The following is a 144,179-nucleotide window of genomic DNA, read 5'->3' as shown; positions in this document are numbered from 1 at the left end:
CTCAAAATCAATTGCTTCTCCCATGGCTGAATTTAAGATATCTGAAGTTTATGACCTTTTAATTCCATTTAGTTATGTAGAGAGGCTTATTTGGACATGAACATTACATTATAGAGTGTTTTGACTATTCAGCTAAATATCAGGTAATGATTTCTAACAGTGATAATAAGAAGTAAAGAGAACGAGAGGAAATTTTGGAGGAGATGGACATGTTATGGCGTAGATCATGGTGATGGTCATGGGTGTGTACCTAGAGCCAAACTCATCAAGTCATATGCATTATATATGTACAATTTTTTAAAATGCTGATCATTTGTTAAAGAAGTTTAACAAAAATAATTGTTTAAAAAGGAGCAAGCTGCTTAAAGGGTAATGAAGCTTCTGTCAGTGGAAGTGACAAACGGTCTTCCTAGAGGGTTGAGGCTCTCCAACCTTACAACCTTTCCAATGTTTCATATCCCATTCAGTTTTAAGATTCAGAAAATGCTAGCCCAAGAGTGCCATAGGCACCAACAAAGCCAGGAATCTTACTGTTTCTTTACATATCTTCTATAATTGGGTACCACTGAAACTGTATTTAGGGAAAATTATAATCGCATATCTCTTAGCCTTAATTCATGGAAATGTGCAGGGGGCAAACCATAATGTTGATTAAGTCACTGACCTGAGGCTTTGATTCTTTGCCTCTCCTCTCAACTCAGGCCTTACTCCTTTCCGTACCCACACTCTGCTTCTGAATTCCCATGTGGGTACAGGCATAAAACTAAAGAACCTATTCGTGAAATAGGAAACATCCTCCACTCAACAACCACAAGGCTTCCTTCTGAACATCAACTTTCTGCTTCCAGAAGAGACTGCCTGAAGCCCAATCTCCTCTCCTCTTTAGTCTGAAGAAGCAAAGAGTAGCAGGAAGGTGAGAGACCCACACTCTGGTGGCAGGGGGAAAAAGGTTTTGTTTTTGTTCCTTTCTGAGTGGTCCACAGCTGGAGAGACGGTTGGTCAAACAGGTGCTGGACAGGTAGCTCAGAGCTTCCTTATTGACAATTAAAGAGCAGTGGAGAAAAAGGTATTTCCAGGAACTGCATGCTAAGTAAGCTGCTTCATGTACCCTCTGCTGCTTTCCACCCCCTCGCACCCCCAAGGTGGTTCTCCAGAGGCAGCAGCTGCTCAAGTTGAGCAAGGTGAATTGGGGAGAGTACCATCTTAGGGAAAGTACCTTCAAATCACCCACATGGCTTCTGCTACCTTCTCATGAACACAAGCTTCTTCTAGTATCTTTTCTAAGGCTGGTCTTCCTGGAGTGACCCTAGCTACATTTAAATCATGCTATTATCATCCCTATTTGCAGATGAGAAATATTTCCATGCTCACATCATGACCAAGCTAGGAATTTAGAATATGGTGTGCACCCTTTGAGAAATATACCTCTCAAGAATTTTGTGCCAGATTTCTTCCCTTTGCCCCTCCAGGACTACTCTCCATCTTTCCTGGTGCCATGGGTAACTGACCAGAATGACCACACAATTGCCCCTGCCTTCTAGCTTCTAGTTGGTGTTGGCCAGTGGAGATCCTGGAGGATATGAGATCCAGGAGGAGAGCAGCTTTCCTTCATACCCAACTGTATTGGCATTAGCTGAGTCCATCATTATTCCTCTTTAGATGGCCCTTTCTACTCAACTCTCCTTCTGGGTTCTGGGCTTTCAGTACACTTAGGAGTGGTAAGAGCTTCCTTGTTACAAGGGCAGGAATAAGCTTCACTTTCCTTTGTGGTTTCTTGTCCACTTTTATAAGCAGGCCCTTTGTTAAACCCTGCTCAAATATCCTAATTTCAAAATACTCTAATCACGTTTTCTGTTGGAACTTTGAAACAAATATCACTCTTACATTAAAAAAGAACCACAACTATTGAAAAGATTTTATTAATGCATTGGTAAGAACTAGATATTTCAAAGATGCAGAAATTGATGAAGAATCTAATTGCAAGGTCTCAACCAACCTCAAGGGCCACCATGGCATGGAAATATTATTTGCAGTACAGGGGGCAGCTCTTATGTCCCTAAAGTATCCTAACTAGGACTCTAAGCACAATATTAAAGAGCCTTTTCCAGAGTTAGGAGTGGGCCTCCAGATACAAGAAATAGTTAAAAACAAAAACAAACAAAAATCAGAGCTGTAAGGTACTGGTTGTAGAAAATCCTGGTAAAATTCTAAGATGGGTTCCTAAGTCTGGGAAACGAACTAGGGGTGGTAGAAGGGGAGGAGGGTGGGGGATGGGGATGACTGGGTGACAGGCACTGTGGTGGGCACTTGATGGGATGAGCACCGGGTGTTATTCTATATGTTGGCAAATTGAACACCAATAAAAAATAAATTAAAAAAAAATAAAATAAAGAGCCTTTTCTTTGGTTTTGTTATTGTTTGACCTTGACATTTTCTTTTGGAATGAAAGATGTAGGATAGCATTCAAAGTTACTGCTGCAGTGGGATGCAGTTAACCAGGTATTTTCTTCTCTGAGCAGAAAGTATCTGAAACCTCTAGGAGTTCTTCTCTACTTGGGATGAATATCCCAAACATGGTGGCAGCATGGGGGCACAGGAAGGCCAAGTACACCCCTGAGAAGCAAACACGGCGTATGGAATCTTCTCCTCCCACTCCCACTTGTTCTCTTTACTGTGTTTAGGGCTTGCTCTAAAAAACAAGCTAAAAAAACCCTGAAAGTCTAATCATTATGGTCCAGCAACACAGTGAAGCATGCAGGTGTACTCACTGAAGTATAATTGTGAGCGCTGTGTTGAGTTCATGTTTGTGACGCAAAGTTAAATGAATAAAGCAGAACGTTAGGTAGTGTATGAAGCATGGTTGTAACTCTAATACACACACGTATATAGTAAACACGTGTTTATATAAACACACATGTACATAGGAAAATTCTTGGGGGGATGCAAGAAAACAATGTGATAAGTAACAGTGTAAGTAATAGGGTTATGGGTATTATTATTATTATTTTTGTCTACCAGATGTTTGTTAGAAGAAATGACTCTCTTGGGCCTTTTGATCTGTTACACGTCTTGTTGGGAATGCCGAGCTGCAAGGCCATTTAGGTGGGCCACTCCTCAGGGTTGTGTGGGTAGTTAGTGACCTTGAGAGATAAGGTAACATTTCTCTCCAAAGAGTAGACTTGTTTGCTGCCTGCTGTAGAAGCAGGAGATTGTCTAAGCTCTGGGTTCCTTAGTCGCGGCACAAAGGCTCTGTGTGCAGAGCATTCATCTGAGCCCATGACATCGCCTGGGTGACACTTGGGAGCAGAGGGAACCGACACAAGCAGGCTGATGAGTGAGCTTCTTGCTGCGCTGCAAGTGATCAAGTTCTTGGTCTCTGACCCAGAAGCTAGTATCGTCTGTCCGCATCCGTGGAACAGTAACAGGCAGATTTACTAGCTCATACGGAGGGTAAGAGCAAATCCTACACCAATAGTCTTTAACATTATTGCAAAACCAATTTGTAATGCTTTGTTTACTATTTCTTTTTCCCACAGGACTGCAAATTTTAAAGGATAATAAATAAGTCTCTCTTTCTCATCCCTGTTTAACCAAAGCTGACGGGAGACCCTGGCACAGGGTAAGTTTCAACAAACAATTGTTGATTGATGGATATGGAGCAAGTGCACGTAAAAAAGCAAGTTATGAGAATGATTCCAAACCCAAACATGAAAGTTTGAAGGCAAGACCTGATAGTTTGCAATCATATCTCCCTATTGTTCAATAACCATTAAAAATACACTGTTTATCAAGTACCTACAAGCCAAGCCCACTTGCAGCTTACTTTTCAAAATTATCACATTCACAATCTCTTTTCTCAGGTTGAAGGCACTTTCACACACACTAGATCCTAGGCACAAGTCTGTGTGTTGGCAACCCCAAAGTGAAGCCAGCAATAATAAGCCCCAAAGTGAAGCCAGCAATAATAGGAGACATTTCACTGAGGAGTTACTATGTTCCACACGCAGTCCTACACTCTTTGTGTGCATTAGTTTGCTTAACCATCACACCGACCCCGTGAGCACATGACTTTATTTTCCTTATTTTACATCTGAGAAAATTGAAGAACAAGGAGGTAACTGACTTTTCCAGTCAATCTGCTTCTGAGCAGCAGCAGCAGCAGAACAAGTAGTCACGCTGATACCAGACCAAGTCACTGAAGCTGTAAAGTGAAGAGAATACGAGTAAGTCCCTTGTTGAGGTCAGCTAGCTGCTAAGGCCCAGAGCTGAGACACATACTCTGCTCACTTATGAGTAATGCTTGCACCCAAATCCCAGATCTAATAGTCATAACCAATCCAAAAATAGCTTTCCTGCCCTGCTTCTGTGGTTTGAGGCACCTCACAGGGCAGCCACCCTGGGTTTCTGACAACTCTTGCCCATTCTGCTTGCCTGGTGCCCGCTCGTCCAGCTGCCTCCCTCTGGCCCGAGGCCTCGAGCATACTTTATTTATTTATTTTTATATAAATTTATTTTTTATTGGTGTTCAATTTGCCAACATACAGAATAACACCCAGTGCTCATCCCATCAAGTGCCCCCCTCAGTGCCCGTCACCCCCACCCCCCGCCCACCTCCCCTTCCACCCCCCCCAGTTCCTTTCCCAGAGTTAGGAGTCTTCATGTTCCATCTCTCTTTCTGATATTTCCCACTCATTTTCTCTCCTTTCCCCTTTATTCCCTTTCACTATTTTTTATATTCTCCAAATGAATGAGACCATATAATGTTTGTCCTTCTCCGACTGACTTACTTCACTCAGCATAATCCCCTCCAGGTCCATCCACGTCAAAGCACATGGTGGGTATTTGTCGTTTCTAAGGCTGAGGAATATTCCATTGTGTACATAGACCACAGCTTCACACTTTAAAGAAGGGTTGGTCAGGGCAGCAGGAAAGAGGTCAGAGTTCTCATTTTCATGCTCCTGAATCTGAAGGAGTAATTCTGACCCGAGGGCTCTGAGTCCTGTAGCTGTGGGGTTCTGAATCATCAGTGACAGGACTGGGCCAGATCGTCTCTAAAATCCCTCATTCTCTGTATGTCATGTACAACGTGTCGCGCCATTTGTGACTCCTTTGGAGGACCTGAGGACTTCCACTTCCGATCAGAACCACTAAATGAGCGCTACCCTGCCCCAAATTCTTCCCATTGCCATTGGCAGCCTAGGGCTCTCCTGGGCTTTATCAATAAATCACACTTTACATCAAAACTTTACTACCCTATGTTTTCTTCCCACTGGGTCCTGTGCTTATCTGTGACAAAAGATGCTGAATTTTTACCATATAAGTTAGGATTTTAGATTTCCTGTTAATACTTTATTTCTTCCAAAAAAAAAACCCCATAATACGTTAACTCTTTTAAATTATCTCTATTGCAAAAGATTAATATCCTCCAATATTTTGATTCTTACACATCAGAAACAAGTCCACTGACCTACAGCATATTAATCCTGAAGGTGCCAAAATTTTATTTGTCTGTGATAGGAAGGAGACTGAATGAATTAGCTAGCATGTCATTGATTTATTAAGTCAACAGATATGTATTTACTGAACACTTACTACATGCTAGGCACTGTGGCTAGGTGCAAGATAGAAATGAGTAAGAAAATAAATATATACTCAAGGGTTCATGGTTTAAGGGAAAGACAGACACGCATAAATTATATCTTGTTCCATAATGTATCAACACACATGAGCGAGTGACAAACCACTTGGGGAGATCCAGAAAGGCTTTACAAAGGAAGGGGCATTTTAACTGGAAGCTTCATCTGAATTTCACCCCACAAACCATATTCAGTGACTCTTTGCCCCACCGTTATGGGCAGCAGTTGACAGGAAGATAGATTAATGTGGGCGAAACCGTAAAATTTCCCCCTCACTTTTGAGTGGCAAAGGGATCCTCTAGAGGGAGCCATATGATTGTGGGAGAGGAGCAAGGCACCCTTTGTGGTGTGTTTGGTTAACTCCTCATTCATGAAACATTTTTGTTTTAATGACAGTTGTTTACAAACCCCAAATCATTATAAATATATAGTCAGTGATTCTATAAACCCGACTCTTATTTCCAAGTAACTTATTCATTTCCTTACTTGGTGGAAATGAAACCTGAGTTGGCTAATAGTATCTAATGTAGGTAACAAATCCAGATCTTTCCATGAAATTTAACAGAAGGGCCCTTGTGGGCAGGGTTCCTTCCTCTTTGAATGTGGACTCTCATACAGGCTTGGCCATGTCTCTGCAGGAGTTTTCTGAAAGATAGAACAAGCCTCTGGTGCCGTCTATGAATTAGTGTTATTTCAGAACACAGTTCTTTCTTTTCTGTTTTGAAAAGCAATAGCAAAAATTATTGTTTCGCAGCTTCAGAGACCAGCAATCTGACATAAAGGTGGTGGCAGGAGGTTCCATCTGAGGGTCCCTTGTAGTTTGCTGTCAACATTTGATGTATCCGACCCTTGCCTTCGTCTTCACATGACCTCCCTGTGTGCATGTCTGTCTTTAAATCTCCCTTTTGTAGGAGGACAGCAGCCACATTGGTTTAGAGCCCACCCTAATAACCGTATTTTAACCCGATAACTTCTGTAAAGACCCTGTCTCCAAATAAGGTCAAATCCTGAGATATTGGACACTGAGGCATATAAATTTGAGAGGAATAAAGTTCAACCTGTAACAATGCCCCAGCTAGAAACTTCACTCTTCGCTGTAAGTGTTCCCTCTCCCTCCCCAGTCATTAGCTGTGCTTCATTGCTTCTCTCCATGTCCACCCCCTTAGTCTGCCCTTTCCTCTCCAGGTGACTTCCGCCTCCTGACTCACTTCCTCCAGCCAGTCCTCCCTACAAACAGCTGTCGTCCTAAAACCATACAGGACCAGATTTGTTACATCGTCACGGTTGCTCAAGGACACAGAGGGACTCTCTGATACTTCCAAAACCAACCTAGAAAGTCTCGGCCTGTTCCAAAGCTCTCCATTTCTCCTCGGTAGGTTAGCCCACTCTGGGGAGGCGAGCCAGCTCCCCGCGGACCACACACATCAGGTGTATTCCTGCCAAACCATCTTGCTGTTTCGCTGCCTAGAATGCCCTCTTCTATCTACTCCAAACCTGAACGTACCGTCAGAGCCAGTCTAAATCGCACTTCTTCAGTGACACCTTCCCTGATGGTTCCCATCTTAGAATTTTTTTTCCAAAGAAACAAGAGCTTTATTTTTTTTATAAATTTATTTTTTATCAGTGTTTAATTTGCCAACATATAACATAACACCCAGTGCTCATCCTGTCAAGTGCCCCCCTCAGTGCCCATCACCCAGTCACCCCCCCCCACTTCCCCTTCCACCACCCCTAGTTCGTTTCCCAGAGTTAGGAGCCCATCTTAGAATTTTACCAGGATTTTCTACAACCAGTACCTTACAGCTCTGATTTTTGTTTTTAACTATTTCTTGTATGTGGAGGCCCTCCAAGCAAGCTGGGAGCTGCCTGAGGGCAGGACCATGACTGTAATTTCTCTTATGTCCTTCTCTCTGCCCAACACAGCGTCTGAGACATATAAGATATCAGTAAATATTGGTTGAATGAAGCAATACATGAGCCAATGATCTAGTGAATGAAAGAGACTGATTTAATGATTTCATGAATGAATGATGATGCTAAGAGTAGGGTTCTGAAACATTTGTAGTGATGATGGCTGCCTCAGTGTGATGGAGGCTTCCTTCCTAAGAGGCATGCTGCACCTGACTTTGCCCTTACTTGGAGGGCTGAAGTGACCACAGAAATGTGCTCTAGCTCATCAAGAAATGAAGAGACACCTGGAGCACCCCTCTCCGTCACTTACTTTACAGCCTGTAGCTCAAGGTTCTTTTCAAAGAAGTATTGTATTTTAGACCTTCACAGACACAGGAGGAGTGACTTAGGTCTTCAGGAGGAGATCTGTGTACAGTCTTTAGAAGATCAGGGTAGGTTTGTCCACTTGTGCCCCTGACAACCATGACCCATAATGAGGCATCCTGATGCTTCTCAATGTGTTGACCAAAGGGCAAGGATGTAGCCCTAGCTAGTATTCAGTACTGTAAAAACATGGCTCAAGAACACCTTAACCAATGGACGACTTCTTCTTCTTCTTCTTCTTCTTCTTCTTCTTCTTCTTCTTCTTCTTTTCTTTTTAACCAATGGACTTCTTGACTACCTTTAGCGATAGAGAAGTAATAAAGATCATCGACCAAAGGGTAACCCCCAAGGTGAGAGCTCATTGTTTATTCATATACTCTCTATAGCAGCCATCACCAGGCTAGAAACAGATGCTACCTCACAATGAAAATGCAAGTAACATACACAAACATTTAAAAGTCCCCAGATCAGGGGTGCCTGGGTGGCTTACTTGGTTAAGTGTCTGACTTAGTTTCGGCTCAGGTCATGGTCTCAGGATCATGAGGTTGAGCCCTGCATCAGGCTCTGGGGTCAGTGCAGAGTCTGCTTGGGATTCTCTGCCTCTCCCTCTGCCCCTCCTCCCACTCATGCTCACTCTCTCTCTTTCTCTATTTTAGATTTTATTTTATTATTAAATAAATATTAAATAAAATAAAATCTTTTAAATAAATAAATAGTCCCCAGAAGAAAGAAGGGCCACTCTCAGCTCATGATGGGAGCCCTGGGTTCTGTGATAAGTGGAGAAGCCCTTGGGAGCCAACTGCTATCAGGGTCTGGGCAGAAGACAGAGGGAAAAAAAAAAAACTATCTCTGATGGTCCTACTTTGGTTTGTGTAAGGACTGGAGTTGGAGATGGCTGTGGCATTTAACCATCAGAATAGGCCAGTGAAGAGCCAGCATGGAAGGAGAATTAGCCATTTCTACTCTAAATACAGGCCCAACCAGGGCGAGTTACATAATTTGTAGGTACAAATTATTGTAGTGCAAAATGAAAATGAGGAATTCCTTGTACAAAAAATGTCAAAGAATATTTTAAAAAAATCTCAAGATGGTGACAGCAAAGGACCAAGTACGGGGTTCTTTTGAGCACAAGATCTTGTGTGATTGCCCAGGATGTATGCTTGGGAAGCCAACCCTAGATCCAGTCCCTGGAGAAGAACAGTGTTCAGTCTGAACCACTCACGAGAGCCCACTTACACTCAAGCTCTCCTGTGTCAGAGCCGTTGTACCTGCAGTTGTTTCCACCTGGAACACCTTGAACATCTTTCATCCCTGCAGTGTACAGTTTTCTTCTTGGGTGGTGGCTAGGATGTTTGCTAATAATAATTTATTCAGGGCACATTTTATGTGTTTCTATATATGTGTTACATCTAAACAAAAAATATTCTTTAAGAAAAACAACTTTAATTTGCCATCTTGACTCTTGTTTGACAAAGTAAATTTCAGAGAAGCTCAGTAAGAAATGAGCACTCCTAGTACCAGGATAGGGAGTGAGAAGTTGGTGTCATCTGGGTATCCACCTGGGTGTGTGGCAGGGCCGGGAGGAAAGCAGAACTTAGAGAAGATGGGGAAAGACTTCTGGGAAGAGGGAAAGAGGGACCCTGAGAACTCAAGATGAAAATGAATCCGTTTGTGTTAGGGCTGGCATAACATGGTGGTGGCTACCTAGAATGGGAAGTGACTGAGGAACCAGCGGAGACAGTGCTGATTGGTCAAATTAATGTCAATTTTACTTGTATAACCCAAAGTTGCTGTCATGTGTGATGTATGTGTTTGTATAGAATCCAATCATTTTATAAGGATAATGCCTGGAAACTAGTGAGACAGTGGTGATATTAGATTACAGTTGTGTACTCTGATTTTAGAGACTTAATTTCAAATTTTAACACTGTCAATTTCTAACTGGGTGACCCTGGCAAGATTCTGGGCCTCAGTTTCTTCATCTATAAAGTAAGAATAATAATAGTATCCACATTTTAGGGTGGTTTGTACGAGGATTAAATGAATCAATACATGTACTGTGTTTAGGTTACCAGGACATGGTAAATACTCCACAAATGTCACCATTTATTTTTGGGGTTAAATCATAATCATAGCAGGACATGATTCCTAAGTCAAATTATTGTCTGAGATGGCTCTAGGGGTGTGAGAACTACAAATTTTGTCTGTACTTTTTACCTTATGAATTTTTAACAAGTGGAGCACCTTGGGGCATTCCCACTGACGAATGACTCCTACACACAGGCAGAGCGCAATTTCCCTAGAACGTTGTGACTAGTCTTCCACGTCGGGTGCCACTCAGAGGAACACCTTGCACGTTTCAAAAAAGTAACTTCCTTAATGCACATCTGCTTGGTTTTCCTTCCTCTCTCTCCTCTTTGTTTCCTTTTTCTAATCTTACTTTAAATCTCTTGAGCATACTAACAAGATTGAGAAAATTCCCCCAGTCGAATTTTTAACTGCATCATGATTCAGCATACTTCTGATCATTCTTTTATTCTGGATACATAGATTTTTTTCTTCACCTTTTTAGGGACCTAATTCTATGTACTTTTCCTACGTGACTTACTGTGACACCAGAAATAGACTATGATGCTTAAATTGTTGCCTTTTTTCTCCCAAAGCCACACACCAAGGGCATTTGTCATACACTTCGTATCTTCAGGATAACTTTTTGTGGTTTACTAATCTCAAGCTAGGACTCAGAGGAAGCCCAATTCTCATAAGAAGATTAGTTAGATGCTGTGAGAATTGTTCAAAACCACAAAGCAATTGAGAGATAAAATTAGGATTTGTTTTCTAAAATTTCGATCCATTGAATTTCACACAAGAACAAAATATCAGCAAACAGAAGATAGCCCAGTTGTTTTGTTATGGTGCAATTAAAATCCATATATTATCAGAAATTTCATTCTCCTTCTGCACTCTCTGGGGTAGATGCTTAGCTGAGGTTTTCTGTAATGAAGTACTATGAGGTAAGAAGTAATAAGAGATGTGATGGGTAAAGGCAGGTGACTTTGTTTTGTTGTATTTTCTTCTAGAAAGATGGTGGTGATCTTAATGGGAGAGAGAAATAAGTAATTTATTTTAATTTTTTATTTGGGTATAGTTGACACGTTACATTAGTTTCGGGTGTAGGACATAATGATTCAACTCTATATGTTGTGTTATGTTCACCACAAGTGTAACTATCACCTGTCACCATACAATGCTATAAAACATCATCGACTATATACCATATGCTGTGTCTTTTATTCCCGTGACTTATTCATTCCATAACCAGAAGGCTGTATCTCCCACACCCCCTCACCCATTTTGCTCTTCACTCTTCCCTCCTCCCCTCTGGTAACCATCAGGTTATTCTCAGTATTTATAGGTCTGATTCTGCTTTTTGTTTGTTTAATCATTGTTTTGTTTTTTAGATTTCACATATGAGTGAAATCATGTGATATTTGTCTTTCTCAGTTTGACTTATTTCACTTAGCATGATGTCCTCTAGGTCCATTCAAATTGTCACAAATGGCAAAAATCGCATCCTTTTTTATAGTTGTGTAATATTCTGTGTGTGTCTGTGTACATCACATCTTCCTTGTCCATTTGTTTATCAATGGAAACTTATGTTGGTTCCATATTTTTGCTATTATAAATAATGCTTCAATAAACAAAGAGGTTCATATATCTTTTTTGAATTGGCATTTACTTTGGGTAAATATCTAGTAGTGGAATTATTGGATCATATGGCATTTATTTCTTTTTTAAGATTTTATTTATTTATTTGAGAAACAGTGAGAGAGAACAGTGAGAAAAGGAAGAGGAAGAAGCAGACTTGCCACTGAGCAGGGAGCCCAACACAGGGCCCAATCCTAGGACCCTGGGATCATGACCTAAGCTAAAGGCAGATGCTCAACTGAGATGCCCAGGCACCTGTCATATGGTATTTCTATTTTTAATTTTCTGAGGAACCTACAATGCATCTATATCAAAATACTAACAATATTTTTATTTAAATTCAATTTAAATTTAAATTTAATAGCACATCATAGTTTCAGATGTGGAGTTCAATAATTCCTCAGTTGCTTATAACACCTGATCCTCTTCATCAACAGCATTTTTTAACAGAACTAGAACATATAATACTAAAATTTGTATGGAACCACAAAAGATGCCAAGTAGCCAAAGCAATCTTGAGAAAGAAGAACAAAGCTGGAAGTATCAGAACTCCAGATTTCAAGGTATGTAACAGAGCTGTAGTAATCAAAACAATGTGGTACTGGCACAAAAATAAACACACGAATCAATGGAACAGAAGATGAAAGCTCAGAAATAAAGTCCATGTACATAAGGTCAAGCTATGACAAAAAGGGGCAAGAATATGCATTTTTAAAAGATTTTATTTATTCATGACAGACACAGATTGAGAGAGAGACAGAGACACAGGCAGAGAGAGAAGCAGGCTCCCTGCCTGCTGGAAAACAGTTTGAACATTCCTCAAAAAATTAAAAATAGGAATGATGTGTTAAAAAATAATTGTTTCTAGAAATATAAAAAGGTACCAAGAATTAGAGGACAATATAGAATTAATATTAATGTTAGGATTATGGTGGCTTGTCATTGTCATTCTGTAATGAAATACAAAGGAAGAAATGTCACAATGCCTTAAATACCAAATGTCTGAAATCTTTTAGCAAAACTAAAATAAAGAGATGAGAAGAATAAGGATGGAGGGCTCATACTACTTGACTTCAAGAATTTCTATATGGCTACACTAATTAAAACAGTGTGATATTGACCTGAAGATAGACAAAAAGATCGATGAATTAGTAGACAGTCACAATTATGGTCAATTAACTATTGACAAAAGTCCATAAACAGTGTGAGAAAGGAGAGTCTTTTCAACAAACAGAAGAGTGTTGGGCTAACAGTATATCCATATGTCAGAAGATTAGGGGGTGGAGGAAGGGGAGGAGGGCGGAGGGATGGGGCGACTGGGTGACGGGCACTGAGGGGGGCACTTGACAGGATGAGCACTGGGTGTTATGCTATATGTTGGCAAATTGAACACCAATAAAAAACTTAAAGAAGAAAATATAATAACTGTTAAGATTTTGGTAGATGTTTTTGTAGTAGCCCATTTATATACAATTGTATCAGTATATCCTGTGTTTGTAGCCAGCTACACTAAATCACTAAACATTGAATAATTAATATTTTTCCATTTCACTAAAAGTCTCCTCTTGCCTCTTCACTGAAGGTCATCATCTGAGTCTAGGAGCAGAAAGAGATATAAGGGGATTCATCACAAACTTGGGCACCTGGAATGGGAATCTGGAAACATATTTGGTGCCCAGGCTATCTGCTCTATAGTGGTGGCCTTGGAATGAGAAACGCTGATCTTTCCGCGGGGACAAACCTCAGAACTGTTCTGGAAAGTCATGCACCTCAAAAATATCCTGAAATGAAAATACCCGAAAAGAGAGCTGCACTTCATGACTCACCTGCTACAGCTGTGGAGGCTGGAATCTAACTTTGAGAGCATTTGGCTTTTTACCTTTAGCCTCATTGCTTGTGTTTTCCAAAACCATATTATACTCTCCAATGTCTCCGTGTCTATCAATATCTTATTGAAGAAAACCCAAGCCATATAAATCATAATAAAGATATTTCGAATTCCATCCTTTAGGTTTATTACCATATATAAGACTCATGTGCTGGGTATAGTTTTGTTGACACTGGTGAATTCATTATAGGCAATGGTCATATGACTTCCTTCTGAAGGAGTCCTGTGGGGAAGGGTGTGCTTTGATCCAGGTACAGGGGACTCTGAGAAATATTCAGCATCTCATAACCATGAGCTGTTGGCTTTGGGTCATACCGATTCTACTCCTCTGTGAGGTCCTCAGGCATCACTTGATATATTGAGTAGATTTTATTATCTGTCCCAGTTTTTCCACCTGAATGTGAGATAGACTCCATGAAAACAGTGAGTGGATCACATTTATTTTCCTTTGTATTCCAAGAATCTAACAGAGTTCCTGGCATCTGATAGGTATGAAAAAAAAAAAAGCTGTGTCAGTTGGATGGATGGATGGATGATGGATGATGAATAGGATGAGGTGAGATGAGATAGCACTGATTTGTTGGTCTTGTAGTTCAGTATGGTTGCTTTATTAAAGTGCTGAACCCAGATTTCACTCATACACTCCAAATCAAGCTTCTGTTTAGACAGGGTTAGAAAATTGCTTAAAGAGAATTTACAATTTTTTTTGAAGAGAAAATATGCTGTGATCAGAGAAGAACACAAGACAAATATACTTAGAAGCTGACCTCCAAGCGCTCATAGTTTAAGGGAGAAGGGGGGTCTTTCTGCCTTCACGTAGAGAGTTATCCAGCAGCTCCTAAAGTCGATCTCTGTGTAAGAGGGAAAGTCTTGAAAAAATGTAAAATGTAATAATGTCACACAGAAAATCATGGCAAGAATGTGTTGAAGATTGTTAATAAAATGAATTGAAACCACTTACCAAAAAAAAAAAAAACAAAAAAAAAACACAAAAACAAGCCCAAAACAAAAAAATCTTCAGTGATTTAGGTTCTAGTTTCAACTATCTGAAACCCAGTAGCAAATTTAGGAGTAAAGAACAAAAGATATAGATGCAACCAAGTTTGTGTATCATACATAAGTGAACTTCACCTTTATTCAAATCTATTTACTCTTTATGGCCAAGTCTAACAAATGTGACAGTCCCGCTTGCTAGCTAAACCCAGTTAACAAAAGGTATTTAAAACAGAGAGAGACACTTGACGGGATGAGCACTGGGTGTTATTCTATATGTTGGCAAATTGAACACCAATAAAAAACAAATTTATAAAAAAAAATGGAAAAAACAAAAACAAAACAAAAAATAAAACAGAGAGAATGCTGCCAGAGATGGAAACTCTGAATTTAGGGCAGGGGGAGGAGACTGCAAAACTATACAAGATTGTCTTAAAATATTAGGCTCAGGACCTCAGAAGGCAGAGTATGTCCTAGACAATTTTCTATTCAAGCAACCCACCTCACATGTTCATGGCTCCTCAAAGTGCAGGACACTTCAAACACCACTCGGTTTTCTAATATGTTATGATGTATGTAGCAATAAGCTAGTTGTTTGGAATCCTGAATAGCTTCTCGCAGATACAGTGGTATAGTTAATGGCTCTCTTTCCGGGTCAGCCTCTAAGAGGCAGTGGCCTCGTAATACAACTGCAAAATTTATAAATCGCAGTAAATATAACAGAAAATCCTGCAGCCACATTTTCTTTCAACATATGGAGGCCATATGGCAATTACTAATAAAATTGATCCATAGCTTGCGACACTCCCCAAACTGCGCATCTGGTCCAGCCCCCGCCTATGGGGTGGGGAGTAAATCTCCCTCAGCGCCAGTGTCTTTGCCTGATTTTCCACACAGACCACTGGATTCCAAAATAGAGAGAAGCGCAAAATGGAAATATTTTGTGTAAAAGGGTGGTGGGAGAGCTAACACTAGCCTCAGCGAGGCCGGAAAAGATCTGATTTGCCACCAGGACAGGGTTAAAGGTCTTCTCATTAATTTGCTACTTCCAGTTATAGGGCATGTACTCCTTTTAAAAAAATACTTTATTTATCTAGAAAGAGGGAGCTCAAGAGTGAGCAGAGGGAGCGACGGCCTCAAGCAGACTCCCCACTGAGCACGGAGCCCAGTGTGGGGCTTGATCCCAGGACCTGAGCCAAAATCAGGAGTCTGACCCTTAGGTGAATGAGCCACCCAGGAGCCCCTAGGGCATCTGCTCTTCACCTACTGACTAGGCATGGCAGGCAATAGATGTATTTTGAGCCAACAAAATAATGAATGGAGAATGATTTCCTTTCCTAAAGAAGGGCAGCCACTGATCGGGATGACACCCTAACTTGTAGGTGGGGACCTAGTTCCTTACCACATACTCCGGGCATGTCCTAGTTGTGGGGCTGGAGGCCAGAGCATCAGGCACAAAGGAGCAGTTGTGAGCCCCTGGGAAGCTCATCACTCACGGGGCAACAATGTCTGGGGAAGCAACGACTGATAAGGACTGGAGACAAGGAGAGAGAGAAAAGGAAACTCATTTCCACGATGAGAAGTGTCCGGGATGCTCGGTGTCAACAAGCGGTGGCAGGGGAGAGAGACTAACTGGCAACTAGAGGTGAATCATTTAGATAAAGGATCTGTTAAAATCAATATTCCTACTAGGAAATCTCTCAAGCCATAGAAAAATGATTAAACGATGTTTAGTTTCCTCTGAGAGACAAAAATGTATTCAATGCACTTCAGAAAACACCAAAATGAATTAAAATGCTATTTATATAATTTTTTTCGTATTCTTTAGTTAATATTTTAAAAGAATACATAACGATATTATACATGTTAGGTATATGGGATATTATTCTTTCTTCCAGGTTAAGGATTATTTTAACGGCTGATTGGAGTGAAAAAAAAAAAAAAGACACTCAGCAATAGGCTAAGTCTTCCAGCCTAGACTCTGAAACTAGACTATGTATGTGTAGGGTTTTTTTTTTAATTTTCAGGTTTATTAACAATGAAAACTGTCTCCAGCTATGCCCGCCACAGGAAAATTAGCTGCAATAACCAGACGCAAAGGACCCTTTAATGCATAGAATCCAAACTTGGGGCGTCTGGGTGGTTCAGGCGGTTAAGTGTCCTGTCCGCCTTCGGCTCAGGTCATGATCCGGGGGTCCTGGGATGGAGCCCACATCACGCTCCCTGCTCAACGTGGAGTCGGCTTCCCCCTCTCCCTCTGGCCTGCCACTCCCCCTCCTTGAATTCTCTCTGTCAAATAAACACATAGAATATTTAAGAAAATATAGAACCAAAACTAATCAGCTGAGAGTAGGTTGTGCTTTTTAAATTTATTTCATTGCTAAATAGCTCATTAGAGACGGAGGAGAAAGTAGATTAATCATTAGCAAGGGAGGATGAAGTGGTACGTTTTAAAATAGTCCATATAAGTTATCTAGATAGACCATTCTATTGCCAGTGTTTTTTGGACTACCCTCTGAGGGTCTAGTTTTGGTCGGTGTGAGCCACCCTGATTATTCCTCAACAGACCAAGACGTAACAGTAAAGCAGCAGGCTGCAATATATACATACATATGCACATAAAATACAACCGGGGTTAACATTCTTTTTTTAAATTTATTTTTATTTATTTAAATTTATTTTATTTTATTTTTATTTTTTTAAATAAATTTATTTTTTATTGGTGTTCAATTTGCCAACATATAGAATAACAGCCAGTGCTCATCCCGTCAACATAAAAGGCTCCTACAAGTCAATATGAAAAGCAGAAACAACTCAGTTTCAAAAAGTGACAAAAGATATAAGTAGACAATTCACAGAATTACACATGGAGAATATGGATTTTAAAAGATTCTCAAGCCCCTGAGGGTATGATAATAAGACAGTTTATGCACTTACCAGGTGAGCCAAAGTTTAAGACGGTAATATCCACTTTTGGGGAAGTGTCAGGGTTGGTTTTCCAAGCACGATCTGAGGAACTTTTGCATCAGAATCATCTGGTGGGCTTACTTAAGAGGCGACTCCCAGAACCTGGAAGCAGCCCAGGTGTCCTGTAGAGGTTGGACTGGCAAACTGCGGCCAACTGGGCCGGGGAAGACTACTTGGCCGTCAAGAGGCAAGGACTTGAGTGGACCCCAAAGGCGTTACTCAAAGTGAAAGAAGCCAATCCCGGAAGGTCACACGCAAAATGATTCCAGACTTGAAGAAAAATCAATAGTGATAGAGAAGATACAGGTGCTCACCAGGGGTTTAAGGTGGGGGTGGAATGCGACTGCGACTTGAGAGCATGAGCAGCTTGCTAGGGTCACGGAATTTTCTGCACTCTGGTTGCCACACCATCAGCTGCTTCTGCAAACCTACTGCCTGTGCCAAGATTCACAGAACTCTGTAGTCCCTCTCCTCCATAGTCAAACTTCAGGTGTGAAAATGTTAAAAAACAAAGAAACGAGACACATATATGGAGCCCACCTCAGACTTCGCAGTCAGAATCTCCGGGCAGGTGTTCAGCCAGTGACCTCTCTTAAAAAGCTCCCACTGATTCTTGTGGACACTAGGATTTAAGAAACACTAGTTTGCCATAATTTTTCAAGCCGGTGTTAATTTGCACCACATTCAGGAGGATCATTAGGAATATGTAACAAAACGTAGAATGTGCATGAGCCTTGACTCAGCAGTCCACTCTTAGAAATGTATCGTGGGTACACAGGGCAGTCTGCAGAGACGTACAGACACGGGCACGGGGCGTGCTACAGCAGTGAAAACGAGGAACAATTTAGATTTCCATCAACAGCAAACAGTTACACAAATTACCCTACAGAGATATTGTGCATTTGTGAGCACACAGCGGAGAAGGGGATGCACTTCTAAATTCATGTATTTATTTACAATCAAGTGTATCTGGAACGAACCCTGCAGGCTGTTAGGGAATATTATGAGTCATGTGGCTTTACCCATGCCCATCCTGCCCTCTAAAAAAGGAGAATTGGATGGCCTCCATTGAAGCAAGCGGGGAGATCTCACATCTAAATCTAGGTGTGGCATTGGTGCTTCAGTGGTGGAGTCATCACCTCCCAAATCCAGACACGCGGTTCCTCTGAGGAATGGCTCTGTTGTCCACGGCCTGGACCCACAGCCTGTGTAGGCTCACAGCCTCCAGGCCCCCTCTCCACCCCACTGGAGACCTTAGAGTTTGACTCATCTAATAAGCTGTGGGAACAGGTAGGAAGTCCTTTAAACTCTGCTCCTTTTCATGTGTGTGCACCTGAGTGAATTGAGATTGATATGAAAGGTCTAACAGAGGGATACGAATTAAACCGAATTTAATGTTCTCATATTTATTGTTATTGTTCTTCTTGGGCATCTTTTCTGTGCCAGGGGCTTTACACATGTGGTGTCTAATTCTCACAATAGCCCTTATGTAGATTTTATTAGCCCTCTACTCAGATGAGATAACTACAGCATTGACAGGTTATTTGCCCAAGTCTTCTTGTTCCCTCTTTACCCAAGCAAAGGCAACGACCCATCTCTTTTGTCCCCTAATCTCCGCTTGCCTTTCCCAGTAACACTGCTCTGAATCGACAAACCAAAAGTTCATCCAATATGTAAGTATATGTCCATCGTTCTTCATTATTTAAATAAAATTTTTTTTAAAGATTCTGTTTATTCTTGAGAGACACAGAGAAAGGCAGAGACACAGGCAGAGGGAGAAGCAGGCTCCATGCAGGGAGCCCGACGTGAGACTCGATCCCGGGACGCCAGGATCAGGCCCTGGGCTGAAGGTGACGCTAAACCGCTGAGCCCCCCGGGCTGCCCGAATAAATTTTTATTGAATGTATTCATACTTTATTTACATACTTGAACAGCATCCATTCTGTTTTCTAGGCCTCCTTGGTGAAGTCCCCCGGCTGGCTGTAGCTTTCTGCTCTACAGACCTCATGCTCCTGGTTGGGTGGCCATCACTCTGATGGGTCGGTTCCCTTGCTTATCAGTTGTTGACTATTTTGAACATTGCTCCTGGTTACGTGATTGTTTCCTAATAACCATCCCTTGTATATATTACATCTCCCCTCTCCCTTCATCATTATTGTTAGGCTGTTTTGCCTTCAAAGTGTGACTCTGGCTGTTCCTTCTGTCTGAATTGGCCTTATTTTCTATTCCCTTGACCTGTCCAAGCCCATCCAAACTTCTGAGCTCTGAGCTCAATTCAAGTCCGGTCTTCTGACAGCCTCCCTGCCCCGCCCTCTCTGCTCCCTGGTGGTCGTGTGTTCACCTCTCTCATGGACTATCTTACTGCTGCTGTGAGCCTCTTGGTGGGGACTGGGTGCTTATACTATCATATCTTCCACATGTAGCAAAACATCTGTCACCTATGATGTACCTGCTGCGTGCTTTTTGGCCTGGCTGGAGATAGGCCACATGAATGTCACTTGTAACCAACTGCGCAGGTGGGAGCAGTCCAAAACTGAGAGTCAGTAGACCTCAGTGCCTAGACTCCAAGATGCCTTCTCTCACCAGGTGGTTGGAGGAGTGGCCTCACCGAAGCCGGATGGGAATGACGAATGGTCCTGGAAAGTCTGTCATAGCCTTACTACCTTCTGTGCCTTGCGGGTCCCTTATTGTGACATAATTTAAATCTTGCTTATGAATTTGTTTCAGACAAACCTGTAGGGAGGCCGGCACCAGAGCTCATCTCTGTAGATCGAATTTCTTTCTCCCTGTAACTCATGTGGTTTCCTTTCCTCAAAATGTTGTTCTCAGCCAAGGCCAATCATGTCCCCAGGGACTTGTAGTAATGTCTGAAGACATTATTGTTTGTCACAACTGGGGTGTGGGTGCTACTGGCATCTGAGGGTAGAGGCCAGAAATACAGCTTCACATCCTACAATGCACAGGGCAGCCCCCACAGCAAAACATTTTCTAGCCCCTAGTCTCGTTGGGTCTATGGCTGGGAGGTTCTCATCTGCAGATTTCCACATCAGGAGTCCGTCCTTAAATTCTTCTCCAAGTCTCACTCTCTCACCAAAAATTTTTCCAGGCTGCCCTCTGGTCTGCCAGTATCTTCCCTTTCTTTAAATCTTGTCCTGCTTTCTCCCTGCCACCAACATACAAATTAGCACTTGGCAAACAGATGTCATCAGATCTGCAGTTGTTTGATTCCATAGTTTCAGTTCAGTTATAAGGTTATTAAGGACAATGACATTAATTTTTCCATAAGTCAGAGTCCCAGGCAAGTGTGTAAAAATACTTGTTGACTCAGGTAGGTCCTTTATACACAGAATGAAATATAAATATGCTTAAATATAGCAGCTCCTCTTAAGGATTTCCGGATATTGGAGGCAGAGGAATCTTGTTTAAATGTAAAAGGGAAGTTCTAGAATTTCTACAGAACTTAAGCTCTTCTTATTCTGAGGAATATACCTAGAAGTGGAACTCAAGTATTAGCTACAGTCACGCTGTTCTCTGAAGTCTTCAGAGAGGGTTGGAAATACAGACCCAAAAATAAAATAGTAGACAGCCCTATTATTTTTTGGAAGCCCTATTTTAAAAAATCTTTCATCAACCTCAGTCCAGGAATTTCTCATAGACCTACCTACCTTTAGCTCCAGACTTCAGTCTGCTTTGTAGCTCTGCACTTTCCCTGTCTTCTTTTCCCTCAACTCCTTCCTAGCCCCGACTCTCAAATTCCTCTAAAATACTTTTGCAGAGCCGCCAACAGTTCTTGAAGCTTCACCTTCCCCACCCCAAGCAGTCTAGGATGGTGCTACCCTAACAAAGGCTGTAATCTCCCTAAAACAAAAAACAGAACAAAACAAAAATCCCTCTGTGTCTTGCATTCACTCTACTCCACAAAGAGCTCTGCGCTCTGGTGAAGAAAAATGTCACCCACGAATGGAAATGTCACCTTTCAGCAGGGACAAGGAACAGAAGTCCACAAAAGAAGAAAGTGTGGCGTGGGTGTGGGCTAGGTGGCCTGAAGAGTGAGGGTTCTGTGAAGGCTGTCACGGTTTGGTTATGTGTCAGCCAACTGGTTTTCTTTCTAACCAAATCTTGGAGGACTGGGGACACTGTTAAACCACTCAGCTGGCAGGGCCAGCCGTGAAACTGGTGTGAGCCACTTTCCCCTCTGAGAATAGAAATAAGGCCAGCACCCCACACAGCAGTGTGCCAGCATACATGTTCCCCGGGGGTCCCAATAAATGCCTTCTTTGGGCACTAAAGTAAAGAAAGCACAAACACATCGTTTGTGTAGCACTCACTTCTGCTGATACTTCTGTAAGTGATATGAGCTCATCATAAAAAATTGTAGACGGTGAAACTCACTCCTAATCTCACTGTAAGAAATAATCTCTGAACACTTTAGCGTATTTTCTGTCCTCATAAGGGTCATAAGGGCTTTTTGTCTTTAAGGAAATGTTTGGGTCAATTTCATCACAGAAAAAGACATATTTTATTTATTTATTTATTTATTTATTTATTTATTTATTTATTTATTTATTTTTATGTTTTAATAAATTTATTTTTTATTGGTGTTCAATTTACCAACATACAGAATAACACCCAGCGCTCATCCCGTCAAGTGCCCACCTCGGTGCCCGTCACCCAGTCACCCCCACCCCCCGCCCTCCTCCCCTTCCACCATCCCCAGTTCGTTTCCCAGAGTTAGGAGTCTCTCATGTTCTGTCCCCCTTTCTGATATATCAGAAAAGACTTATTTTATAGGCTCAGAACTGGATATAAGAAATCTTGTCTTCATCTGCTCCTGGAAATGTCATGACCCATTCTTTAAGTTAATGTGGATATCCCCTAGGAAACCCAGAGGCTTTCTTGGTCTTCTTCCCCCTTAAAATTAATCCAGTTGTTCAATAAATACTTACTGAGTGATAGCTATCCTGACCAAACGCCATTCTAGGAAGTGGGGATGCATCACCGAACAACACAGAAATCTCTGCTCGGGGAGCTCTTCCTTGTGGGAGGAGATAGCAAGGAGAGGAGCAAGTCTCTTCATTTCTCTAGGTACCAATTTTCTCTCTGATCAAATAAACTGAGGAAGTTGGACCAGAAATTAAACATCTTCAGAGCTCGGGAAAATCACTGGAAATGCCTGTCTTGAATGGGAGCATTTCTTTAAGGTTCTTTTTTTTTTTTTTTAAATCTTTTAAAAATCTAATGAGCTCTTCATTTTACTTTCTGATATGTCCAAGTGTTTAAAATATAAGAACAGTGTTTGAAGGATTTATCACGGAATAAAAATGATACTCAGGGAAAACGTACCTTGATTATGCAGGACTGACACCCGCCCAGAAAGATGCTCCACCTTGAGGAGCAAGAATCTTCCTACTTTGAAGGAACATGGTAACAGTTTCTGCTGATATTTTTCTTGACAGCCGTAGTCAAGATATCCAGAGAGCTGGTATCTGAATTGCACAGAAGAAACCACTGAGTGGGAGCAAATTTTCAGAAAAAGGAAGCTGAAGACGAGCCTCCCAGTCATACTTCAGATAGGCCCTGAGGTGTGGGCACTGTTGCTTCAATCCTTGACACATTAAATTATTTAACACAGGTTTTGCTGCTCCCAGACTCTTCACGACCTAGGGTAATCCTCACAGGTAATCTGAGATAGACAGTTCCTGTTTCGTAGATCTAAAAATACAAAGACACGGAGTGATTTGCTCAAGGTCACACAAATAGAGCATCCAAACAGTATCTCCTAATGCTAGACTGGATGCTTCTCCCCTGGGCTACATTTATTTCCTCTCTGGAACCTAAAATCCCTCTGATTACTTAAAAGCGTAGGCATGCTAGAAGAGTACAAGGTGGCTCTGGGTTTTGTTTGTTATCACGTGGCAGTGAAATTAGGCAAGGCTGCTCATGAAGACCAGCCGGGGACCACCACTCCCCGACCACTTCTTCCTTTGCTCCAGGTGGACAGCAGCAGTCCACTGACAGTTTGATTGCTCTCTTCTGTGCAGTAGGCCTTGGTGCTCCCGTGTCTCCTAGTCTCCCATACGCACCTGCAGCCCCAGTTGGCCACCTGGCTGGTTTCAGTCGACCCGGCCCATACCCCGAGCATTTTCCAACGTAGCCAGGACATGTGGCCTCTGCTGGGAGTCCCCTATGGAGAAGAGCATGTCTCCTTAGAACTTCTTTAGAAGCTGAGCTCTAAGGAAATCAAAGTGTTCTCCAGAAGGCGAGGACTTTTCTCTGCTTAACAGATCGCCCAAGTGGTTGCTAAGGCAGAGCAGGGGCCACGCCACAGGCAGGACACTTGTGGCACTCTGCTCCTCCCGCTGTTCCCCTCTTAGGCAGAGGTAGCATCAGTTTCCTAATTTGCAAAGTGGGAATAATAACAACCTGCCTCTATTCGCTCAAGCTGTGTACCTTTTAGTTTGCATATATTTGATTGTTTTAATTTAATGTATTGAGTCTAACAGACTGTTTCACAATAATTAGAACAAAAGATTTATTTCTTCTAATCAAAGATGTGTAACAGCTATTATCTAGGGGACCATCAAATGTGATTTCAAGATTTTGTTAACTATTTCAAATATAATCCTTATATAGAAATTTTAATTTTGTAAAGTAGTGTATAATATTGTAACATTAAATTCTTGTTCTCAAATTCAAATATGTATTGATCTTCAATGTGCTGTGTTAAATCTTGCTTCTCTTAACTATTAGAGACAAGATTTGTCTTCCTTTTTACAGTTTGTAATTTTCACTGTTTTATTCCTGTAAAAAGAAACGGTCATTTGTAACCCATGCAAATAATCGTTTGAACTGTGCTAACTTATCAATTTGGCTATTCCATAAAGTTATTGAAAGAGCAAAAAAAAAAAACTTCATTTGAGTTTAGAGAGTTCAGCCTTCACTATTTTTAGCTCTACTCTTTTCTACTTGTGTGTCTTCGTTTGAAATCTGAACCAGCAGTTCTCAGAATAATTCAAGTCTGAGTGTGTGTGGTAGGGAAGGGGCTTGGGGGAGCTGGTCAATGGTTTAGAACTTTGCGGAAAGGTTGGAGCCGTCACACCGACCGTCAGCAGAGGTGTGTGAGAAGCTCAACCACAGAGCTGTCCTGGGAGGGCAGGGTTGAGCGAGGGTGAGGTTATGCCCATGACTCTGCTTAGACAGTGAGGACAAGAAGATGGGGGCTACTAGGGAGAGACTCCAGGAACACAGGAAAAGAAGAAAGGGAGGGAATTTTTCTTTGGTTCACCATGGAGCCTGTCTCAGTGGAAGGGGAAATTACAAAACTGACCACTGTGTAAATAACTACATCGCATACCAATTTTCAAATACTGTTGAGATCAGTAAAAAGAGAAAGGGAAGAGGACCATATATATCACGAAACCAAGCCATAAATAATGAAAGTACCAGTTACTCCCTAGGAGTATCTGTTTCTAACTGACTTTTTGTCAGAGATAGCAGGTACAGGCAAAAACAGCAAAACCAAAACAGCAGTTACTTCGTGTGAATAATAATCTAACAATATAGGATGTTTCTACAGCGATATCTACGGAGGGCTAAAGGCCAAGGATGAATCTCAACTGTCCTTGAGATTTGTTTTCTAGCTTCGTCCCCTCGCTCTACATCCCGTGGGAAGTCCAGCAGCCCCTCAGATGCCTTTATCTCTTGGGACACAGGGACTCTCCTGGCCACCGCTGGCTCCCACGCAGTACTCCCTGAGCTCACAATCCCCCTTGGGTCTCAGTTCCCACATTGTCCACTGAGTGGGGAACTCATCCTTTTTTTTTTTAATTTTTATTTATTTATGATAGAGAGAGACAGAGAGAGGCAGAGACATAGGCAGAGGGAGAAGCAGGCTCCATGCACCAGGAGCCTGATGTGGGATTCGATCCCGGGTCTCCAGGATCGCGCCCTGGGCCAAAGGCAAGCGCTAAACCGCTGCGCCACCCAGGGATCCCCGGAACTCATCCTTTTTGTGTGAATCTCACACCCCAAAACCATTGCCCAAGATATTAGGTGCGTTGCAAAACAGAGTAGGCTCAGTGTGAGAGGGACCGGCAGTAGACATCTCAGACACCAGTCTGCACGCTCCCTCTGTCTCTTCCCACTAGCCTAGTTTGCCACCAGGCTATCCTCCTTTGCAGAATGGAAAGGCCTCTCTAGCCTCGCCCTGTCTTACTGACTTGCCCCTTCCTCGGCTTCCCACTCCCTACTCAACTCAGACTTTCCCATAGCTCATCAAAAACTCAAAAATGTTCCTGCTAAAATGAGCGGCTTTGTCATTTAGCAACATAGAAATATTTAAGATCCTTTGAAAACTTTTTTTCTTTTCCTCTTCTCTCTCCTCCATTAATCTAAGTGCAAGGGAAATATATAGACGTTTTCTCATTGATAGAAATTGTGCACCCTCTCCCTAGAATGCAGAACATAACAAACAAGCATTAGTCTTGATTTGCTAATTTATTTTTGCTTCTTCAGTAACTAGCGATGAATATAATCTGATAATACAGTGACATATCATTTGTTCTTGAAGCAAGCCTTGCTATGCCATATTCGCCTTCGTACAACGTGGAGGCCTTTGCTCACCCTATCTTCTCAACCCCTGCCCTTTCTTCCTATGCCTGTCCCGTCCCCCTCATCCCACCTCAGGCATCATCCTCTTCTTCCCTCTTCTTCATCCATTGGAATCCCATTCTCTCAACTCCCGGCTTACATCTCTCCTCCCTGAGGGTCATCTGGCTTCTCGTGATGGTCTTGCTATTTATGTTCTTTGTACTCTGTTTAACTATTTCACACTTCTTTGTCTTATATTTTCAATTTTGAGTGAATGGATGGCTTAAGCTTCAGGAATTTTAAGCCTCGAGGTCACCAACAAATATATATACACTAGCAGTGATATGCTCTTGAGTCAGTGACCCCACTGACTCCAGTGTCAGTTTCTTCTCCTGCACAATGGAAAATAGTAGCTTCCTCATACGTGATGCTGTGGGGATTGGGTGAGATTACATTTCAAAGAGCTAAGCACAGTGTTGATACATGGAAAGGTCTCACTAAATGTCAGCTCTTATAACGCTGTGATGATGAATAAGATGGAAGGTATGGGCTGGGCCAAGAAGATAAAAAAAAATTTGGCCAAATCAGTAAAATAATTGATTGGTCAATCAAGGAGACACACACATCAGCCCAGGAAGTTACCTGAATTGTAGATCATAAAAAAGCCTGGTTGTTAGCTTGCCCAGTAAGCTTTTCAGCCTCTGATAGCATGTTTCACAGAGCATATGGTTTCTTGGGAGGTTTCTAGCCTCCAGAAAGAGCACAGTGTATCCCCTCTACAAGGTTCAGTGTTGGCCAACAGTGAGAATAATAAGTGATGACGATGCTCAGTTCTCTGGCCAACTGGAATGGAAGGGGAATTCTCTCACAGATTATTGTAATTTCCCAAATCAGAAACTTGACCAAGTAGCCAGAAGTTTTGAAAGGGGCCTCTGCTTGTCAACCCATGGCAACCTGGTTGGGTTTCAGACAGAGTATCACTATGAGCTTCTGCTGTATCACAGGCTGGCATGTTGCTCCTGTCCTGACTCAAGGAACCACTTATGACCTTCTGACTCACCAGAACCTCTTCCTGCAGCTTCTTTGTATGAGTTCCCCTCTCCCAAGGGCTAACCAATGGTAAAACTTATAACTATCAGTTATTAAAATGTATTTGTATATGTAGGTGACCATTGCTTTGTTATTATAACATCACACCAGCTCTATAAGATATATACATCTGTTATCCCGCTTTTAGAGGCAGGAGACCAGGCCGCAATATTTGAGTAAATTACCCAAGAGCATATATTGCAGGTAGCAAAGAGCAAACCCAAGATCCCAGCTCCAATGTCCACATTCTTATCTCTTGGGCAATGGAAGCTGTGTAGACCTTAGCCCACATAGCTTAGGGTTAGAATCTATATTATAGTAAACACGTTACATAAAGGCCTATCTGGTATGATTTGAAAGGTAGTAAGTGGCTGTGTATTTAAAATAATTGAGCAACTGCAACTAAGATATCACCCATATTTCCTGAAATTACTATACTGGTCATTTCTTTATATCAACACCTTAAGACTCTATACAAACATTATCTCCTAGAGAAGGAAATCTATTAAATATGTACCATGTGTCAGGTAGCTGTACCAAGGCTCTCAGGCTATTCTTGAGCACATTAAAGTTTGAGAACCTCTGCCCTAGAAGACCCTGCTTCAAGCATTGCTACTTGTAGATGAGCCAGAACTCTCTCTGTTCTCGTTCTTGAACTCAACATTCACCCTTCCTGTCATTTGACAATATTATCACCCAGATTCCTTTCTGGCCTCAAGGCACTCAAGAGACTCAGTTAAGTCCTATAGATTCTTAGAACACTTCTTGAAATAGCCTTTTTGTGCTTTCCAATACTGTGGTCTTATTATTTGTTCTCCACCGCATCCACCACCAGGGCCCAGCTAATGGCCTGAGCTGATGGGCTTTTCTGGTCCCCAGTCTTTTCCCACTCCCACCCCTCTCCACACCACTGCGGCCCTCGTCACATCATTGCTATGAATGTGCAAAGGCTTTCCACCCCCTCTATTACAAATGCCCTATTGCTGAAAGCCACTCAGTTTGGCTCTAACCTACCCCCTACCCTGTCTTCTCTCTACCTCCAGAGAAGCCCTGAATCGTCCTGACCTGACCACAGCTCATGCAGTTCTTCCCTTTGGAATATTCCTTTTCTTTTCTCCACGTAAATATCCTTTGCTTTTATTAAGATCCTCACAAAGGCACCCTTTCATCAAGGCCTTTGCAAGTCTCGAGCAGCTCTGCTCCAGGAAAGAAGAGCGGGCTCAGGGATAGGACATCTAAGCCTGAATCCAAACCTTCCACTTAGCAGCTGAGTGGTCACCAAGAAGCCAACTCCACAAAATGGGATTAAAATGGAGTGGTAGATAATGGCACAAAATCATGGGAGTCTGGCTGAGTTGGGGTCCAGAAAGGCATGTATTTGAGTTTCAGCTGCGCCCATTTTTAGCTGCATGGCCATCATCTGGACTATAATTTGATTTTCTCATCTGACAAAATGGGAACAAGAGTATCCGTCCTTGGAGGACTTTTGTGAGGATTAGAATCAACAGATGTAAAGTGCTCCGTACATCTCAATGATGGTATTTATTACTGTGAACCTAAGAGTGCTTCTCATCCTAAAAAGGATCATACACATTTACTATGATTATCTCCCTCAGGCATTTGCATCTTCCTCAAAGGTTTTATTATTCTTTTCTATGTTTTCTACTTATTTTAAAGTTGTCTTATCTCTTGACTAAACTTTGAGTTTCCTGGTCCAGGGGTTGTTTCTTTCTTATCTTTACACAGAACCAAATCAGGAAATAAGGATTTAATTAATCCTAAAGAAGAAAAATGAGCCCCAGGCCAGTGTGGAGAATGGGAGGATGGGTTTTTTAAGGGACTGCAGTAGGAACCCCAGGGGCCACTAGGAGACAGCCTGAGAACTGCCTGCACTTGAGGGTCACAGAAATCCTGAAGATCAAGGGTTTTCAGGACTTGTCACCTTCACAACTTGTCTAGCTGGAGATGGTTAGGGGCCGTGAACTGCAGGGTAGCGCAGTGTGCATTATGGAACAAACCTTGCAGTTACCCAGGTTTGGTTCAAGCCTGTAATGCTGCCTTTAACTTCCTTTAGCTTCCCGAGCTTCAGTTCACCCATCCGTAAGTCCAAATGAGAATAATATTACTAACTCTGGAGGGATTTAGAGAAGATAAATCTTACATGAAGTGCCTGGCGTAAATATTTTTTATCTTTGAGTGTGCTAGCTGAGAAGTTTGGAGGAACACGGTCAAACGGCAGGATTAGCCTAATTTCTAATCCCAAAGAAACCCCAACACACTATGGCATCTCTTTGGTTATAGGAAATCCCCCTCAGGGTCCCTGCCCTCCCATGGGCTGTAGATGCCAACTGCTAGAAGTGCTGCTCTGAACCATGTGTCATAACCACCTGCATTCAGGTCCCCTCAGCATGGAGGGGGATTCGTGGGGAGGGAAGGGATCAGAGGACAGGGCTGTTGTCCATGCTTGTTCGGGGCCAGAGTGAGTTGAGAAGCCCAACACCAATGAGGTTATTACTGCTGAGTTAGTGCTGAAGGAAGCTTCAAATTCACGCTTGTCTGACTCTAAAACCCAGGCTCTCTCTCCTTGAGGTCACATTTCCTCAGCGATGAAGAAAACATGGTACCCGTACTTGGGAAGCTTGCCGTCTCTCCCAGCTTTCAGAGAGGAAATGAACTAATAATTGATCAATATGATCGGAAGGAAGAAACACCACATGCCCTTAGTGACCAAAAGTTAAAACCAAAGAAGTTCCTAAATTCTTGCTGACCCATCACCTCCTACCAACTCATATTACCTGCAGAAAACTCCTGCCCTTTTATTCTCCCTTCAAAGCAGAGGAATAGAACACAGATTTCACAAAAGTCAGATCACATTCAGGAAATTTAACATGTAAGTCGTTAAATGTGATTTTTAAAATATTTTATTTATTTATTCATGAGAGACACAGAGAGAGGCAGAGACCCAGGCAGAGGGAGAAGCAGGCTCCATGCAGGGAGCCCGATGTGGGACTCGATCACGGGACCCCAGGGTCACACCCTGGCCTAAGGCAGATGCTCAACCACTGAGCCACCCGGGCATCACCATTAAATGTAATTTAATTCAGAACAGACACATTGAAGGAAAACTGAATGTTCACAGCTTATTTCCAGTTACTGGAGAAATTGAACCTCCTGCTTCTTCAGCGTGGGTGGCTTGAATCAGCAAAGCCTTGATTTTGCATTAATGCAACTCTGGAGTTCTGTCTTGGTCTCCATGACACCTCACCACCCTACAGATGTTGAATTTTTCACACTGTGAGCACAGGGTCTCTAAAGAAACAGACTCGGGTAAGCCCCATCTTTTCTCATTTAGAAGCTAGTCTCCAGGTTCCTCAGATGAAGTCATGAAATGTTAATATTAGACTAGTTTTGGAGAGGTCTGGGAACTGGAGGGAAGCAAGACCATTGTTGATTTAAAAATATATGTAGTATACTTTAGTTCCATTTCAAGGATGCTTCTTGTTTTAAACTCAGAAGCAGAGCAGAGCATCATACAGACATATTTTCCATATTTATGTCGTGTGCTCTGCTCTGCTCTCTGAGGTGGCACTTCTAATCAGGGGTGCTAGTAATGCTCCCAGTTTCCTGTAAATGCCACCAGTGCCTCCACTTAGCTGATTGTGTGAAACTATAACTGAGTGGTAAGGAGAGGCACAGTGATATCAGAAAGAGAGAGAGAGAGAACAAGTCGATGAAAAAGCACACCCAAATAGCTAAATTTGTGAAGGACCACAAGATAAAACAGGAGTTGGTCATTCATTAAGAGAGACTAGCAACTTCAAAAAAATTAACAAAGCTGCCCAAAACATAAGGAAATAATTCACAATCTCTAGCGAGTGTCCTTAGAACACTCCTACTTTCAAGCCTCCTTCCTAAAAAATAGAGTGAATTTAGAATAATGTCTTGCCTTCAAGGAGCGAGGTCCTGCGAGGACTGAGGACCGTTTGAGAGTGGACCGTGGTCGGCGGACAGCTTTGCCACTTACTTGCATTAAAGTCCCCAATTTCAGTTATTTAAATGCATCTGGGGGGAAAATACATTTTCTGATAAGGAAGGAAACTTAGTTTTTAAAAAGACGCTTATAAAAATTGTCAAGAATTTGTAATTGCCAGAGCCGAAAGAGCTATATTACCAAAGGAAGTGAAGACTGTGGTTCCATATTTGTAAGATGACTAACAATAACAATAGAAAAATGAATGAACTTCATATGCGCATTGACAAATATGAAACTTCGACTTTGTCTCCTTTCCAATATTAATTCAGATTGTTTTTTATTTATCCTATATTTTCCCCAAAAGAAAAGAAATGCAAGTGGGTTGTAAAAACAGAAAACTGGCTCTGTTGAAGTGGAAATTATTGTAAAGAGTATTTTGTAATGGCCAGAATGAGAACATGCAAGCTAAAAACTGTGCATCGGTACCCACACTGCAGGTTCACTTTTTAAGTAGATAAGCAAAATTTTAAGAACTTTTATTTTTTCTATTTTTTATTTTTATTTATTTTTTGACTTAATGGATCTGTAGAGGTGGAAATCTAGATAGTTCTATCTGTTTCATTTAATAAATACATTAACTGCAGGAAGTGAGTATGAATTCCTGAGATTTTCTTTGGGCATCTGAAAGGTCAGTGTTCTTTTTTTCTTTCATCTGAGAGTGGAAAAGGACATGATGATACCTCCAATTATATAATCTGCTGCCTCTTTTTATTTCTTGTATTTGTTTGAGATCAGACATTTGACTTTCCATGTCCCCACGTGGTCCAGGTAGTGGAAATTCTGAGAGGTCTTACAGGGGGAGTCCCCTTCCCTCCGCCCCCTCACAGCTAGAGGCAAAGCAATCAGATGCCTGCAGCTTGACAAATAAACTTGACTCTAAAAAAGAAACATTTTTTTATCCTGTGCATTTTCTTATAAACGTGGGGGTATCATTTCTTTTTCGGTGAAAGACTGTACAAAAGTGGTTTAGTAGAAAGCACATCAGAATCACACTTTATGTTGTTCATGCTTACAGCTTAATTCCTAATTCATAGTTGTCAGAACTGAGGCAATTCTGACAGTGACGGTAACAACAGCCTTCCTTGCCTTCAGTCAATTGTTCAGTGAATTCTGGGAAGAGGGATTCGATTTTGACCAGCCCTTCATTCAGTCATCTGCTTTTTGTGGCCAGGACACAACATTGTTATCAGAACAGACTTATATTCCCACTTCAAACATAGACTTTTCATTTATTTTATTTTTTAAAAAGATTTTATTTATTTATTCATGATAGACAGAGAGAGAGAGAGAGAGAGAGAGAGAGAGAGAGGCAGAGACACAGGCAGAGGGAGAAGCAGGCTCCACGCAGGGAGCCTGACGCAGGACTCAGTCCCGGGTCTCCAGGATCATGCCCTGGGCTGAAGGCAGGCGCCAAACCGCTGAGCCACCCAGGGATCCCAACATAGACTTTTTATTATGTTCATTTTGGCAAGTGATGATTCTCCTGGAAGTAAAATTTTGAAGAAAAATTTCCAACCCATGTGGCCCTTATTAGGCTTACTTGGTACTTAAGTCGCGTAATTTTACATTGTTTTGTTGATGTGTCCTGTCTCTACAGCTACTGTTTATGTTCCCCAGAGGGGGGACCAAAGTTTCATCAGCACCCAGCCATATGCAGTGGGCATGTATTCCACGTACTTCCCATTTTAAGGATAATCATGGCCACTCTCCACTACCTGTACCCAATATATTACTTGGAATATTTAGGCATGCAAAATAGGAAATCACCCTTTAGGTAAAAAACAAAACAAAACAAAACAAAACAAAACAAACAAACAACAAATAAACAAAAAAAAAAACCCAAAAAACCCCAAAGAAAAACAAAAAAACAAAACAAAAAAAAAAACAAAAAAAAAAAACAAAAAAATCCCAAAAGCAAACAAAAACAAACAAAACCCCCACACCTTCCCAGTCATCTTAAAGCCCCTCCAACTTCTTTCAAAATTCTCCAAACCAGTTGAAAATGAGCACATTTTCTAAGAAACACAAGCTCTCCATTTCCCTCTTTACAAATGTCAAAGAACATAGAAGACCTTTTGGAGCTAAAGCTAAGGTGACTGTGAATACAGGACCCTTGAGGCGGCTCCAGGTCAAGCAGACATCCCTGTGTCAGCCCAGACCCAGACCCTGACCGTCGTCTCCCCAACCAGCGTGCGGCCCACTGGACACAGCGCACGCGAAGCAGGTGTATTGGCCCGTGGTGCCCACACGTCTTTCTTGGAATGCCTTGAAGTGGTTTTTCTCTGAATATTGGCACTGGGATAAAAAAGGGGCGTTGCCCAACTCCGGGCGTCTTGTGGTGGCCAGTAACAAGTTGCCTTATTAGTTAGGCCGGTTGGAGCTACGCTTTGGGGCTATTTTGAGAGGAAAATATTCTACCCAGTTTCTGAGTATGTTCCCTCTGACCTTAGAGAAACAGCCTGAGAGCCGGGTACCTAGCTCAGGCGCCCACTTCCTATATGACTTCCTGTAAACACTTGATTTCGTTTCATGGGTCCTCCATCCGCCATGTGGGAAAATGATGGCTCAACCACAGTCCAGGTTCTAAAAGGTTGGTGAGGGCCTCGTGACAGTCCAGATGGGAAGGGGATGTGACGCTTAGGGTGGGATCTAGGGGTCAGACTCCAAGGCCTATGCCTCTTTGGAAAACCAAGGTGCTTTCATCCATATGCAACCAGCTAATGGGTCACCCGGGGTCGGGAAGAAACTGTGTCACAGGCCCCACGTTAGGCCTTGTGGGTGCATCTGCTCACGAGCTCACTAAACCTTGACAGCAATGGTGTCAAGTACATGGGGTTACCATCCCATTTTTAGGAGAGGAGGAAGGGCCCAGAGAGGGCTCACGGTGGTGAAGTAACGTTGGCTACCGTGGGTGCAGCAAGGCCGCTGGGACGTCCTGGGTGCCCCAGAGTGCGCCGCCCTGCCGTGGCTGCAGAGACGTTGCCTGCTCTGGGCATCGGGCAAACACAAGATCACATTCTTGCTTTACCAATTTCTCTCTGAGTGATCTCAGCAGGGTTACTTGATCTTGGAGACTGGGCGCTCTCATGTGCAACGTGGGGTCAGAAATTCCATCCCACATCCGCCATGTGGGAGCAGGCAGTTGAGGGCCGGCCTGCTGCCAGCACCCCTGGGCACACGAGCTGGGCCCTGCTCACCTTGGCACCCCCGCCCCAGGTTGCCCAGGCCACTCATGTGCTTCCTGCGGGAGGTTGGGACAGTCCGTGAGTCACGCACATGGCAGGGTGGCAGGCACGAGTGTGGGAAGAGAGGCGGGTCCCGCACAACGTGGTCGGGGACAGGAGGGGCGGGCCGGAGCAGGCCAAGTGGGTGAGGGCAGGTGACAGCCGCGCAGCTCGTGGCCTGGCCGCCCTGCCAGGGAAGCTGGTGTGCGGCCCAGCCTGCAGGTGGCGAGGCAGACCCGGAGGGCAAGGCAGGCTGTTCTCGGGGCCCCCTCAGAGCCTGGAAACAGCAGAAGGGCTTGAGGGTGGCTTATGGGCCATCACTCCAGCCACTACTGTCACACATGTTTTTTTACAACTGTGACCTAATTTTAATTAAAATTAAATTTATTAAAATTAATAAATTTCAATTAATTAAAATTAATTTAATTAAAAATTTAAAAACGAATATTACTTTGTGAATGCCTGCTTTGTGCCGAGCACTGCTAGGGCCCTTCGCCTACTGTCAATTTCCACACCAACTCTATGAGGTAGGTATTGCCGTGACCGTTTTAGAAATTAAAAATAGTAAAAAACAGAGAGATAGAGAAAGTGGCAGACGCAAGCTTCAAATCTGGAACAATCCGAACACATATCCGTCGTCTTCCGACCATTTCATCTCTGTCTCCTCACCTCTATCTGCTATATCCCTGCCTCACCTCTCTGGCTTGGGCAGAAAATAAATCCCCCAATCCCAGCTGTGTCACTTCACCACAACTATCTGAGCATCTGGGCCTCCCGACCGGAAATCACTGTTGCCTCTTTTTTTTTTTTTAATAATAAATTTATTTTTTATTGGTGTTCAATTTGCCAACATACAGAGTAACACCCAGTGCTCATCCCGTCAAGTGCCCCCCTCAGTGCCCGCCACCCAGTCACCCCCACCCCCCACCCACCTCCCCTTCCACCACCCCTAGTTCGTTTCCCAGAGTTAGGAGTCTCTCATGGTCTGTCTCCCTTTCTGATATTTTGAAAGAGTAACCACGTCTTAGGCTAGAGTCACCTCCCTCTGCCCCCACCCTCCTGAGCCCCAAATCACCCTGCAGTTAAAAGGATCCTTCCCTTCTTTCCTTCACATCCTTCCATGGGGCCTCCAGCGCTGAGTTGCACGACCCTTTAGCACTCTGGCCCACTTACCCACCTGCTCCAGAGCATGCAGCCTCCAACAGGGAAGTGAATTTGGGAAGGATGAGAGAGAAGTAGGCAGTAGAGAGCATGGAGCCTCCTCTAGTCCTTATGACTCATCTTGCAAAGCCCCATTTCCATGGGGCATAACCTCCTCTGCGGGGCGCTAACTCTGACCCGGTATCTCTCTTGCTTTGGATGAGAAGCAGTGAGTCACGGTGCTTAGAGCAAGGCTCTGCTGACACAAGGAGCTGGGCTAAAACCGAGCTCTGTGGGTTCCATGAGACTTAGGCCGGTTACCCAAATAGCTGCATCACTTGTAAAATGGGAATATCTTTCAGCAGGGTCCTCATGAGGATCGGATTAAAACATAAAAACCATATTTATCACCTCTCCCATTATTGAAGTTCAATAGATGGTAGTTATTTTTGTGTTTGCTTTTGTTATTATTTTCTCTGAAAAATGGGATTTGAGTGACAGCAAAACATTTACATGCGGGACACGGTACGATGTCCCGTGATGAGGGGTCACAGTGATAACAGTGAGCTGCATCACAGGCCAGATGGTTTTGGTTCTCCCTATTTTTCTCTTGCCCCACAGCTCCTTTCTTTTTTCTTTTAAATATTTTATTTTTTATTCATGATAGAGAGAGAGAGAGAGAGAGAGAGAGAGAGAGAGAGAGAGAGAGACAGGCAGAGGGAGAAGCAGGCTCCATGCAGGGAGCCCGACATGGGACTCGATCCCGGGTCTCCAGGATCGCACCCTGGGCCAAAGGCAGGCGCCAAACCGCTGAGCCACCCAGGGATCCCCCACAGCTCCTTTGTAACGAAAGGCAAGCATTTCTCTGAAGGAGAAGCCAGTCTGCCTGCATGAGGTGAAGAGAAGCCTTTTTCATGCTCTGGATTAAAGACCCCAGCACTCAGGCCTCTGCAGGATGGGCGTGGGCTACCCCACAGCTTCCATACAATGCTGTCTTCCAAACTGGAATCACCTTTCATATGTAGAGTGAAATGACTGAGCATGGCCAGACTTCACAGGTAAAGGGCACTATCGCTCCAAACACTGCCCTCTCTTCTGACGTTAGCCACAAACTCCAGGATCCCCAGACCACCCGCACATCTGACCAACTGTCTATGAATTCAGAGGTCCCCATAAACCTTCATGCTCAATAATTCACTAGAATGACTCACAGAGCTCAGGAAAATGCTGTTTACATGATTATAGTTTTACCATAAAGGATGCAAATCAGAACTCGACAAAGGGCCTGGGTGAGGTCCCAGACGCAGAGCTTCTGCGTCTTCTCCGCATGTCCTCAGGATGTATCATTCTTCTGGCACATTGATGTGTTTACCAAGCAGGAACCTCCGCTGAGTCCTGAGGTCTAGAGTTTTTAGTGGGGGTTCATTGCATAGGCTCAATGACTCAAATCTCATGGCCAGTTAGGGGGTCTAACCCCCTACCACCTCCCAGAGATTAGGATGACCTCACATGACTAAAAGCCCCAATCCTCTAATGACACTGACGGTCTTTCCAGCATGGCCACTTTCATCCTGATGTACTTAGGGACCACCAGGAGTCACTGCATCAGCATAAACTGCTAGAGACCACCAGAAATAGCAAGGATACTCCAATCACTGGGAAAGTTTCCTCCCAGGAACTTGGAAAAAGGCCAGACAGATTCCTTATTAGACAGGAGGAGCGTGTGCATCCACATGTCTGAATGTTCATGAATGTGCATATGCACACCCCCCACCCCATCACCCAAAGAAGAAAGCCGTATCTTCGTGGTATACCCCCAAGGCCTCATATCACCTTCCCAGTTCTCCTTCCTGCCAGACAGAACTCCTCACTATTGCCTGGACACCAAGCCCCTCTGTGCACCTCTCATTGCCTGACATGAGGCTCCATAATAAGGCCAACATTCAAGGCCCTTCTCAAGTAAACTCTTCCCGGCTCTTCTGAGCAGGGCTGCTTGTTTACTCTTTTGTGTAGCCAAAGCTCTTTTTTTTTTTTTTAATTTTTAATTACTTAATTTATTCAAAAAAATTTTTTTTAGCCAAACCTCTTTGATCATATTTCTGTGGCCATAATTAATACCATTACTTTTCTATTTAATTCAATAGTTTTCTCTACTTGATTTTTAAGTCTGTGTATACATTAAATTTTTTTTGTGTGTGGCTACAAATAACAGAAAAATCTAGAAATATCTTCTAATTCACTTAAGTCCACAGGTAGCTGAGGCCAAGGTGTTTAAGTCACTCAGTGATGCTGTTGAGGACTAGCTTATTTTTGTCCTTCTACTCTGCGTGCAACTTGGAGAGTTGGGCTATCTACCAGGAGTTCATCATTTAGTGTGAAAAGACACCAGTTGCCACAGATAGAGGCATCACGTGCCTTCATAACAGCCCCGAGCAGGAAGGGAAGGGAGATACAAAAGGGCTTTATCCTCCTGTAGCTCTTTCCCCTATCAGGAAGGAAAATATTTTTGAATGGCCCCTGGAATTCTTCCTTTTGCATCTTATTGGCCAACACTGGATAACAAGTGCCTTCCTAGGCCAGCCCCTCAGCAGGAGGACTGAATTGCTGCATTTTCTTTGAGCCAATTGTGAGACAGCTGATGTATTGTTCTCTGAGCATAATTGGAGTTCCTTTAGGAAGGGAAATGGTGAAAGTGGCTGAGGAATTTTTGACGTGGAGTAGATATATAATGTATCCTCGAACAAGGGAAAGGCGGTTAAGGACATGAGGAAGAGAAGGAAGGAAGCAAAGGCAGAAAAGGAAGTAGGCAACCAGGCAATGGCGGCAAAAGGTAAGGAAGGAAAAAAGATGGAAATTTTAAAATAATACAAACAGCACCAACAGCAAAAAGCAAGGTTCTAGCTTGTAGATATATTTTTTTAAAAGTTGAGTATACTTTACAACTAAACCGTATCATGATGATTTACTGTAGCTTAATGGTTTTTAAACTTTTAGAGCAGGATCCCTGGGTGGCGCAGTGGTTTAGCGCCTGCCTTTGGCCCAGGGCGGGATCCTGGAGACCCGGGATCGAATCCCACGTCGGGCTCCCCGTGCATGGAGCCTGCTTCTCCCTCTGCCTGTGTCTCTGCCTCTCTCTCTCTCTCTCTGTGTGACTATCATAAATAAATAAAAATTAAAAAAAAAACATGGTTAAACTTTTAGAGCAAAGAAAATTTTATGTGAAAAAAAAAATCCTGTTGTTTTTTTTTGTTTGTTTTTAATTCTGTGGGTCAGTATAAAACAAAAATAATCCATTTTCCATCAAAAAGTGATTTGCACCACACACTTTTTGGCTTATTTCTGGTTTGCTTTTGGAAAAAAAAAATGTTTCTCACCTATAAGCACTTTATTTAGAGATTGACAGGGGAACAGAATAGAATTAAATAATAAACTTCTGCAAACTTATTTTTTTTTCAAAGATTCAGTTTCTCCCCAACCCTCAATGTGTGGTGTCCTTGTTAAAGTATTTCTTAGACTCTTAGGGAGTGTTGGTGGAACCTCAGTACTGCATTCTGGGAGCCCATATCGATGAGCCTTCCTTCCGTGAAGACAGAGATGCACATCAAAAATTGTGCCCAAGAATCCAAGGGACTAAGAGACAGGGTTGCACCCTCGTCACAATGTCTAAGTGAAGAGAGGGGCTCAGCCAGGCCGTGGGTGGTGGTATGTGGACCTATTTTCACTTCCCTACTGCCGGGTGGATCCAAGCCAGTTTCAATGGTTTTGACAATGAAACTCACCTGGCTGTGTGTGGTTTGGCTTTGTTCTTCAGGTTTTGATGTTCCCCAAGGTCAAATTGAAACCCTCAAACTGGTGTCTTATAATAGGGCTGACGCTTACAATGTAAGGTGATGTTTGTGTAATGCAACGTGTGCTTCAAATCCTGTCAACTGAAATCAGTGGACTTCTTACAGCTAAGCAGGACCTACCTCCTTGGCCAGCAACTCCTTGGAGTCATGAACTATTACTGGCCTTTGTGTTCAGTGCTGACTCAGAGTGAAGGGCATCTTGAACCCCAAAATAAACTCTGCTCACTTTAGACCCTGTCCCTTTACCTCTTTCTGATATGCAGAGATAGTGTAAATCCCACACATACATGTCCACACATGTTTATATATATGGTTCTGAATGTCACTTTTTCACTTAATAATACGACTGGTAGAACTTTCCATATCAGCATATTTAGGTCTACCTCATTCTGTTTAATAGCTGCACAATATTCCATGGTATGTACACACCTTAACTTGTCTAGTCACATTTCCTCTCCTCCCAACGATTTTGGATCCACAAATAATGCTGCAGTAAACATCCGTGTATATAGATATCTACAGATAAATGATGATGATAATAGGTAGATAGGTAGACAGATGATAGATAGATGGTAGATGAAATAGATGGAGATGTACTTAAAAACACATATCCAGAGAGTAATATTGCCTAAAAAGGGTATATGCATCTTAAAATTTGATGGCAGTTGCCCACCAAAATGGTCATACAAATCAGCCCTCACACCAGCACCAAATTTTATCAAGCTTTATTGGGGTGATAATGATTTATAGGTAGCTGTTTATACTGCATTGTTGTTTTGATTTGCATTTCTTTAAGTATGAATATAACTGGAAAATCTGTCCCATGTTTGGTGGCTAGTTGCATTTTTATTGACGTGAACTAGCTATTAATAACCTATTTTTAAATAGAATTGTTCATCTTTTTCTTACTGATTACGACCAGGTTCATTGTACAGTAGAGAAAGAATCCCGTGGTCTATCATATGTTGCAAAACTGTATCTTTTGGCTTTGTGTATTTTTATGTAAAAATTTAATTTATTTTGAAAAATTAATATTTTTCTTCATTATTTCCTGACCTTCTACTTCATTAAGATTATTTTTGAAGTGAACTGTATTTCTTAGAACTTACCATTATGACTAATTGTAATATATACACAGCTTTTAACAGATGGTGGTTTTTAATTCACAAACCCAGTGATTCCTGGTTGATGATGTTCCTGTGCACATTTGGCAGGTGGACTTTTATTCTAAGTGCCACTTGCCCCAAAGGTGACAGGGTCAAATGCCATTAGTTGCTTGTCCTTTTCATTATGTGAAAGGATGACTATTTGAGCAAGTTGAAAACCAGTTAAGTAATTATATAACATTTATGGTAACAACTGTCAAACTTACTAATTTGTTGTGGTGGTGGTGGCGAAAGATTCCTGGGCTATTACAGTTCTAATTAAATTTATGATTTACCTTATTCAACTGTAGTGTCATTTCTTTTTTGTTTAATTAGGGTAATATTCCTTTTGCTGAAATTGTGTGAAGGAATGTTGTAAAGGCTGTAGAAAATTCCTGCAAAACATTCTAGATATTTGGTGGGTTGATAAATGAAAGGATAAAAAATATATACATACTCTCTAGCTCTGTTCATGTTTTTGCAAATGGCAAGTTTTCCTTCTTTGCAAAAAACATGGAGAGAGCTAGAGAATGTAGTGCTTACCCACATAAATCAGTCAGAGAAAGACAAATACTGTATGATTTCACTCATATGTGGAGTTTAAGAGACAAAACAAATGAGCAAAGGAAAAATAGAGACAGACATAAGCCAAGCAATAGATTCTTTTTTTTTTTAAGATTTTATTTATTCATGAGAGAGAGAGAGGCAGAGACACAGGCAGAGGGAGGAACAGGCTCCATGCAGGGAGCCCGACGTGGGACCCGATCCTGGGACTCCAGGATCACGCCCTGAGCCCAAGGCAGACGCTTAACCGCTGAGCCACCGAGGGACCTCTTCTTCTTCTTCTTCTTTTTTTTTTTTTTGATATTTAAAATTCACTTCAAATATACTCATTTTATTAGAATATTCTTTAGTCAAAATCATTATCTGCCCCTCTTACATACATGATTACATCATCCTGAGATACCATTTGCACTTCCCCATCTGCAAGGTCTAGGAAACGCCCCCAGGATTGAGCAGAAGTTGGCTTCCACCATGTGAGTCCGAGCACCGGGCGTCTCTCCCTTCTTGGATCATGAGGTTTCTCCAGGATCTCAAAGCTGCTCACTATCCTCCCCCAGCTCTTGTCCCAAACACACAACTTGAGGCTTCATTGATAGCAGTTTGCTTCTCAGGACGTTGTAGGATGGCATCTTTCTGAAATTACTTTCCCCCACAAGAGGTAATAGCATGAACTGGTCAGGGTTCTCCTGAGGAACGGAACCCATAGCACAATGGCTCCCATGACTGAGCAGACCGAGAAGTCCATGATGTACAATCACGAGGTGAGACCCAGGAAAGCCAGTGAGTAATTTTCATCTGACTCTGCCCTAGTCTGTCATTGGAGAACCTGGGGACATGCATGTGTAACTGTCTCCAAGGCAGGAGGACATGGATGTTCCAGATCAAGCCTGCAGGCATGAAGAGTGATGGAAGTCTTCATTCTTCCAAGCAATAGATCCTTAGCTGTACAGAACCAACTGATGGTTACCAGGGTGGGTGGGGTGGATGGATGAGATAGGTAATAGGAATTAAAGAGTACATTTGTCCTGATGAGCACTGAGCAATGTACAGAATTATTAAATCACTATATAGTACACATGAAACTAATAGAACAGTGTATGTTGATTGAAATTAAAAGCTTAATGATAATAATAAATAAATAGTTAATACCTCAGGCAGTTGGGGGGGGTGTTTCAAAATGGAATAGAAATGATAACAATGACCTGGCTGTGTAACAGATGAATGACAGAGCCACAATAAAGATGTGAAGAAAGAAACCAAAATAATAATAATAATAGTAAAATATATTTAAAATAATAAAAAATTCTCAAGTTTTCAGGAAAAGATGTCCTTTGTGGAGAATGGAGTTATTCCATAATGAAAAAAATGTTAGTCATACTTTATTTACTTCAAAATGAGAGAATTAAAAATGTTTGACCTGGGTCCTAAAAAAATCCCGTCACCTGTTTTAAAGAACTGGAAGTTACCAGGAATGCTTTCAGCTGAAAGTCACAGTGTTAGAAGCAATTCCTTAGGTTCTAACAGGACGCCTGGAGGCCAGCAAAGAGGAAATCAGGGCCTGTCCTGGGAAAGTCTGAGGCCTGCCCTGGCAGCGCGCCACAAGCCCATCCAACCAACAGGCCCAAGATGGGTGATGCCATGACAGGAAACCCCTGACCGAATAAGGAAGAAAAGCCAGGAAAACTCTGCTTCCAAGAAATCCCTGCCCCCAAGTCATGAATGTCCCTCCTCCCAGTTAATAATCATAAAAGATAGGCACCAGCTCCCCAGACTGTGCGGGGTTCCTCGTCCTCCCTCTCGCTCGAGCTCTCCTGCTTCCACAGCTCGAGTGTACTTTCACTTTAATAAACTGCCTGCTCGTGTCACTTCTCTGCTCCACTGTGTGTCTGTTCTTGAATTCTTTGTCCTGACAAGAGCAAGAAGCTTCGGCAGCATCTTTGGGGTAGCCGGGGTCGGAGCTCCAGGGCCCAGGGTCTCCCTAGTCCAGCCAGCGACAACAGAAAACTCGGGTAGCAACAACTGGAGTAATCGGGTACCTGGTCGCCAGGCCTGCCACAGCAGGGCACAGCAAACGGAAGTTTCTTTTCTTCCTTTTTTTTTAAATTAATTTTTTTATTGGAGTTTGATTTGCCAACATATAGCATATCACCCAGTGCTCATCCCATCAAGTGCCCCCTCCCAGTGCCGGTCACCCAGTCACCCCCACCCCCCACCCACCTCCCCTTCCACCACCCCTGGTTCGTTTCCCAGAGGTAAGAGTCTCTCATGTTCTGTCTCCCTTTCTGATATTTCCCACTCATTTTTCTCCTTTCCCCTTTATTCCCTTTCACTATTATTTATATTCCCCAGATGAATGAGAACATATAATGTTTGTCCTTCTCCAATTGACTTCACTCAGCATCATACCCTCCAGGTCCATCCACGTCGAAGCAGATGGTGGGTATTTGTCGTTTCTAAGGCTGAGGAATATTCCATTGTGTACATAGACCACATCTTCTCTATCCATCATCTGTCGATGGACACCGAGTCTCCTTCCACAGTGTGGCTGTTGTGGACATTGCTGCCACAAACATCGGGGTGCAGGTGTCCTGGCATCTCACTGCATCTGTATCTTTGGGGTAAATGGAAGCTTGCTTTCTCACAAGGTTGGAAGTGTGAGATCAAGATGTGAGCAGCGGTGGCTTTCCTGTGTCTGCTCTCCTGGCTTGTGTGATCCTTCCTCTGTGCTTGAATATCCCTGTGTCCCTTATCGCGTCCAAGCTTCCTCTTCTTATAAGGACACCAGGCACATTGGGTTGGGACCAACTCTAATGGCCTCATTCGAACTGAGTCACCACTTTATTTTTTATTTTTTTAAAAGATTTTATTTATTTATTTGAGAGAGACAGAGCGAGAGTACAAGTGGGGATGAGAGGAAGAAGCCGTCTCCGCCTGAGCAGGGAACCCAAGAGGTGGCTCAATCCCAGGACCCTAGGATGACAACCGGAGTCGAAGGCAGACGCTCAATCAACTGAGCCACCCAGGCTCCGCTTCATCATCACTTTAAAGAACTTATCTCCAAATGTAGCTACATCGCCAAGTACTAGAGATTAGAACTGCAACATACGAATTTTGGGCAGACGAAGTTCAACCACAACAGTATTTAATCATCAAAAAGAGTGAAGTGTGAGATAGGCGGTGCCGCAGCTGGTGCAGGAGGTCAGCAATACCAGAAACAGCTTTCCTGTGTTCCTTGGTGTCTTCACGATCGCGAGATGGCTCCAGTCCCGGGCCCTGCATCTGCAATCAAAAGAAGAAATAGGAAAAGATGATGCCAGTGTTTTCTGTTTGTTTTTTTTGTTTTTGTTTTTGGTGGCAAGAACTGTCACGCAAACTTCCTGGTAGACTTCCTTCTCCACTTCACTAGCCAGGACTGTGCCACACGGCCATTCCCGGGCGCTAAGGAGCCTGAACGTGCTCAATACCTATGTCTGTAGTAGACGTACGAAAGGAAGCAGGGGGATGGGATGCCCTAGGCTCATGCTTCCCTTTCTATATGTGTGTAAAATTTATGGTTCTGGTGCCTTTTGAGAATGGTTTATGCCGTCTAAAAGTTACTATGGTTGAAACATAACATCAAAATGGGAAATTGCTCTTCAATCATTCATACCAACACTATATTATTTTTCACTTATATTTACTTTTCTATAATGCTAATGCCTATGTAAGAAGCATGTATTAATTTTATATTTTTTTAAAGATTTTATTTATTTATCTGAGAAAGAGAGAGCACCAATGGGGAGAGGGCAGAGGGAAAGGGAGAAGCAGACTCTCCACTGAGCAGGGCTTGATCGTAGGATCCCAGGATCATGACCTGAGCCGAAGGCAGATGCTTCACTGACTAAGCCATTCAGGCAGCTCTAGATTTACGTTTTCAAAAAACAATGGATGTGGGGCAGGAATGAACAGAAAGATTCCCAATTTTTTTTTTAAGATTCCCAATTTTAAACCATTTTAAACCAATGTGGGAGGGTGCGAATATGAAAATAACTATACAGCATACATGAACTAGTGACCTGAAAGATCATCTGGTCAAACACCCCTTTTTCTATCTCTAGGAAATCAAAGACCTGGAGACCTCATCAAAGTTGGTCAGCAAATTAGTGCTCAAGTCCCAATGAGAGCCCAGATCTTCCCACGGCCAGTATAGCCCTCCCTCTCCTAACGTAGTCTTCTCTTATGTAAACTAATGTGTTTCGAAACCTGCAGTCTATAGTGTGACAAATGTCTGGCTTCCTTCAAGGGGGGACCTCTTGTCGGGGAGGAGTTCCTGGCAAGTTCCTAGAAAGGCTGGTGGGCTTGTGGGGTTCTCCTCAGTCCCAGCCAGGGCCTCCAACCTTGTGCTCCAGAGCAGGAGTCCCACAGCAGTAGTAAAGGCTGCCCTTCACTGGGTACTTACTATGTGTGCCGGGCACTCAGCTCCACTGTTTTTTAACCTTCACAACAACTATGCAAAAGGAGAGTTCTTAGCCTCATTGTATCATGATGGTATTTTTATTTTTTTTATTTTTTTCATGATGGTATTTTTAAAGGTTCCATTGTATCCCCCCAAAAGACATACTGAAATCCTAATATCTCCCGCTACCTCAGAATGTAATCCTTTTTGAAAATATGGCCATCGCTGAGGTAATTAGTTAAGATGAGGTCCTACTGGAGCTGGATGGGCCCCTGATCCACTATTTCTGTTGTGCTTAAAAAGAGGAGACAGACGCATAGGGAAAAGGTGGCCATGTGGAGACAGAAAGAATGCTAAGGATTGCCAGCAACCGCCAGAATGTAGAAAAGACAGAGAGCATATGGCCTTGCCAACATCCTAATTTTAGATTCCGTCTTCCAGAACTGTGAGGCAACACATTCCTGTTGCTTTAACCTACCCCAGTTGTAGTAGTCTGGTTAGGGCAATCCTTAGAAACTAATACAGACGCTGAGGCTCATTAAGTGGAAAGGATGCACGAATCTGCTCAGCCAGAATGTAACTTGAGGTCCTCCCCATCCAATAAAAGTCATGTTTCTTCTTTCTTCCATATTGCCCATCTAAGCCCACATGAAGGATGAAGGCGGTGCGATATCCCCAACCAGGACGGTGCAGGCAAAGTTGCGAGGGAAGAAGGAGGAGGGCTCTCTGGGAGGGTGTCCCTTCTCTTCTGAAGTTGGCACTAGTGTACGTAGGTGGGCTTGCTCGAAGCAGTAACTATCACACGGGTAACCACAGCTCCACAGTTCAGCTAGGAAATATTTATCCTAGAAATACAAACTGAGTTAGAAAAGGCTTAAGAATAATAATAGATAGTGGCAGAAGACTCGCTCAGGTGAAGAGCTTTGCAAACACCCTCTTGTTCATGAGCTCTCGCTGTGTGAGGCTGGCAGGGCGATGTCGGAGTGTCCCAGGCGAACACTGCTTCTTGCCACCGTTTCTCACGTGAGAACCTGAGGCTCAGAGAGGGTAAGACACTTTCCTAGACACACAACAGGTAAGTAGGGACCCGAGCTTTAACCCGGTGAGCAGACTCTATACCAGGAGCTGCCCTGAGTCATCAGACGGGCTGAGTTCAGGAGGCCCCTTTGAGATGTGAAGGAAGGTCACTTCTGTGAGGACTCCCAGACTAAGACCTCACTATCAGCTTCTGGTAAAGACGCATGCATTGTTGCATAGCCCCAGGAACCTTCCTTAGGCAGAATGACCAGAAGAAAGAAAACGGAAAGACATGACAAATGGGAGGATTGCCTCGGGGGATCCTAGAATGTGGGGAAGAGAGAGACAGGTAGAGGCAGGAGGAAGCCAAGTAGGAAGGAAGTGAAGGTGGTGCCGTCCTCTGGCTGCTGGGCCCAGCGTAGTGAAAAATAACGAGACAGAAGAGCAGAGTATCAGAGGGAAGGGAGGGAAAACCCACTGGGAAGTCATCAGGGGAGACAAAGCATGAGGGGTTGCTGGAGGGGAGGTGGGTGGAAGGACGGGGTAACTGGGTGATGGGCATTGAGGAGGGCACATGGTATGATGAGCACCGGGTGCTTGGGCAACTGATGTACCATTGAACACTACATCTGAACGAATAACGTACTATGCGCTGGCTGATTGAATTCAAATAAATAAGTGAAAAATAACTAGTCCATAAATGTCCTTTGCTTTCAAAGTATCTGACATTTGTTGCTTCGTACCAAGTATCCTGATCTCTTCTGCCCTCCCCCTTCTTGTTCTTCTAAATCTTGAAGTCATGTCAATAGCTGATACCTGGATGGAAGTAGTTGTGGGCATAAGAAAGAGATGCCGTGCTCAGATGGACCAGTACCCGTAGAGGAAGACGTGTGAGTGTTGGGGAGCTGTGTTCTATTAGCAGTTGAGGTGCCTTTTCAATTTGTCAGTAATTTCCAAATCCTTCCTCAGAAATTCATGCTAATCTTAAAAAGACTACCTCATTCTTTTTTTTTTTAACAATAACCTTTATTATTATTATTATTTTTTATTTACGATAGTCATACAGAGAGAGAGAGAGAGGCAGAGACACAGGCAGAGGGAGAAGCAGACTCCATGTACCGGGAGCCCGACGTGGGATTCGATCCTGGGTCTCCAGGATCGCGCCCTGGGCCAAAGGCAGGCGCCAAACCGCTGCGCCACCCAGGGATCCCAGACTACCTCATTCTTATGTTCTCTACCCTTTTCCATAATGAACTCAGATCAGCCTACAGAGAATTTTGACTCAGGGTCTCTTCCGAAACCATAATATTTGAACACAAATACTGATCGGTGAGCATAAGTATTTTCCCACTTATAATAAGAAAAAAAAAAAGAAAAGAAAGAAAATAAGGAAAGAAAAAGATTTGGGAAACTTCCTCTGGTGAGTGGATTTCCCTCCATCTGTTATGCTCTCTCTCTCTCGCTCTCTCTCTCTGGACATTTTCATTTTTCTGCTTTTTCAGACATCACAGAACAGAAAAGAAACTTATCTCGTCTAGGACAAGACACCCACCCACACACTGAGGACTGTGAGAGGGGGTGTAGTTAATCATTTCAGAGAGAAACTTTTCTCTGAGGAAACCAGAGAGAGAAGAGGTTCAAGTCTTTGCTCGCTGGATATTCACAAAATGAAATTGGAGAATTTGTATCCACAAGGCCAAGGGAGAAAGCGAAATATTGGAAGGACAGCCACATGGAATATCCTACCAATCTGTGTCTTTCATGACCCCATTGCCCTTCTCCATGTTTCTGGAAACCCAGATTTTGGGGGAACTTTTTAAGGGTTGATGGGGGCAAAGGGATGTGGAAAAAACTCTTGCAATCAAGTAGCAGTTTTGCATTTTGGACCTCAGACCTGTGTGGACAATAAACGACACTTTCTTTCTACAACTAGAATCAATTTTTCTTTGTGCCCATTTCACACTAGTTGGCAAAAACTTACTTCTAGCCAACCTAAGCCTCTCCCCACCCACAGGCTTGTGCTTAAGCATGAAAGCCACGCTCTTTTTATGGCCCTGTACAACCTCGGTGCCACTGTCAGGTGTACAGGAAATCCCTCTACTAGCCAGGTATCCTGGCTGCTGGTACCGTGGCTGGAACACCATGAACTGCATCGGGCCATCTTCCCGGACATGCCATTTTTACTTTCGCTTTCTTGGTAATTCCATTTTCACCCTGGGGCCATTTCTCACTCCACACCGCGGCCGTACTAGGAGTCATCTCGGGCTTCAGAGGAAAGTTACTCAGAACATAAAAGGCAATGAGAACTCGATGCCTGTGTTGCTCTTTGAACCTATAAGGAGAAAAAAAAGTTCTTAAGCTGCTGCCAGCCAGGGTACCTGCGTGGTCCAGGGGTTGAGCTCCTTGCAGGGGGCCTGCTTCTCCCTCTGCTTGTGTCTCTGACTCTCTCTGTGTCTCTCATGAATAAATAAATAAATAAATAAATAAATAAATAAATAAATAAACAAACAAACAAATAAATAAATAAAATCTTAAAAAAGAAATTGCTGCCAGACTATTGGATTATTTTAAATTTATTTTAAAACATTTTTTAGCTTTTATTTAAACTCCAGTTAATTAACATACAGTATAATATTAGTTTCAGGTATACCATATAGCAATCCAATGCTTCCATATGACAGCTGGTGGTCGTCACAGCCGCACTCTTTAATCCCCATCACCTATTTAACCCATCCCTCACACATCTGCCCTCTGATAACCATCAGTTGGTTCTCTATAGCTAAGAATTGGTTTCTTGGTTTGTTTCTCTCCTTTTTTCCCATTTGGTCATTTGTTTTATGTCCTCGATTCCACATATGAGTGAAATCATATGGTATTTTTCTTTCTCTGACTGACTTATTTCATTTAGCATAATACATGCTGGCTCCATAATACATGCTGGCTCCATCCATTCTTTCAAATGGCAAGATTTCATTTTTTATGGCTAAATACTATTCCATTGCATATATATACACCACATCTTCCTTATCCATTCATCAGTAAATGGGCCTGGGCTTTTTCCATAACTTGGCTACTGTTGATATGCTGCTATAAACATTAGTGTGCAAGTATCCCCTCAAGGTAGTATTTTTGTATCCTTTGGGTAAATGCCCAGTAGTATAGTTGCTGGGTTGTAGGGTAGCTCTATTTTTAACTTCTTGAGGAGCCTCCACACCGTTTTCCAGAGTGGCTGCATTAGTTTGCATTCCCACCAACAGTGCAAGAGCGTTTTCCTTTCTCCACATCCTCGCCAACACTTGTTGTTTCTTGTGTTTTTTATTTTAGCCACTCTGAGAGGTGTGAAGTCATATCTCATTGAAGTTTTGATTTGCATTTTCCTGATCTTTTCATGTGTACCTTGGCCACCTAACTGTCTTCTTTGGAAAAATGTCTACTCTTGTCTTCTGTCCATTTTTTAATTGGATTATTCATTTTTTCGAGTACTGAGTTTTAGAAGTTCTTTATATTATTTGGATACTGATCCTTTATCAGATATGTCATTTGCAAATTTATTCCATTCTATAGGTTGCCTTTGAGGTTTGTCAATTATTTCCTTCACTGTAAAGCTTTTTATTTTGATGGAGACATATCTATAAAAAATGTTACTATAGACAATGTCAGAGAAATTACTATGTTATTTTTCTAGAATTTTTATGGCTTCAGGTCTCACATTTATGTTGTTAATACATTTTGAATTTATTTTTGTGTATGGTGTAATAAAGTGGTCCAGTATCTTTCTTTTGCATGTAACTGTCCAGCTTTCCCAGTATCATTTTAAAAAAATATTTTATTTATTTATTCATGAGAGATGCACAGAGAGAGAGGCAGAGATGTAGGCAGAGAGAGAAGCAGAGAGAGATGCAGTGAGAGAAGCAGGCTCCACCTAGGGAGCCCGATGTGGGCCTCAATCCTGGAACTCCAGGGTCAGGCCGTGGGCCAAAGGCAGACGTTCAACCGCTGAGCCACTCAAGTGTCCCAGTACCATTTTTTGAAGAGATTTTTCTCCATTATATAATCTTTCCTCTTTCATCAAGAATTGATTTGACCATATACTTGTGGGTTTATTTCTGGGTTTTCTATTCTTTTTCATCAACCTATGTGTCTATTTTAATGCCAACACAATACTGTTTCGATTACTAAAGTTTTGTAATGTAACTTTAAGTCTGGAATTGTGATAACTCAAGTTTTGTTTTTCTTTTTCAAGATTATATTGGGTGTTCAAGTCTTTTATGGTCCCCTACAAATTTCAGGATTGTTTGTTCTAGCTTTACAATGTCAAGTGGGACTCTTTGAATGTAAAAGAAAGATCATAAGTACGAGTAGGAAAGTAGGAAGCACAAAAGTAGTAAAATGAAGTATATCTATAAAAATTGGTCAAGGGACTCACAAAATTAAAAAATGTAAATTATGACACAATAAATCTAAAATATGGTTGGAAGAGGAGTAAAGAGTGAGTTCAAACTTAAGCAACAAATTAATAGAGACTGATATTTGCAGAGGATGTTATATGAAAATGTAATGGTAAACACAAATCAGAAACAATAATAAAATGCACAAAATAAAGAGAAAGGAATCCAAGCACATCACTAAAAAGCCAACAAACTATGAGAGAAGACAGCAAAAAAATACATAAAATAAATTTATAAAAAAAATAAAAAAGTAAAAATAAACTTTATTTTAAAAAATATCTTATTATTTATTCATGAAGGACACACACACAGAGAGAGAGGCAGAGACACAGGCAGAGGGAGAAGCAGGCTCCACGCAGGAAGCCTGACACAGGACTTTATCTCAGGACCTCAGGACCATGCCCTGGGCCGAGGCAGGTGCCCAAAGCGCTGAGCCACCCAAGCGTCCCCAAAATAAACTTTAAAGCAAAGACTATGACAAGAGACAAAGTAGGATACTATGTCAAAATAAAGGGGACAATCTAACAAGAAGATATAACAATTGTTAACATTATGCACTCATCATGGGAACACTCAAATGCATAAAACTGTTAATAACAAACATAAAGGAATAGAATAGAATAGTAATAGATAGTAATAGAATAATACTAGGGGAGTTTAACATTCTATTTACATCAATAGACAGATCATCAAAGCAGAAAATCAATTTAAAAAGTTGCTTTGAATGACACACAGGATCAGTGGATTTAACAGATATATTCTGAACAGTCCATCCTAAAACAGCAGAATACACATTCTTTTCAAGTGCATGTGGAACATGCTCCCGAATAGATCACTTATCAGGCCACAAATCAAGTCTCAACAAATTCAGGAAGATTGAAGTCATACCATGCATCTTTTCTGACCACAACATTATCTAAAAATCAGTCACAAGAGAAAGTCTGGAAAGTGTACAAATACAGGGAGGTTAAATAATACACTACTAAAGAATGAAAGGGTCAATTAAAACATCAAGGAAGAAATTAAAAATTACATGGAAACAATGAAAATGGTAACACAACAGTCCAACATCTTAAGAGACGTGGCAAAAGCAGTTCTAAGAAGGACATTTACAGCAATTCATGCCTACCTCAGGAAGCAAGGAAAAGCTAAAATAAACAACTAAATCTTACACCTAAAGGAGCTAGAAAAAAGAACAAACAAAACCTAAACCCAATAGAAGGAAATAATAAAGATAAGGGCATAAATAAATAATATAGAAGCAAACAAACAAATAAACAACAACAAAACCCCAATAGAGCAGATCAGTGAAATCAGGAGTGGTTCTTTGAAAATGGCAATAAGTTCATTAAACCTCTAACCAAACTCACCAAAAAGGGGGGGGGGGGGACTCAGATAAACAAAATCATAAACAAAGAAGAGAAATGACAACACCACTGAAATACAATTACAAGGGATTGTTAAGCACATATATTACAAACCATATGCTAACATATGTAACCTACCAAACCTGAAGCAGAAGTAAATAGAAAATTTCAACAGACCAATTATCTGCAGTGAAATGGAATCAGTAATCAAAAAATTCCCAACAAACAAAAGTCCAGGATCAGACAGCTCCACAGGTGGATACTACCAAACATTTATTTATTATTATTTTTTTACTACCAAACATTTAAAGAAAAATTGATACCTATTCCTGAAAATTTCTAAAAAATATGAGAAAGAAAAACTTCCAAATTAATTGTATGAAGCCGACATTACTATGATATCAAAACCAGATTTTAAAAACACCACACAAAAGAGAGATAGAGAGAGAGAACCACAAGCCAGTAATCTAACATAGATGCAAAAATCCTCAACAAAACACTAGGAAACTGAATTCAACAGTGCAGTAAAAACATCATCACCACAATCAATTGGATTCATTTATTCCTGGAATGCAAGAGTGTTTCAATATTCATGAACCAATCAACATGATACATCACATCAGTAAGATAAGGTATAAAAACTCTATGGTCATTTCAATAATGCAGAGAAAGCATTTGGCAAAATACAACATCCATTCACAAAGAACTTGGTAAAAAAAATAAAGGTTATGATTCTCATACTAATTCCAAAGTGATTGAGCGAAGAAGGAGATAATCCACCATCTCATCCTTGTGACAAAGGCTTTAATTCTATTGGGTTTTGTTCTTTTGTTATTAGAGGGAGACGGATCCTTTTCCTCCTAAGGTACTTAAAAAAAAAAAAACACACAAAAAACAAAAGCTTGGGTACCTGGGTGGTCCAGTCTGTTAAGTGCTGACTCTTGATTTTGACTCAGATCATGATCTCAGGTCAAGCCCCAAGTCAGGCTCTGCATTCAGCGAGAGTCTGCTTGAAGTTCTCTCTCTCTCCTTCCTCTCACTTGCTCTCTCTCTTTCAAATAAATAAATAAATAAATAAATAAATAAATAAATAAAATCTTAAAACACAAATGCTAACATCCAATAATAACAACAATAAAAATAGCCCTTAAAGTTGCTTTCATCCCTGGAACATAGCTGTATAGAGGTAAGATCCGTTAGAACACCAAGAAGTCAACCTGAGGACTGGGAGAAAGATCTCCATGGTTGAAGGGGGACAGCATGGAGGTGCAAGGTGGGCTCCATGCTGGGTACAGAGCTTGAGCTCACAACCATGGGATTGCAACCTGGGCTGAGATCAAGAGTCAGATGCTTGATCAGCTAGGCCACCCAGGTGTCCCTTTCCAGGCTTATTTTAACAAACAAATCAAAAGCACATCTAGTTAAAGTTCTAAAAAATCCCCATAGCAAGGAAGGAGGAACTTGCAGAGGGTTAACCAGTGGGAAAAAGCAGCCAAAATGCAATATCAGAGTGCACACAGCATACACCAGAAACACTTCCTGAAGTACAAGGCCCTGGAGACTGTAAAACCCCTTTTGAGATAACATTACTCTCAGGTGCAGGAAACATAGCAATCTTTCAAAACATGAAAAAGACAGAAACTAAGTCAAAATGACAAGATGGAGAAATTCTCTCCAAAAGAAGGTCAGGAAGATATTGTACACAGGGACTTGCTCAAGAGATATAAGCAGTCTAACTGAGCAAGAATTTAGATCAAAAGTCACAAGACTACTAGCTGGGCTTGAAAACAGCATAGGGGCCGCAGAGAAAACCTTACTGCACAGATAAATAGACCCATAAACTAGTCATACTGATATAAATACTATAACTAAGATGCAAAACCAAATGGATATAATCACAACAAGGACTGAAGAAGTAGAGAAGGGAATAGGTGATATAGGAGATACAATTATGGAAAATTATTAAGCTGATAAGACAATGGAGAGAAAACTATTAGATCATGAAGGTAGACTTAGGGAACTCTGTGAGTTCATAAAGTACAATAAAATCTGTCTCATAGGAGTCCCGGAGGAAGAAGAGCAGGAAAAAGGGGCAGAAGGATTATTCAAACAAATTATAGCTGAGAACTTCCCTATCTGGGTACGGAAACAGGTATTCAAGTCCAAGAGGCACAGAAAACTCTCCACAAAATTAAGAAAAAAACAGGTCAACACCATTACATATCTAGTGAAATTTGTAAAATACAGAAAGAATTCTGAAAGCAGCTAATATGTCCTTAACCTACAAAGGTAGACACATAAGGTCGGCAGTGCCCACTGACATTTGGTGGGCCAGAAATGAGAGGAAGGAAATATTTAATGTGTTAAGTGGGAAAAATCTGTAGTCAAGAATACTTTATCCAGCAAGGCTGTCATTCAGAATACAAGGAGAGATAAGGAGTTTCCAAGACAGCAAAAACTAAAAGAGTTCATGAACATTAAAATAGTTCTGTAAGAAATATTAAAAGGAACCCATTGATAGGGAAAGAGAGACAAAAAGCAACAAAGAATAGAAAAGAACAGAGACAGTCCCCAGGAGCAGGTGCTATAATGTCACAAAATTCATATCTACCAATTGTTCTGAATGTAATGGATTAAATGCTACAATCAAAAGACACAAGGTATTAGAATGGATAAGAAGGGCAGCCCTGGTGGCCCAGCGGTTTGGCGCTGCCTTCAGCCCGGGGTGTGATCCTGGAGTCCCGGAATGGAGTCCCAGTCGGGCTCCCTGCATGGAGCCTGCTTCTCCCTCTGCCTGTGTCTCTGCCTCTCTCTCTCTCTCTCTCTCTCTCTCTGTGTGTGTGTGTGTGTGTGTCTGTCATGAACAAATAAATAAAATCTTAAAAAAAAAGAATGGATAAAAAAAGAAGATGCACCAAAATGCTGATTACAAGAGACTCGTTTTAGACACAAGGACACCTCCAGATTGAAAGTGTGAGGGTGGAGAACCATTTTGATAGGGATTGCATGACATTTTCACAATATTTATTCTTCCAATCCATGAGCATGGAATGCTTTTCCATCTCTTTATGTCTTCCTCCATTTCTTTCAGAAGTGTTCTGTAGTTTTTAGGGTATAGACCCTTTACCTCTTTGGTTAGGTTTATTCCTGGGTATCTTATGCTTTTGGGTGCAATTGTAAATGGGATTGACTCCTTAATTTCTCTTTCTTAAGTCTCAGTGTACAAAAATGCCACTGATTTCTGGGCATTGATTTTGTATCCTGCCACGGTGCCAAATTGCTGTATGAGTTCTAGGAATCTTGGGGTGGAGTCTTTTGGGTTTTCATGTACAGTATCATGTTATTTGTGAAGAGGGAGCATTTGAGTTCTTCTTTGCCAATTTGAATGGATTTTATTTCTTTTGTTGTCTGATTGCTGAGGCTGGGACTTCTAGTACTATGGTGAATAGCAGTGGTGAGAGTGGTGAGTCGTGTTCCTGACTTTAGGGGAAAAGCTCTCATTATTTTCTCCATTGAGAATGAACTTCGCTGTGGGCTTTTTGCAGATTTCTTTTATCATGTTGAGGTTTGCTCCCTCTATCCCTACACTGTAGAGAGTTTTATTCAAGAAAGGATGCTGTATTTTGTCAAATGCTTTTTCTGCATCTATTGAGAGGACCATATGGTTCTTGTCCTCTCTTTTGTTGATGTGATGTATGACGTTTATAGATTTGAGGATGTTGAACCACGCTTGCATCCGAGGAATAAATCCTACTTGGTTGTGGTGCTTAATTCTTTTCATGTACTGTTGGATCCTATTGTCTAGTATCTTGGTGAGAATTTTGACATCCATGTTCATTAGCGATAATGGTGGTATAATTCTCCTTTTCTGGTGGGGACTTTGATTTTGGAATCAAAGTAATGCTGGCCTCATAGAACAAGTTTGGAAATTTTCTTTCCCAATTTCTATGTTTTTGAAACAGCTTCAGAAGAATAGGTATTATTTCTTCTATAAATGTTTGGTAAATTTCCCGTGGGAAGCCATCCAACTCTGGACTCTTGTTTGTTGGCAGATATTTGATGACTGCTTCAATTTCCTTGTTGGTTTTGGGTCTATTCAGATATTCCATTCTTCCTGTTTAAGATTTGATAGCTTATATGTTTCTAGAAATTTATCCATTTCTTCCAGATTGTCTAATTTTTGGCATATTTTTGCTCATAATATATTCTTAAAATTGTTTGTATTTCCTTGGTGTTAGTCACTCTCTCTCCTCTTTCATTTATGATTTTATTAATTTGGGTCCTTTCTCTTTTCCTCTTGATAAGTATGGCAAGGATCTTATTAATTCTTTCAAAGAACTAGCTCCTAATTGGTGGGAGGGGTGATGGGGTAACTGTGTGACTGGCATTAGGGAGGGCACATGATGTGATGAGCACTGGGTATTGTATACAACTGAAGAATTACTGAACTCTACATCTGGAACTAATGATGAATTACAGGTTGGTTGAATTTAAATTTAAAAATCTATTTATTTTTTTAATTGAAAAATTCAGTTAGCCAACATACATTGCATATCATTAGTTTCAGACATAGCGTTCAATAGTTCATCAGTTACATATAACACCCAGGGCTCATCACATCATATGCCATACTTAATTTTTTAAAAATCCAATGGAAAAACAGTCTCTTCAACAAATTGTGTTGGGAAAACTGGACAGCCACATACAGAAGAATGGGAATGTATCTGTTTCTTATACCATACACAAAACTAAATTTGAAAATGAATGACAGACCTAAATGTGAGATAGGAAGCCATCAAAATCCTGGAGGAGAACACAGGCAGCAACCTCTCTCACCTTGGCCACAGCAACGTAACAGACAAGTCTCCAATGGCAACGGAAACAGAAGAAATGAACTATTGGGACTTCATCAAGATAAAAAAAAATTTGCACAGAAAAGGAAACAATTAACAAAACTAAAAGACAACCTACAGATGGGAGAAGATATTTGCAGATGACCTATCAGTATCCAAGATCTATAAAGAACTTACCAAACTCCACACCCAAGAAACAAACAATCCAGTCATGAAATGGGCAGAAGATGTGAACAGACATTTCTCCAAAGAAGACATAGACATGGCCAACAAGCACATGAGGAAATACTCCGCATCACCTGCCATCAGGGAAATACAAATCAAAACCACCATGAGATCCCACCTCACACCAGTGAGAATGGGGAAAATTAACAAGATAGGAAACAACAAATGTTGGCGAGGATGTGGAGAAAGGGGAACCCTCCTGCACTGTTGGTGAGAATATAAACTGGTGCAGCCACTCTGTAAAACAGTATGGAGTTCCCTCAAAATATTAAAAATAGAGCTACTTTATGATCCAGCAGTTGCACTACTAAGTATTTATCCAGGGATACAAAATTAGTTATTATACATACGATGGAATATTATTCAGACCTCAAAAAGAATGAAAACTTGTCATTTGTTTGACATGGATGGAACTGGAGTATATTATGCTAAGCGAAATAAATCAGCCAGAGAAAGACAAATACCATATGATTTCACTCATATGTGGACTTTAAGAAACAGATGAACATAGGGAAGTGGAGGGAAAATAAAATAAGACAAAAAAAGAGAGGGAGGCAAATCATAAGAGATCTTAACTGTAGGGAAAAAACCGTGAGTTGCTGGAGGGCAGAGGGGTTGGGGGATGAGCTAAGTGGGTGATGGGCACTAAGGAGGGCACTTGTAATGAGCACTGTGTGTTACATGTAGGTGATGAATCACTAAATTCTACCCATAAAATTAATACTATATGTTAACTAATGTGAATTTAAATAAAATCTTAAAAGAAAAAATAGCCATCAAACTTGTGTTCAAATTGCAGTGAGAAAAATTGTTTTAACAAAGTCAGCATTTCCTAGTATGGCCATATCTCAGGATTTCAGTTTTCCGATGGCCATCGGCAGTACATTTCTTTGGAGGGATTTATAGTCTTTGCTGCAGGCCATTCCTTTCAACTATACCTTATCCACTCCTGTGCTCTGAAATTCTATTTACCAGAAACTGGACCACTTAAAGATAAAACATTTTTTATCTTTATTCAGTCTAGGGGATTTGATTGCATGGAAATTACCTAATTGTTGCTCACTGAAGATTTTCATTACATGTGAATTCATTGTAAATGCTCCTCACTACTGCATGATTATTAGACCCCTGAAGGAAGTCTCTCCATGACCTGGACTCTGGCTTGTGGTTTTACAGTTAACTGTATGCAACCTTGGATTAATCATTTAATCTCAATTCTGTAAGTTTCTTACATTCTCTTAAGAGACGGTGGGTTTTTTTAAATCTTTTTGAAAATAATGCTTGATTACTGATGTCTAAGTCTTTGAGTAAGCCTTTCAAATTAATTGCCAGTCTTGCTCCTTGGGCATTCCAAATCCTATGTTAAATTTTTGCTTTGTTTATTTACTTATAAATTTGTTAGTTTGGAATAATTTCAGACTTAATAGAAATAGCCAAAGGATCCCCCTATTTCCTTAACCAAACGTCCACAAATGTTAATATTTTATTAGATTTATCTTTTATACTGTTTTTAACAAAGCAGTGATCTCTAGGGTGGATTATAGAACATGAGTTCATCAACTGGCAGGCAATCAATCAACACTAAAATGTAAAGTAGGCAGCTTGTTGCTATTCAAAACTTGTTGCTATTCAAAACTCATTTCCAACTTTCTTAGTTGGTTCTTGTTTTCCTTCTTAGTTTTGTTTGCTTCTTGAGTCCTGTTTCACAAAGTCTTAGAAATACATGTTTTTGTTCATTTAAAAAACATTGAAGGACCTGAAAAAGTGTGTCCTCAATTATTTCATAACTGAAACTGAAGCAAGTTTTAGCACGTCAGTCTGATATTTTAAGCCATCCACAGGAAGCCCAAGTTTATCACAGAGTGTTTTCTAGTAGTATGCCAGGCATTATTGCTTTTTTTTCATTATTGCTTTTAATAAAGTATTCTCTAAAGTGAGGCTGACACTAACTTATCAGCATGCATAGCTTAGCTCAGATATTAAAGAGATTTTTTTTTAATTTTCTGACAGTAATAAGGTGTCACAATAGGTAAAATAATAAGAAACTCAAAAATGTTTATAATATCCTGATATATTTATTTTCTGGTTTGAGAGAAATAATAAAGACATTTCTTTGACACCATTATTATTCTTTCATCTTTTTTTCCCTGTCTATGGACCTTAATTGCACAGAATTAGTTTACTCATAATTTTTAGCTCATGACACACTCTCATCTTGGTCCGTCTTTTATTAATTTAGTAATTTACTTATTTTCAGTAATGTAAAAAAAATCCACCACCTATCAATACCGAAAAAAAGTCAATACCGAAAAAAAGTCAGCACTTCAACACACTTCAACAGAATTTAATTCTAGTGTTCTTGTTCTTTCCCATTTTATATCTGTTTCTCTTGACCCAACATTTAGGATGGCAACTACCATCTTAAATCCTGTGTTCACCATTCCTTTGCCTTCCTTTTTTAACATAGACCTTTTTTTGTGTGTATCTTGGTTATCTGTTTTATCTCTTTCCCAGTTCCCACTCAGATATGCCTTTGACAATCATTGTATTCAAGAGAATATTTTTGCCCATTAGTGTTGAGGTAACCAAGTCTTCATTTATTCTTATGACTGGCAAGGGCAGAGAAAAAAATCCCATTTTATTGGACAGTAAAACCAAGAAGTACTTCTGTGGGTTGCCTTGGTTACCTCATTTTGGGTCTTTTCATGACACGCCAGCTTTGGGAGGCTCCTCCCGCATTTGTTGAATGGTGTCTGTGGCTAGCCAGACCTAGTGATGACCAACACCAGGAATTTCCTTTTTGAGAGTTTTTCATACGGTGAACTATGAACCCACACTGAGGAACTTTTATAGAGGGGAGGCTGACTTTGGGGGCTTTTGGGTATATTATTCATTGGGGTCAATGGAAGCTGGCTCATCAGGAAGGGAGTATCATAGGACAATGGAAAAAATATTGGCTTCAGAGCTTGGAGACATGAGTTGTATTTTCAGTTTTGCTGCTAACTAGGTGTGTGAATTTGGGCAAATGGCTTGTACCTTTCCAGGCCTTAGCTTCCTCTTCTGTACAATAAACACTTAAACCAAATAATTTCTAAGGGCTCCTTCAGATGAGTAACCTGGAGAAAGAGTGGCTACATAACCTGTTTAGTCCCACTATTCTTCCTTCACTCATATAATGTTAGAGTCACATAGATTCTACTGAGCTGCTACAATGTGCTGCGGATACAGGAATGAATAAAACAAATACGGTTCTGGGGGCACCTGGCTGGCTCAGTTGGTTAAGCATCTGCCTTTGGCTCAGTTTTGGTTCCAGAGATCAAGTCCCGCATCAGGCTCCCTGCTCTGTGGAAAGTCCGTTTCTCCCTCTCCCTCTGCCTCTCCCCCTGCTTGTGCTCTCTCTCTCTCTCTCTCTGCCAAATAAATAAATAAATAACAATAACAAAAAACAAAAAACAAATACAGTTCCTGGTCCAAGAATTCAGAGTCCTGCAACACCATCAAGTATTGTAAAACATATTTTTCAAACAAAAAACAAAAAACACAAAACACATTTTTCAGTTTATCTTACTAAGTTGAGATCTTATGGGCAAGGACACTACGTTAACAATTGTAAGCAATGGAAGCATACTGGAGTGAGCTTAAGCTAAAGGGGAGGTTCATCGTAAGAACACAGTGATATGGAGTATTTTGTGAAAGTCATAAACAAGGAAAATTTTGAGACTCAGTGAAAGATGAACACAATAACAATAACCCTAGGAGGTTATCTCTATCTATTTTTGTTTCCACTTCTCCTTGTCAGCCCACTCCATTCCTTATTTTTGCAGTCATTGGTACTCGGCAGAAAATAGCTTTGACAACCACACTGTTTTATATGGAAGGAGACAAACTCTTCCTCTCTTAGTCTCAATTCCAAATTCCTTGGAAAGGATTATGACTGGCCAATTTTGTGTCAGAAATTTTCCTCCTCAAATCCAATCCACTGTGTCCAAGTTGGAGTAGAGTTTGGATTATGTTATACAAATATGGCCTCTGGTTCTTCCACCATGAGGATGGGGCAGGGGAGTCACATGCCTGGAAATGGCGTCCTGGTCTCCACCTCTGACACATGTCCATGATCAATGCTGCTTACTCATCTCTCAGTACCGGGCTTTACCCCAAGCAAGTGCTTAGAACATACATGCTTTTAGAATGAATGAGCCAATGAGTATGATTAACTGAGAGTGAAATTTTAGGAAAAGGCTCATAGAGTGGATCACACATTTAAAAAGAAACTAAAAGGGGGGAGGGAGCTAAGAGGGTAGCATAGTAGGAGGACCCTGGGCTTGCCTTGTCCCTCAAGTGCAGATAGATAATTCTCAAATTGTTCTGAATACTCAAAACATTGACACGAGAACTGACAGAAGTACAGATAGAGAAGAACCCACCTCAGAGAAGGTGGGAAGTGGGAGAAGTGGATGGTGGGTGCTGTGGAGGGGAGGGAGCGCTAGGCACAGGGCAGGAGGAGAGAGGCTGGAGTGCGCAGGGACACGCACAAGAACACTCCCCCAAAGCCACTGCCTGGGAAGACGAGAGGAGCTGAATTTTGCGAGGCTTTGCAACCAACGAGTCTTGAACAGTGAAGTCTGAGAGGTGGCCAGGCTTGGCTGACATAGAGATCTGAGGATGCTGCTCCATTCTTGGACCAGAGGCAGGCAAACAGCCTGGAGGCACAGGTATGATTGGAGGGTCACTCATATGGCACCGAGAGAGACTCCTCATTCTTTTTGGAGCGCCTCTGTGAATGATGACATTACCTCTACCTCTCTGGGGACGAAAGAACTGGCAAGTACCATTTTTCTCCCCTACCCCTCAGCATAAGTGCAGAGACACCTGAGGGGACCGGACCAGGACAATGACTTTTTAGCCTGACCCCAAATCCCACATGCCTCTCTGGCGCAACTGCCCTTCTAGGTCACACCTGCATCAGTCCCAGCCTGAAGAGACCCTTCTCAGAGACGAGCACAGGTCCCCACTACAGCAGGTCTGTGAAGTCTGGAACTGTAACAGCCGTGGGCTTGGCCACGATGCTCAGGGTGCACGGTGCTGCTCCAGGCAGGGCAGTGACAGTGTGACATCAGTGATCTGAAAAATGCCTGTGATGCATGAAGGGAAATTATTCACTCCTCTGCCAGTTCTTCTCTGGCTGCTGCAAGCATGGTCTACCCTCTCCATGGACAAAGGAGTGGGTTAGGGCCATTTCCCACCCCTCTCCCAGCATAAACCAACTTCAGCATTGAGTGACACTGTCTAATCTGCCTACACCAAGCCTCATCCCCCTGCGCTGTGCTTTTCTCAGGTCAGTGGGCCTTAGGACCACGGTGGGCCCCTCCCCCGGAAAATCAGCACGATCCCTTCCCCCAAGTCTACTGACCACAGAGGACTGCGAAAAGCATCAGTTATACTGGAAACAGCATCAGGCCCCTTTAAAAAGCAGACCAGAGCGCACCAGTTAAACCCTGCCATACTCTCGCCAATGTCCAAACACTACCCACGGCCGGCCGGCAAGAAGAAAATCTGCAGACAACTGATCTGAGGAATAAAGCAGCTAAAACACAGCAGCAAAGTACAGGCAGCACACTCCAGTGACGACCCTTGAAGCACGAGGCTCTGGATGTTATACGACCTCTTCTTCATAAAGCCATTAGTCTCAAGAGTGGGAAACATAACAGGATTTCCTAACACACATAAGAAGACAGAGACTTAGACAAAATGAATGGAATTGATTCCCAAAAGAAAGAAAAAGAAAAGTCATGGCCAGGGACCTGCTTGAAACAGATATAAATAATATGCCTGCTACAAAAGTTAAAGCAATAATCATAAGGATACTCACTGGGCTTGAGAAAAGCATAAAAGGTATCAGAGAGACTGATATCACAGAGATAAAAAGCAAAAGCAAAAAAACAAACAAAAAAAAAAACAAAACAAAAAAAACACCCAACCTGGCCAAAATGAAAAATGCAATAACTGAGATTAAAAACCAACTAGATGTAATAACCACAAAAATGGAAAAAGCAGAGGAATGAATACATTATATAGAAGACAGGATTATGGAAAATAATGAAGCTAAGCAAAAGAAAGAAAGAAAAATCTTGGATGACGAAAATAGACTTAGGGAACTCAGTGACTCCACCAAATATAATAACATTTGTATTATAGGAGTCCAAGAAAAAGAGAGAGAAGAAGGACAAAAAGTTTATTTCAGGAAATTACAGCTGAAAACTTTCCTAGTCTGTGGAAGGAAACAGATACCCAAATCCACAATGCAAGAAGACATCCCATCAAAATCAACAAAACAGGCAAACCCCAAGATTGTAGTTAAATTTGCAAACTAACAGGGATAAATACAAAAAATCAGAAAAGCAGCAAGACAAAAGAGCTTCCTAAATTACAAGGGAAGACTCATAAGGCTGGCTGCAGGTCTCTCCACAGAAACCTGGCAAGCCAGATATACATGACACATTCAACATCCTGAATGGGGAAAATCAGCACCCAAGAGTACTCTATCCAGCAAGGCTGCCATTTAGAATGGAAGGAGAGATAAAGAATTTCCCAAACAAACAAAAACTAAAGGAGTTTGTGACCCCTAAACCAGCCCTGCAAGAAATATTAAAGGGGCACCTTGAGTCAAAAGGAAAGACCAAAACTGACAAAGACTAGAAAAGAACAGAGAAAATCTCCATAAACAATGACAAAACCAGTCATAAAATGGCACTAAATCTTATCTATCAATAATTACTCTGAATGTAAGTGGACTAAATGCCCCAATCAAAAGCTATAGGGTGTCAGGGGGAATAAAAACCCCACAACACCCAAGACCCATATATATGCTGCCTAGAAGAGACTCGTTTTAGACACAAAGACACCTGCAGATTGAAAGTGAGGGGATGGAGAGATAGTCATCATGCAAACTGACATCAAAAGAAAGCCTGAGTAGCAATACTTATATTAGACAAACTAGATTTTTAAACCAAAGACCGTAACAAGAGATGAAGAAGGACACTATATCATAAAAAAGGGGTCTATCCAACAAGAAGATCTAATAATTGTAGATATTTATACCCCTGTCATGGGAGCAGCTAAATATATAAAACAATTAAGAACAAACATAAAAGAACTCGTTGCTAATAATACAATGACAGCAGGGGACTTTAACACCTATTTACCTCAATGGACACGTCAACTAAGCAGGAAATCAACAAGGAAGCAATGGCTTTGGATGACACACTGGACCGGATGGTCTTAACAGATATATTCACAACATCTCAAGCTAAAGCTTGAGAATATACATTCTCAAGTGCTTATGGGACATTCTCCAGAATAGATGACATACTAGGCCATAAATCAGGCAAAAAGTACAAAAAGTACAAAAAGATTGAGATTGTATCATGCACGTTTTTCAGACCACAATGCTGTGAAACTTGAAGTCAACCACAAGAAAAAATTTGGAAAGACCGCATATACATGGAGGTTAAACAACATCCTACTAAAGAATAAATGAGTCAACAAGAAATTCAAGAAGAAATGAAAAAATACATGGAAATGAATGAAAATGAACACAGGACAGCCTAATACCTTTAGGATGCAGCAAAAGTGGTCCTAAGACAGAAGTATATAGCAATACAGACCTACCTCAAGAAGCAAGAAATATCTCAAATAAACAGCCTCATTTACATCTAAAGGAGCTAGAAAAAGAACAACAAATAGAGCCCAAAGCCAGCAGAGGATGGAAATTAATACAGATTAGGGCAGAAATAAGTGAGATAGAAACAAACAGTAAAACAGATCAGTAAAACCAGGAGGTGGTTCTTTGAAAGAAATGAATAAAATTGACAAGCCTCTAGCCAGACTTATCAAAAAGAGAAGAGAAAGGACACATATAAGTAAAAGACAGGTGAGGGAGGTGAAATAACAACCAATATTCCAGAAATACAAACAAGAGAATATTATGAAAAACTATATGCCAACAGATTGAATAACCTGGAAGAAATGGATAAATCCCTAGAAACATATAAACTACCAAAACTAAAGCAGGAAGAACTAGAAAACTTGAACTGATGAACAACCAGGAAGGGCATTGAATCAGTAACCAAAAATCTCCCCGCAAACAAAAGCCCGTGGCCAGATGGCTTCACGGGTGAATTCTAACAAACACTTAAAGAAGAGTTAATACCTGCTCTTCTCAAACTATCCCAAAAAATAGAAACAGAAGGAAAACTTCCAATATCATTCTAGGAGGCCAGTGTTACCCTGACACCAAAACCAGAAAAAGACTCCACTAAAAAAGGAAATACAGGCCAATATCCTTGGTGAATATGGGTATAAAATTTCCCCCAAAAATACTAACAAACCAAATCCAACAGTGTATTAAAAAAAACCATTCACCGAGATCAAGTGGGATTTATTCCTGGGTTGCAAGTGTGGTTCCACAGTCACAAATCAATCAACGCAAACCATGACATTAATAAAAGAAAGAATAAGAACCACATGATCCTTTCAATAGATGCAGGAAAAGCATTTTGCAGGGTACAACATCCATTCATGACTTAAAAAAAACCCTCAACCAAGTAGGTTTAGAGGAAATACACCTCAACATAATAAAGCCCATATATGAAAAACCCACAGCTAGTATCACTTTCAACGTGAAAAAACTGAGAGCCTTTCCTGCATGGCCAGGAACACGCAGAGATGTCCACTCTCACTACCCTTATTTCATATAGTACCGGACGTCCTGGCCTCAGCAGTCAGACAACACAAAGAAATAGGAGGCATGCAAATCAGCAAGGAAGAAGCCAAACTTGCTATTTGCAGAAGATAGATACTCTAGAGAAAACCCAAAAAACTACACCAAAAAATTTGCTGTAACTCATACAAGAATTCAGCAAAGTCACAGGATATAAAATCAGCATACGGAAATCTGTTGCATTACTATACACCAACAATGAAGCAGCAGCAGAAGAAATCAAGCAATCGATCCCAATTACAATAGCAACAAAAATCATAAGTTACCTAGGAATAAACCTAACCAGAGAAGTGAAAGATCTATTTTCTGAAAACTATAAGGCAGTAATGAAAGAAATTGAAGATGATACAAAGAAGTGGAGAAAACATTTCATGCTCATGGATTGGAAGAACAAATATTGTTAAAATGTATATATTATCCAAAAAAAATTACACGTTGAATGAAATCCCTATCAAATTACCACCAACAGTTTTCTCAGAGCTAGAACAAGCATCCTAAAATCTGTTATGGAGCCACAAAAACCCTGAATAGCCAAAGCAATCTTGAAAAAGAAAACCGACTCCTAACTCTGGGAAATGAACTAGGGGTGGTGGAAGGGGAGGTGGGCGGGGGGTGAGGGTGACTGGATGACGGGCACTGAGGGGGGCATTTGATGGGATGAGCACTGGGTGTTATTCTGTATGTTGGCAAATTGAACACCAAAAAAAAATTAAATATAAATAAATAAATAAATAAACAAACAAACAAACAAACTACCCATTTGTATGGGTTATGCTTACAAAAAAAAGAAAGAAGAAAGAAAGAAAGAAAGAAAGAAAGAAAGAAAGAAAAGAAAAGAAAAGAAAAGAAAAGAAAAGAAAAGAAAAAAAAGAAAACCAAAGGTCGAAGTATCACAATTCTAGATTTCAAGTTATATTTCAAAGTTGTAGTGATCAAGACGGTGTGGTACTGGACAAAAATAGACACACAGATCAATTAAACAGAATAGTAATCAACCCACAGCTATATGGTCAGTCAATCCTCAAAAAAGCAGGAAAAAAAATCCAATGGAGAAAAGAAAGTCTGATCAACAAACGGTGTTGGGAAAACTGGACAGCAATGTGCAGGAGAATGAAACTGGACCAGTTTCTTACATCATACATGGATATAAATTCAAAATGAATGTAAGACAGGAAACCATTAAATCCTAGAGGGGAACCCGGGCAGTGACCCCTTCGACACTGGCTGTAGAAGCTTCTCCTAGTTACATCTACTGAGGCAAAGGAACCAAAATACAAAATGAACTATTGGGACTTCATGAAGAGGAAAGCTTCGGCACAGCAAGGGAAACAATCAACGAAACAAAAAGGCAGCCTTCAGAACGGGAGAGGGTATTTACAGATGACACGTCTGACAAAGGGTTAGTACCCCAAATACCTAAAGAACTTATAAGACTCAATACCCAGACAACAAATAATCCAGTTTAAAAATGGCAGAGGATGCAAATAGACATCTTTCCAAAGCAGATACCCAGATGGCCAACAGACGCATGTAGAGATGCTCAACATCACTCCTCACCGGGGGGGACACAAATCAAAACTATGAAGAGCTATCACCTCACTTAGGACAGATTTTGTCATCGTGTTTAATGAAAAAAGACATGACAGCCTTAGGGGAAAAGTGATAGAAGCCTATATGCTGCACACAGAAACCATCAGGACCAACCCTGTCCTAGACGTGGAGATATCTGCACATCTCTTCACCCCGACCATGCAGCTTACTCACCCAGGGAGCTGCAGACGCGGGCTCAGACCTGCTGAATCAGGGCTGGTCACAGGGGGTCCCATGCCCATCGCTACCTCATAAGCCACTTTTCTGCTGCCACCTTGGCCTCATCACAGCCCTAAGCTGTGGGTTGCTCTGCGCTACACTTGAGGAGACGGACTTATTCTTTTTTTTTTGAGACGGACTTATTCTAATGGCCTTTCAAGGGACACAGGCCTGCCGAGTGGAGTTACCATTATTGAAACTCAAGTCAACTTGATACCATAGCCCATTTTATTCCCACTCTGAGTAAGCTAACAGTATTTGTATTCCAAATGCCACAAAAATGTAATCTTTGTAGGGTTTTTTCTCTCTTTTCCAAGATTTCTTCCTCATAGCTTCGGCTGTACTGTGATGTTTTGTTTACATGGAAAAATATATCAAGAGTTTCATTTTTGTGGCTGAATAATACTCTGTTGTGTACGCATGTGTATACAGAAGATGGTGTAAGGGAGGTGTGCTATAGCGCCTCTGTACCCATTCGTCTGTTGGTGAACATTTGGCCGCTGTAAATTGTGCTGCTATAAACACAGGGGTGCATGTATCGTGTTCAATTAGTGTTTTTATAGTTTTAGGTAAATACCTAGTAGTGCAATTGCTGGATAATGGGGAAGCTCTAATTTTAACTTCTTGAGGAACTCCCACACTGTTTTCCAGAGCGGCAGCACCAGTTTGCGTTCCCGCCCACAGTGTAGGAGAGTTCCTCTTCCTCCACATCCTCGCCAACACTTGACGCTTCATGTATTTTTTATTTTAGCCACTCTGAGAGGAGTGAAGTGATATCTTATTGTAGTCTCATTCCGCCATAGATAGAGTGAAATCCTGTCATTTGCAATGACATGGATGGAGCTAGAGAGTATGATGCTAAGTGATATAAGTCAATCAGAAAAAGACAAATACTACATGATCTCACTCATATATGGAAGAGGCAAAATAAATAGGCAAAGAAAAAAAAAAGAAAGAGACAGCAAACCATGAAGTAGACTATTATTATAGAGAACAAATGGATGGTTACCAGAGGGGAGGTGGATGGAGGGATTGATGAAATAGGTGATGGGGATTAAGGAGTACACTTGTGATGAACACTGGGTGATGCTGAGAATTGTTGGATGACTATATTGTACATCTAAAATTCATATAACTCTATATGCTAACTATACTAGAATTAAAATTAAATTTTTTAAAGATTTTATTTATTTATTCATGAGAGACATAGAGAGGCAGAGAGAAGCAAGCTCCATGCAGGGAGCCCGATGTGGGACCCAATCCCAGGACTCCAGCATCATGCTCTGGGCCAAAGGCAGATGCTCAACCCCTGAGCCACCCAGGGATCCCCTAAAATTAAATTTAAAAAAAGAATTTCACTTTTGTAGACACATATTTTTTGTTTCCTATATTTACCAGATCCACTTGCTTTTTTCTGATACTTTTTTTTCTATTTTATTGAGATATAATTAACATATAAGATTCTGTTAGTTTTTTAAAAAAATATTTTATTTATTTATTCACGAGAGACACACAGAGAGAGGTAGAGACACAGGCAGAGGGAGAAGCAGGCTTCATGCGGGGAACCCGATGTGGGACTTGACCCTAGGATCCTGGGACCATGTCCTGAGCCAAAGGCAGGATGCTCAACCGCTGAGCCACCCAGGAGTCCCAAAGATTGTATTAGTTTTAAGTGTAGCAGATAGTGATCTGATATATGCATATATACAAAATGATCACCATAAAAGTTTAGTTAACATCTATCACCTCATATAGTCACATATATTTTTCTTGTGATGAGAATTTTTAAGATTAGTCTCTTAGCAACTTTCAAATATACAATACGGTATTGTCAAATATAATCAAAATGCTATTCTATCTCAGAATTTATTTATAAATGGAAGTTTGTAACCTTGATCAACTTTATTCATTTCCATCAATCTGTCTTCTGATTCTATAAGGTTTTTTTTAATGTTTTTTTTAGATGCCACATATAAATGAAGTTATGCAATATTTATATTTTTCTGTCTGACTTATTTCACTTAGTATTATGACCTCAAGGTCTACCCATGTGATCACAAATGGCAGGAATTTTTATGGCTAAATAGTATTTCATCATATATATAATATATATATAATCATACATCCATCAGTGAACACTTAGGTTGTTTCCATGTCTTGGCTATTTTAATACTATGATGAACATGCAGGTGCAGCTATCTTTCTGAGATAGTGATTTCATTTCCTTCAGATATATGCCCAGAAGTGGAATCGTTGAATCATATAGCAGTTCTATTTTTGATTTTTTTGTGAACCTCCATATTTTCCACTATGTCTGTAGCAATTTATATTCCCACCAGTACTGAACAAACCTTTGCCAGCATTTGTTATGCCTTGTCTTTTTTTTAAGATTTTTATTTATTCATGAGAGAGAGAGAGAGAGAGAGAGAGAGAGAGGCAGAGACACAGGCAGAGGGACAAGCAGGCTCCATGCAGGGAGCCCACTGTGGGACTGGATCCCAGGACCCCGGGGTCACGCCCTGAGCTGAAGGTGGTGCTAAACTGCTGAGCCACCCGGGCTGCCCTGTCTTGTCTTCTTGAGGATACTCATGCTATCATGTGAGGTGATGCCCCATTGTCATTTTGATTTTCATTTCACTGATGATCAGTGATATTGAGCATCTTCTTATATATGTGTTGGCCATCTGTATGTCTTCTTTGGAAAAATGTCTAGTTCTCATTTCCATTTTTATTCATATTTTTATGCTAGTTACATTTTATATATATTTTTATATATTATATATTTTAGATATTAACTTCCTATCAGATATACGAGTCGCAAAAGTTTTCTCTCATTGCCTTTTCATTTTGTTGGTAGTTTCCTTTGCTGTGGACGCTTTTTCAGTTTTTTGTTTTTCCTTTTGTTGCCTTTGCTTTTTGTGTCAAATTAAAAAGTATTATTGCCAAAACCGATGTTAAGGATCTTATCCCAAATGTTTTCTTCTAGAGATTTCATGATTTTAGTCTTGCGTTCATTCTTCTTAAATTTTTTTTCATTCTTTAACATATTTGAGTTTATTTTCGTGGATGGTGTAAAATAGGGATCCAGTTTCATTCCTTTGCATACAGCTATCCAAGTTTCCCAACACCACTATTGAACGGACTGGTTTTTGTCAGTAAATATTCTTGGCTCCTTTGTCATAAATTAACTGGCCTTATATGTATAGGATTATTTCTGGGGTCTCTATTCTGTTCCCTTGATTTATATGTCTGTTTTTATGCCAATGCCATACTGTATTGATTACTATAGCTTTGAATTATAGTTTGAAATCAAGAAGGGTGAACCTCCAGCTTTGTTCTTTTTCAAGATTACCTTAGCTATTCAAGATCTCTTAGAGTTCCATACAAATTTAAGGTTGTTTGTTCTACTTATGCAAAAAATTCCATTGAAATTTTGATAGAAATTGCATTATATCTAAAGATTTATTTGAGTAATACAGACATTTTAACAATATTAATTCTTCCAATCCATGAGCATAGTAAATCTTTCCAGTTATTTGTGTCTTCTTCAATTTCTTTTATTAATGTCTTATAGTTTTCAGTATATAGAACTTTCTCCTTCTTAGTGAAATTTATTTAGAGGTATTTTATTCTTTTTGATGCAACTATAGGTGGACTTATTTTGTAATTTCTATTTCTGATAGCTCACTGTTAGTATACAGAAATGCAACTTTACTTAATTTATTCTAAGAGTTTTTTGGTTAAATCTTTAGGATTTTCTGTGTATAATATCATGTCATCTGCAAATAGATACCATTTGACTTCTTCCTTTTTAATATGGATGTATTTTTTTTGTCCTTCCTTCCTCCCTTTCTTCCTTCCTTCCTTCTTTCCTTCCTTTCTCTTTCCCTGACTGCTCTGGCTAGAGCATCTAGTACTATGTTGAATAAAAGTGTGGAAACAGGTATCCTTGTCTTGTTCTTTCTCTTCGAGGAAAAGCTTTTGGCTTTTTTCCATGGGTGGCCCAGCGGTTTAGCGCCTACCTTCTTCCCCTGGCGTGGTCCTGGAGTCCCCGGATCAAGTCCCACATCGGGCTCCCTGCATGGAGCCTGCTTCTCCCTCTGCCTGTGTCTCTGCCTCTCTCTCTCTCTCTGTGTGTGTGTGTGTGTCATGAATAAACAAATAAAATTAAAAAAATAAATGTGATGTTAACCGCGGTTTTCTCATATATAGCCTTTATTACATAGACGTGCTACGCTTTGTCATTGTTGAAGGGTGCTCTGTGCTGGGGATCAGCCTACAGTGTAAACATAAGGTCTTCTCAGGTCTTTTCTGAAGCTGCATCTTTCTCTGGGCATGTGGGGTAACTTTCTAAATTCTCCCATATAAGCAGTTGCTTTTGAATGTCCTAAGCCTTAAATGTCAGATAAGCCTTTCTCTGAAAGCTGCAAAACTTCAAATAGACTCCAGAGTTCCAAATATTTTTATCATACAGATCTGCCAACAAAATTGCTGTCTAGGTGGAGAGGTGAATTCCTGGAGCTTCCTACTCTATCATCTTTCCTAATGTCTCCATACACTGAATTTTAGAGGAACTCATCATCAAGAGTGTTCTTTGAATTAGCATATTACCTTTATTCCTCATTAAATGAGATGTGTGAAGTGGTAATATCAATTTAATTTAGTGACTATATTTCAATGTCATTTTGAAAAACTTTTGCTACTACACTGTGTTGGCCATTATTATCACACAATAAAATCATTACACAGCCATCTAGTCAGATTTTAATTTTTACATGTCCTTCATCCATATTTACTTTGTAAATGTAACCGGTATCTCTTGGTTAAAGAGCCATCTCATAACTACCATTTCTCTAAGAACAGCCCCCCAACACAGATAGGCTCCCAGGGTTAGGACTTGTCTGCATAAATGTCCCTGACCTCAGAGCCATAGTTAATCAACCCAGGGTGGGCATGTGACCTAACCTGGGCCAAACTGTTCCCTCCAGGGATTTAAAATCTGTAAGTAAGAATCCAGAGGTGAGGAGTTGTTGGAAGAAAATCACATTACTGCAGTATCCAGGAAAGAGGCTTCTCAAGTTCCTGCTGATAAAATCCTTGAGACATACTGGGTATTTCTCTTCTGACTCTTAGTTGCTTTCTTTTTCCTTTAATTCTGTAGCTAATGCATTTTCCACTGTCTACCCAAGAACCTTCCTTTGTTCTTCTTTGCTTAAAAGCCCCAGATATTTCCCACGATGGTTTCATAAGATGACTTTCCAGACTTTTCAGACAATACAGTTTATCTTTATCGGATACTCTATTTTTCGTCCTTCCTTGCAAAAAGAAAAAAATGTGGCCATACAATCCAGCTCTAACCAAGGATGCATAAGAGAAGTTTGGAGGAGGGATCCTGGAATGGCTCTCCCTCCTCCTTCTGCTTCAAATAGACATAGAGCCTGGAACTGCAGCAGCAGTTAAGAAAATTAAAATATGTTAAGAAAAAAAGAAAAAATGGCAATATTTTTTAAAATGCAAATCTCCATTATTTCATTGCTATTTTATAAAACAATGATATTTTCATATTTATCTAGTAAACTGCGGACTTGTTAAGTTCAGTTACTAGTTCTAGCAGTTTTTCGTGTATTCTTTATGTAGGTGATCATGTCATCTACAAACGGAAACAGTTGTATTTCTTCCTTTTCCATGTCCATTCTTTCTCCCCTGCCCTTCCCGGGTGCCTTGTCTAGGGTCTCTAGTATCATGCTGAGTAGGAGCAGTGGCGTGAACATACTGTTCTTGCTCCTGACCGTAAAGGGACAGCATTTAGTTTTTCACCATTAGGTATGATGTTAGCAGCAGGTTGGGGTTTGTTTGTTTTAATTAATAGAAATGCCCTTTCTCAGGTTGAGGAAGTTCCCTTGTATTCCCAGTTTGCTGAGAGTTTTATCAGGAATGGATGCTGGATGGTGTCAAACGTTTGTTTCTTTCTTTTTCCTGGATCCAACCTAATTGTCATTTTTCTTGTTAGTATATTGATATGTTCAGTTACATTGTTTGATTTTACAATATTGAACCAACATTGCATTCACGGAGTAAATCTCACTTGGTCATATTCTATTTTTATATATCAGTAGATTTGATTTGCTAACACTTTATCCAGGATTTTCACACCTATATTCCTGATAAAATTGGCCTGTGGTTTTCTTTTCTTGTATCGTCTTTGTCTGGTTATGATGCCAGGGCAATACTGGCTTCACAGAATGTGGATGTGCATAAAAATCATATAAATATTTTGAGACTATTTTTGGTTACTGTGTGTTACCTCCCTTGACTGGAATTTAAATTATTCTAGGATAACCGTTGTATTTTCTGGATTTTCAGGTCAAAGCTCTAGTTCCATTGGGGAGAAGGGTCTGAATGGGACTCATGATTTTCCTGAGCGACATTACCCTCTTCTCCATGTCTGTGCCACCATAGGAGGCTTTCTCTGATCTCCTGCCTTTCTTAGCTTCTAATCTCACCAGTGAGAATCTGGTGAAAGTCTGTGGGGAAGAGCCTCTGAGTGGGTACAAGTTCTCATATGATCTGGGTGCCTCTCACACTAGCTCATACCAGTTTCCTACCATTTGTCAAAAAATATTTACCTCTTACTTACTTCTGTGGTACATGCATCTTTTCCTGCCGTATTCTACCATTGACTGGGCAAGTACTTGTATCCTGTTCAGCCTCGAGAAGGCCTGCCTTTCTTTGAGTTTGGGGTGGTTTAGTTAACCTAAGACCTCAGGTCTCTAATGGGTTCAAGAAAAGTTATATAGTTTATCTAGTTTTTACCTGTGTGAGTGGGAACAATACTCCTTGTTTTCTACATAATTAGAACTCCTCACCTTTGTGCTATCTTAAATCTCAATTGAAATCTCAGTTAATATATAATTAAATAGAACTTTAAATGTGTGCATTGAAACCTTTTCTAATTGACCTTACAAAATAGATAGGTTTTTCTATTGTAATAAAGAAAATGCACAGTACCTTGTTTTTATTATTATACAATATATATTAGGGACATTATTTGACCACTAGTGTAGTCACACAGTTTTCACAAGGGAATCTTAGAAGGCTTGAGAGCCATCTTTCAATGAGGTTGTCTCTCTTTTATACTACTGGAGGCTGAAAGTCCAAGACCAAGGTGTCAGCAGGTTTGGTTCTTTGTGAAGTCTCTACCCTTGGCTTGTCAATGGCCACCTTCTCCCTGTGTCCTTTCAAGGTCTTCTGTGTGTCTGTGTCCTGATTTTCTCTTCTTTTATTTATTTTATTTTTTAAGGATTTTATTTTTTTATTCATGAGAGACACAGAGAGAGAAAGAGACAGAGAGAGAGAGAGGCAGAGACACAGGCAGAGGGAGAAGCAGGCTCCATGCAGGGAGCCTGGCGTGGGACTTGATCCCAGGACTCCAGGAGCACACCCTGGGTCGAAGGTGGCGCTAAACCGCTGAGCCCCCTGGGCTGTCCTCCTCTCTTCTTTTAAGGACAGCACTTAGATTAGGGCCTCCCAATGACCTTATTTTACCTTAATTACCTCTGTAAAGACCCAGTTTCCAAATATAGTCACATTCTGAGGGACTGAAGGTTAGGGTATCAAAATATAAATTTTGGAGGTTACAATTCAGCTCATAGCACTCCTCAACCACAGCTCCAGTCAAGTGGCCCACTGCCATGGCTCCAACTTCTAGTAGGGTCTAATCAATAATAGTCTTCCTCTCCCTGATTCAGACCTAGGGATGACAACAGCTTCCCACTGAACTAGTCTCCTGCTACCTCAGCCATTATCAGGTTCTGTTAACCTTGACACACATTTCATTAAGAAATTCTTCATTGCAGTTACCTGAACAATCTGACTGTTCAACCTGATTGGATTCTATTTCCTGCTGAGATGGTGTTCTAGCACCTTTTCTGTGGATCCCCTTATCAATTTCCTTCTCCTGCTTCCAATGTGCCTGTACATTGTATGGCAACTGTCTGACTCCTTGTCCACGTGCCCTAGGGAACTGCAAATTCCTTGGAGGGTAAACTCCAAGCCTTTTCACTTTGTATATTTAGGGCTAGCCTGGTATCTGGTGTATAGAAGGTGCTAAATACTTGTGCAATTAGTTATTGGCTAATGACTCACTTCCTTTCACCCCCCACCACTCTCTTTCCAGTATTATATTTATAGAACCCTAATACATCATCTCTAGGCTATAGAAACAGCTTTCTAGTGGATGTCACTGTTCTACCTTCAGTACTAATGACAGGCTCATCTTCCTAATAAATGATTCTCAGAGAGATGTAGCATTCAAGGCATCCACACTCAAAGTTCACCTACTTTTAATTTCTCATTCTCCTACTATGCCCGTAACCATCACCCACTTTCTAGCTGCCAGTCTTTGTGCTACTGCTCACATGCTTCCCTCCACGGGAAGCAGCTGGTACCTCTTTATTTTCAGCTGGAATCTCATCAAGCCTTTGAGGGGTGGATGTTCACAATATCACTATATCATGAGTATTATAAAAATTACAAAAGCAGCTTGGATTTGAAGCAGGGCTTAAAGTCCTGAAGGCTTTTAGTTGTGCCATGGGTTAACCTAGTTTTTAGGTAGTGGGAAGGTGAGAGAATCAGAGGACAGGCCTGGGTAATGAGAGGGGAACCTGAAAAAAAAAAGAAAAAAAAAGAAAGGGGAACCTGGAATAGCAAATAATTTCTGCTGTTACGTATCAGTATGGCCCTAGGAAAATCAGATAATGTTTTGATGCCTTAGTTGCCAAATGCCTTAGACTAGAATCTGATGGTATTCAAAGGCCCTTTGAATTCTACAATTTGATTTTCTTTAATATATGCCAAATATGATTTTCTGATTTAGCTCACTACCAACCATCTATCTTTCGATGCCAGGTTTTCCTCAAAAACTGTAAAAGATATCCGATCAGAAGGCTAAATATTTCCCAAGCTCATATAGAATTAGGCTGCTTTTCTTTATTTGCAAATTCTCTGAAGTTCAAATTCTTCCCTTGAAGTTGTACCTGTGAGAATCTGATAAAGGGCAGGGGGAGAATATGAGAAAGGTGAGAGGTGAGAAGCACCAAATTCAGTTTTGACTCCTAAGCAAGAGCACCTTCTTGCACTGCCTTTATTATATCCAGACATAAGGCACATGCATCACTCCCAAAATTGCCACACAGTTGGAAATGATATTTTATGAACCAAGAGTTTCAGAATGTGGTGTTAAGACAGGCCAATGCTATATTCCTGGCTCTAAATAACCAAAATAATTGTGCTTAAAACACACATGAATGGTTCCCCACACAAAATGCCTGGTGAAGCCACAGAAACCATCCCTGCTACAGAGCAGGAGTTGCCCCAGCTCCAGGCTGAGACAGGGCCTGGAACAGAATCTGACAGTGATGAATCAGTACGAGAGCTTGAGGAACAGGATTCCACACCCGCAACCACACAACAAGCCCAGCTGGCAGCAGCAGCTAGAATTGGTGAAGAACCAGTCGCTAAAGCCAGAGTGAAAAGAAGGCACAAAAGGCTATGTCCAAACTGGGTCTTCGACAGGTTACAGGGGTTATGAGAGTCACTGTCCGGAAATCTAAGAATATCCTGTTTGTCATCACAAAACCAGATGTGTACAAGAGCCCAGCTTCAGATACCTACGTAGCTCTTGGGGAAGCCAAGATTAAGGACTTCTCAGCAAGCACAACTGGCAGCTGCTGAGAAATTCAAAGTTCAAGGTGGAGCTGTCTCAAACATCCAAGAAAACACACAGACTCCAACTGGACAGGAGGGGAGTGAAGAGGAAGAGGTTGATGAAACGGGTGTAGAGGTTAAGGGCATAGAACTGGTCACGTCACAAGCAAATGTGTCAAGAGCAAAGGCAGTCAGAGCCCTGACGGACGACAGTGATGGTACTGTGAATGCTATTATGGAGTTAGCAATGTAGCTGTATGAAAACGAGGACTTTTTTCGGTGTTTCAAAAGAATAACTGCAGCTTGGTTTGAAATTTGTACTGTTTCCATCATTGATAAAGAGATGGCTTCTTGTTGGATGAAAAAAAAAACATGCATGAGTGTATACGTTTATCAAGACCTTGCGTTCCAGAAATGAGGAAAGAAGAGCCAATTCAGGCAGTTCCATGAGTGCCTTTCTCTAAACTCTCAAAGAAAATTTTACAAAGTATAACATGTTACATGGAAATTATTTACATACGAGATCTTTCCCAAAGACTTAATAAATAAATGTAAGTGAAGTACGGGCAGTTTTGTTTCTGTGTCCCCAGCTCCTGGCACAATATGCCTAGAACACAGGCTTTCAGTGAATGTTGGTTGAATAAACAAATAAGCTGCCTTGATGCTTGGAGGTGGGAGATGTGCACAAGGACATTGAAGACCACGTAGCCTGGAAAACAGTAGTGGACTAAGGGACACTAGGCAGCGAGGGGGTTTAAGAAGTGGAAGCAGACGATTCCTTTCCGATAAAGCTTCTAGGAAAATATTCAAATGGGCCCTAATACAGCTTTTGGTTTGTTTTGGGAAAGATCAAAATACATTTTTCTCCAGGGAGAAATACTGACATTGGCTTCTCTTTAGCCAATATTTCCCTCTAGAATGTATTCGTTGCCCATTATGACCCTTCAGGGGCGGCCAGTGCTGGCTTCGTGTGCGGCGGTCGGCGGCACAGCTGACCACTGCCTGGCCCTGCCCAGCGAGGAAGGCAGCCGCTCCTTTTCAATGTAAAACACATAGAACTATTTTTAAATAAAGAAGAAGATGCTTGAATGATAATTATTTGTTCTCATTTAAAATGAGAACATTTAAAAAATATTTCCCCAAAATACACCATAGCTGTGTGGTAACTGGCTGTCCTGGGTTGATCCTGGTTTCAGTCTTAAAACCAGGAAAATCCTGGGAAAACCGGGACAAGTTGGTCACCCTAAATGATATAGATGCTTTATACCTACTTAGAGAACCAGACTGTTCCCTCTTTTTATATATTTCTAAATATCTCAGAAATAAATTCTACAAAGTTAAAAAGAACAGAAAGTGACTGATGCAAATAAAAACCATATATTTCTTTAGGAAACAGGTGAAGAGCACTAAGGGATTATTATCTTAACTCCATGAAACTATTAGACTTAATAACCAGAAGTGAGCATGGTCTGTTTCAAAGTAGTTCTGCAAACACTTGACTAGACATTTCACTCCTGCAGTCCTAACACACAATCAACACTTATACTGATTCTAAAGTCCTAGATTTACTATTACTCAAGAAAAGAAAAACCCACAAACATACTTTTATACCAAGAAGAAGCTTCATACCAATGGTTTGAATAAAATTTTCACAATGCAGAGGGCTTCTTGCCCCATTTGCATGGTAGTTACAACTGCAATAAAAATAGTGACATTTTAATTTATTTTATTTTTAAATATTTATTTATTTAAATATTTTTTGAATATTTTATTTTATTGTAAAATATTTATTTATTCATGAGAGACACAGAGAGAGAGGCAGAGACCCAGGCAGAGGGAGAAGCAGGCTCCCTGCAGGGAGCCCGACATGGGACTCAATCCCGGGACCCCAGGATCACGCCCTGGGCTGAAGGCAGATGCTCAACCGCTGAGCCACCCAGGGGTCCCAAAATAGTGACATTTTTAAAAGCAAAAGTTCATTTTAAATTGTACATATCTTAGAAAGCATTGCAGTGAGGATGCATTGAAAATATTCAGATATCACACTACCTTATATACCACTTGTCTATCTTTCTACCCATCTACTGTACTTGCCCACCTGCTACTGTCCACAAACCTTGACAAGCAGGAGGAGGAATTGCTGTTTAAAAGTTTTTTTTTTTTTTGTAAATTTGTTTTTTTATTGGTGTTCAATCTGCCGTTTAAAAGTTAAAGAGTTTTCTATCTGGAGAGGAGAGAGATTCCATATCACTTTCAAGACAAACTATGCTTTTGATGGGGAAAAAGCACCATCACGGACCCTTTAATTACAAGAGGGGTCAAATAAGCACTCCTTTGCATTCTGGGGCAGAATAGAGGGGAAACTGGTGTCATTATAAAGCCAAATATAAATGTTTTTAGATTGAGACACTGTTCTAGTCTGTACAGTATGCGAGTCGTGTATCAGTGAAGCAGGGAAAGCTTCGCCTTAGACTCTCATGCCCTTTTTTTAGGGATTACTGGATATATGAGAGGTCAGAGAGCAATGTACACGAACTTCCTTTGAACTGAGCGTGCCCCAGACTGCAACAACTTGAATTTCTCTGCAGCTGTTGTTCTTGCAGTAGTCATTTGCAGAGACCTGATGTTGAAGCCCTGCATAGACAAGGCCACAGGCGTGAAAGAGATGGTACAAAGCGCAAGTCAACTGGTGCTTGAAGGGTGCTGGAATTTGAATAATAAGATGCAGCTGTAGATGAGATCTTGGTGGGGGATGGAGGGCTTCGAGTTTAGGGGGCAAAGGGCAAGGTAGTCTCCTGCAGAATAAGTTCTGAGTGAGAAAAGACAAGCACCTTGGTGTGGATAAGAAAGAAGATGATCCTGGTCTGTAGTCTAGCCCGGCAGCTCTTTATGTACGATGATTTTCGTAGAATCCACAGGGTTTTAATGATGAATGACGAATCAAAATAATGATAAGTATTAACAAACGTAAAACCCAACAGAGTGTTAAATAATGACACCATTATGTCATATGAAATGGACTTCCCCTCTCACGATAAGTGAAATTTCTCTTGGGACATTCCATTCTCTGAGGAAACCCCCTCCTCTCTGCAGCCCCCTACCCAGACTTTTTTAAGTATCTCCAGACCTAGTTCAATTTCTGTTTCACACATGATGGTGAAAATAAGTAAAACTAACCAACACAAAGCTCTTCACTAGAGAAAAGCCTGGAAGTAACATTTAGCTGATGGGTGTTCTCCTGCTCTTGCCCTGTCAGTCCTCGGAGCCGGGGCTTCCCTTGCCATCTTCCTTTATGTCTTCACTCCTAGGCAGCCCCAGGCCCCTGTGGGCATATGAAGAAGCGGAAGTGTGCATTTAAGAGGGTGGCTGGCCATGCAGGTGTCATAGATGCAAACAGATGCAATTCCCTGACCAGAGACACTTAGGGACCATCCTACTCCCCACTAGACTTAAGGCCATGTGGTTACTTTGAATAGGATATTATGAAAACTTAGAGGCCATCGAGGTAGTACTACATAGGAAGTAACTGGTGAGGGCTCCTGGGTGTCTGTCTTCGTGCCCAGGCGAGATGGGGTAAGAAAGCAAGACCCAAGCTATACCTTATACCAGTACTGCCAGGCAAATTAAAAAGGTGATTATTCTTTGAATCTAAAAAGATATAAAAGACTCCTAACTCTGGGAAACGAACTAGGGGTGGTAGAAGGGGAGGTGGGCAGGGGAGTGGGGGTGACTGGGTGACGGGCACTGAGGGGGGCATTTGACGGGATGAGCACTGGGTGTTATTCTATATGTTGACAAATTGAACACCAATAAAAAATAAATTTATAAAAAATAAAAAGAAATTGGTTGACATTTTAGTAGCTTTGGGCTGGGATCATCAACCTTGTAAAGTTGTTTTTTGGTTTTAAGTCATGTAAAGTTTTAAAGAATCTGATTGCTGTCTCAAGTAGCCCCTTCTTGGCAGAGATAGGGAAGTACATAGGTCAAAGCAAACCATTCTAGGCGAGGAAAATAACCATAGCCAACCTGCACAATGGATGTTCATAAACTGGGAATGGTTTCTTGTTTTGTTTTGTTTTGTTTGTTTTTTGTTTTAAAGATTTTTTAAAATAAATTTATTTTTTATTGGTGTTCAATTTGCCAACATACAGAATAACAACCAGTGCTCATCCCGTCAAGTGCCCCCCTCAGTGCCCGTCACCCAGTCACCCCCACCCCCGCCCACCTCCCCTTCCACCACCCCTAGTTCATTTCCCAGAGTGTTTTAAAGATTTTATTTAGTCATGGGAGACACACATACACACACAGAGGTAGAGACCCAGGCAGAGAGAGCAGCAGGGCCCCGATACAGGACTCGATCCCAGGACCCCGGAGTCATGACCTGAGCTGAAGGCAGACGCTCCACCACTGAGCCACCCAAGGGTCCCCCCGGGAATGGCTTCTTAACCAAAGGTCAAAGAAGGACAGGATATCAAGGGTAGAACTACAGACAGTATTGGGCTCTGCCAACTACAGCTGTGGCCGCAACTCAAATGGCGGAGTTGAGGGTCCAGCAATGCAAGAAAGCACTGCGTGCGAGGACTCCTCTCTCTCTCTCTCTCTCTCTCTCTCTCTCTCTCTCTGTGTGTGTGTGTGTGAGATACCAGTGTGCACTGCATCACTTTCAAAAACAAAGGACAATAGGGCTGGGGCCATCCCTAGAGCGAAGAGCCACGCCACGAGGAAACTGCTCTACAGAAGGAAAAGCAGGTCGGTGAGGGGATGATAGGGCATCTAGCATATAAAAGAATGAAGTATCGGTGAACCTCACATCTGGACAAATGCAACAACCTCCCGGCTGTTTTCTCTCTTTAATCAATAAACATCAGAAAGTTTTCTCACATATCAGAGACTATTACAGATACTGGGTATAAAGAGTGATGACCACTGGCCCTGCCCTCGTAAAGCTTACGGTTGTGGAAGCCAAGGAGGCTCACAGTACACATGCGTCCATGTTACAACTCGTATGCTGGCAAGAGTGTCACCTTCTACCTGATTTTTAGGACCCAGGGCTCTTTCTTCCCCCTTTGCCTGATGGCCTGCCCCGTAAACTGTTCCATCACCCCGTTCCTCCACCACTGGCCTTGCTTCCGCCAACCGTCCCAGGAGCTCCACACGCAGGACTCCCAACTCGCCAGCGGGCATCTCTCTGCTCACCTCCTCCCGGATTCCCTGAGCTCACCTTCCTGCTCTGCTTACCCACCCGCATACCCGTTCCTCTTACCCTTCTTCCTTGGCCTCACCAGATGCCTGTGTTCTGAGGTTTGAGCTTTCCAAACCTCTTAAGGGGAAGGAGGACACCGAGTTCAGTAAGAGAAGACTGCTTGGAGGGAACCGGTGGTCTGTTAAAGGTTGAGGTCACCGAGGAGCCTATTCTCATAGTCAGGCTTCTCTGCACAGCCCCAGCTAACTGGGGACCCTCTTTCTGGACCGTTCTGGAGAACCAAAAAAAATGTTTTGTGCTTTTGTTTCGGTGGTTCTAGACTCTGTCTTTCTTCTTCTTTCCACAATTCATTAGCTTTCTTTTACTTTCAGTCACACTTTACTCATATTAGCTCTTCATTTTAACTTCTTGCTCTTTGTTTCTTATCTGACAGCATGGCCTAAGAATCCTGCAGAGGACTAACATTGTCTATTACTATAAATTTACCGTGTTACAAAGGAAGAGAAAGAGATTTCATCCCTAAAAGATCTCATCCCTGTGGCCCCATGGTTCAGATGATAATGGCAGGGAATGTGTTTTGCTTTCCAAGCACTGGGATACTTCTGGTTGTCATGACACTGAGGGGGTGCTATTGACCAGAGATACTCCTAAATATCCTATAATGCACAGGACAACCCCACAAGCAGAAATAAATATCCAACCCCAAATATCAGCAGTGCTGAGGCTGAGAAACTCTAATTATAGTATGTTCTAAAGGCCAAGGAAGATTAGATAACTCCTTTTCACTTGGGCAGAGGTTGATCTCAATTCTCTGAAATTATAAGTAACACCCCTAATAATCTGGCTGACGTTAGTGGTTGGGCTTCTGCTTGTGTGCATTCACATCCCACTGCCTTAAAGTTCAGTTATTGCTCACTGAATACACCATTAGCTGGTTACCCTTCACCACGTGTGCGTGGACTCAGTTTGTTAACAGACTACTCCTCACTAGGCACACGTGAAGGCTCTACTTATTTGGAATCTTTACCAAAATTTATAGTGTTGGTCGTGCTGAGAGACATGAAAATGGAAGGAGAGAAAGGGGAAATAAAAATCTTACATGGAATGAAATTCCACTTGGCTTATGAGGACTTAAAAATTTTTTGAGTGAGAGAGAATGCAAATGAATAGTTTCTACTTTAGGTGTGGAGTTTGCTAGCTTCTTCCAGGAGTCTCCTTCCTTCCCCTCTCTCTATAATCAGGAGGTATTGAGAATAAAAGAAGGAAGACAGGAAGGCATTTGGAAATGGGCAGTTCACCTGCTCAGCTTGAGAACTGAACCTGAAAATCTCTGAGGTGTTGCTATGAAAATGAAAAGAAAGAAAAAAAACAGGACATGTTGCCCAAATTGGATCAGACTTTCCCTTTTCCTTTTCTTTAGTCATAGACTTGCAAGATATGACAAATCGTTAACTGTGATGATAAAGAGAGATAAGATTAGGTTCTAGAACAGGACGGGGGACGCATAGGGAGACAGTTTCTTCTAGAGAAACCATCCTCAAAATAAATTTCTAAAATCTAACTCATCTGACTTCGGATTTTAATGCTCTTCTCTTTTCTCATTTAATCAAAGATAAAAACTTGAGGATTTTAAATGAGTTCTGGGCATGTGGATCTTGTAGGGCCAGACTGAATGAAAGTCAGAGTACCCATTTTGGCTGTTAGGAGAGAACCATCACAGGTTATGGGCTTAGGAGAGGTCATAAGAATGAATAAGAGAATGGAAATGTTCCAAATGGATTACAGAAGAAAAAATGGGTAGGGATCTGTCATTTATGGGAAAGTACCAACTTATGAACTGGTTATGTTCTTGAAAGTTCATCTGACTACTGGAAACAACCACAGCACACCCGAGTAAAGTGGAGGGATAAAGTAGTTCATTGATTGCTGGATAGGATCTTCAAAAATCCACAGTTCGATGCTCTCATTTTAAGGAGGTAAAAACTGGTTCAGAACAGTTGATCATCTTGGCCAAGATCACTATGAGGTTTAGGAACAAAGGTTGGTCCTGGGATTCCCCAGGCAGTCTACTAACTAGGCTGTGTTAGCTGTAAGCAGGAAGGCAGGAGGAATAGCGATGGTGAGGAGCAGAAGGAGAGGAGATGTGCTGTCTAGGTGCCTGGAAGGTGACACAGAGAAGAGGAAGTGAAGGTGGATAGAGAACAGACACTCCAGCGGCAAGGAGACGGGGTTGGATTCTATCCAAATTATGGGAGACAGTCTGGGTGCACACTGAGTGGAGGCTTCCTGCATGTGGGGTTCTGGCCCCTGCTACTGATAGGAAGAAGATATATGGAGTACAAGGAAAGAAATGACTCAGATGGAATCTGGAAGCTCTTCACAAAATGTCAGCATCTGGGATCTCTGGGTGGCTCAGCAGTTTGGTGCCTGCCTTCCACCCAGGGCGTGATCCTGGAACCCCGAGATCAAGTCCCACGTCGAGCTCCCTTCATGGAGCCTGCTTCTCCTCTGTCTGTGTCTCTGCCTCTCTGTCTCTCATGAATAAATAAATAAAATCTTAAAAAAAAAACAAACAACAACCCAAAATGTCAGCATCCTTCAGAATGCTCTTTTCTCAGTCCTCTAAAATTCATTCATTTATTCAACAAATTTATCCGGAACCCCCATGTCATGCCAGGTACTGTCCCGGACTACATGACTGTAGTATCGAATGAGGCAGACGAGGGCCTTTTCACTAGAAGGCCGTTTTCTAGGGAGACTTATAAAATGTAAGCAAACCAATATGATAATGTCCAATTACGTTAAATGCTATGAAGAAAATAACAGGGTGATATGACAGGGACGCGAGAATTGACTTTAGTAGGTTGGGTGTCAGGACAATCTTTGAGGAGGTGGCATCTGGGCTGAGACCTCAAAGACAAGAACCAGCTTTGCAAAGGGCTGGTCCGGGTGGAGGGCGCAGCCCACGCAGAGGCCCGGTGCAGCCCGGCAGGTCGGGAAGCAGGTGTGGTTGCACCCAGGGCGCCAGAAGGAGCCGCGGGCACAAGGCCATTAGGGGTGAGTGCAGCCGTCGCCGTGGGTGCACGTGTTCACTTAGCATTTTCTTTTCTTTTTTTTTTTTAAAGCTTTTATTTATTTATTCATGAGACACACACACACACACACACAGAGAGAGAGAGAGAGAGGCAGGCAGAAGGAGAAGCAGGCTCCGTGCAGGGAGCCCGACGCGGGACTCGATCCCAAAACCCCCGGGTCACGCCCCGGGCCAAAGGCAGGTGCTCACCCGCTGAGCCCCCCGGGCATCCCACTTAGCGTTTCCTCAGCCCCTACTATGCGTGGAGCAAGGCAAGCAGGGACAGCCGAGCAGGCCCTGCCTCCCGGACTCCATCCCCGGGAAGGAGCCGCATCCCGGGGCCGCTCCCTGTCCAGGTGGGCAGGTGGGCACCTGCCGCACGTCCAGGCACCCGCTGTGGGGTCTGGGAGCGGGCCGTCTGCGCCCCCAGGGCAGGGCGGTCAGGTCACCCCGGAGATGAGTCACTGAGCCCACCTCTCCCCACCGCGGGAGCCCTTTCGGTCTCCGTGGGTGGGGCAGGGCCCCAGGAATCCCCCAAGCCCGGCCTAAATCCGTCGCGCTCAGGAAACCCAAGCCGGGGCGGGGGGCCGCGAAGACCAGGCTCTCACCAGCACCTGATTCACCCGGGCCGGCGGGGCGGGGTGGGGGGGGGACTACTGGGAACGGGCCCCGAGGCGCCCCGGGGGAAAAGGTCTAAGGGAGTTTCGGTGACCTCGATCCCGGGGGAGCGGCCGGGGACGCTCTGCAGCGCGGAGGCCCCGCCCCGGCCCCGGCCCCGCCCTCTGCCCGGCTCCCGCCCGCAGGCCCCGCCCCGGCCCCGCCCCGGACACGCCCCTCCCGCTGCTCCCGCGGCTCGCGCTGCGCGTGCGCCTTGGGCTCCGGCCCGGCCGCCGAGCCTCCGTGGGCCGCGGGGACCGGCACGTCCCCGCCGCGGGCCGGGGAGGGGAGCTGGGGCGCGCGGGGCGTGCCCTGGCGGAGGGAGCCGGCTTCCCGGCAGGGCACCCGCCAGTTCCTCCGCGCTGCGCGGCCGGGAAGTCCGGGTCGGGCGAGCGGGAAGCCCTACGGGCCGGGCCGGCTGGCCGGGGCGCCCGGACGGGGACGGCGGCGGTGGCCGTCCTAGGGGAGCACGAGCTCGCCCCGCCCCCTCCCGGTGTAGTGGCCCCGGTGAGCCCGCGACCTCGTGCCCGGGGGTGCTAGAGCTCGCGGCCGGCCGCCATGGGCAATGGGATGAACAAGGTAACGTGCCTTTCTTTCGTTCGTGCTGGGGGGGCCCCGCTCGGCGGCCCCGGGAGCCCCGCTGCGGCCCAACGTGCTGCCCGCGGCCCTCGGACGGCGGCCCCGGCAGGTGCGCCCCCTGCGGCGGCGGGAGGGGCGGCGCGGAGCCCGCGGCCCTTTCCAGGGCCCCCCCTCCCGCGCCCCGCCCTGCCCTGGAGCGGAGCTGTGCACCCTCGACGAGCCCTTTGCGGGCGTCCAGGCGCGCTCCGTCTACACCCCAGCTGAGCCCCGAGGGGCTGCGGTTTCTCCCCCCACCTCCCCCCCCCCACTCCCAAGCTCGGCTCTCGAAGCATCACCGCCCACGTTATCAGTAAACTGGAGCACATAGGTGTCTTCTCTGTAATTTCCTCTTTCTCCCACATTAAAAAAAAAAAAAAACATAGCGTGGACAAAGCAGTTGCCAGGTGACAGCTAAGTCCTGAGATGTCAGGTCACAGGGGCGGCGGTGCGGAGAAAACTGACCCAGGGCTCGCTCCTCCTCCTGGGACCTGCTGGCGGGCTGCTGGCGACCTGCTGGCGGGCTGCTGGCGGGCTGCTGGCGACCTGCTGGTGTGCTGGCGACCTGCTGGCGACCTGCTTGGGCGGCGGCCTGACCCAGAACCTGCGCTGCTCCGGGCCTGGTGGCGCTGTCGGGCCGAGCCCTGGCCTTGGTTCCCCAGAGCCCCTCTCCCAGGCTGTGTGTCCTTCCCAACAGCGAGGACGCCGGGTTTCAGCCCTTGCAAGGAGGGCTGCCCGGGCTGCGTGTCCACGCGGACCCCAGGGTTACAGATTTTCAGGCCTGGCCCTGCTGGTACCAGGGGCGAGACAACACTGCCGAAAAGCACTCATCCAATGCAGGTGCCTCTTCACAGGCCTTTACATGCTCCTAGACCAAAAATCAGTTTCTACCTTCTTGTCTGCTCCGGTTCTATTCCCCTCACACACATCCCCTCGGGGAGTCGGCCCTTGCTTGGCGGATACACCCCTGCCTGGCTCGCCTTCCTCCTTCCTTTCCTTCCTTTCCTTCACCTCTGTGCTGGGATCTTGGTTCTTTCAGCTGGAGTGCAAGTGTGAGAAGTTAGGGTTGGGGGGACAGTGCAGTTGGGTAACCCTGCGAACCCAGTTGGCTTTTCTCGCATTGTGTTCTGGAGACTCAGTTTATGGGAGAACTGCTGTGTGATTTGGGCCTCCACATCTGAGGCTGGCTGGTAACCAGAATTATAGTCCTTGTGTGTTTTTTTTTGCGGGTAGGGTGGGATGGGGAGCCGAGACTAAGATTGGAAACGGGCTATTTCTCTCAGATAAATAGCTGCATTATGTCTCCATTAACACTGAAAACCATCAACACCATGAACCCTCTGCTTATTAAATGAAAACAGAAAAAAATAAAGGTGCTTCCACAAATCTGTGGACTTGCAGTCACATCTCAGTTTTCGTCTAGCTCTTTCTACAGTTTTCTTCACTTGAGCTGTTCATTCTCCACCTCTTTCAGCATTTAATTTGTAGTATTTTTATATTATGATTCAAAGAACATAAGAATATGAATGATTGCCTAAGGGTTCAACATCAAGGCTTTTCAGCAAAACCAGTCATATTCATGTCATGATGTTTACTTTTCAAAGAAAGTAATAAATTCCTTGCTGTTATTGTTGTAATCATCTTGTATTGTAAATAGAGTCACTAAGTCTAATGTAGAGATGCAGAAACATAACAGATTTAGAGATGTCATTAAGAAATATTGATCGTGTACCTCCTATTAGCCAGCAGCTGTGCTAGTCGAGAGGGCAGAGGGGGGGTACAGCGGTAAACGGCACGGCCCGTCATAGAACCTTTGATGGAGACCAGAGGCTGAGCCAATCGCAGTGTTTGCCTTCCACTGGCACAAGCAGGTTTCCTATGAAATCCAGGGACAGCTCGATTTCCAGCAGGCAGGATGCCTTTTGGAGGACACAGGGCAGTGGGGAAAGAAGAGGCCTTCAGCCTGGGGAGCTGGATTCTGGATGAGGTGAACCAACCCCAGCAGTCAGTGAGGGGTTAAGGTGTTGGATCCAGAGGGCCCTCACATCTGGCCTAGAGTGGCAACACTTCCTTCAGACCACAATTAGATCATGAATTCAGGATGATCAAGATAAAAACATGCACATGGAGAAGGATTTGGGGCATGTTTCTCTGATATAATGCTTGGCTAGACAGACTAGGTTTTTAGACTAGAAAAAAAAATTGTTTTTAATGGGGTTTTATAGTATTTAAGGTGAATTAGATGACAGTGAGGATAGAAATTTCCACTGTAGGTCCTCACCCAAAAGAGTAGGGGGTTCAAACCCTTGAGAGAATGTTGACTCAGCTGGGAGTTTTCAAAGACTCCACAGAAACATGGTATTTGCATGCAACAGGCTGTTTAGTTTAACCCTAATCCCACTAGAGACACTTGCTAGGTTGATCTTTAGCAGCAAAGTGAGGCGTCCTGCATTGCGGCTAGGAGCCAGACCACCTGGCTTCGAGTCCAGGCTCTGCCACTTACCAGCTGAGTGACTTTGGGCCGGTCACGCAAACTCTGTGTGCCTCATCTGTAAAACACGGATGAAAATAACAGCCCCGACTTCATGGAGTTATGATGAAGATCAAATGAGTTACTCTGTGTGGCGAAGTCTCAAAATAGGGCCTGATGTACCATAAACTCATTAGTGATTACAATTTTGGCCAGTTCGGAGGATCTGTTTGGGAATCGCACAGAAAGCAATCAAGGATTCTTTTAGTCACCTGCCTTTTGGTCCTCTGTGTGAATGTCAAGCATGAAGGAAGAGAGAAGGTGGCTCTTCCTATTTTTCGATTAATTTGAAGCTGTGGGGAGCTGTTTCGGGTAGCTTTTCAGACTCTTTAGAATTCACTTGGGATGAACTGCCATCCTAGCACAAAAGAAAGATTTCTGCTACCTTCGCAATCAACAGGAACTAGGTTTCATTTTTTTTTTTTACTTTTACTTTATTTTTATTATTTATTTATTTATTTATTTATTTATTATTTATTTATTTTATTGGTGTTCAATTTGCCAACATACAGAATAACACCCAGTGCTCATCCCGTCAAGTGCCCCCCTCCATGCCCGTCACCCAGTCACCCCCACCCCCCACTTTCCTCCCCTTCCACCACCCCTAGTTCGTTTCCCAGAGTTAGGAGTCTTTATGTTCTGTCTCCCTTTCTGATATTTCCCACACACTTCTTCTCCCTTCCCTTATATTCCCTTTCACTATTATTTATATTCCCCAAATGAATGAGAACATATAATGTTTGTCCTTCTCTGATTGACTTACTTCACTCAGCATAATACCTTCCAGAGGAACTAGGTTTCAAACGTACCATTAGGACCTTCGTCATGTTACTTAATCTCTCTGAGGGTCCATTTCCCAGTCTGCACAGGGGGGGGGGGGACAGTGACTTCCCACAGTTACGGTGAAGCTTAGATTTTATAAGCTGTATGCACATGATATGAGGCCAAAAAATAAGAGATCACAACTGCTGTGCTCTCTCTACTTCCTCCTCATCTTTAATCGGCCCGAACACAGGAGCCTCATTCCCTTACATCGCTTGTGCAATATGCTGTGTCCACCTAACTGAGATGGACATGAGGTTCTGCACACAAGAGGCTGGACTGTATTGATGACGATGTCCTCCATGGGGACAAAAACTGCTACACTTGAAGCAGTCCGAAGAAAAATTTACATTGTTTAGTTCCTAAGTTTCCCTTTGCTAAGGATGACCAACTTTTGTGCATTGTAGGAGGTTGGGCAACATTCCAAGCCTCTACTCATTAGTCACCAGTAGCACCGTCCCCTTGTTATTGAGACAACCAAAAATATCTCCGGGAATTCCCGGATGTACCCTGGAGGGTAGGTGTGTCCCCCATTGACAGCCGCTGGCCTAGGCTTCTCCCCTCAGAGGAGAAGGTCTGGGTGATCTAGAACTGGAATATCAAAAGGTGAATAGGCCCTTAAAGGTTGAGAAGTGCTGTTTTTATATGGCGAGGGGTTGAAAGGTTAGACATCCTTGTGCTATTAATGCAGCTATTCCCATGTGACAGCACCTGACTTGGCCACCTTCATAATTTATTCATCTGTCCATCCACCCGTTCATCAAATTATATTATCGAACACCTGCTATCGTCAAGGCACCGTGCTAGAGCCTGTGCTGGGAAATGAATGTGAAAGACAGGAACAACCTGTCATGCTGGCCCAAGGCGGCCTACAGGGAGTTCCTCTGTGGGAGGTGAGCATACCAAGTATGCAGCTGTACACACAGACTGCTCCGTGCTCGTAATCTCTGTCCTCTGTCCTCTATACTGTGTTCTGGATGTTTTCTCTTTTCACTATTATAGTTTTATTTCATATTGAAGGAACAGATGCTTAAAGCAGTATTCTAAGTGCATACAAGAGTATTCTCAGTGTTTTAAGTACATACAAGGGTGTTCACAGATGCCTCTTTTTTTTTTTTTGTTTTTTTGAGAGTGCAAGTGGGGGCAAGGCCAGAGAGAGAGAGAGAGAGAGAGAGAGAGAGAGAGCCTAAGGCAGACTCGTGCTGAGCACAGAGCCTGAAATGGGGCACGATGATCCCAACAATCCTGAGATGATGACCTCGAGTGAAATAAAGTGTCAGATGCTCAACTCACTGAGCCACCAAGCGCCTCAAGAGTATTAACAGATTCTTCCTTTTGTAAATGCAAATTGGCTAAGTCCATGGTCAAATAGCATTAAGACAGTCTGTAATATTTAACTTTTCATAGAACCCACCGAAGTTCTCCCCCCTCATTCCTAGCTTTGAGACCCAGAAAGTTCTTTCTGACCCAGGGAGAATTGAGATTACCCCTCCCCCAACCTTGTACAGCTGCATGATCAGGAATTTATCTCTTAAATCTGTTGGGTAGTATTAGGTTCCATGGCATCCTGAAGCACGAAGAGAAATGTCGAAAAAACTCAAAATATTTGCTTCCCTTAGAAGCAGTATTCTTTTGTTCATAAGTGTTTTTTTTTTTTTGTTTTGTTTTCTTGTTTGGTTTTTTTTTTTTTTGTTGGTGTTGTGGGGGATTTGATTTCAAGCATTTCTGCCTGGATAGTTAGTATAGTGTGGATGTGGAGGGTGTCGATCAAGAGGAGCCGTTAACCAAGGAGACTCTTTGGCATGGTCTCCGTATTTCTCTGCAGGAGTCGGCCTCCGTTTCCTACTTCCAGACAGTCTTTTATCAGAAAACAAGAGACTTTTTTGACCAGCAGCGTGCTAGAGAGCCTCTTCCATCGCAGTTCATGCTGTGTTCCTTCACCTCTATTATGTCCTCATGTGCCAGACGCAGTGACAGGCTTTTGAGACAGAGCAGGAAACACAGTAGACACACCCCCGCCTCAAGGTCAATCAAAAAAGCAAGCAAATAATAAAATGATTTTAAGTGCTCATGAATATGGTGAAGAGAATAACAAGGGGGTATTGTTGGAGGGCTTCAGGGAAGCTGGTCAGGAAAGAGTTCGCAGGAGCTGCCGTCTCTTGGGAGCCACGCGGTGGGCAATGGAGGAGGGCCAGCCTCCGCACACGGGAAGGACGCGCATATTCCCGAGGCCCGCAGGTGATTAGGACGATTTGCTTGTCCTGATCTTAGAGTCAAACAATATTCCCGAACATGTCCAAACTGCGTGGACAGGCTTCCCCCCTTGATCTATGCTCTCCTTTCCTCCCAGGTGTAGTGGTTTCACCCCCTCGTGTTCTCCTGGCTTGAGTTCGGGCCTCATGAACTGGCTGACCCGTTAACAGCTTTGTCCTAGGCCAACGCTCTGCTCGTCCGTGGTCCCTCTCTACGCTGTCTTTCTGCTGGAAAAGGACTTCATTTCATTTCATTTCATTTCATTTCATTTCATTTTCTCTTTCTCTGTACTTAAGGATTACCAGCAACAATCACATCAGGGAAGTGGATGGGTCAAAGTTTTTGAGATTTTTTTTTTTGATTTTTTGAGTTTCAAGCTTGAATTAGGAAGCTGACTAGACTAGAGGTTTAAATATTCATGGGGCTTTTCTTCTTAAAAAAAAAAAAGTAATTTGTCTCTCTGCCAATGGCCAGCTTTCTTTATCTTATTTTGTAGTTCTGTATGGAAAAAAACTATAGAAACTAGGATTGAGCCATTCGTTTTCTATTTCCAGCCCTTGAAACACTAGCTTACTCTACTGGGCTTGAAAATGGAGTTTAAAGTTTACTGACATAGCTCTGCCTTCTTTTTGCATATGTGGAATTTAAGAAACAAGACAGATGAACATGGGGGGTGGGGGAAGAGAGGCAAACCAGAAAACAGACCCTTAACTCTAGAGAACAAAGCGAAGGATGCTGGAGGGGAGGTGGGTGGGAGATGGGCGAGGTATGCAGTGGACCCTACGGAGACACTTGTGATGGGCATCAGGTGCTGGATGGGAGGGATAAATCACCAAATTCTACATCTGAAACAAATATTACACTGTATGTTAGCTAACAGAAATTTAAATAAAGTCTTGAAAAATAAAAAAAGGAAAAATTTTAAATGCATACAAAAATGTGCATCCTAAATGATTTTCAGTTAAGTTGGCTCTTTGATTTTAGTAAGTTTAAGCCTCTGTCTTTGCCAGGACTCTGCCCTGGCATACCTTCAGGATTCTGCTCTCCTCCACCACTGGCCCCTGTGCTACTGGTGCTGGTGTGGCCACCACTGACCCCAGTGGGAACTGGTGCTACTGGTGTGGCCACCAGTGACCCCAGTGGGAACCTGCCCAGGACCGAAAGGGGCAAAGTTTGATTTCTTAGGCTTTACTCATATTGTTTTTCATATTTCTCCCTTCCTTGCTCCACCTCCTCCCACCCTATCACATTCTCTCCTTGAGCATTTATTCATTGAAGAAACATTTACTTCAGTACCTACCAACAAAGAGAGAACCATCCAAGTTCAGAGAAAACATACAGATGTGATGCAGGCGGCAGATAAAGGTCATAAACCAGATGTCTGTGGGTTATAGTTGGTTTGCAGATGTATTTATTTGTCTACCACAATACTTAAGGTTTTGGTTTTTTTTAATGTAGTTCATAGCAATTGAAAGTTGGGCTTTTCCCCTTAAAAGCTGGGTGCTGGAATTGGGGGTCTCACCCTGCATCTTTGTGTGGTCATGTCAGCAATGGGGAAGTTTGGAGAAAGAGGTAGGCATGGGGCTGAGGCTGCAGACATAGCAACATCAGTACTTGAAGGTCTCACTTGCTCAAGTGCCAGATTTAGGTTACATGGTGATGGCTACTTGGAACCCTAAAAAGGGTTTTTGTTTTTAAGATTTTATGTATTTATTTGAGAGCGAGCATGAGTGGGAGGAGAAGCAGAGGGAGAGAGAGAAACAGACTCCTTCCTGAGCAGAAAACCTGATGCAGGGCTTGATCCCAGGCCCCCAGGATCATGAGCTGAGCCAAAGGCAGTTGCTTAACCAACCACCCAGCCACCACCCTAAGAAGATTTTAATCTGAAGAGTTATATAGTCAACTCTGCACTTGGAGGCATGTTGAGGATTCCTTTGGAGGGACGGGTCTGAAGATAGGGAGATCTTTAGGAGGCTGTTACAGCAAGTCAGAGGGGAGGCACTAAGAAGCTGAACAAAGATACCGCACAAAAGTTTCAAGGGGAGCAAACAAATTGGGGAGCTATTGAGGAGTAGAAGTAAGTGCTTAATGAGGTGGGGGTAGGGTCCAGGGGAAAGAGGGTCTCCTGCTGGGGGGATCTCTAACTGGTTCTGGGAGTGCCAGCGGGGCTGCTGCTTACAAGGTGGGAAGGACTCTGCTGGTCTCTGACTTGCCCGAAGGTCTGTCTGTTCAGCTTATTTGCATTTATGCATTTTTTTCTGGGTTAAAAGGCCTACATCAGGGTCAGTGGTTGTAAGCAACAAAACCCGAAGGCAGCTGCTTTGGGTACAGTAGGTAGGATGGCAGGAAGGCCAGAGAACCAGGTTAAGGCTACCCTGCCAGAAACAGATCCTAGAAATGATCTGGTAAGAGCGTTCCTGGGGCTTCCCCAAGATACTGCTGCTGTTATTATTGAGTTCTGGATGTGTGCCCAGCCCTGCCCCTGTTGAGGGAGAAAATACCGTGGGTTATCTCTGGATTCTGGTCTAGGGCAGCTGTGGAGACCTGCTGCACTTAGGCCACATTTCCATTTCACAGCAGCGAAGGCCAATGCAAGCAGTCTCCTGGTATTTGCAGCTTCTGTAATGAGAGCTGGGTCTGCTTCCCACTAAGACTCTAAAGTAGGGGGAAATTCCTCAAATATAGGAAAGGGCTTCAGAGGCTAGGAAACCAATAAAATAATTGTCTATTACGGGGTTTATAATTTTTTAGTATAGCCAGGGAGGATGGGGGACTTCAAACAGTGGGGATCACTTGTCTATTTAAAGAGAATACTGAGAGCAAAGAAATGTGATATTGCCATGGAGGACCAGTAGGGGGTATTGGGCAATGGGGTCACTTGGCTTGGCCTGCAGATTGGAGAGAAATGGGGAAATCTTTCAGGTAAGTTGGAGCCATCCTGTGGAAGCCAGCTTGAAATTTCCAGTTGAACTTCAGTTTTGGCTTTCATCTTCTTGGGAAAGGGTTTGATCCTCAACATTATCTGGAAAATGACCCAGTGAGAATATGACATTACAAAACTAATTTGATGGGACAGAGAAGTTCAATGGATTTTGCTCTGGCCCATACATCAACCGAGGCTTTCTGACCTGGGGTGGTGACTGTGGGCCAAGGCGCCAGGACTGTGCTAGGACTTTGCAACCCACTGGGCAGAGAGAGGCACAAGGGAAGGGAGAGGAGGTGCCGTGGGAGAGATGAGAAGGCCTTGGCTGCATACACAACTTTACCCTTCCTATATTTCTATCATGACCTTTCCAAGATATACTAAATAAAAATATATGAAAATATCTTTCTCATGGCCCCACACATCTTAATCATCTCAGTGGCACTCAGTTTAGACGCTGACAGCCTTTCCTGGCTGCCTGTGTTTGCTGCATGCAGCCTGGTCCACAGCCCGGACCACCGCTCCCTGTTCCTCCTTGCTGTGTCTCTGCCTCCCTCACGCTCTCTCCTGGTAGAGATTGATCTTCTTTCTCTGCACTGGTGGTTTCCACAGCTCCCCTGCCTGTCCTTCCCTCTCTCCTGGCCCACTGCTCCTGAACTTCAGGTCCCCTAAGTGTCACTGCCTCCTGCAAATCCTTGGGGACCCCAGAGTGGTCAACTAACCTCCTCCTTCCCTAGGCAAGAAGCTCCACAAGGGAAGTAGGCCTTTGGCAGCCCCCTCTGCCCTCCTCCCTGGTCTCTGTCCGTCACATCTGTATCCTGAGTACCCAGCGTGATGCCCATGTGTGATAGGAATCAGTAAACCATTCACCTGCTGTTATACTTTCTGTGATTTGGGCAAATACACACGCTCATGTTGTGGTGCATCATAGCTGTCGGTTGTATGAATCTGTAGCCATCTGTGGTCAATGTCATAAAAGAAAAATTATTCTGACATTCGCTAAACATGGCAAGGAATACTTTATTTGAAGCTATTGCAGCAGGGGAGATACTACTACAAGTGAGAGAACTCAGCTCTCAGTAAACAGGAGCAAGTGGGGATTCATAGCCAACAAGCAAGGGAAGGGGAGGATGGGAAATGACTGAAAAGAACTTGATTAGGTATCAGGGGTGGAGGAAGATGAGCTTGATTGGGTATCAAGAGTGGGAGGATTCTTGATAAACTGACTTAGCAGGATTCTTTGCTAACGTGCAGGCCAAGGATGAAGCCTGGTCAAGAGGAAGGCTCTTGGTCAAAGAGGAAGTCTCTTACTGTCAGCCGAGAGGGCCTTGTGGTGATGATGCCCCTTAGCATCTAACGGCGCCTCCTAATAAGGGTAGAGAGACCCCAGAGAATGGGAGCTTGCACACGAAGGAGCTCCCCGCAGCCAAGAGCTGCCAGAGAATGTCAGTTTGATCCGCATCCAAGATGAACTTGCATTGTTCTCATGTTTTAAAACAGGAACAATGTAGTGTTCACTCCACCCTTCCTCCCGGGAGAATCCCAAAGACTGATTGTGTTTTGAGAAAGACCCGTCAAATGTTCTAGTCCTTGGCAGCGGACGCTAGTGTTTTCCTCTGAGATATGGTCTCACATGTTCCGAGGTCCAGAGCTGACCTGGCCTGCCTTGGTGCTCTGACTTCGGTCATGGATGTGACTCCGCCCCACAGGGCACCCTCCAAACTCACTTCTCCCCCCTGAGTACTCAGGGAGTCAGGATGATCACGCACCCCCAGCCCTGCTCACTCTCGGGTCTTGCCTGGTGTCCTGGACTACAGCCGATCCTTGAACGACACGGGTCTGAGCTACCGGGTCCACTCACACGAGGACTTTTCTACATGTATTTCCTCTTCCTTAATATTTTCTTAATGACACATCCCTTCCTTCAGCTCCCTTTATTGTAAGAGAACGGTGTGTAACACGTGTAACATGCCGGGCATGTGCGAATAGGCTATGGGGCAGGCCCCAATCAACAGGAGGCTACTAGTAGTTGAGGTTTTCAGGAGTCGAAGGTTGTCCCTGGATTCTCAGCTGTGTTGGGGTCGGAGCCCCACTCTCGCACTGCTCAAGGGTCGGCTGTAGTACTGATGGGGTCTCTTTCCCTTCTCCCAAGTGTTTCCATTTGGTGCTATGCTCTGCCGTCCCTTGGCCTGGCACCCTCCCCACCGCAGCCCGGAGGCTCGGCCCAGACCTGGTGTTACCGAGCTCCAGCAGGCTGCAGTCCCCTTGCAGTGACTTGCACAGATGCCACCAAGTTTTAGCAAGACGGCTGCTTGTCAGGAAGACGCTCAAAGAAATCCATGCACGTGAAAGACCTTAAGGCCTGCTGCTTCCTTGATGGGAATGGCTAAAAAATAGGGAGTATGGGACAGATGGGGCCGGGCGGGATGTGGGCGGTAGCACCGATGGGAGGCTGTCACAGGGCACCAGGGGTCTGCAGGGGCCCGCATGCTGCCTGCACCTGAAACCTGCCGGGTGAGGCAGCCTGCAAAGCAGTGTCCGTATTTGAATTTAAGACTCTCCATACAAAGTCGTGGCAGGCTAACAATTAGCTTTGTATTTTGCAAGGTGGGGGGTTGCTTGTGAGAGACGCACCCCTGGTCCTTACCTCAGCCCTATGGAGTCGTTCTGTGTGGGGGCTAGGGCTGTGCGTTGTCCAGAAATTGGAGTTTTAACAGCCCCCGGTGACTCTACTGGGTTGTCTCATCTGAGAACCTGTGCCTTAGGAGAACCGGACGCTCTGGGGCGAGTGTCTGTTTTTATTGACTTGCGCCTTTGGCCAGCTCACCCTGCACTCAGCAACCCCTCCTGCGTGGTAGTCGGGGAGCCCTGGGCCAGAGCTGCGTGCACAGCATCCAAGGACAGGTTGCGACTGCTGTGCTGTCCAGGGCTTTCCAGTCTGGCAGGGGAGACACCCCCCGTACCTAGCCGCCCCCTGTGACATAGCGCTGCTGGGGTACCCAGGACGTTGGGTGCTGAGACCAGGGCCTGCCCCAGGCTCTGGGCTCGGGACGGGGCGTCTCCAGAGTGTGGGCCAGAGCTAGGGCCTGGGGGCCGGGGCAGCGGGACCTCAGCTGCGGGACGCAGGGACCCCAGCACGGCGAGCTTTGCTGGAGCTGGGGGATAGGCGGAGCAGAGCAGGGGTGGAGGGGATGGGTGGCCGGGAGGGACGGAGGCCCGACCCTGGGGTGGCACTGGACTCTGAATGCCAGGGAGCATGAGGGGTCCGTGAGGGACGCCAGCTGGTCCTGGTCCTCAGGGTCGGGGCTCCCATGGGGGAGCGGATGCTGGGTCCTAGGCTGGCTGGGGTGGGGGGCGGTGGGGGCCCCGGCAGTTGGGGCTGCGACTCTCACGTGTGCTCTGTCTCCCCGCAGATCCTGCCAGGCCTCTACATCGGCAACTTCAAAGGTGAGTTCCCTTTCCTCGTTTGGGGGTAAAACACGCGTGATGTGCAGTGTGCTGTTCATACCGCCCGTAGCCATACCCAGGTGTGTGCACGCCGCGGCGCAGCCCCCGCCTCCAGAGCTCCTCATCATCCCAAACTGAAGCTCTGACCCCGTTGAGCACTAACTACCTCCCCCCGCCCCCCGGGGCCCTGGAACCCCCTCCACTTTCTGGTCTGAGTTTGGCTCTCAGCGGCCTCGACGAGGGGAGTCCTGCATGCAGCGGGTCCTTTAGGGCGCAGCTGTTTCACCGAGCGTCCTGTGGGTTGGGATGGCAGGGCGGGCCAGGGTCTGCCTCCTCTTCAGGGCTGGCTGTCCAGGCGTGTGGGGTTTCTCCTTCCGTCTGTCGATGTCCGTTTTGGGCTGCTCCCACCAGAGGCGGAATCAAGCATGATTGGGCCAAGGGATCGGCTCAGAGCCTAGTGTCTGATCTGGACAAGGCCACTGCTTTGGTCCAGGTGCCCTGTGGGGCCCTCGGACTTGTGCCCAACCCCTCAACCCCTGGAGATGTGTATCCTTGAGAGGACGGAGAAGACCTGGGGAACTTGCCGAAACAAGGCTGTCTGCTGCAGAGAGCCAGACTCCTCGTAGGCATCTGGAGGTCCCCCGGCTAGAACAAGTGAGAACACATTCCTGTCTGTTTTCAGATTGCCCCTAAATTTGAGTTCAGGTTCCAATCGTCTATACAAACCATCTCTTTTTTTTTTTCTAATGTATTTTCGATTACTTTAATGTCATACGAAACTAACCATTGAGGTAGCTACTAAAATACGCATGAAAGACCACCTATGTCTTGTAGTCAGACGGTGACCACATCTACCAATCACTTAACTGTGAGGTCCCACCACTGCGTGTCTGTTTCCCTGTGAATCTGTATCAGGTTTTCTCTGCCCAAAATAATTCTGAACTGCTAAAAAATAAATAAATAAAAATAAATAAATAAATAAATAAATACTATGTAGCATGCTATGTTTACTCATTAAAACCCTCAGAAAAGGGACACCTTTGTAGACTAAACTGTACTAAAATAGCACATGAGGAACTAATAAAACATAGGTAGGAACAGCCCAGAAGATTTTAGGTTCTGTACACACTGATCAACAAAAAATGCTTCGGGAGAAACCGCATTGAACGAGAAGACGCACCCTGCTGATCTTTTCTATTTCTCTGCATAATGTTTGTTTCCTCCTCTGGTCTTCCCACCGCCCCGTTGGGCTCCTGGCGCTGTTTACTGGCCTCAGAGAGAGCTGAGCCCAGGGAGCTGACAGCTGCTAATTGCTACTAGAACATTTTAAAAATAGTACAGGAGTTCCTAAATTAGTAAGCCTTGTAGTTCTGAAAAAGCAGCGAGTGCTTTGCGGTGGGTTAGCTGTAGTACTGGGATGCAGTGGAGAGCAACCACCTTTTGGGGTTACTTAGGGAGTTAACTGCTTTCATGAAGACGGGGGGTGTCTTTGGGCTTGAGAACAGACTTCGGGGTACATTTTTAGAAGTGGAATTGCTACGTGGAAGTGTTTACAAATTAAAGCTTGTAATGAATGTCCACCCACCTCAGTACTTCTGCCAACAGTTTATGAAAGTTTTATCCTTATTCGTAGTGGGTTACTTTCTTCTAGAAGGTCATGGGTGCACAATTTTTTTTAAAGATTTTATTTATTTATTCGCGGTAGACAGAGAGAGAGAGAGAGAGAGAGAGAGAGAGAGAGAGACAGGCAGAGGGAGAAGCAGGCTCCATGCAGGGAGCCCGACACAGGACTCGATCCCGGGACCCCAAGATCTCGCCCTGGGCGGAAGGCAGGCGTCAAACCGCTGAACCACCCAGGGATCCCACAGGTGCGCAATTTTAAGGCACATTTTAAGACTCTTTGTACTACAATCCGTGCCTGTTTCCTAAGTATTCCGTGGCTTGGGAACCCCTCGCGGCTTCTGGATTCTTGCTGTGGGTTTGGCCCACTCGAGTTCTCCACCCTGTACCGCTCCTTGCTCGGGTGTTTGATGCTTCTTCACTGTCTCCGGTTATTCTGACCTCGTATGTGGCATATTTTACTCACTTATTAATTCACGAGACATTTATTAAGCACGAGGTGGAAGACTTAACCCGAAGCAAAGGCATGGAGGTGCAGCAGACGGACGAGAAGCTGGAAGGAGGCCGTGCTCTCCGCGCACTGCCTGCGAATTCACTCGCTCATTCCAGAAGCTTGTTCCATGTGCCGGGAGTGTCGTGGGTGCACGCTGGGGTGCTCAGGGGCTCCGAGTGAGGAGGAGCAGGAATGGGACGGGGGAGCCGGTCCTGCCCCGAAGGGAAGCTGGGAGGCGGTCTGCCCTGGAATCCACTGCCGCGTAGCCGGTGTGGCCCCAGACACGCTTCACGGCCTGGACACGCAAGGGGCCCTGGGGAGGGTGGGCCAGGCAGTGCGGCCAGAGCGCCATTCGGTGTCTGGACGTGGCCGGTGGTGGGTGTCAGGCCCTCCTGCCCCTCTCTGTCTGCGCAGGGGGGGCCACAGCCTACTTCAGGCGGTTGCAGGAGGAAGCAGGTGCTCATATGGCCCCACGCCGGCCAGACAGGCAGTGGGCGCTGGTCGCCTCGGCTAGCAGGTGCCAGGGGCCGGGGTGAAGGGACCACGGCTGCTCCGGACACTGAACCCAGCTGTCACGTGTGCTTCACCTTGATGTTGCATTAAGCCGCTTTCTGTTCTTTTTAAATGAAAGATAATCCATGCCTACCGGGACACGACCACCTGTGCAAAAATGTAAAAAGAAAAATTAATGGGGAAAAAAATGTTTTAACTTTCTGAGAGATCCTCATTTTTGTGCACTGTGGATTGGCCCTGCCACCCTGGCCTTGGTTCCAGGGGCTCGGGGCTGAAGGGCACCTGGCGGAGCTGTGGAGAGGAAGAAAGAAAAAGCGACATCGGGGAGGGGGCCAGGCAGAAGAACACAGACACAGCAAGAACAAGAAAGAAAGGAAGGAGGATGGCACGCGACTGGGGGGGGGCGTGAAATCTGGTTTAGTAGGATGAGGAGAAGGAGACGCCGACAGGAGAGAAGAAAGGGGGGGAGGAGGAGGAGGAGGAGGAAGGGGAGGAGGTCGGAAGAGAGGATGGGGAGGAGGAGGAGGAGAGCGACGAGGCCGGAGGGAGGAAGGAGGAGGTGGAGGGGGAGGAGGGGAGGAGGAGGAGGAGGAGGAGGCAGGAGGAGGGCAGTCGAATCCTCCCTCCTCTATAATACGGCGAGGAGGATGCGGACGGCGGCTGAGTCTTCTTCTTCTTCTTCTTCTTCTTCTTTTCTTCTTCTTCTTTTCTTCTTCTTCTTCTTCTTCTTCTTCTTCTTCTTCTTCTTCTTCTTCTTCTTCTTTCTTCTTCTTTCTTCTTCTAATTTAAACTTGCAGTGAATCACAAACCATTTTCCAACATCTGGTCATTTCCACCTAGAGAAAAACCCATGAAGCAACTCGGGTTCTGCAGCCTGGTCTTTGATGAGACCCCATCTCCCCACCCCCCATGTCCAGGTGCCTTAGCTTGCAGCCAGGAGGGGCGATGGGAGTCGAGTCTTGAAGAGCAGGGCTTGCCCTGCGACCAAGGGGGGGAGGTTATCTGCTGCCTCACAAGTTGGCAGGTTCCAAAACAGGAGAAGCCCTCTTTGTTTGATGGTGCCCACAAATTCTAGAAATGTGGGAAACAAGCCCACAGCCCACGTGTGTACTGGCGATGTCCACAGAGACATGTCTGAGATCTCAGAGCTCTTGCTCTGTCTGCCAGTGACAATGGCCGTGCTTCCCAGTGGTGGTCCCCCAGTTGTTCAGATAAGGCTGACCTGGTGTTAGCCTCAACACTAATCTTTGGTGCTCTGCTTTTGGCTTAGCCTAAGGGGGCTTCATGATGAATAGTAACGAGCATCAGGTGGTGGAAACAAGAGCTGAAGTCAGGCGTCTTGAAGTAAGCGAGTATTTGGAAACATTCAGAGGTGATGGAGACTGACGCCCACACCGCGGCATTGAGACTTCATCTGGTCCCGGTGATAATACCAATAATGTTGGCGACAATAATATTTGCTCCATGTGGGCCTAGCACTACCGTAAGCATTTTATATCATGTAGCATTTCCAGCAGACCTCTGAGGTGGCTCTCTTACCATTTCCCCAAATCAAGGGTGAGAAAAGTAAGGCACCGAAGAGCTTGCCCAAGGTCGACACCAGTAAATGTCAGAGCCCACGTTTGGTGAAGAAGGAAGTAAGTAGGAACTGCCCAGGCTGAAAATGTGCCCACTTAAAGGTCGAACACACTAACAGCTGATTTACGACCCTGGCAGCTATTGCAGCGTATGATAACGTATGACTCTGGGATTTATCACCTTAATAGAGACCTTCTTCTTTGCCCCCTTTCCTCCTTCTCTCACCCTGTATGGCCACGCCGTTGAGTCCACAGGTCAGTGTAGCAGATGCTCTGAGGATTGGGAAGGCATCCCCAAAGAAGTTCTTTCCTGCCAAATATCTGTTTTTCTAGAGTGCTTGCGTTGGTGGTATTATTCTCCGGTACTTCTTCCTATATTTTTTTTGATGATTTTTTAAAATAATAAATTTATTTTTTATTGGTGTTCAATTTGCCAACATATAGAATAACACCCCGTGCTCATCCCGTCAAGTGCCCACCTCAGTGCCCGTCACCCATTCACCCCCACCCCCCGCTCTCCTCCCCTTCCACCACCCCTAGTTCATTTCCCAGAGTTAGGAGTCTTCATGTTCTGTCTCCCTTTCTGATATTTCCTACCCATTTCTTCTCCCTTCCCTTCTATTCCCTTTCACTATTATTTATATTCCCCAAATGAATGAGACCATATAATGTTTGCCCTTCTCCGATTGACTTATTTCACTCAGCATCATACCCTCCAGTTCCATCCACGTCGAAGCAAATGGTGGGTATTTGTCATTTCTAATGGCTGAGGAATATTCCATTTTTGATGATTTTACTTAGAATCCTACTTGACTTTGCTGGGTTGTGTATTTCCCGTGGCCACTCTAGCATATTCCCCATCCAAGGACTGGTTACCCCTGCACATCTTCTGTATCAACACAAGATCAACAGCACCAATTCCCCTTCCTGAGGAAGCACGTGGCTGCCACTTTGCTGTGGGAAGACGGTATCTTCCAGGAATCCACTTACTCCCTTAGCGAAGTCTTACCAGTGGTGGATGGGGTCTCCGCCGAGGGAACGTGCAACAGCAAGGGAGAGGGGTCAAGTAGGTGTTTCTATTTCAGTGCTCCCGCTGTGTAAAAATGACATTTGCTTCTCCTGGAGGCCACGTGAGGCAGCAGGAGTGGGCAGGAGTCCAGGGGCCGGGGGAGATAGTGGCAGAAAGAGGAAAAGACTGTGGTTAGCTGCTTTACCCACGAAGGGCTGACTGCTTCACTTACTAAGGTAATTTATGTTGAATTTTGTGAAGAGTTGTTCTTAAAATTTTTCTTTTCCTGGTGATAAAAGTAATGTGGGCTCATCAGTGAAAATTAAAATTTTAAAACTTCGATTGTGATAGAAATATATTAAATAGAGCGAAAACTTGCCCAAACTCTACACCCCGAGATAACCACGGCCAGTGTATATTCTTCTAGGTTTTTTTCCGTGTGAATTCTAACTTGTAATCTTCCTGTTGGTTTTATTAATCCTGTTGCACTAATGATGCTGCAAGTGGCGATGGGTTGTTTTCTGGCTTAGAAATGGCATTAAAGTGGCGTGGTGGGGAAGAGACACCACTGGCACCCACTAGTAGCTCCTTCCCTGGAGGCCCTGCAGGGCTCCCGTGAACCGCGCACACTGCCTCCTGGGGTTCTTCTGCAGATGTGGGCTCTGATCACATCGTGGGCTGGGAAGTCTGCGTTTCCAGGGGGTTCCCAGGGGAGGCCAGGCCGCCGGCGGCAGCCCCGGGTTGGAGCAGCAAGGGACTAAGTTCCGCCCTTTGATTTTGTGCCCAAGGAGAGCTGGTGTGAGCCCTGCAGGCTCGCCTGCGTGCATGTGAGGACGCTGCCCACCCCCGGTCGTGTCCTACAGCCGCGTTCATGGCTGGTTACGCGGTGCCCGTGGTTGTAGGCGGTCATCCAGAACCACCAAGAACTTGTCGTCCGAAAGAAGAAGAGGTCCAATACCATCATCCAGAAATGTTGATTAAGCACGTTACGTCCTCCCTAATAAATAGAGCCTGTGCTTACGGGGCTTACGGGGTAGGGTAATCCCAGAGTCGGGCATCAGTAGAGACAGCACTATGATAAGCTAGAGAGGGGGACAGAGTCCAAGAGTTCTTCTGCGTCCTTTGGAGCCCTACAGTCTGTGGTCTCATTTGTGACGTCGGGTGCTCTTCTGTATTCAAGAATGTATACTTTTCTTACCAAGCTACTTTTTCTGTTTATTTTAATGTGTTATGAAAGTGGATTTATGAGGTGACAAAATGTGTTAGATCTCAGTGATGGCTAAACAGCTTTGAAGATACTAAAGACCATTGGATCATACCCTTTAAAAGAGTGAATTTATGGCACATAATTTATCTCAAGAAAACCGTTGATAAAAAAGGAAAAAGTTTATTTATTTACTTATTTATTTATTTAAAAGATTTTATTTATTTATTCATGAGAGACACACACAGAGAGAGAGAGAGGCAGAGACACAGGCAGAGGGAGAAGCAGGCTCCATGCAGGGAGCCTGACGGGGGACTCGATCCCGGGACTCCAGGATCAGGCCCTGGGCTGAAGGCAGGCACTAAACCTCCGAGCCACCCTGGCTGCCCGAAAAAGTATATTTGAACAAATCTTTGAAATTCAAGTCCGTGGCAGGCTCAGAATCCAGAAGACAGACAGTCAGGAGGCCGCTTTGGCACTCCGCCGCTGCCCCACCTGCCTCCGGGTTCTCCTGCGGCGGCGAAGGCTCTAGCTCCGTCCTGCTTCTCCACTTGGCCAGAACACAGATGCTGGTGGCACCGGGGCACGTTGTCTTTCGGTGAGAAGTGAAAGCTGCTGCCAGTGGGATCCTAAGTGATTCCAGTTCCTGTTCAAATCAAACTTACTGATGCCAAAACTTAGGATAGTTGTGGGACGGGGTGGCAGGCGGTGTTCAGGCTGAGTCCCCATATATAGGGCGAAATGGCTGCTGTGCGCCTCCGAGTTGGAAGCTTGAGATGGTTGGAGACATGAAGAAAGCCTTAAAACAACACTTTAATTTCACTCTTAAAGATTTTTTTCTGGGGCCCCTGGGGGGCTCAGCGGTTGAGCATCTGCCTTCGGCTCAGGGCGTGACCCCAGGGTCCGGGGATCGAATCCCACGTCGGGCTCCCTGCATGGTGCCTGCTTCTCCCTCTGCCTGTGTCTCTGCCCCTCTCTGTGTGTCTCTCATGAATAAATAAATTAAAAATATTTTTTTCTGACTTTAAATGGTACATGTTTATTGCAGAATGTTTGGGAAAGTTTTTCAGTCTCTACATGATCATCAAGGCTTCTTAAAGCTGCAGATTCCTCTTAGGGTCATGAGATCCAGCCCAGCATCCTCAGGCTCTGTACTCAGAGGAGAGCCCGCTTTTCTTCCTCTGCCCATCCCCCACCCCAATGAATCAATCTATCCATCCATCTATCAATTATCTATCTATCTATCTATCTATCTATCATCTATCTATCCATCTATCAATTATCTATCTATCTATCTATCTATCTATCTATCTATCTATCTATCATCTATCTATCTTTAAAAAAAAAGCCTGCAGATACTTCAGCCTTGCCGTAGACCTTGACCTAAGGTGGAGCTCCCACTTGGTTCATAGGTGTGTTAAACTGAAAGAACCTCTTGTGTTGAATATACCAGAAAAGCTATTAAAATTTTTTTAAAAACACTTGCAATTCCATCTTTTCAAGATTGTCACTGTTGGAGCTAATTCCTTATAGCGGTTTTCCCCCTGTATGTGTGTTTGTCTTTATTATGTTTCTACAAATAAATATTTGACTCAGTCCATTTTACCCACTATCATTTAAAAAAGTTCCTCCGGGGTCAGGACATGGGCGTGGGGGAGCTGTTTCTGGCTGGACCCTGTTTGGTAAATTAGCAGAAAGGTTTCAACTTGAGGAGATTCATTGAGTCTTTCTTCTGCAGCATCAGTAGGAGCATTAGAAGGGAATGTAAGCCTTGGTGTCTCCTTAGTTTCATATGCAGATAATCTAATAGCCAACTGGTAATTCATTCTGTTTGGGATTTCCAGAAAATGTTCCATTTTTTAGTTTAGCCCTGAAGTGAATTGTAGGTGTTATAAGCCACCGTCTAATCTGTATTTTTTTTAAAGATTTTATTTATTCCTGAGAGACACAGAGAGAGGCAGAGACACAGGCAGAGGGAGAAGTAGGCTCCATGCAGGGACCCTGATGCGGGACTCGATCCCAGGACCCCGGGGTCACGCCCTGAGCCGGAGGCAGATGCTCAACTGCTGAGCGCCCGAGACGCCCCTCTAATCTGCATTTAAACCCATCCCTGCCTTTGACATTAGGGTAAAGTCATTCCTGGCAGGTTCCTATGTCTTATATAGTAAGTGGGTCTTTTGTATTTGATTTTAACTTAGATTATTGATCACTAAGAGGTAATTTTTAAATATTAATATATGTCAATTTTATAGTTAATGTTCCCAATAAAAGACTAAATGTCTGTGTCCCTCTCCCTGTCCCTCTCCACCCATCATGCTCTCTCTCTCTCTCACTCTCTCTCTCTCAAATAAATAAAATCTTAAAAAAAAAAGAATAAACAGCAACAACAATGATCATGATGTTTACCGATCTAAATACATTTCAAGTTTCCGGTGACCACTTTCTATCAAAAAAAAAAATATCTGAGAATCCGAAATAAGTTATCTGCAAAATTCGTTAAAGCAATAGTCCTAAATTCCCTAGGCCTGGATTATTCTGGGTATGGTCAATTATGGAGTTTCTAGAAAGAAATAGGCAAGGCGTTTTGTACTTTTTACCTGGCTGAACTTTCCGAGTCATTAACTTGCGGAGAAGAATAAAATGGTCATCTCCCTTCTTCTGTGACAGATGCCAGAGACGCAGAGCAATTGAGCAAGAATAAGGTGACACATATCCTGTCTGTCCACGACAGCGCCCGGCCGCTGCTGGAGGTAAGGGGCAGCGGAGCGGGGCCTGGTGTCCTGGGAGCGCCCTCCCCCCCCCGTGTCCTGTGTCCCCCGGGCCCTTGCACCCCATTGCTGCCCCACCTGCCCCGGCGGCTGTGCCCCTTGCCCACCACTCTCCTAGCGCCGCTGCTTAGCTAAAAGCCAGCGAATAAGCTGACGCTGCGCTTACTTCTAAATTTTTTTAATATAAATTTATTTTTTATTGGTGCTCAATTTGCCAACATACAGAATAACACCCAGTGCTCATCCCGTCAAGTGCCCCCCTCAGTGCCCGTCACCCAGTCACTCCCACCCCCCGCCCTCCTCGCCTTCCACCACCCCTAGTTCATTTCCCAGAGTTAGGAGTCTTCATGGTCTGTCTCCTTTTCTGATATTTCCTACCCATTTTTTCTCCTTTCCCCTTTATTCCCTTTCACTACTTTTTTATAAGTCAATCGGAGAAGGACAAACATTATATGGTCTCATTCATTTGGGGAATATATATATACTTCTAGATTTTAAGGATTTTTAAGGCTCATTCGCATCCCCTTCCGCATTGTCCCTGGTTTCAGAATCCAGGAGAGTCCGAGGGGCTCACTCCCTGATTTTTTTTTTCCCCACTTAAGCTCAATTATCTACCATTTGCATTTAAAGACAAAAGACCACGGAAGATAAATTGTCCCCGGAGACTTCCCGGGGCTTGTGATGAGGAGCCTGTCTGAGGGGGCGCCCGTCGGGGCCTGGGCTCTCAGGCCGGGCTGTGCGCCCCGAACCAGGCATGAAGGCAGCTTCGTCTTCGGTTTCGGGCCGACGCGGCCGGAGCGGCTGGCCAGGGACGAACTCTGCTCCGGGGCGTTGGCCTCGGCAGAGCCCCAGGCCTTCACCGGGCCACGGTACATGTGTGCTGTGATGCACATGTGTCCTCCAGCTCAGGGGGCGGAGCCGGGGGGGGAACTCATTCTGGGTAAACAATCCTAGTTCAAGCTATTTTCACTGAAATTCATGTTATGCAAGAGCAAGTAATATATTTTTATTTTAAATTTATCCAATTTCCTTGGCCATTAGAGCCGCTGGATTTCGGTTAGTGTAAAAAAAAAAAAATGAGACCTTGGTATAATAAGTGATCCCACTGCATGTCTCGGCACCAGAGAGCCACCGGCAGAGAGCAAGCCCGGGTCGCGGCTCCGGGTCTGTCCCAGGGACAGCTCCCTCTGTGGCTGCGGCTCTGGGGGGCGGAGGCGCCGTGCCCGGCGCCCGCGTGCTGGTCTCGGGGACCCCGGTGGCAGCACAGCGTGTTCAGGGCCGTTCACTGTCCCTTGGAAACAGCCACCCTGTTGCTCGCCCGTCAGCGACAGCTTGCACCCAAAACACGGCCGGGCTCGGGCCCTGCTAGAAGTCGAATGCAGACCGGTCCTGACTGACTTCCTCTTTAAATCACAAGATGAGGCCTGAGGTTTCCTTTATGTTAATACATTGCACAGCCACCACCCCCCCCCCCCCCCCGCCTCCGGGCCTGCCTCACCACTTAGGCTCCATGTGATGGAACACGTCGCAGCAGGAGCGCCCTGCAGCCCGTTCGCAGGGAGCCGCTGTCCCCATGCAGGACCTTCACCCATTAGGAACCCAGAGGAGCCCTAGTCTGCGTCGGTCCAACCTCGTCCAGGTCACGTGCGGAAATCAAAGGGCCAGAAGGGGAAGCAGTGGGGACCATAACCCAGGAGAAAGGGACAGGTTTGCGTAAGAGCCTCACGGCTGTGGTGAAACTGCATTTCCCTCCTCACTTTTCCTCCTTAGTCCCTTATGTCTCCATCTACAAAGACAAACTCTGCCTTGGAAAGAAAAGAGGAGAGACGTTCTGTGCCTCTTCATCAGAGACCGCTTCGGCGACATTTGGCCACATCCTGTCATAGTCTTTGGATGCTGCTATTACCTCAGCTCGAAAATAAGTGCTTTCCTGTGATTTCACGTTCTGTAAGAGCCAGACCATCATTTTATAGTGTAACAGAGGTCTATGTCGCCCCTTTTTATTTCATTCATTTTTAAATTTGCAAAAAATTCATAAAAAAATGTAAAACAGTGCTCTCCGATTGCACAAGAGGGAAAACCCAGACACCAAAAATCATTCGATCTCATGTGCTCACATGAAGTTACTGGGATGGAGGAGGTTCGCCGGGGTCCCAGAGGCTCCGGAATGGCGTTTAGCCCTCGGCCCCGTGCATAAAGGCCCTCTTCCGTCTTTGGGTTTAAATTCAGTTCCAGAAGTCATGGTCTCACCCAGCCTGAGATGAGTCGGGAGAATATTTGGGGTTGGTAGGGAATTGAGGGATAGATTCTATTCTTCTGCAACCCCCTGTGATGCTGGCCCTGATCACCGGGGGGAAGTGGAGCGGGGATGAGGGTGAGAGGGAAGGTTGTGTGCAGATCCAAGTCGTGTGCGGCAAGCTGAACCCCAACCCGAGAAGAGGCCCTAATAAACGGTGGAAGGGTAAGGATGGGAGAGGAGAATGCCGGGACCTGCTTCGTGTTCTGAGATCTTCGAAGATTTGCTGTTTATCGAATGGTCCTTTTTTTTTTTTGATTTCCCTAAAGGTTGATTTTTTAATGTAAATTTATTCTTTATTGGTGTTCAATTTGCCAACATACAGAATAACACCCAGTGCTCATCCCATCAAGTGCCCCCCTCAGTGCCCGTCACCCAGTCACCCCTACCCTCTGCCCTCCTCCCCTTCCACCACCCCTAGTTCGTTTCCCAGAGTTAGGAGTCTCTCATGGTCTGTCTCCCTTTCTGATATTTCCCACCCATTTTTTCTCCTTTCCCCTTTATTCCCTTTCATTATTTTTTATATTCCCCGAATGAATGAGACCATATAATGTTTGTCCTTCTCCGATTGACTTATTTCACTCAGCATAATACCCTCCAGCTCCATCCACGTCAAAGCAAATGGTGGGTATTTGTCGTTTCTAATGGCTGAGGAATATTCCATGTACACATAGACCACAGCTTCTTTATCCATCACCTGTCGATGGACACCGAGGCTCCTTCCACAGTCTGGCTATTGTGGATGTTCCTGCTATAAACATCGGGGTGCAGGTGTCCCGGCGTTTCATTGCATCTATCGAAAGGTCCTTAACCTACTCCGGGCAGCACTAGTCTGGGATCAGGCCACGAGTGGTGAGGTTGTGATTGTCTAAAACTGAAGGGTTTCAGTGCTGCTAATTCCAAGCAGACGTTCTCCAAGCCCCGCTGCCATGTAGCTGTACACGGGGCCCTGCACCGTAGGTACTTCTTTGGTTCATTTCCAGCAAATATCTGACCGGGTTTAAAAGTCCTGGGTGCTTAGCATCAAGTATCAAAGGCTTTTATAATAATTAGGTGTGCTCTTATTGTGATGGAGGCTATGGGAGAGGGCAATTGTATTACTCAATATGGTTCCCAGAGCAGAGGCCCTAGGTCAAGGGATGGATTGTTGAACAGCAGGCCCGCGATGTCATGCTTTGCAAAAAAATAAGTTAGGGAATTTAGCACATCATAGGCAACTCTGGAAAATTCACAGATTTATGGATAGAATAAAAGCTCCCAAGTTCTGCATTGAAGACACACATTTATGACTCTTTCTAAATAGGGAACCGCTTTACGAGTGTGCCTGCTGACGCAACACAGGACCTATTAATGTCCCGTGGGACTGTATTCTGCTGAATACAGTAATGGACACTCAGAGCAAGGAGGACTCGGGACGGGGGCCTGCTGTCCCTTACCGTCCAGGATGAGCTTCCAGGGTGAGCACCCCGTCAGAGGGATGCTTATGCAACTCGTAAAGCCAAGGAAGCGGTGGTCAAGGAAAGGGTGCCAAACCTGATCTTCTTACCAGATGAGGCTACCTTAGGATACGTTATTGTGAGAACCCACCCTTGGTAGCTCGGGGATTGCATAGTTTTTTTGTTGTTGTTGTTGTTGTTTTTTAAAGATTTATTTATTTATTTATTTATTTATTCAGGAGACACACAGAGGGGAGGGGCGGGGCAGGGACACAGGCAGAGGGAGAAGCAGGCTCCATGCAGGGAGCCCCATGTTACTCCATCCCAGGTCACCAGGATCACGCCCTGGGCCTAAGGCAGGCACTAAACCGCTGAGCCCCCCAGGGATCCCTGATTGCATAGTTTTTATGCCTGTTACATCCTCTGTGGTTGTGATGATTTGTGACCTGTTGTAACACCTGAGCAAGGTCAGTATCATAAGGTACAGTTGCCATGAGATGCCTCATGACCATCTGAATACGTCTTTAGTTATCATGCACTCATTGATTTTCCTTTAGGAAGAACTTTTAAGGAACTTGTGACTTAGTTGATTATAATTAGATTAGCTCTGATGTTCTATTATTTGGGTAGTTTTTAGAAGGTTTTCCCAGCACAGTGTTTGCTGGCAGGGTTTTTATACCCTTTCGAGCAGCCCGATAGAGAGAAATAAAATGAAAGAAATAAAAGGTGGTTGTCCGAGGCCTTAGGAGTGGCGGGGCCTCACCTCGCTACTGGTCATCTAGTGAAGCCAGGTGGTCTTTGGCCCTTCCTTGGTGGATGAGACAAGATTTGTTTATCATTTGAACCATAGGACAAGGTAGTCAACCAAGAGAAGGAGGCCCAAAGCCCTATTTCCTGTTTCTCAAGAAGAGTATCTGGAGGAGTCGGTCTTCTGGAATTAAGATCTTAGAAACAATAGAAACTTTGGGGCCTTTATAGTCACTTGGGTCAGCCCTAAACTAGCATCTAAGATTTGGAGGAGCTCTGAGTTCCCTTCCATGCCAGCCGCTCTGTGTTTGATGTAGAAATCCCACCTGACCATAGTCCCAGGGATCAGTTGATTCTATCACTGTGTCAACAAAAAGCTGAATTTCAGAGACAGGAAGGGGCCCCCCCATGATTCCGCAGTTGGTCTGGGTAGCTTGGTAGGAGCCTGGATCTTCTTTCCCAGGCCAGAGGCTCCTCCAAAGGGCCTTACCGTCTCGGTTCTCTCCTCGCGTGACTGACGTGTCCGGGTCTGCAGGTACTGTTGTAGATGTTGCTGCCTGAGCTTTGCAAAGGGTTGTGCCGTCTGTGCCCTTATTGGCAGCATCTGAAAGTTCCTGTTTTACGCTGTCACCAGCGCAGAGTTTTATTCTTCATTGCCATTAATTAGCAAAATTTTCGTTTCATTTTATTTGCTGTGAATGCCACCCTCACAGTGTTGAGTTTCTCGTCCAGATAGTTCTTCCCTCTGAGGGCAGGGAGTGATTGATGGATTGACTGATTGGTTGAACTCCTGCTACATGCCAGGCCCTGGGACACATGCTGGAGGTAACAGAAGTGATTATTTGCCCCGATGAAGCCCTTAGAGTATGGACAAGATGGATATTGTGGATATTTTATAAATACTACTAATAATTAAGTCCAGCAAAAGAAGATCTCGGGCTCAGGGTAAGCCCTCAGTACTAGGAGTCAAGACTAGGAGGAGGAATCTCAGAGAACAAGGTCCCTCCTCTGTCACATGAATCTAGAGGCATTTGCAGTGGCCAGGCATTTGCCTGGGTTTTGGGAAATAACTGGGCATTTGGAAAATCTGGTGCATTCTGGCTGGAAGGAAGCTGGTAGTGCCAAGGCACGCCTTCTGGTAGAGCCCGGTCTCCACGACAGTCACCCCGTCTCGTTTGAACCTCCAGAAGCCGAGAGCTCAGCAAGGCAGAAAGCGTTGTCCCGGGTCCTTCATAACATAGTCAGACCTGGGGACTTGCTCACATCACCTGCTAGCAAGAGGCAGGGCCAAGGGTGAAAATGATTGGCACATTTATTAGTTTCAAATAGGAATTAAGACCAGACCTGTAACTAAAATATTTAACCGGGGGGGGGGGGGGAACAACCCCGTGGTCTGTCCCTATGTTGAGGACTCGGTTGAGGGGATTGCTTGCTTTTGCTGCAGTGTTTCCTCATTTGTGAGCCGAGTCTCCAGTGCCTCCTGATTGCTCCAGATTTGTAGAGTGGTGAAAACTCCTGTCACAAAGACGGTGATTTTTCATATCAGGAACCCCATATTGTTTATAGGTGCTGAGGAAGTAATATTGAGCAATGAAAGATTTCTCTCTTCCCCTGAAAAAAGAAACAGAACTCTGTCTTTCTAATGTAAAAATTTCAGAGTCTGTTTCATTTTTCATTCTGTGTCTTTAACTAGAGCACCTGCAGGAAACAAAACTATTTTTTTTTTTTTTTGCGATCAACAAAAACGCTTCAAAAAGTATTCTCATTCCTTCGCTGGACTGATTCTCCAAATAATTTAAATTTTTAAATGATGTGTATTTTAGGACTAAATAGAAAAAAAAAGCAGTAGTTTACATGTGAATATTCAAACCAGGGTATTGTATGAATACCAGATAGGTTTTTCGAGCTTGAGTTCAGCTTAGATATGTAATCTTTCCATTTTAAGCTGTGGCTTTTATACTTTCAACCACTTAAGTTGTTTTTTTTTTTTTCCCAAAGAATAAGATGTTTTCATAGAAGGTACTTATTCCTGGTGGTTCTGTTTTATATTTCCTTTAACACTAAAGAATTTTTTTGAGGTGTCCAGGCTCACAAGTTAATTTTGTTAGTTTTAGTTAGAGGCGGCCACATCTTCTGGTTCTGGTACTTATGGTTATCTACTTATCTGTGCTGCTGTCTTCATTGTCTGCTTATTTTTTATTTTTCATTTTTTTAGATATAGCCAATCCAAAAGTTATTTGGATTAACCCGTTTTCTTTTTTTAATATTTTATTTATTTATTTATTTATTTATTTATTTATTTATTTATTATGAGAGACAGAGAGAGAGAGAGAGAGGCAGAGACCCAGGCAGAGGGAGAAGCAGGCTGCACGCAGGGAGCCCAATGCAGGACTTGATCCCGGGACCCCGGGGTCATGCCCTGGGCTGCAGGCGGCGCTAAACCGCTGCGCCACCCGGGCTGCCCTGCCCGCTTATTTTTGAGGAAACTCTCCCCAGGGTGAGGTGTTCGGTCTGCTTGGACCGCGGAGCTAGGAGGCTGAGGGGATCCTCGATGGGCCTTGGTCACCTGCTCGGTGTCTGTCTGGCGACCCGCTCCGTGTCACTACCTCAGAAGTTCAGCTGGTTTCCCAAGTGTGAAGCAAACTAGAACCAAGGTGTTAAATGGCATTTAAAGTTTAAGAAACTATGCTTCTTCCACCCTCTGGCCTGCCCAAGCCCTACCCTTCCTCACTGCTCGGCCCTAGCTCTCCTTCTGAGAAGGACACTCCCAGTGCCCTCCAACCTCAGGGCTTCTTCCCTTTTCTCTATAATATGTGTAGTTTGCACTCTTAGCTGGGTTGTGAATTATATGCATCCGGACAGCTTCTACAGTCTATTGAGTAGCTATTTAACCACTCACTGATGGTGACATCTAGCTCTTGACTGCCAGATCCAGGCTCCGCAGCTGGCCTCGGGCCCATGCAGGCAGGTGCCACCTTGGGATTTCTTTGGTGTCCCCCAGCACTCAACCTGGGTCTGGCACCCAGGGGCCCCTCTGCAGGTGCTTACTGATGAACTGAGAGCCACGTGCATTTTCAGCTCCTTTCCAAAGTGGGAATCATGTCTTTAGTCATTTGTGGCTCATTGAAGGGTGGTAAAGAAGAGCTGTGCCAAGGATAATTTATTAGCCATGAGTAACAAGTGAAGCCAGAAGATCTGGTTCTGTAATGCAGCCTCCTTTATACACGCTGTTTGTTCTGTTCCTCACTTGTCAGAAGGGTTAGCAAATGCAGATGTACTGGTTTATGGAGCTCCTGGGGACTCTAGTTCGGAATTACCTCTTGCTAAATCATTATCCTGTGACTTTCTGATCTCTTAAGGATCCTTCAGCTGCCTTTAGTTTGCATTAGAAGCTTGGTCCTACAAGGAGGAAAGTACATCTAAGACATAGACAGTGAATGATCAGTTAAAAGATCTGCCACGTGCTTGAAGTGCAGGCAGAGCCGTTGAGGCGTTGTCTCAGATTTCTTTTTTTCTTTCTTATAAATTTATTTTTCATTGGTGTTCAATTTGCCAACATATAGAATAACACCCAATGCTCATCCCATCAAGTTTTAAGGAACTTATACCCAGATCATGAAAAGCTGAGAGAACATTCAAGTTACGGGGCTTGTATTCTGACTCAGGAGGCAGGTCCTCACTGCCCGGGATCCTCCTTTGACAGCCACGCAGGCAGACTTGCAGAGTGTCACCCCCAGCTCTGTGCCCATGTTGATCCTCAGCTCTCAAGACCCAGGGGCCCACTCTGCCCATGATCTTCAAGTCACAGGAGCTATAGGCCGCATCTCCCCCTAGGAAGATACATAATTGACGAAAACCACATGTTTCATCTCGTACCCACAGAGGTACAGGCAAAATGTTCACTGCAACTCTGTGTAATGGCAAAAAAATTGGAGCCAGCCCACACATTCAGCAGAAGGGTAGTGGTCAATTATGATGCATCCATATTAAGAAATACTCTGCAGCAACTCAAAAATAAGAGGAAGGTTTATATGTAAGCATAGGGAAAAGTTAATTGTTAAGCAAAAGAGGCAAGTAGCAGAATAATATCCACAATATGACCCCATTTATGTAAAAATAAATATCAGTTATATATTTCTGTGGGTACATACATATGCATGTAAATGCACAGAGAAGGGGCTGGAGGAAAGGGATCCCTGGATGGCGCAGCGGTTTAGCGCCTGCCTTTGGCCCAGGGCGCGATCCTGGAGACCCGGGATCGAATTCCACGTCGGGCTCCCGGTGCATGGAGCCTGCTTCTCCCTCTGCCTGTGTCTCTGCCTCTCTCTCTCTCACTGTGTGCCTATCATAAATAAATAAAAATTAAAAAAAAAAGAAGGGGCTGGAGGGACCATACAGATTCCCCACAATGGCAAAGTGGAGTAGGATGGGAAAAGAGGGTAGGAAGGATGAGTTTCACTTTTATCTTTATTTATTTTTCACAATAGAGTATTTTCATAATTTCTCTTTGAGTGAAGAGAGGTATGGAAGGCCGGCAGGGGTGGGCGGGCGGGGGGCGTCTGTAGTAGTGATGGGGACATTGCATTTGGATTTTCAGGTTTGGCCACACTGAGTTCTGTGCCAACAGTGTTCCTGTGGATTCATACACATGTTTGATGTTAGACATGCTACATCTATGTTGTCCACGATCAGGGGGTGTAAACCATTCACTTTAGTTATCTTAATCTCCAAAGGGAGAAGATAGCCCAAGACGGACCTTTCAATTGTCTAGATTTTATTTTTAGCATCAGTTATCTTCCATTTGGTTATTTCAGTTAAATGAGTTTATTTCCTTTCCTAAGATTCACACATTCCCTAGAGATGCAGCTTGAGGCACTGGGCAAGATTTCCTACTCGGATTAGCCACTGTGTCCAACGTGGACGATCTTAGTTGTTTTATTGGCATCGCAAAAAGCATCACACTATCCTATTGCTAATGAAGTCCGGGACCTTTGAAAATCAATCATCGTTTGACCATGGTTTTCAGATTGGCAATATTTTCCAGTGAACCCCAGTTGTTTTCACCTCTCTAAGAAAGTCTCTTTGATGCCACCCAAGTATCAGTGGTATCTCCCATACCAAAGGCTTGCAGCGGCTTTCATATGTTGAGGTAAATTTGTTTGAAGCCAACCCCAGACTTAAATAGAAATGACTCAAATAGAAATGATCATGGTAGGTATCGAAAACTGTCTAGTAATCGCTCTTTCTTGAATCAAGCTGTATCTGAGGTCTGCGTGTGTGGGCAGTCAAGTGCATAATATAGCTCCGTCTGGCTGCTGACCCTTCTGTGATAAGCTCACTTGCAAATGGGGTTCTAAACCCAGAATTCCAGCATGAATGGACCAAAAGGGACTGGAAATAGTCTAGTACTTCATTGATTCTAGAGAGGAAACAGTGCTTCTTTTGTCTCTAAATAAAAGATACCCCTGTTCACCTTTCTTGTCTCTTGGCCTTCTAGAGCACCCTGCATCTCAGGCCCACGCGGACCTTCTCTTTAGCAGTCATGCTTACCGACCAGCATCTCCTCAGAACTGAACAATTCTACAAAACATTCCTGCTAAAGTTTTCTCTAAGTCAAGTCCCAATTTCTTTTTCTTTCTTTTCTTTTTTCTTTTCTTCTTCTTCTTTTTTTTTTTAGCATTTCCTGAGTGCCGCCTCTCGTCCATCTTGCCCTGACTCCCCTGTGCGATCAAGTACTGAGCACGTGTGCCGAGTGCTGTGTTTCTGAAGTGGGCTTGCCTTATTTGCATCCCTCCTTTTCCTCAATGGAAGTGCACCAGTGGCAAGATCCACCAGCATCTCCAAACCAACATCTCAGGAAAAGCATGTAGCACCTGGTGTCCCCCTGTACTTCCACTGGAGTGAGTGTGTGCACTGATACAACCACATAAATTGCTCGTAAATGCTGGAGCATAGGGTCGAAGCTCTGACCTTCTATACAAGATCTTCAGCCTCGTGGACTGGGGAATTTGGGGAAGACTTTATAAAGAGGCGTGTTCAGGCAGCTTGTAGGACTAGTATGGTTTGGTTCAAGGGGGAGGCATGCCTTAGCGCGGAGCAGCCCTTCCGGGCTGGTCAGGAAGGGGGAAATAAGCCCTGGAGCCCAGAAGATGCGTGGAGTTGGCTGATTATAGAGCGGAGAAGGTGGTCAGCATGGTGGGGTAAGGGTGGGGCCGTATTCAGTTCTCCTTTTGGCTAAATTAGGAGTTATTCCTTCAGCTTCAGCAGATGTTTACTTACCTTGTAGCAAGGATTGGGGATAAAATACAAAGAGAAGCAAGATGGGGCTCAGTGTTCAGAAGAGACAGGCACAGAAATCCTTACAACAGGGCAAGACCGCGGCTTGAGATAGCAGAGATGAGAGTCTCTAGGGCACTGGGAGAAAATGGCCAACCCGACCAGGTCAGGCAACCCGACCTCCTTTGCCAAGGAGGTGACACTTCGGTGTGGTCTCAAAGGGGCGAGAGGTTGGCCAGGCACTGATGGTGAACACAGCCAGTTGGAGAGGAGAGTGGGATTCCAGGTAGGAAGGCGGCACATGCAAGGGCTCCGGGTGTGCAGAGGCATCAGGTGTGCAAAGGCAAGGCATGTTCTGGGGCCCATGAAGGTCCAACCAGAGACAGCGGCCAGGCTGGGGTGCAGGTTCAGAGCAGGCTGGAAGGCTTTTCCTTGTTGGGCTGAGGAGCCTCAGCTTTATCTGTGAAGCAGAGACTCAACAAAGATTTATGGACCAAGTCGGGAGACAGATTTGGATTGTGTTTCCAGGGTTTTGACCAGGGAACGGGACCAATGAGGGTGATGGGTATGAAGCACCCGGTTAGGAAGCTCTTATAACAATCCCCTTCAGAAGTGATGATGGTTTGAGCCTGGACACTGAAAGTGGGATTTTTTTTTTTTCTAGAAGAATCCTTTCCATAGAGCAACACAGCAAGGTTAAAAATCAAAAGATGGGGAAAGATTTTCCTGTATAAATGAACCAAAAGAAAGACGGAATAGCAATATTTTTTATCAGACAAAGTACAATTGAAAGCAAAAGAATGGAACCAGAGTAAGGAGGAACTAAATAAATGAAAAAAAAAAGAAAAAAAGGAACAATCTGTACAGAAGTCACAGTAGCCGTGAACTGGTAGGTGTCCCATAGAACAGCCCCGAAGTATGGAAAGCAGTTTCTCAGGTGGAATGAATCAGAATTCAGGTGGGAGGAGTGGAGCAGGGGAGAAGTTGGGGGTGCCTGAGGGTGCGGCCTGGCTGGAAGGGCAGCTGTGGCACCCATGGGTGGACGGGAGCACTCGGGGAGACCGAGCTGGAGTTGAGGGCAGCCGGGCAAGGTCCAGGTGAGCTGCCATGTAGTGTCCCCAGGCCTTCGGAGCGCGTGTGCAGGGCTCCGGGGCCAGGGCCAGGCCGCAGGTACAGATTCCAGCAGCATCACTGTGCGCTTGTGGCTAAGTCTTTGCAGTTGAACAAAATCCCTGCAAGAAAAGGTGTCTGCAGCTGAAGTCGGAGGCTAGAGGAGGAGCAGCGTTCTGGGAGCTGGAAGCATCGGCCGTGATGTGGCCTCGCACATGCTACCCCGTGAGCACAGGCTCCCATCGGGCCTGCAGGTCATGTGGGGTGGATTCGTCTCCATTTTTATTCCTAAGTTGACACCCCTTGATGGGTACAATCCTTGGGGCTCCCCTTGGGGGCTCCCCAGGGCCCGAGGGGCTAGAGACAAGGGGCTATGGTGCGGGGGTAATGCAGTGGAATGCTGGGCCCCCCGGAAGCACCTGCCCCCCCCACCCCCCCAGGCGGGGCTACGTGGCCCTTGAATCTGAATTGGAGCCTCGTGCCCCACTGTCTGCGCCCCGGCCTCCCCGCTGGGGCCCGGGGTGTTCAGGCGCCGTCCGGGTCCAGGACGGTCCGCACCCCTGACCCCCCAGGCCCTGGCCGGGCTCCTGACCCTGAAGCCGGAGGCAACTCGGTGAGGTGTCCCCGTCTACACCCGGCTCAGCTCACTCGTGCTGTTGGGGGGCAGGTTGCGACCCCGCGGGCTTTGTGGGCCCTGAGCTGCGGACGGTGGGTGGCAGCAGGTGGGCTGATCGGGGGGTCTGGGGGGGCCTGGAGGGGAGGAGGGCCCTGCAGGGGAGAGTGGGAGACCTGGAGGGGAGGGAGGGGGCCCTGGAGGTCAGGAGACCTGGAGGGTGGGGTGGGGGCCCTGCAGGGGAGGGAGAGGGACCTGGCGGGGAGGGAGGGGGCCCTGGAGGGCAGGAGACCTGGAGGGTGGGGTGCGGGCCCTGCAGGGGAGGGAGGGGGACCTGGAGGGTGGGGAACCTGGAGGCAGGGGGGTCCTGCAGGGGAGGGTGGGAGACCTGGAGTGTGGGGGCCCTGGAGGGGAGAGAGGGGGCCCTGGAGGGGACAGTGTGCTGGAGGAGGGACTGACAAGCACGCGGGGGGCAGCCTGGGAGCCTGGGCGGGGAGTCCCAAGCACCCCAGGGCCCGCCAGGTTGCCTGGGTGGCCGCGGGGCCGAGCACCAGGGCGGGGACCCTGGGTCTTCACATGGGCGTCGTGTAGAGGCTGTAACTGCGGGTCCCTCCTGCCCAGCCTTGGCCTCCCATTGTGACCCGGGGCATCCGTCACCCTGATCGCCAAGTGACTGGGTCTGCAGCGGTGGCTCCAAGTGGCCCTGCTTCCCTGGGTCGTGGCCAGGAGGTCGGGGCCCGAGCCATGACAGAAACCGCAGGGGGCCTGGTGGCCGGGAGCTGGTGAGGCTGGCCTGTCCCCTCACCTGTCCCCCGGCCTGTCCCCTCACCTGTCCCCCAGCCTGTCCCCCAGTCTGTCCTCGACTGTGCCCTGGCCTGTCCCCTCACCTGTCTCCCAGTCTGTCCTTGACTGCCCCCTCACCTATCCCCTGGCCTATCCCCCGGCCCGTCCCCTGGACTGTCCTCGACTGTCCCCTCACCTATCCCCCGGCCTGTCCCCTGGCCTGTTCTTGACTGTCCCCTGGCCTGTCCCCCAGCCTGTCTTCGCCTGTCCCCCTGGCTGTGCCCTGGCCTGTCCCCCGGCCTGTTCTTACTTGTCCCCCCGGCCTGTCCCCCAGCCTGTCCTCAACTGTCCCCTGGCCTGTCCTCGCCTGTCCCCCTGACCTGTGCCCCAGCCTGTTCCCCGGCCTGTCCTTGCCTATCCCCCTGGCCTGTCCCCTGGCCTGTCCCCCGGCCTGTCCTTGACTGTCCCCTCACGTATCCCCTGGCCTGTCCCCTGGCCTGTCCTTGACTGTCCCCTCTCCTGTCCTCCAGCCTGTCCCCCGACCTGTCCCCTGGCTTGTCCCCCAGCCTGTCCCTTGGCCTGTCCCCTTCCTGCAGCCACGCTGGCCCGGGACATAGGGCGCTGACCATGTCCAGTTAGCTGCGTAGTGCAGGGGCCGCAGCAAAAATAAGCCTGTGGGCCTCATGTGTTGAGCTGCCGAGTCAGATGGCTGTCGTCTTTTGAGTCACCTGAAAGAAGCCGACAGGTGGCCGAGGCTGCTCATTTGCATTTGCCCCCACAAATCAAGCCAAGGCCTCAATCTTGTCTCCACACTCCGACCCCGCCCTCCGCACCCCCCCCCCCGACAACCCGGGTGCCTGCAAGTCGTGATTTGCCGCAGCGGCTCCTAAATTTAGTGGGTGCGGGAAGAGGGGGGGCCGGGGACCCTGCGCTGTCCCCTGCAGGTGCCCCCGATGCCGGTGACCCGAGGCCAGGCCCGCGCCTCCGTCCTCGCTGCCCCCATGCCTTGCTGGCCTCCAGGCCCGAGGCCGGACGTTTCCGAGGTGACCTTCCTGCCGCGATGCCCCTGGGCTACACTTTCCCCTTTAAACAGCGTCACTGGCAGCACATGAATACTAACTAACTAGCTAACTAACTAACTAGCTAACTAACTAACTAGCTAACTAACTAAGAACAAAAAGTGTCGTTGGCTCTGTGAGAATCCCCAAGCGGAGGAGAAGGGTGACCCCAAGGCAGCGCGGGGGCTGCTTGGCATCTGGGCGCACAGGCCGGAGGACCTTGGGGTGCTCCCTCCGGACTGAGACACCCCGTGAAGACGCGACTTGATAAAGGGGAACAAGGTGGTCACACCCGCCGTGGGCCCCCGAGGGCGAGTCCAGGCCAGCGGTTCCGTGTCCCGGGCCGTGACCTTCAGGTGTGGCCGCCCTAATTGTTTCAGTTCAGTGGCCTTCAGGTTCATACGGAAGCGCACAAGTAGCCAGATTCGTGGGAAAGAGAGTGACCTGGGGGCTCCCGAGGCCCGGGCGGGCTTGACGGGACCCAGCGTCTACCGGGTGCAGAGTTTCCAGTCGGGAAGCAGGAAAAGCTCTAGAGAGGGTGGTGCTGGTAAGAGTGTGAACACTCACGACGCCACTGAACTGCATGCTTAAAAAAATGGTTTAAAAATGGCAAATTTTATATAGACTTGACTACGATAAAATAAAGAGCTGAGGGACCGTCTCAAGTGGGAGAGCCTTGGCCTTCTGCAGCAGGTGTGAGCTGTGGCCTCGCTTCCGAGCAGGTGTGGGCCGATCTGAACCGAATGGCTTTTTAAATTTTGTTTCTTTTTTGAAGTCAGATTTTTTTTTTTTTTTTTTTTTTTGGTGATCGGGTGAATGATGCCTTAAGGGGATCTCCAACGGACTTTGCTCGATTCATTCACAGGAATCAGATGATCAGTGTTAGAGTTCCACGGGTAGGACCTGCAGAGGCCACGCCATCGTGCCCCCCGCCCCCCCCACCCCGATGCCTCAGAAATGCCACAAAGAAAATCAAAAATCCAAAAATAAAAAAAAAAAGTCACCTCCTTCGCGCCCCCATGTTGCTGCTAGTATTGGGTCGGAACAGGATGAGGTCTTGGTCTCCGAGGTCTCTAATCCGGTCATTTTTATTAGCCGCTAAAATAACTTTTCCATCGCATGGATCCGCTGGTTCTGGACTCCCCGCGAACTCCGTCTCCTCCTCCTGTGTCCTCAGAGGTCGTGGGTGAGTCCTTGCAGAAAATGGTTATGTTCTAGAACCGCCTCGGGTGGCCTTCCTGAGAGAGAGGACAGACCCTGGAGGGCTTCATCTTTCTTTTCTTTAGGAAAGTAGAATGTCAGCGAGGTTTCTCAGAAGCCTCACATTCACGTTTCAGAAAGAAAAGAACAGTGATTTTTAGAAATTGTACTTGAAACAAGCGAGAGTTGGGTCTCTTCATGAGTCCTGAAATCAGAATCTTGGGCCTGCTTTTCAAGCACTTGCCTACGTATCGTTTTAAGTGTAATCTTTAGTTTCAGCCCCAAAGAAAGGCAAAAACCTTACTTTTGGTGGTTACTGTGCTTGTTGAAACAGAAAACAGAAAAATATTAGAACTTTTGAGAATATGGACTTAGAAAGCTTTTAAACTTTGTTCAAGAGGGATCTCCGAGATACTTTCTAGACTTTCTTCTCAGTCAATTGATGTCTGCTGTTTCTTTCAAAACTTCACGCAGAAAGCTTTCTTTGGATGATTTCATTGAAGTCCAGCTGCTTTCCTGTATTTTCCTAATGTTTTTTCCACACTCTGTAGTCCTGATGGAGGGGTTGCTTGTTATTAGGAATAGTGAGTGTATATGCAGTTGGGGTAAATATGAGGCTTTTTCTTAATTCTTTGCCTTTTTCTTCCCTCTGGTCCACGTCTTATCAGTATTTTTTTAATTTTTTAAAAAGATTTTATTTATTTATTCATGAGAGACAGAGAGAGGCGAGACACAGGCAGAGGGAGAAGCAGGCTCCATGCAGGGAGCCCGATGCGGGACTCGATCCCAGGACTCTAGGATCACGCCTTGAGCCAAAGCAGATGTTCAACCACTGAGCCACGCATGTGCCCTGGGTCCATCTCTTTATTTAGGATTAATTTCTAGAAGTGGAAGCTCTGGGTCCAAACCCAGAATATTGTGAATTTTAATTGATATTACTAACTTAAACTCTAAAAAAGGTTATAGTAATTTACAAGGCAGGGATCCCTGGGTGGCGCAGCGGTTTGGCGCCTGCCTTTGGCCCAGGGCGCGATCCTGGAGACCCAGGATCGAATCCCACGTCGGGCTCCCGGTGCATGGAGCCTGCTTCTCCCTCTGCCTGTGTCTCTGCTTCTCTCTCTCTCATTCTATGTGACTATCATAAATAAATAAAAATTAAAAAAAATTAAAAAAAATGCTATTTCCTTGGATACCTTAACAATCCACATCTTTGCTAACATGATGGGTAAAATGTGTTTTAATTTTCATTTTTTTAATTCAGTGAAGTTTAGTTTCCATCTTCATAATTTTGGTTTCTAGCATTATCCTCTTTCAATTCATTTCTTATCAGTATTAATAGCATTCTCGGGATGCCCTAGGCCGTTCAAAAATGCCACGTAGTCAAAGGAAATCAACTGCACTTGCTTTGTCCCTCCTAGAAATCATGACAATCTTAAAGCGTAGACTGAGCCCCTTTCCCTTAACTAAACTGGGTTTGATATTCTCGGGCCAGGCGCCTAAATTGAAAATGTGCAACTTGACACTTACCAGCTCTGTGGAAGTTTAATGCTAATTGGCCTTTCACCAATCATTTTTTTTTTTGAAACAACATGGAAAATACTGAATTTTTATCTATTTAATAATTATATTTCAAAGAAGAAGACAGTTTTAGTTTTATGGGTTTTTTTTTTAGTTGTAGACGTAATATGTAGGAGTAAATATCACATAGCAAATGCTATAGTAATAGAAACATTGCTGTTATTCTTTTTTTTAATTCCAGTATCGTTACCACACAGTGTTATATTAGTTTCAGGTGCACAATATAGTGATCCAGCAACTCTATACGTTACTCAGTGCTCGTCATGACAAGTGTTCTTTTTCACCCCCTTCACCTATTTCACCCATTCCCGCACCTACCTGCCCTCTGTGTTATTATTATTACTTGGGAATTTTTCAGAGCATTCTAGAATTTTGCTCTAGAATGAGGTGTTACTTTTTTTTTTTTTTTACTTCATCTGCTATGCTTTCTGCAATTTAGCTAAACACATCCTACCCCGTGTCTCTGTCTCTACAAAGCTCAGCATTAGAGAATGGTCTTTTGGGGGGAAATCCATTAATGCTAGGATACTTTCAAGTCTATCCAGCCTGTAGCACCGAGGTCCCTAGTGTTGTCAGCACTCTTGTTGCTTTCTGAATTAGTAATTAACTGCCATGAATCGTACACATGTGCAGGCATCTCAAGACTTTTTTCAGGTACTCTGTGTTCTGCAGCCTGTGGCCTCCAAGAGATAGACTTCATGCTTTGTTAATGACTAAGCCAAGATAAATAGACATTCTTGGGCGGCGAGCAGCTGAAACTTTGGGGCAGTTTTGAGTCTTTTCTTTACCGTATTTGCATAGTTTGTTCCCTTCTTATTGTAGATCACGGTGAGCTGATTCTTACCCACGTCCCCTTGGTGTGGACGGGCAGGAGAGCGATGTGTGGGGCATGTGCATGCAGTGTGCCCCTCCTACGGCGTGGTTAGCTCAGCCCTCTTGTCGTTAACGGTCCCCAGCATGGGCATGGGCACTTTATGGTATTTTTCTGCCCTTGCACTTGTTCCTATAGTGTGATCTTCACGTTCACTGGTTTTCAGCTTGTTCAACAGATATTTAGTGTTCCTACGTGCCCAGGTTATTGTTGTTATTGCCGGTCTACTTTTGAGAGAACATGATGTTGTGTTTTATATTTCTCTGTCCTTCCTTAACAGTAGGGGATCCCCAAACTTGTGGCTGAGAGCTACTTTGTTCCTCCTTAGAAGCTTCACAGATGGGAAGCTGTAGCTGCCACATGCCCATCCCAGTTAGTGAGGGTGAGGGGCCCCGCATGGCCAAGAGTTGCCTCCTCACCATCTCCGGGCGTGGAGGGAGGGACCCTCTGCCATGTTCTTGCATTTTGCTCCTGCCATCATCCTTTTTTTTTTTTTTTTTTTTTTTTTTTGCATAAGGCACCAAAAAGGGGACTGTGACTCCCACTCAGGGAGCACCTGAAGGAAGTGAAGTGCTTTCCAGTCACACTGCTGTTGACATTTATGGTCAATGCCTTTAATAAGCTTAGGGCTATTTAGCCTCCCCTTCTGTCTATTGTCTTCCTTTCCTTCGTTTTTTTTTTTTCTCTTTCCTCCCATCATATGATCAGCTGATTTTAGATTCTGTTAGGATTAAGTGGCTGTCAGCATGCACGACAGGCAGGTGTTTTTATCCCCTGTGAGAGGAGACCCACCTCGGCATCCTTGACTTGAGGCTGGGTCTCAGGCTGACGGGCATGGTGAAGGGAAGGTGGAAATCTGAGAATCCTTCCCATCTCCTGGAGGTACTGGTCTGAAAGAGGTTGGAGGAAGTATGTGGGAGGAACGGATTTCATAAGCTTCTGGGTCTGATCCATGGCCAACTCTCACTTAAGAGTAAACGAAAAAAGTAAATGAGTCATTCCAATGACGGATATATGAAATTATCAGTACGTGTATCTAGACCGATAGGCTGGTTTGGCCTTGCTGGAGGGACGGAGTGAAATTACTTATTTTTACAGTATCGTTTCCTTTTCCATTTCCTTTGCTTTTAAATCACTGCCTTAATACCTCTCTGGAGGTGTGTTAGGACCTCAGAGAACTGCCTCGATATTCCCAGCAGAGCATAGTGCCTCAAGCCCAAACTCAAGGCCGAGACGGAAGGAGGCAGTTAGGGACGGCGAGGTGAAGGCCGGATGAGGGGTGCTTCTCTCTGGACTTTACCCTGGGCACGCGCGAGGCTGTTTGGCTCAGGCGAAGTATTCTCACATGGACAAGCAGTGGTGAAACCCATCTTCCTCAAGAGCCTTTGTTGGAAGATGTAATGATTGGCTCAAAGCTGGAGAAAAAATACATGCATGTGAATTAAGCAGGAAAAATGTCTTTTTTTTTTCCTGACTTCTTATAATCCTGGGGGACAGGGAGGGGACTCTTAGTTACGGACAGCCGATTGCACTCTGCACCAGTTCAAGCAGGGAGGGGTTTGTTCAGAGATAGCTGAGACCTCAGGGTCTCCCAGAAGAGCTAGAGAAACAGGCTTTCGGCTGAAGTTAAAGAGCAGCACTGAGACCACATCGCACAAGTGGTGAGAGCCGCTGCCACGTCTGCCCCCAGAACCACCTGCCTCTGCTGCCACCTGCGCCTCCAAGCAGGTGCTCGTTACCCATCTGACTCTTCCCATGTCCTGTTTCCAAATCCACCCCAGTGAGGCGTGTCAGGTGATGAAACTAGGTCCCGAGTCTACACCCTAAAAGCAAAGGAGGTTGAGAAATGTTATTTATACGGATTCTGTGTTGGAAAAGTAGGATTCACAATGTCAGGAATTATCAAAATGTGGAGGTCCAAAGGGTTCGGGGCAGCCACAAGTGTAGCTCTTCCTTACAAGGCCACATTAGTACATACAACACAGAAATGCCTCATGATAGGAATTAACCTTAAAATTTTAATGATCAACTGCCAAAAACTCAAATAATTCTAGCCAAGTTACTTTATGGCTTTATTTGCCGAGGGACTTATGATAGTCTCTATATGTCTGTATATTTCCCCGTCATTTACTCTCTTAGGTTGGTTATTTTTTCAGGGTTTGTTGTGTTTCTTCTCCTACTTATTATCCATGATGTGGTGGCAAGACCCTAGGAGCTTAGGCTGTCAAAGGAGGAGGGGCTTTAAAAATGGTTCATCTGAGTCCTCACAGAACCACATTCTTTTACAGAGGTTGCGGAGATTTCTAGATTTTGTATTTTATATGACATTGAAGACCTTTGGAACCACAGTTTAAATCCCTCTGAAGTAAAAACAGTCAGGCTTTTTTTTTTTTTTAATTTATTTCTTTACGTGAGAGGGCACAGGCCATGGGCCGGGGGAGGGACAGAGGGACAAGTAGAGTCCCTGGTGAGTGGGAGCCCAGCGCGGGGCTGCATCCCAGGACCCTGAGATCACGACTGGAGACGTCAGACACTTAACTGACTGAGCCATTCAGGTGCCCCCCAAACAGCCAGGTGTCTAGAGGGGCACCCGGGTGGCTCCACTGGTTAAGCATCTGCCTTCGGGCTGGGGTAGTGATCCCGGGGTCCCCGCTGGGTGTGGAGGGGCGGGAGGGCTGCTTCCCCTTCCCCCTCCACTGCTCCTCCTGCTTGTGCTCTCTCTCTCTCTCTTTCTGTCAATAAATACAATCTTAAATTTATCATGGGTTTTTGTAGCATGCTTTACACAGACTTTTTTTTTTTTTACAGATTTTTATGGAGACCTATATAAAGTTCATTTTTGTTTTCAAATCAGGCCATCCTTTAAAAAAATGTATTAGTTTGGTACACAGACTCTTACTCTTTTGAAAAGCAAGCAAAATAAATCAAAGTACTTTGAGTGTGTAAAGTTCCTGTTAATGCATCAGTGAAATTGTAACTCTCCAATTTGATATAGAAAACTCTAATAACACGATAATTTTTAGTCATCGTGTTAAGGTTTTTACTAACAGTGCTTCCTCTTTGGCCACTCAGGATCTTAAGTGAAATAGATTTTTAAAGTGTTGAATATGTAAACAAGCATCTGAAAGGATAGTTTTGAAACTTGTTGGCACTTACTGGAAAGCACTCAGTTATTTCACTTTTTTGATAAACCCTATTTAAACCTACAAGCCGTTTGCAAGCCAGAGCATGAATATCTGTAAGTGTGGTCACGGAAAATAACCAGGAACCTTAATTAAAGAGTTCTTTCCCGGTTCCTTGGCAACAAAGGATGAGTGAAAAACTTCTCCTTTTTACTTTTTATTTTTTGACCTGAGTAAATAGTTCCTTTAAATTGTTTTCTCCACTAAGTATCATCTTTTATTTTTTATTTTATTTTATTTTATTATTTTATTTTATTTTATTTTATTTTATTTTATTTTATTTTATTTCATTTTATTTTATTTTATTTCATTCTACAGGGAGTTAAATACCTGTGCATTCCAGCAGCGGATTCACCATCTCAGAACCTGTAAGTTGTTTTTTTTCTTCCTATATTTTTCGGAGATATTAAAAATGAATAAAGGAGAGTAAGGTCAAATAAGGAAAGGGCCAAGGAGTCATCAGAGCCAGTGGGCCCTTTGATGCCATGTGCGGGTCTGTGCTGCCAACTTAGGCAGAACTGCAGGTGGAGGCACACTTTTTGTTTGCCTGTCCTTCATCTAGACAACACTGAGTGAGGGGATGTCTACAGGATGAGCCTAATTTTTAAAAAGCACTGGGTGTTATTCTATGTGTTGGCAAATTGAACACCAATAAAAAATAAATTTGTAAGTAAAATAAATAAATAAATAAATAAATAAATAAATAAATAAATCAAAAAAGGATGATGTAAGCCAAACCTCTGGCATGTTCATCCTCTCTCTAGAAGCAAAACCTTAAAGAAGCGAATGGGTTTTGTCTAGGGCAGCAGTGTCCGGTAGAAATAGAGTACGAACCACCAACGTAAGCCATGCAGATAATTTTAAATGTTGTAGAAGCCAACTTGAAAAAGAGTAAAAGGTAAAGGTGATGATGGTAATTTTAATAATATATTTTATTTAACCCAGTGCATCCAAAATACTGTCATTTCAACATGTGCCCCATATAAAACAAAACTGAGGTTTTTTTTTTTTACATCCTTTTTTCCATATCATGTCTTCAAAATCTGTTTTTTTATACTTAGAGCACGTCTCAGTTTGGACCGGCTTCCTTTTAAGTGCTCAGCAGCTGCCTGGGACTAGTGGCCACGAAATGGGAAAACCTGTTTGAGTTGAATGAATAGGTCTCTCTGGCTTAGGAAGCTTCAGTCCTCTGTCTCCGCACAGCTGAGTGCACCTCTGATATCCTTATAAAGAGAAATTCATAACTGCCGTCCTTTCCAGAACACAGCAATGGTACGGAGGCCTGTGGGGTCAGGTTTTAGCAGATCAGGGGACTGGGCTTTGGAGACCCACGGCAGTCACAGCTTTAACACTCTGGACTCTGTTGGGGTCCAGAAGTGACCTAGAAAGACCATGATATGGGGTAAAGTCTTACTGAGGTGTGGATTTGAGCCTTGCAAGGCTGAGAAGCTGGGGCAGGAATAAAGTACTGAGCCGTTCGGTGCATCCCCTGGATGCCGGCTGCTGCTCCCCAGGCCGGCCTTGGGCTTCCATTGCACGTCAGACACAACGACCTTGCTAGAATGATCTGTTACTGCATCTCATCAGGGAAGTTTTAAGCTATGGTGGCGTTTGTGAATTTGGGAGTCTGCAGACTTGTCAGGATTCACCCTTCACGCTTCTTAACCTCGGTTGCCCACAAATCCTACGTATGGGAATTACAGGCCACAGAATCTTACGTTTAGTTTCCTCATTGTCCAGCATCTCTGAAAACTATCGACTGTTGGAACATGAGGCAATTTTGAATTTCCATTGCTGGAGAGCAGTGAAATCACAGATTATGCAAAAATTTTGTGAGATATACCTGTTTGGAAAAAAAAAATGGGGCTTGAGTCAGATGGATTGAAGTGGGGAAGGATGTGGGGGGTGTGGTAGGGGACAGGGGGTAGGTGGTGTAGGGTTAGACCAGGAAAGGGTGGGGGTAGGTTGGAAGCAGGGCAGGTACGTTCTATGCAAGGCCCGTTTTTCACGTTGACTCTCCATATTTCACAAAAGAAGTCATCAGTCTGTAAGATTGAGGATGGTGGGGGAAATATTTCAGTAGGATTACGAGGAAAATAGTAGTAGCCTGGGCCTAGGAGGAGAAGAAGCACCAGAGGACTTCCTTGGTTACTAGTCGTGTCAAGAAACAGAAGTGGTTGGAAGGGCATGGTGTATACGGAAGGAAGTGAGCCACTGCCTTTCACAGCAATCTTCTGCCCGTGTTTTGGTAGCTATTTTTAGAACAGTTGCTTTGCTCTTATCTCAAACTGAAATTCTAAGATACTGTTGAACTTGTCAATGCCTCTTTGGAAGGAATCAGATCGTACCACATTCTGGGCGTTTGCTGTCAGGGAAGGTGGCCACCCAGACTTGATTGCCTCTGGGATTTTTTCAGCTTTGCCAAGAGCCAAGTGCCGGGCTTGGTGTCCAGTACAAAGACTGACTTAGCAAAAGAAGAATGAGCACTGAGCAGTCCTGCGCTATATAAACAAGGAAGCAGTCGACCTTGATGTTAAATACCTTAACTTGGGAACTTGCCGCGTCTACCTTTGGCAAGTCATTTAAACCCACCTGAACTTCGGTTCCCTCATTAAAAAATGGGTAGGAAATATCAGAAAGGGAGACAGAACATGAAGACTCCTAACTCTGGGAAACGGACTAGGGGTGGTGGAAGGGGAGGAGGGCGGGGGTTGGGGGTGAATGAGTGACGGGCACTGAGGGGGGCACTTGACAGGATGAGCACTGGGGGTTATTCTGTATGTTGGCAAATTGAGCACCAATAAAAAATAAATTTATTATAAATAAATAAATAAATAAATAAATAAATAAATAAATAAATAAAATGCCTGCCGTCAGGACTTTTGGAGATCAGACCACATATAGGAGAGTGTTCCCTATGAATGCGAAGCACTTTTGAAAATAAGAGTATAAAAAGAAAAAGAAAAAAAAGAAAAGAGTATACTTTTACTCTCTTCAAAGTGCATTAATGTGCGTTCAGAGTGACGACAGGAGACAGTTGAAATAATAAGTTTGGGTGTTCAGGAGGCCCATTTCCGTGGAAGATTTGGGATATTTGCTTACATGGAAAGGCCAGAGTGATAGGCGATGTAGCAGCTGTTTCTCCCAAGTTGCAGTGTCTCATGGGTCAGTTCAGATCTTTTGGCAAAACCAACCCAAACCCGGTCACCTTGGGTCCAGGCGACTAGCCCATGAGATTTGAATTTGTTTTCTCCCAGCCCAAATATGTGCAGGGGCCTCGTTAGGATGTGCGATTTGCCTTCCCTCACATCTTGGTGAAAGCGTAGTGTGGGGATTCCAGTAGGTGGTTATAGTGAGGCTGACGACAGAGAGAAATTGAGGAGAATGAGCCACTGCTGCTATTTTGAGTGAAGTCCCACAGCAGCACGACCTCTGTTTCAGCTGGAAAATAAGGTCAAGGGCTCCTGGGGTCCTGGGATCAAGTCCTGCATCACCCTCCCCTCAGAGAGCCTGCTCTGTCTCCGCCTCTCTCTGTGGGTCTCTTATGATTAAAATAAATAAAATCACCCAGTCACCCCCACCCCCGCCCTCCTCCCCTTCTACCACCCCTAGTTCGTTTCCCAGAGTTAGGAGTCTCTCATGTTCTGTCTCTCTTTATGATATTTCCCACTCATTTTTTTCTTCTTTCCCCTTTATTCCCTTTCACTATTTTTTTATATTCCCCAAATGAATGAGCACCGGGTGTTATTTTATGTTGACAAATTGAACACCAATAAAAAAAGAAATTTATTTAAAAAAAGTAAATAAAATCTTAAAAAAAAATTCATTTAGAAAGTAAAGTCAAGACCATAACCCCGTCGAAAGGCAGAAACGCTGGCAGTCTTCCATGGGGAGTTATGCTTGTAAGCACGCACAGGATCCTTTAAGGAAAGTTTTAGTCTGAATCCATTCGTAAAGCACATCTCATGCATACATAAGGATTGGGGTGCAGGAACGTCCGTGATTTCATAAATATTTCTTGCTCTACTGAAGCAAACGGAAATCGTGGAACTGAGTTTGGAATATGAGTATACTGTGTATGTTACGGACCAAACCCCGAAGTATCTTGAGTTTCCCTTTACCTGCTACAGACGTTTTATTGGAAACATAACACGCATCTTTTTTTTAAATAAATTTATTTTTTATTGGTGTTCAATTTGCCAACATATAGCATAACACCCAGTGCTTATCCTGCCAAGTGCCCCCCTCAGTGCCCGTCACCCAGTCACCCCCACCCCCGCCCGCCTCCCCTTCCCCCACCCCTAGTTCATTTCCCAGGGTTAGGGGTCTCTCATGCATAACATGCCTCTTAACAGTGAGCATCCTTCATGATAGAAGGAGACTCTCAGCCATTGGCAAGTGGCTAATACGTGACTCGGTTTATATGACCCATTGCCTTCAGGTAGCCCGTGCGTGATAGCACGCACCAAACATCAGGAACACATAGGCTGACGTGAACCTCTACTTTCTGTACCATCAGCCAGTGTAGACAGTCAAGAGACAGATACTCTTTTTTTTTTTTTTTTTTTGTCCAAATACTCAACGCCCTGGCTAACAAAAGCAAGAGAAACCACGTCTGTCACTTGCAATCGATGCTCTGGGTAACTCGGACTAGTAGAACCAGCGGTCCTTTAGCCACTTTTAATTCCTGATGCCTGAGCATTCTTACATTTAATGACAAAATAAATTCTAGAGAACGTGCATCACTCTTTTAAACCTCCAGATTTTAAAGTTATTTCCAGCTTACATCTTAAGGGCTCATATCTCAAATCATTCCCCGTCGATCCTTACACCAACATGAATTCTTCTTGCCAAGTCTGCTCAGTACGAGGTTTGTGATCTTTTGAAACCAACTGCTTTCACTTGGTGCTCAATGGCTGTAAACTGCCCAGAAAGGTCAATTTTTCTGTCTTGGCTTTAATCCTCACAAACTCCCCCTCTGATCTTCCAGGAACTTAAAATGCAGAAACCTCGTTGAGATAACATTAACACGCTGAAAATTTTAGCTCATTTCCCCCAACCACCTTGCCTTTCAAAGTCAGGAAATGTGAAAGTTCAAGTTCTCAGAGCCGTACTAATGCCACAGACCCAGGCTGGTGTGTTTTGCATGATTTGTCACAATTAGAGGCATCCTGGAGTTTATATCAAGTGCACACGCTACGTGTTCTCTGGCCGATATGAGGTGAGCCGGTGAAGTCAGGCTTTTAGAAACACTTGCTTTTGCTTTCTCTCTCTCTCTCTCTCTACGTTCTTGCACAAGTCACGTTAACCTCACTTCTCTCATCTGTAAAATATGTACCGCATACAATTGTTGTAGTATTAGCTTCGATAAGTGAAAGTGCCTTTAATGAGCTCTCAGCATTTCCAAAAATAAGATTATATTTGTTGTCTGTCTGAGGAAAGGAGTATCGATGTGTTTTGAGGGTGAATTACCGGATGTACAGTAGCTCACGTATTCATTCTTATTCTAATATTGATTAGATTGGTATTTTGTATTTTAGACGTTGTTAAGGGAATAACTGGGCTTTTAAAAAAAATCTTCTTTGGTCGAGTCCAGGAGAGGCTGATCTGTGCTGTGGAGTGGGTAGAAACGAGCCTTTGTAATGTTCAGTGGTTTTAGTGCCGAGCAGATCTCTACATTTCTTGAGGTTTTGTGGGGAGAAGAGGTATTAGCAATACAGTGACCTTATATTTAAAGTATCAGCAAAACCTCCTTGTTTTATTCTCTCTCTCTCTGTCTTTCTGTGCATGATTTCTTCCGTTTAGCTGATGCCTTCTGTAAGTCCAGCTTGCTCTTTCTCTCATTTACGGTTTTCTTTGCTTTAATCATTAAAAAGCGATTTTGCAAGATCAATGTTCTTTGCTTTAATCATTAAAAAGCAATTTTGCAAGATCAGAATGAGGTAGACCCTTGGAGGTAGGTCCTTGGAGGTAGGCCCTTGGAGGTAGCTCTTGGAGGTAGGCCCTTGGAGGTAGGCCCTTGGAGGTAGGCCCTTGGAGGTAGACTCTTGGAGGTAGGCCCTTGGGGGTAGACCCTTGGGGGTAGGCCCTTGGAGGTAGGCCCTTGGAGGTAGGCCCTTGGGGGTAGGCCCTTGGAGGTAGGCCCTTGGAGGTAGACTCTTGGAGGTAGGCCGTTGGAGGTAGGCCCTTGGAGGTTGACCCTTGGGGGTAGGCCCTTGGAGGTAGGCCCTTGGAGGTAGGCCCTTGGGGGTAGGCCCTTGGAGGTAGGCCCTTGGAGGTAGACTCTTGGAGGTATGCCCTTGGGGGTAGGCCCTTGGAGGTAGGCCCTTGGAGGTAGGCCCTTGGGGGTAGGCCCTTGGAGGTAGGCCCTTGCAGCTGTGATCCTATTTCCAGACAGATGCGTCCTCACTTGAGCATGTACACACACACACACACGTGCACACGCTCACACATGCCTCCTGAGGACCTTGCAGCCCATAGAAATAGGCAGGAAAGGTCATCAGAGCTCACCTACTTTTTGGCCTTGCACGGTGTCCTCCTTGTTCTGCCAGCGTTCAGCTGTTCCTTGTGAAAGGATGTGACAGTGGAGGAGAAAGCAGATTTGGTTGGGTTTGCTTCTACAGTGACCCTATGTGGCAAAGTAGAAAGCACAATACACACCACGTGTGTGCTTTAATTCCCCCTGATTAAAAAAAGAAAAATGTTCAAGTGCGGGAAATGTAAAGGGTGGGAAGTTGTTGACGTGGACGTGTGCACCGGCGCCCGCTTCGTGCTGCGTGGGCCCTCCTGCCTCCCGGGGAGGTGAAGCTTCGCGGTGCTGGGGGAGCCTGGGGCCTGCCGAGTCCGCCCAGGGGGAGGCAGCGGTGTGATCCGAACCCGCCTTCCAGAGCCCAGGCTCCCTGGCTCAGGTGTCACATCCCACCTGCTGGCTGGTTTTTTTTTCTTAACCTTTAAGCGTTCCATTCTCAGGAGTTAAAAATCTAAGACTGCTTGCCTTTCCCGTCCTTCCCTCCTTGCCTTCGTGTGCAACACACGAGCGTGCCTGCACACACACACACACACACACGCATACACACACGTCTGTGTCCGGGTCTCCCGGCCCTCGCTGTCAGCACGGCCTGGTCGGATGTGCTGGCCTTGGGGTAAGCGCGGCCACCCTGAAGGCAGGTGGCCAGGCCCCCGGGCCCCCGGGTCCCTGCTCAGATGTGCGGAGTCCTCCTCACACAGGGCCACCCCCGGTCCCACAGGGCAGGTCACGGCCTCCAGATTTCCAGTCTGGGAACAAGCTCAGGCCGTGGGCACCGTGGCTGGCCTTTGCCAGATGCCACCCCGCATCCCTTCCGTGCCCTCGCCGACGGCCGGGGACCTCGGGTTAGGGTGCAGGGAGGCGGGGGCTCTGCAGGAGGGGCGGGCGGGGACGGGTGTGCCCTGCAGCCCCTCTGCCCACCTGCGCGGTCGGGGAGGCGGGACAGGTGCAGCCGGAGGAGCCCCGCGGCGTCGCCCCCAGAGCCCCCCGCTCGCCCTCCGTGCGGAAGGGCAGGGGCAGAGCGGGAGCAGGAATGGGGAACCTGCGCTCATTGAAACAGGCTGTGGTGGGCTGGCGCCTGGGAGTGGCTTCTGCCTCGCGCCGCGTTGGGCAACCGGGTGGCCCGCGGGTATTTCCTGCCGAGGAGGAGGCAGCCGGACCGGGCCTGTGTCATCGGCTTTCCTGGAAACAGCCCCGCGCCCTGCCGCACACGGCTCTACCTGGAGGCGGCGTCTCTAGACTCGTCTGCCTGCTGCGGCCTCGTGCCCTGTGTCCGGGAGTCAGGGGCCGTGGGGGCCCCACCGTCCCTCGGCCCAGCCCGGGCCCTGCGGCTGCCGCCCTGACGGAGGGGACGGGCCGCGGGGCCGCGCGGGGAGCACCTCCCGGGCTCCCGGGCCCTCCGCCCCACAGCCCCGGCTCCGCAGGCCCACGGGCCGCACTGCTGACCCCGCGCCCACATGCTCCGGCCTGGGGGACGGTGCTGCACGTGGGCCCCAGGGGCCCCGACGGCACTTAGGGCGCAGGTGTCACCGCGCATGTGGTTTGGTGGAAAAGCCAGAGAGGGGAGGTCGTCCCCACGCCCGGGGCCCGGTCAGGCCTCGTGTGCCGTCGCCCTGCCAGAGCCTGCCGAGCCACCAGCGCCTGGGCCTGCCGAGTCGTTCATCTGCAGGTTGTTTGTCCTTCCCCGGTGCGTGTCCTCCCACACTGTGTGTCCTCCCACGCCGGGGCGCGGAGCCTCACAGCTCGACGTGAGGACCGGAGCTGAGATGGAGCGTGGAGGCCCGGGCGGCCGAGGCCCTCGGCGCTGCTCGCCCAGTTTCCCCGGCTGTCGTGGTGTTTGCTGTCACCCGCAGACGGCACCGGGCTGGGGGAGCGGGGGCCTGCTTGCTGGTGTTCCCGGTCATGGACAAGGGTCCTCGGGCCTGGGCCAGGACACTGGGGGCTCCCATTGCACCTGCCGCCCTCTGCCCTCGGGGTCGTTGTGTCTGGCTCACGGGCAACTGATTCGGCCGCAGGCCTGACGCTTACTTCCAGGTTCCTCGCAGGAAACCTGAGGCGTAGACAGAGTTTTCTTTCTGTCAGGAGGGGAAACCTTTCCCCGAGCCCCCCGCCCCCCGTGGCTGGAATCAGAGGGGGACGGACCGTCCTGGCGCCCCCGCTGCCTCCGACCTGCCGCGGGTTCAGGGCTCGGAGTCGCAGGAGGGCACCGCGTGTCTGCTGGTCGGGAAGCTGTGGCCTCTGAGCCATCCCTCCCGCCACGCGGCCAGGCCTCGCTCCCCGGGCCACCCGGGCTCCCGTTCGGGACCGGCGCTTGGGGCTCCTCTGTCGCCACCGTGGGGGGACTCGCGGCGCCCGGGGTCACTTCATAGGTTCTGGGAGCAGAAGGTGAGTGTGCGCCCCGGGCTGCACGTGGAGTGGGCCCGCGCATCCCCGGCGTCCGAGCGGCCTGGCGCCCAGCCCCAGGTCACACACGCGGGTGGCCGAGCAGGGTCGAGGCCGTGTTTCCCGTTGGCTCGCGGCTCCGGGGCAGCTCTGGGGCAGCTCTGGGGCGGCTGCTGGCAGGTGCGTGGGGCCTGCGGGTCACTGAAGCCCGCCCGTCCAGCGCTGGTGAGCCCGAGTGGCGCGGTCACCTCCGTCGCCGGCGTGGCCGTGACCCGCTCCCTGCTCGGCCGGCGTGCAGACCCCAGGGCCTCAGGGATGCACCTGAGCCGTCAGGCCCAGCCGGCCCCCGGGCTGCACAGAACCCCCCCCCCCCCCCAGCAGTCAGTGACCACTTTGTGATTAGGGATTCCTCGCAGAGAAATTCAGAAAATTCCAGAAGGCGGGCAGCCCTGCCCAGGCCTCGGCGCGGCGTGTGACAGACTCTAAAGCTGAGGCAGCTCCAGCCTCGGGCAGCGTGACCACGGGTTGGAAGCCACAGGACTCGGAGACCTTTTCAAGAAACCTCAGGCGGATTTTTCTTTTCATCATACGTTGAGTAAAGTAGAGAGAGGTCACTTCTCTCTTTTTTCTCCTCCCACAGGACAAGACATTTCAAAGAAAGTATTAAGTTCATTCACGAGTGCCGACTCCGGGGCGAGGGCTGCCTCGTACACTGGTACGTACGCGTGTCCTGCGCGTGGCTCCGGGCTCTGCTTGGCCTGGCCCGCACCTGGGCCCCTGAGCCGGGACTGTTCACGCCGCCTCCTAACGGCCCCGTGCGCCCTCGGCTCGTGAGCGCACCCCTCATTCGACCCCTGCCGTCTCCTACTCGTTGTTTATGTTTGATGGAAGAGAACACTATGATTTTTTTTTTCATTTTCGCTTAGGATTTTCTGTGGGGACCGTCGAGGCTACTGGATCACAGGATCCTCTTTTCTAGCCCGTGTCTATGATTGAGGCCCTCGGAGCAGCCTCCTGGGGAGGGCACAGATTTTGTGGGCTCATCCCTGCCACGTCAGTGCCCTTTCACTGTTTCTTCCCGGAGGGTTTTGGTCACTTGTATGGGTGTTTAGGTGGCATTAGCACAACACCTGAATGACCCTTTCTTCTCCATTCACAGATTGGGGCTTTTGTGTATGTTTAGCTTAGTACTTTGCTTTGAAAAGATCTGAATAGACTCTTAGAACGAAGAGTTTACGTGCAGCTCTCCACCTGCATTGAGCTATACGTCATGAGGATGTGAGCACATACGCAGTGCAGAGACAGCTGTTCCTACACACCTCACCCAGGGGCAATGCACATACAGTTCTTTGCACTGTCCTTGGCCCATGGTAAGCTTTCACTGAACGTTAGCACTCATATTCTATTTTTTTTATTTAAAATTTTTTTTAAATAAATTTATTTTTTATTGGTGTTCAATTTGCCAACATATAGAATAACACCCAGTGCTCATCCCGTCAAGTGCCCCCCTCAGTGCCCGCCACCCAGTCACCCCCACCCCCCGCCCTCCTCCCCTTCCACCACCCCTAGTTCGTTTCCCAGAGTTAGGAGTCTTCATGTTCTCCCTTTCTGATATTTCCCACTTATTTTTTCTCCTTTTTTTAAGTGAGATACAGTTGGCATTAGTTTCAGGTGTATCTTATGGCGATTTGACAAATTATATACATTAAGAAATGCCCATTACCACTGGTGCTCATGCTCATCACATAACTAATATGTCGAGGGAAGCAGCGGCCAACATCCTGAAGCCAGAGCTCTGCAGGCCGAGCGTGTTCCCTCTCTGTATGGAGTAAAACTCCATTTTGAATATTACTCAGCTACAAAAAAAGAAAAAGATCTTGCCATTTACAGCAACACGGATAGATCTAGAGGTATTTTGCTAAGTGAAATACATCAGAAAGCAAATACCATTTGATTTCACTTACCTATGACATCTAAAACACAAAACACATGAATAAACAAACAAAAAACCAAAAGGCAAAAACAACAACAATAAAAACAAAAGGCAGAACCAGACCTGTACGTGCAGAGAACAAACCGATAGTCGCCACATTGGAGGCGGGGGGGGATAAGAGGATGGGCAAAATGGAGGTAGGGTAGTGGGAGATGTAGGGTTCCAGTTATGGAATGAGTAAGTCCGCGTAGGGAGTATAGTCAGTGGTACCGTAACAGCGTTGTACGGTGGCAGATGGCAGCTGCGCTGAGGGCGAGCACGGTGTAATGTAAAACTTGTGGAACCACGGCGTTGAACACCTGAAGTTAATGTAAATTATGTGTCAGCTATAATCAGATTTTTTAAAAAACAATATTATGTTGTGAAATATATATATATATATATATATATATATATATATATATTTCAAAGCTTAATCTTTTGAATTTCCTCAAAGAAGATACCATTTCAGGGAAAGCTCTTTGAAAATGTAAAGTGATGTCTCCCGGGCTGAGTTGCTGCTGAAGCTGGTAACGATCCTGTCATGACAGAGGCGATCCAGCGCATGAAATGTTGAAGAGCCACTCGTGAAAACTGTTCTGAAGGGCCTGTAGGGAGAGCAGGGGCAACAGATAGTTTGATTGCTTTAGAGAAAAATGGTGTTTGGTAGTTTCACGCAGTTCTTGAAATTGTGTGATTTATTTATTTAGTTATTTCCTTTTTTTTTTTAGCTATTTACTTTTGAAAAGAGTAGGACAACGCAACAAATTGTGGATTTTATGATATTCATGAGCATTTGCTTTAAAGCACTTTGTGGGGGTGCAGGTGGAGCCATGTAAGGGGATTTCTGGAATCCCGTGTCTGGGCTTCTGTGGCTCCTGGTGAATTAGAACCTCAGGTTTGCAGTCAAAGAGGATGTATTTTTTAAAACTCCCTCAGTATTTCTGACATAAATGCCTAATGAAGAGCCACGACCTGATGCAGAGAGCGGTTGTTTTATTATTATTATTAAAATTATCGTTTGAAGATGTGTAGCCCTGATATTCTAGGAATCTGTATTTCATATGGTTATATAAATCTGAAGATAGGCTTTTCTAAAAATGAGAAATCTGCTAAACTTCCCCATCCTAAACCGTTGCTAGAACACTCTAAATCTGACGCAGCACAGCCTTCTGTGACCACGTTAATTTGCATATGCATTTAAAATTGGCCCTTTACTCAGCCTGCGGGATATAATTAACCGTTACGGACCCCACGTCCCAGAGCACGTGGAATGTGCCCTCTCTTGTGCCCTGCTCAGTTGTTTCAAGAAGAACACAAACTATTTCATAAGAGCTTCTCTACTGGGTGGGTTTTCAGTTATAGATCTAGTCTTCTTTTAACTAAGAAACCCAGAAAAAAAAAAACAACCAAAACCATGAGGCCTTCTAAAGTGCTGCAGGTTATAAATAGATGCATTGCAGGGTTCCCAGCCCCTTCACATTCCTGTGCTTTAGGTATTTTTTTCTATCCAGGGCAATGGGGGCTATCAGAAGAGGGGCCCATAGAGGATCCTAGAACTGAAGTGTGCAAAGCCACGGGCAGTAGGAAATCTGTCAGTGATGAGGCTGCCACGGACACTCATGCCCGGGATTCTAGGGTGACAAAACGGAGAGAGGCTCCCCCGTGTCTGAGTGATCTCCTGGCTTGCTGGCCGCGCAGAAGCCAGGCCAGGAGGACCTTCTAAAGTGAGAGTCACAAAATGCCCCGCTCTCCCTGAATCGGGAGATAGACCCGTGGACTGAAATCCCTTTTGCCCTGTGGGTTCTTTTGGCCCTTGCAGCCTGGCCGGCGTCTCCAGGAGCGTGACCCTGGTGATCGCGTACGTCATGACCGTCACCGACCTTGGCTGGGAGGATGCCCTGCACACCGTGCGTGCGGGCAGGTCCTGTGCCAACCCCAACCTGGGCTTCCAGAGACAACTCCAGGAATTTGAGAAGCATGAAGTCCACCAGGTAACCGTGCTCAGGGGACGTTGGTGATGTGAGCGACAGCCCCCGGGAAGGTGCCTCAGTCTTTCTGTACGTGCCCAGTGTCGTGGGGGCCGCGTTGGGGAGGCCCCCAGAGCACACCTGCTCCCAGGGTGCCCCACTTGCATCCCAGTTAGTCATCAGCGGCCCTGCCTCACTTGCATCAAGTCATCACCGGTCATTGCGGTCATCAGCGGCCCTTGTGTGCCAGCAGCAGCTGCACGACGTTACTTGACCTTCTTGGGGCCCCACATTCACTTCTGTCCGTGTCCCTTCGGGTCGGGCACCGCTCCTGGCTCTGGCTTGCTCTCGTGTCCTCAGGCGAGATTTTTGTTGATGCGTGTGGCAAAGTCTGACTGTTTACTACCTACCTGGTAAAAACCTACAAAGTGCAGGTGTGCGGGTGCGTGTGCCCGCGTGCGTGTGACAGTTCGGTTTTCTTCCCACTCCTCCAGTTCCGGCAGTGGCTGAAGGAAGAATACGGAGAGAGCCCCTTGCGGGATGTCGAGGAAGCCAGAAGCATTCTGCGGAAATACAAGGAGCAGGGGCGGCTGGAGCCCCGGGCCGGCGCGCGGCGGTGGGGCCTGCAGAGCCCGCGCCCCCAGGCCCACGGCAGCCCGGCGACCGACACCTAGGGCCCAGCCCTGCACCCCCAGGCCCATTGCAGCCCCGCAACCAACTCCTAGGGCCCAGCCCTGCACCCTCAGGCCCACGGCAGCCCTGTGACCAACTCCTAGGGCCCAGCCCCGCACCCCCAGGCCCACGGCAGCCCCACGACCGACTCCTAGGGCCCAGCCCTGTACCCCCAGGCCCATGGCAGCCCCACGACCGTCACCCAGAGCCCAACCCCACGCCCCCAGGCCCACGGCAGCCCCACGACTGTCACCCAGGGCCCAGCCCCACACTCCCAGGCCCCGGCCTGCTCCTGCCCTGCCTGGGCCCCACCCCCCGTGCACTCCCATGCATCTGTGCCTGTGGGAGCCCCAAGTGTGCCCGTTGCTGGAGCAGTCACCACGTCCACACTCCCGGGCTCGGGCTCCCCTCCTTTCCCACCAGCCGGGACCCCGTGAGTCCAGGGCTGTGCACCCGGGGCAGCCTGTGGCCAGGAGGGGACGGGCCGCAGAGCGTCGGTGGTGCAGCTGGTCCGGGTGCCCGACGCGGCACGGAGCTCCGAGCATCGCCCCAACCGCGGGCGGGTGTCTGGGCTCCGCTGCCTCGAGCAGGCCCCCGGGGTGCCCCAGTGCCCGGCCTGTACCCGGGGTCGCTCTCGGGCCTTGCGGCGCCGGGGGCCTCGGGCGGCACTTGCACGCACCCCAGGGCGCGGGAGGACGCGCACTCCTTAGGCACTGGGTCAGGTCTGCATTGGAAACACGTTTTAAAATGTCTGTGCATCTAGTAAGCACCTCTGTGTATGCTGTGGACCGGGCGTTTGACCTCAGCTACCTCATTAAATGTCTGAAAAGCTGTGTCGCTCCCATGATCCACGCGTCGCTAAAAGTGTCCCGTCCTGATGCCTTCGAAGCAGAGGCCGAGGGCCCAGCATCGCCGAGCTTGCACCCGATCCTCAGGGTCTCGGCCCCAGCGGAGCCCCTGGGAGGGGCGGCCTTCCCGGGCTCGTGGGGACGTGCGTCCACCGCAGGCGGGTCCCTGCACACCCCGCAGGCCCCACGCACGCCGGGAAAGGAGGCACGGCCGCG

At 45.0% G+C, this 144,179-nt stretch overlaps 1 protein-coding gene and 1 pseudogene across 2 annotated transcripts; both read left to right on the top strand.

Annotated features, from left to right (window-relative positions):
- The first annotated feature begins 77,353 nt into the window (after positions 1 to 77,353).
- LOC129508187 (nascent polypeptide-associated complex subunit alpha-like) lies at positions 77,354 to 77,989 on the top strand (annotated as a pseudogene).
- An 8,912-nt stretch (positions 77,990 to 86,901) lies between these two features.
- On the top strand, positions 86,902 to 143,948 carry DUSP22 (dual specificity phosphatase 22). Of its 2 annotated transcripts, XM_055322955.1 has the most exons (7): positions 86,902 to 87,248; positions 99,226 to 99,259; positions 108,343 to 108,425; positions 129,912 to 129,961; positions 139,142 to 139,216; positions 142,296 to 142,467; positions 142,938 to 143,948. In XM_055322955.1, the coding sequence occupies exons 1-7, from the start codon at positions 87,228 to 87,230 to the stop codon at positions 143,115 to 143,117; spliced, it is 615 nt and encodes a 204-aa protein (XP_055178930.1). In that variant the 5' UTR covers positions 86,902 to 87,227; the 3' UTR covers positions 143,118 to 143,948. The 2 variants fall into 2 exon arrangements, with proteins under 2 accessions (XP_055178930.1, XP_055178931.1); XM_055322956.1 differs by lacking the exon at positions 139,142 to 139,216.
- Positions 143,949 to 144,179: the final 231 nt, after the last annotated feature.

Source organism: Nyctereutes procyonoides, unplaced genomic scaffold (assembly GCF_905146905.1).
Source record: "Nyctereutes procyonoides isolate TBG_1078 unplaced genomic scaffold, NYPRO_anot_genome, whole genome shotgun sequence".
NCBI classification, from domain to species: Eukaryota; Metazoa; Chordata; class Mammalia; order Carnivora; family Canidae; genus Nyctereutes; species Nyctereutes procyonoides.
The sequence above is the reverse complement of the archived record's forward strand: the minus strand, read 5'-3'. Positions and strand labels throughout refer to the sequence as shown.

What these genes read in the sequence shown, in the direction of transcription:
- DUSP22 (XM_055322955.1), top strand. Translation starts at nt 87,228, where the DNA reads ATGGGCAATGGGATGAACAAG. An exon ending in TGGGCAATGGGATGAACAAG is followed by an intron (nt 87,249 to 99,225) that starts GTAACGTGCCTT and finishes GTCTCCCCGCAG; the next exon opens with ATCCTGCCAGGCCTCTACAT. An exon ending in GATTCACCATCTCAGAACCT is followed by an intron (nt 129,962 to 139,141) that starts GTAAGTTGTTTT and finishes CTCCTCCCACAG; the next exon opens with GACAAGACATTTCAAAGAAA.